A 124,330-nucleotide genomic window follows, 5' to 3' on the forward strand; every position below is an offset into this window, starting at 1 on the left:
GAGCAAGGCCTCCAACCCACCTTGCTCCAGGGGCACTCTATCATGGCTGACCCTGTGCTCTGACCCCAACCCTCCAAGGATGGGATATGAGCAGAACAAATTTCACTGTGCAGTAATGTATATGTGACAAATAAAGGCCAGGTCCCTGAGCAAGGCCCTTAACCCCTTAATTGTATAAAAATGAGATAAATTATAAGTCTCTCTGGATAAAATCTCTCCCTAATGCCAGCAATGTAAATCTGAGGTTTTTTTCCCCTCCCACAGCTCACTTCCTCCAGTGCATTAGGTGGCAGTAGCGAATCATTTTCCTGTTTATTAACCATAGAAAAAGTGATGTTAAAACAGCAGTAGTTTTTCAGTCATTTTTTTTATTCCTTAAAACACACGAATTATTTGCTCTTTCTGTGTCAAAAAAAGAAGAAAGAAATGTCGCCAGCCTTGAAGAAATGTCCGAGGAGGTTGTTAGTGTGTGAAAAATCCAACTTCTTGAAGGAAGCATCACGTCACGAAGCGCACGTGTCTAAACACAGCTTCAACTACAAGGTGGGTTTCAGCATCACGACTGCTTTTAGAGCTCTCTGGGTTTTCTTTAAGAAATAAATTAAACCGGATTGTATTGAGAATATTTTACTTCACCTTAAGAGGAAGGACTGAAAATATTTCCAGAAAACACACGAGCTCTAAAGACAGCTGGATCAGTAGTTTTGATACCACTGCACTGTTTACACTGAGATACTGGAGCTGAAAACAGTGTGTATGTTAATTTCCCATTAAATACACAAATGGCTTTACAATTTAGCTCAGAATATAATATATACTGTGTGTGTGTGTGTGCGAGAGAGAGAGAGAGACATTGATACACTATATTGCCAAAAGTTTTGGGACACCCCTCCAACTCATTGAATTCAGGGGTTGATCTCGGCCCCTTAGTTCTAGTGAAAGGAACTCTTAGTGCTTCAGCTTCATACCAAGACATTTTGGACAATGTCATGCTCCCAACCTTGTAGGAAACAGTTTGAGGATGACCGCTTCCTGTTCCAACATGACTGCACACCAGTGCGCAAAGCAAGGTCCATAAAGACATGGATGAGGGAGTTTGGTGTGGAGGAACTACAGAGTCCTGACCTTAACTGATGGGATGAATTAGAGTGGAGACTGTGAGCCAGACCTTCTCGTCCAACATCAGTGTCTGATCTCACAAAATCGCTTCTAGAGAAATGGTCAAAAACACACTCCTAAACCTTGTGGAAAGCCTTCCCAGAAGAAGCAGGGCAGGACAACTTCATATTACATTCATGTGTATGTAAAGGCAAACGTTCCAGTTTTAGAATGGTTCACAGTCTCCGCTCTAATTCATCCCAAAGGTGTTTTATCAGGTTGAGGTCAGGACTCTGAGAAGTTCCTCCACACCAAACTCACTCATCCATGTCTTTATTGATCTTACTTTGTGCACTGGTGTGCAGTCATGTTGGAACAGGAAGGGGTCATCCCCAAACTGTTTCCCCACAAATTCGACCAGGCCAAGATAATAAACAAAACTCCCTCTGACTATACACAATCCATCTCCATTAACCCATCACAAAAGAAAAATACACGTCCTTCCTTTTGCTCCGTAGCTAACCAGAAACAAGAGAAAACAGGGTAAATATAAATGGCACCAACTTCTTACAAGCCGTACACTCTTACAATAATCATATGTTATTAGTTACCTGTTTTTTTTGTACAGTTCTCAAATGTTGTACATTTATTTCGTTTTATTTCATTTTATTTTTTATTTCATTGCACATGTTTTCTTTTTTGGCGCTGTGTTCTGTTTTTGTATGTAGTTTTTTTGTACTTATTGTTTTTGCACTGTCTTGTCTTTGCTCTGTTTGCACCTAGTTGCACACTTTGCACTTTATGTGGCTAGGACAAACTTCTGTCATAGCTCTGTGTTGTTTTTTGTGTCCAAACTATATGTTGTATGTTTCTGTAGCACCAGGTCCTGGAGAAACGTTTTCATTTCACTATGTACTGCGTCAGCTATATGTGGTTGAAATGACAATAAAAGCTTCTTGAATCTTGAATATACAAACAGCAGTCACACACGAAGGGCTAGGCTAATACACAAGGTCTATAACAGGCAGAGGATCAGGCACAGAAAGCTACACACAAGCCACAGTCCACAGACGCAAAACACAGAATAGGCGGCGACTCCAAAGCGGTAGGCTGATGAGGTTTAAATACCTGTCGGAAAGATCTGTCCATCCAATAGTACGAGTAATATAATCCGGGAATGTATGCGTGAAAACCCACATAGAGACATGAACCTGATCTCAGGATTAGTCTGGATGCGTTAATGCTACCATGCCCCTAAATCATCCCAAGCAATTTTCTTCAAAAACGTTCAGGTTTAAATATGGCTATCACGACTTGTCTTTACTGGGGAATCGCTGCAGTACTCATTTACTTTAACACTTTTTAACAAACTGAATGTCTCTTCCCGGCCAAACTTTTACCTCAAGCTTTTTTCCAAGACTGTGACTCTTTCCCTTTTTGTACTTTTACATGCCAGCTTTGTTCTCCTGTACGATGTTTTGTACTTAAATATTTTCTTTCACAGGTTTCTTTACTGATACCTGAATGTGGAGTACTGCCTTCTGACATTGCAAAGGTCATCAGTAAGTTCAGTTCATATTACCTTGTGCGGGATCTACCAGTGTACAGATTCCTGGAAGAGGACATGCTCGAAATAATAAAGAAAGGTAAAGACCAAGATTGCATTCATTTACCACAGTGTCAGTCATTTCTTTCGTTCTGGTTCTGTCCTGAATGTCTTTTCATTCTGTATTCACAGGCAGTTTTTATGCACTCTCCTACAAAACCCGGCTTGATGAAGACAATATTGTTGCTTTAATGAGCAGTAAGTGTAAATTAAAACATGTCTAGTCGTTGTCTCAACAGAATCAGGATGGTATTTTATTTCTGATTTATTTTATATTTACTAGAAATCACTCACTTAATTGATTGTTTTTGTAATTGAAAGTTTATTGAGGATCACATATATATTATACACTTGTACATAGATCATCATCAATGCAGTGAAACCTCTTTTTCCTTTTTCTTTTTCTCTTTATATAAATATATAATAATTTATATATACTAGCAATATATACTATACTATATGGATGGATGGATAGGTATAGATGGATAGATAGATAGATAGATAGATAGATAGATAGATAGATAGATAGATAGATAGATAGATAGATGGATAGATGGATAGATAGGGATCGATTGATAGATAGGGATGGATGGATGGATGGATAGATAGGTATGGATGGATAGATAGATAGATAGATAGATAGATAGATAGATAGATAGATAGATAGATAGATAGATAGATAGATAGATAGATAGATAGGTATGGATGGCTGGATAGATAGGTATGGATGGCTGGATAGATAGGTATGGATGGCTGGATAGATAGGTATGGATGGCTGGATAGATAGGTATGGATGGCTGGATAGATAGGTATGGATGGCTGGATAGGTATGGATGGCTGGATAGGGATGTATAGATGGATGGATGGATGGATGGATGGATGGATGGATAGATAGATAGATAGATAGATAGATAGATAGATAGATAGATAGATAGATAGATAGATAGATAGATAGATAGATAGATAGATATGGATGGCTGGATAGATAGATAGATATGGATGGCTGGATAGATAGATAGATATGGATGGCTGGATAGATAGATAGATAGATATGGATGGCTGGATAGATAGATAGATAGATATGGATGGCTGGATAGATAGATAGATAGATATGGATGGCTGGATAGATAGATAGATATGGATGGCTGGATAGATAGATAGATATGGATGGCTGGATAGATAGGTATGGATGGATGGATAGGTATGGATGGCTGGATAGATAGGTATGGATGGATGGATAGGTATGGATTGATGGATAGGGATGTATAGATAGATAGATAGATAGACAGACAGACAGACAGATGGCTGGATAGACAGATGGCTGGATAGACAGATGGCTGGATAGACAGATGGCTGGATAGACAGATGGCTGGATAGACAGATGGCTGGATAGATAGATGGCTGGATAGATAGATGGCTGGATAGATAGATAGATAGATAGATAGATAGATAGATAGATGGCTGGATAGATAGATGGCTGGATAGACAGATGGCTGGATAGACAGATGGCTGGATAGATAGATGGCTAGATAGATAGATAGATATGGATGGCTGGATAGGTAGATAGGTAGATAGGTATGGATGGATGGATAGATAGGGATCGATTGATAGATGGGTATGGATGGATGGATAGATGGGTATGGATGGATGGATAGATGGGTATGGATGGATGGGGATGGATGGATGGATGGATAGATAGATAGATAGATAGATAGATAGATAGATAGATAGATAGATAGATAGATAGATAGATAGATAGGGATGGATGGATAGATAGGGATGGATGGATAGATGGGTATGGATGGATGGATAGATGGGTATGGATGGATGGATAGATGGGTATGGATGGATGGATAGATAGATAGATAGATAGATAGATAGATAGATAGATAGATAGATAGATAGATAGATAGATAGATAGACAGATGGCTGGATAGACAGATGGCTGGATAGACAGATGGCTGGATAGACAGATGGCTAGATAGATAGATGGCTAGATAGATAGATAGATAGATAGATAGATAGATAGATAGATAGATAGATAGATAGATAGATAGATAGATAGATAGATAGGTATGGATGGATAGATAGGGATCGATGGATAGATGGGTATGGATGGATGGATAGATGGGTATGGATGGATGGATGGATGGATGGATAGATAGATAGATAGATGGATAGATGGATAGATAGATAGATGGATAGACAGATAGATAGATGGATAGACAGATGGCTGGATAGACAGATGGCTGGATAGACAGATGGCTGGATAGACAGATAGATGGATAGATAGATAGATGGCTAGATAGATAGATAGATGGCTAGATAGATAGATAGATAGATAGATAGATAGATAGATAGATAGATAGATAGATAGATAGATAGATAGATAGATAGATGGCTGGATAGATAGATAGATAGATGGCTGGATCGATGGATAGATGGGTATGGATGGATGGATAGATGGGTATGGATGGATGGATGGATGGATGGATGGATAGATAGATGGATAGATGGATAGATAGATAGATGGATAGACAGATAGATAGATGGATAGACAGATGGCTGGATAGACAGATGGCTGGATAGACAGATGGCTGGATAGACAGATGGCTGGATAGACACATGGCTGGATAGACACATGGCTGGATAGATAGATGGCTGGATAGACACATGGCTGGATAGATAGATGGATAGATAGATAGATGGATGGCTAGATAGATAGATAGATGGATCGATGGATAGATGGGTATGGATGGATGGGGATATATGGATGGATGGATGGATGGATAGATAGATAGATAGATAGATAGATAGATAGATAGATAGATAGATAGATAGATAGATAGATAGATGGCTAGATAGATAGATGGCTAGATAGATATGGATTGATAGATAGATAGATAGATAGATAGATAGATAGATAGATAGATAGATAGATATGGATTGATAGATAGGGATTGATAGATAGGGATGGATGGCTGGATAGATAGATATGGATTGATAGATACACTATATTGCCAAAAGTATTCGCTCACCTGCCTTGACTCGCATATGAACTTAAGTGACATCCCATTCCTAATCCATAGGGTTCAAAATGACGTCGGTCCACCCTTTGCAGCTCTAACAGCTTCAACTCTTCTGGGAAGGCTGTCCACAAGGTTTAGGAGTGTGTTTATGGGAATTTTTGACCATTCTTCCAGAAGCGCATTTGTGAGGTCACACACTGATGTTGGACGAGAAGGCCTGGCTCTCAGTCTCCGCTCTAATTCATCCCAAAGGTGTTCTATCGGGTTGAGGTCAGGACTCTGTGCAGGCCAGTCAAGTTCATCCACACCAGGCTCTGTCATCCATGTCTTTATGGACCTTGCTTTGTGCGCTGGTGCACAGTCATGTTGGAAGAGGAAGGGGCCAGCTCCAAACTGTTCCCACAAAGTTGGGAGCATGGAATTGTCCAAAATGTCTTGGTTTGCTGAAGCATTCAGAGTTCCTTTCACTGGAACTAAGGGGCCAAGCCCAGCTCCTGAAAAACAACCCCACACCATAATCCCCCCTCCACCAAACTTTACACTTGGCACAATGCAGTCAGACAAGTACCGTTCTCCTGGCAACCGCCAAACCCAGACTCGTCCATCAGATTGCCAGATGGAGAAGGGAGATTCATCACTCCAGAGAACGCGTCTCCATTGCTCTAGAGTCCAGTGGCGGCGTGCTTTACACCACTGCATCCGACGCTTTGCATTGCACTTGGTGATGTATGGCTTGGATGCAGCTGCTCGGCCATGGAAACCCATTCCATGAAGCTCTCTGCGCACTGTTCTTGAGCTAATCTGAAGGCCACATGAAGTTTGGAGGTCTGTAGCGATTGACTCTGCAGAAAGTTGGCGACCTCTTCGCACTATGCGCCTCAGCATCCGCTGACCCCGCTCCGTCAGTTTACGTGGCCTACCACTTCGTGGCTGAGTTGCTGTCGTTCCCAAACACTTCCACGTTCTTATAATACAGCTGACAGTTGACTGTGGAATATTTAGGAGCGAGGAAATTTCACGACTGGATTTGTTGCACAGGTGGCATCCTATCACAGTTCCACGCTGGAATTCACTGAGCTCCTGAGAGCGACCCATTCTTTCACAAATGTTTGTAAAAACAGTCTGCATGCCTAGGTGCTTGATTTGAAGTCATGATTTGAGTCATGATTTGAAGTCATGATTTGAGTCATGATTTGAGTCATGATTTGAGTCATGATTTGAGTCATGATTTGAGTCATGATTTGAAGTCTTGATTTGAGTCTTGATTTGAAGTCTTGATTTGAGTCTTGATTTGAGTCTTGATTTGAGTCTTGATTTGAAGTCTTGATTTGAAGTCTTGATTTGAGTCATGATTTGAAGTCATGATTTGAAGTCATGATTTGAGTCTTGATTTGAAGTCTTGATTTGAGTCATGATTTGAAGTCATGATTTGAGTCATGATTTGAAGTCTTGATTTGAGTCATGATTTGAAGTCTTGATTTGAGTCATGATTTGAAGTCTTGATTTGAAGTCATGATTTGAGTCATGATTGGAAGTCTTGATTTGAGTCATGATTTGAAGTCTTGATTTGAGTCATGATTTGAAGTCTTGATTTGAGTCATGATTTGAAGTCTTGATTTGAGTCATGCATATTCACCTGTGGCCATGGAAGTGATTGGAACACCTGATTCTGATTATTTGGATGGGTGAGCGAATACTTTTGGCAATATAGTGTAGATGGCTGGATAGATGGATGGATAGATAGGTATGGATGGATGGATGGATGGATGGATGGATAGATAGATAGAAGTATGGATGGATAGGGATAGATAGATGGATGGATGGATAGATGTGCATGGATGGATGGATAGATGGATAGATATTTTTTAAGAACAAGTAACTGTGGAACAAAGAACAAATTGGGATGCATTTATTCATAAAGTAATTTGTTATAAAGTTAAACTATTTGGAAAAATAAACCCCTTACTATTATGTAAAATACAACACCGTTTCCATTGCTCCCAAATTCCCTCAGACTCCTCTTCCTGTAGCCCTTATGGAGAAAGTCATTTTTCCCAATAAAAAGATTTCATAAATATCATACCAATCCTCAATAGTGTCCAGGAGTGTCCAGATTACACCATTTCGTTGTTATAGCATTTTCTAGCAGCTACACTCAGTATTCCAAAGAGATCATTGATTTTAAATGTTGAAGGTGCATTCAGTACTATTAAGATTTAAAATGTTTTATTGCTGATTATGGCTGATTATGCAGGTGTTGAGCTAATCATATTCACAAATCTGCCTCTAGGACCTGTGGTGGCACATAAACTGTCTGTAAAATGACACATCAGTACATCCAAACAGAAACAAGCAATGATTTTCTCAGCTATTTAGTGCATTCATGCTCAGGTTGTGGCTTAAACCAGTATTATTTTCCCATCAAAATCTAAATATCCTCCAGGTACTTTGTTTAATTACGAGTTCAATTATTCATTTAAATACGTTAACCACTGAGAGGCATTTCTTTACTCATAACATAATGAAAGATAAACTGCTGAAGTATGCAATAATGTCTTTGTTTGTTTGTTTTTTATTGCAATTTGCAAATGAGGCAAATTTGTATTAATCTACTTTTGTCTAAGATTTTTTTTATGGAATTATTTCATAAACATTGTTCACATACACAGATCAGGCATAACATTATGACCACCCACCTAATATTGTGTCAGTCCCACTTTTTCTGCCAAAACAGCCCTGACCCGTCGAGGCATGGACTCCACTAGATCGCTGAAGGTGTGCTGTGGTATCTGGCACCAAGATCTTAGCAGCAGATCCTTTAAGTCCTGTAAGGTGCAAGTTGGGGCTTCGATGGATGGGACTTCACATCCCACAGACGCTCGATTGGATTGAAATCTGGGGAATTTGGAGGCCAAGGCAACACCTCAAACTCGTTGTTGTGCTCATCAAACCATTCTGAAACCATCCTGCTGAAAGAAGCCACAGCCATTTCCATGAAAGGGTGAACATGGCCTGCAACAATGCTTAGATAGGTGGTGCGTGTCAAAGTAACATCCACCTGGATGGAAGACCCAAGTCCAAATCATGACGCTGCCTCCGTCGGCTTGCCTTCTTCCCATAGTCCTGGTGCCATGTGTTCCCCACGTTGCCGGTTCACCACTGTTCCTTCCTTGGACCACTTTTGATAGATACTGACCACTACAGACCGGGAACACCCCACAAGAGCTGCAATTTGGCCCTTCGTCAAACTCGCTGAAATCCTTACACTTGTCCACTTTTTCCTGCTTCTAACACATCAACTTTGAGGAGAAAATGTTCACTTGCTGCCTAATATATCCCACCCACTAACAGGCCTCATGATGAGGAGATCATCAGTCTTATTCACAGTACCTCTCAGTGGTTATAATGTTATGCCTGATTGGTTTATGTATACGCATATGACAACATATTTTCCATATTAGCAACATGTTACAACAGTTAATGGAGCTGGGAAGGAAGCATCAAAATGTAGTATTTATTGATAATTAATGTTTATAAATTCATAAGTGTAAATGGGAAATATGGAAAAAATCTTACAATAAATGATGATCTAATACAAAAAAATACTAGTGTTTAAGGTTTGGTGTTGAATAGGTGCTCTATGTAGTAATTGTTTTATTTTTCCCCCCTTCAGGAAAGTTAATATTGTCTCTTGATAAGGACACATATGAGCAGCTTGGCTTGGAGGGAAAACCATCTCTATACAATCACAGGAAGCCCATGAGATATGGTGAACAGGTTTATCAGATTTGATCTAACATCTAATTCTATCCACACCTGATTGTTTAACGTAACTGTTTCTTCATTTCTACACTTGCAGTCGTAACTGTGGACCTCACTGATAAATCTTTGGTTCCTGGGACAAAGCGTTACCAGCAGGTTCTGAGAAGTCTGAAAGAAAGAGTGCCACTGAGATGCGACACTCTTTTAACAGATTGCCGTTCAGGTTTGTATTAGAGATCTTCATAAGTGATGTTCTTAATTGTGAAGAACATCTATATATTTTTACCCTTTTAGTGCTATTCCCAGCTTTGGGTCCCATTTTCTTTTAAATGAAGACAGAAGCACACAGTTGCTGTGTTGTCAAAAATGTCATCTTGTCACCAGGTCAACTTTGTTGTGACATGATGCCATATTTCTGAGATTTTTACCCAGAGGATAAACTGCCTGTAGTTCTTGACCAAAGGTGTTACCCCTACACAGTTCACTTAAAGGAGAAGTTCACTTCCAGAACAAAAATCTACAAATAATTTCCTCACCCCATTGTCATCCAAGATGTTCATGTCTTTGTTTCTTCACTCATAAAGAAATTTATGGACTTCAATGGTGCCCTCGAGTTTAAACTTCACAAATGCAGTTTAAATACAGCCTCAAAGATCTCTAAATCAGTGCTTTCCAAACTGTGGGCCGCGGCCCCCTGGTGGGCCGTAGCGGTATTGCGGGGGGGGGGCGTCGCTAGGCTAAATCAAAATATTAAAATAATTAAAATATTTTAGAATAGAATATAAAAAGCTTCTGTTACACACTTTGATTCAATATAATTGTAAATCGTATGCAGACAGTATGTAGTGTTAAGGATTTAATTATATTTGTAAAGAATGTTTACATCTTATTTTCACCAGCATATCAAAAATATTACATTTTATGGTAGTTCTCATAATTCACATGAAATTCTTATAAACTGGTTAATAAATGTTGATAATTTTGTGCAAAGAGACAATCTGCTTTATTAAATATATCTAATGTATAAATATATCTTTATACTATTAATCAATATACTGTATTTTTTAAACAGAGGTTGGGAGGGGGGGTCGTGGAGCTTTTGCTATGTATTTGGGGGGCCTTACCCCTCTGAAGTTTGGGAAGCTCTGCTCTAAATGATCCGTGCCGAGGAAGAAGACACTTAGCTAACGAAACGATCGGTCATTTTCTTAGAAAAATAAAAAACTGTATACTTTTTAACCACAAAAGCTGTGGGATGCGACACTACGTACTATGTAATCACGTGTGGTGTAGGCGGGACTACAGACCCTGTGTTTACAAAGGGAACATGCAAAGACCAAAGAAAGTGCAAATACGTCTCTTTACGCTCTTTACTAACAAAAAGGTAAATATAACTTTGTGTCATTCCACAATCAACAACTCCAGTCCTCCATAAAGCATCGTTTCTTTTTGACTGAAGAAAGAAAGACATGAACAATTTGGATGACAATTCCACGTCCACAGACTGTGTTCGGTCTGGCTTTAAGCTGTTGACCCTTTCTTATTACAGAAGACTTATGCTATTGTGAAATGCTGCCTGTTGTATGAAATACATGAGATTTATTTAAAAGACGACTAACTGCATCTGGTGCTAAATGGTAACAGCAGAAGTACCGTCGTTTCATGCCTATTCACCCAACATTTTGAGGAACTGAGGAACTAAGATAAACAAAATGGCTAAATTCAACTTTCTCTAATAATAATAAATTTCTGTCGTACTAGCTAGTTCTCCCCCTTTACACAAACAGGTGTTTCCTCTGAGACGCATGAAGCCATCCACTGCATCTTTTCGCACCTGCTGCTCATGCATTCTCATGAACAGCCTTGGAGGAAATCGTCTCCACTTTCGGTCAAGATGCTTTGTGTTTGTGTCGTCACAACCTGCATTCATTAGCCAACGCCCTCTTCGATTCATGTGCCTTAAACATGAGTACAGACACCATGCTTGTTATTGGTGCTTTGATTAACAGTGAAGAGACTAATTCCTTATCACCTGCCCCAGAGCTCACGGGAAGTTTTGCTCTCTCCGTGGTTGGCTCTGTGTCACCATGATTTAAGATCGTGATAATGTTTTAATATTTACATGTAGAGGGTAGTATTTCTACATCACTGGTCCAAGTTCTAAACCTGAGCTTGGTTTGTCCATTTTCCTCCCATTGCCCAAAGGGGGTGACCACTCATTCTAAGTTGCCCCTGGGTTTACATTAGTGTGCTGGTGTCATCATTTATATATTGTTTTATGAAGCATTAGTGATAATAATATTATCACTGATTGTCCTGTTATGTTATTGCTCACTCGTAGCTTCTTTCCATTGCTTTCTGGTTGTACGTACATTTAATTCAATGAAACTTTTGACTCTTTTACGAATTGTCACCTTAAGAATTGAAATTTTACAAGTCATTTACATATTGGTCATATTTTTGGGTGGCTAGAACGGATTATCTGCATTTACATTATTTCTTATAGAAAAATTCGTATCGCAATACAGATTCTCGCCTCCAGAACAAATCAAATTTGTATGCCGAGGTTCCGCTGTACATTGTTTTCTGGGTGTGTGCTAATCTCGGTCATTCTCATGCTCAGACCAAGATGGACATCTGAAGGCTCTCCTGTCTCAGTACACATATGAGAAGTGTAGACCTACTCTTAGTACCCACAGTCTGGGAGAACTGTTGTGCCCATCACTTCACTCCTCAGATCTTCAGGGAAAGAGTCTTTCCTGCACCCCAGAGCTCTTCCTGGAGTGGTTGGGGGCAGTTAACTTGAATATCAGTTGGTGAGTATTGTGTGGAGTTATTTGTTGTATATGCCATCCCATCCTTTGGGCCGATGGTGTTATTGATGATGTTGCAGCAAAAACTCCGCTACAAGTTTCCTGTCCACGTATACGTGTCCGGAGCCGTGCAGTTCTGTGAGCCAGGCGCTGATTTGCACCGTAACAGGACTCCTCCCTCCTGAAGACGTCTCTGCACTACTACAAGAGCTTAGGTAAGATCACCTGTTTAGCAGTTTGTTTCTCTGTTGTGTCTTTTCATATCCGAAAGAATCGTGCAACAGAATATCTGTAATCAATAAAACTATGAAACGATATCTCTCTCTCTCTCTCTCTCTCTCTCTCTCTCTCGCTGTCTCTCTCTCGGATCATCCAGAAAGTATTTTGATGCGCCAAAGTTTACATTTTGGGTCTCCCTCACTGTGCATGGCTTTGTGGATAGTCCCGTGTCCTGGGGAACAACAGAACATGGCTTCCTCAAGGGAGGAGAAAACTTCTACAATTTTGTTTGCTTCAAGAACCAGGATTACTGGTTGCACATGGCTGCTGGTGCACATGATGGCTGTCCTCCTTGATGATCTATAACCTGGATTAGAGAAAGACATTATGTTTTTATGAGGCTACTTCACGTTTCTGTCAATGATGTCCTGATCTTTTTATATGAATGAAAGTCTGACTTATGTTAAATATAATTATGCACTGTGTTTCATCTTATTATTTAACAATAATAAATAGCAAAATAAGAGTAAAAATCATTCTAAAAGAACACATTTTTGATAAAACGTGTTGGAAAAGTATGATATTCAGGGCTGCACTGTGAACGACGAGGTTTATTTGTCTCATGATTTAAATAATATTTTTTGCATTTCATTATGGTTGCACAAAGCATTCATATTGCAGAAAATAAAGCATTTATCACCCCATTCTCATTGAGATGATTGTAGTGCAAAGCAGGCGATGAGAGTAGGGAAGCGATGAATTTTATAACATTATTCAAAGAAGGAGCAAATAATTCCCTGTGGTATGCATGTCAAGTTCTCTCTCATGTTCAGGGCCAAGCCATATGATGAAATAAGAGTTCAGGTTTTCTGTCTACATCCTCTGTAAATGCTGCATGATTCTGAAATAATAACAAAGCAGAATGAAGAATGAAACACTAAGAAATATTTTAATGTAACAGTAGACTGCAATGAGCACAACCTAGCAAGGTGTCCTGCGACTGGTCTGTGTGCTGGTGCTAATATTTGCATTGCTGTCCATGGTGCTGTTCAGAGCTTGGATGAGGTGGTGCTTTTATTCGAGGTCCAGCATCACAGTCTCTCATTTCTCATTCCATTTCATAAACAATTGTATTTGTAATATTACAGAAAATCATTTCTATTCAGAAATTATTCTAAAGTGAACTGCCATAGATAGCTGGTTGATAACATTTGTTCCTGCAACAGGCAGACAATTATTTTTAAATAAACATGAGCAATTTTAAACAGGATCACACCTAAGAAAAAGTCGGTTCTCTGCAGTTAGCTAGCCAGGCTGGCCAGCCGATATTTATAAGTGATATTAGTGATCACTCATTTAAGCTTAAAGTTTACAATATGACCAAAAGTATGTGAATACTCCCAATTTCATTCTTTCCCAAACTGTTGACACAAAGCATGGAGTTGCAATGAATGTCTTCCTATGCTCTAGCATTAAAATTTCCCTTCACTGGAACCAAGAGGCTCAAACCTGTTCCAGCATGACAATGCCCCTGTGCACAAAGCTAGCTTCATGGAGACATGGTTTGCCAAGGTTGGCTTGAAAGAAACCAAGTTCCCACTTGCTCTTGTGCTTGAGTCTACGCCTTCTTCTCTTATCCTATTTCTGGTCCTTGTGCAAAACAGCAGAGTTATTAGCAGGAAAATTATCAGAGAAATAGTTAAGATCTAAGAACCTTCAGGCTACTATGCTTTTGAGTAATATCAGTGTTCCTTAGACCATTATGCAAAATAAGACTATTAGCCTGAAAAAGATCAGTATGTATGGCAGGATAGCTAGGATCTGTCTGACAAGACCATGTAGATAATCCAAAGACATGACGTACGAATGACGAAACTAAACGTGTTATAGTTGGTGAAACCTAATAACTGCATTCTAACATTAGACCCTCCTATCAACCATGAAGCATGGGGGTGGTGGTATCCTGGTTTGGAGCTGCTTTGCCTTGGGTCTGTGTGAATTCTGGATTGTACCATCAACACAAGAACATCAGGTATAAAGCAGAAGAAATTTTACATTTTGGAATGCCCAAGTCACAGACCAGATCTTAACCCAACAGAAATGTTATGGAAAGACCTAAAATGAGTCCTTTCTGCATTTATGTATAGTCAGTTGTGTGATGTAGAATGTTAGTGTGTGTATTAATTAGGAGTAGGTTGTTGTACTTAAAGTCCACATAGGGTTGGCAGCGTTGCTTTGAATACCCATAACACCACGAAGCAGAATCCAACTGTAGCTGGTTCATCTCTGGATGCCTCAGGATCCTCGCATTGTTGGCCTCTGTCTATTGGAGCTGGCACAATCTCTAGGTGCCTCAGCATGGGTAGAAAAAGGGAAACAAGTGGAAAGGAATTAGCGTAGCTGCCGTGCATGATATTAGCAGCACTAGATGATAATGTGCATTTTATCAGATGTACTGGAGCACAGGGTTATGGGATGTATTATGTGTATGCCTGGCTAAATAGATATGTCTTTAATCTACGTTTAAACTGGGAGACTGTGTCTGAGCCCCGGACATGGTCAAAAAGGCTATTCCAAAGTTTTGGAGCTAAATACGAAAATGCTCTACCCCCTTTTGTAGACTTTAATATTCTTGGAACTACCAGACGTCCAGAGTTTTGTGATTTTAAGGAGCGTGGTGGATTGTGATGTATTAGAAGACTGGTTAGATGCGTAGGAGCTAAACCGAAACCGTAAGCCTTGTACATAATGAACAAGCCTGAGGCAAAAATGATGGAAAAAAATGATAGAGATGATATGAGGAAGAAACCTTTTGTCATGTGATGATACCATCTGATACCACCTATTATGCACCTGTACCACTATGAGACCAAAAACAAATCTTTAACCTATCTTTAACCCAATCTTTTACCATTTTCACTTTTAGGGGTAACAAGACCTTAAAATTGCCACAGTGAGGTTAAATTATTGAATCAGAAGGCATTATAGCATTATTTTTGTATCACAGCATGGCTCAGTTAATAGTTCTGGCTGTAATGTTTTATATTAATGATTTTGGTCTAATCTTATTCTTTCTAGAGTAACAGCTCATGCACAGAGATTTCTATGATGAACATTCCACATAATCTAAGACATTAATGAAACGATTTGCTAAACATGGAAAACATATATATATATATATAGTCGACGTGGTGACGTTTTTCAAAGGAGATATATTAATGGATTCTCACCACCTCAGTGTGAAATATTTGTGTTTATTCCTTACATTCCTTCAATTGTGGTTGGGCTATGTGCAAAACAAAGATACTTCAGTTCAAGTCTTTAGAACATTATATGCAGTAGTAAAAAAAAATGGGAAAAATGTAAATACAGTGAATCTGTATGTACATCCTGAACCCCCTGAAAATGAAAAGGATTCTTGGTCAAATAATCTGCTAATCAATTGTTAATCTGATGTTACAAAAGTAGAGAACATGCAATGAATAAAGTACCATGGAGTTTCACCTTCTCATATGTTTAATAGAGCTGGAGAAGTACAGGGCCAGGAGAGGGCAGTGATTCTTGTGTCAGCTGGAGTTTCACACACACCCAGAAGCATGAAGGAAACTTTCAAATGAATTGATAAATGGCTGATTGATTATTGAGAATGTATAGGTCAGAAATTTAGCTCCCTGCATCTGCTGGAAGTGAGGAAGTGGAAGCGAGAATCTTGATGGACATACAAAATGAGGAAATCTGGGTCAGAAGGTTTTACTTTCACCTCTGGATTGCCGTAAAAACCTCCGAAGCTAGTTTATTAATGTGGATGTGTAGTGTGTAATGAATTACAGCTCTACTCAGAAACACAGTTTAAGCTACTGTATGTTAGATTTGATTGAGTTTTGGCTTTGGGTATAGACTTATTATATCTTTAATATGGTAAGATAGCCAGAAAAAGGAAGCAGAGGACATCTACACCAGTCGGAAAGCTCCCCTCTTTTAATACTCAAAGGAGTTTGCTTTTGTTGCCATGATAAGTTCTTTACGGGAACATTAAATGACAGCAAATTGACCGTGCCACACTGCAGATTTCTTGTTCATAGCAGGCATGATGTCAACATCTGCACCCAAGAATGATGGATCAGGATACACGATGTTAGAGAGTAGATGGCCTTGGACGGAGTGGATTTGGTATCCACATACTTACCCAGCCACATATTCTATTACCAGAGGATCGCTCTCCATAGCGAAACATAGTCCTTGACTTAACCAAAAGAACCAGCCTGGTTTAGTCTTGAAAACTCTTTTGATGAACACACTGCTGTTAAAGAAGTTTAGATCAGTGCTACAAAAAAATATCTGACCATTAGAGTTACAGTGGGGCAATTTTTTCTTTCTGCCATCCTGCCAAAATAATGACAGAGCACTTATATTACTGAACAATTAGATCTTTCATTCTTTACATGCTCCTCCTTTTCCTTGAAACAATAAATGCACCAATCTGTAATTGGCATTCTAGGAATACAGAGTTCTTCTAGATAGTGAAACACGAGCTCCATAAGTCATTGGACTGTTCAAAAAGAATAGTATTACATATACTCTGTGCACTGCCAGTAATGTTTGCAATTGGGCACCGTAAATACACCAATAGCCAGGTACCTTACCATAAAACTGCCCCCACACAGCTGAAAGAAACATGGCAAGCAACATGAAATCATATATTACTTGTGGCCTGAAGGGTATCTGCCTCTCTCACTGCTAGCACAGACACGATCGTTTTCAGAGCCGCTAAAAACGAATAAATCGTCTGGGCAGTTCTTCAAGCCTCAGCCCTATTCTCCTGCTCTCTGCCTCAATTCAGATAAAAAATGGAGTCAGGTTTTTTTTTTTTTTCATGTTTGTAGAGGTTGTGGTTATACATGGGATGACATGCATTATTAGACTCAAGGTACTAATACTGCCGCAGAGTCTTGCAAAAACACATTCCACTTCTGCCCTATAACCAGCACTAATTGCTAGTTCCTCTTCACTTACTTTGACCTCCCTTCGATCTATTCTCCCACTAATGGATTCATGTACAACCCATAGGGTTGCCACTTCCTTGTTAGAAAAATCCCTTTTGTTGTGACCCTCACGGCCCAGGTATCCACAATTAATGTATTTTATACCTTGTGTGAATGCTGTGATATTTAAAAAAATTTGCTGCATGCTCTATTTGTTCCCTTTTTTTGCTGATAAGCCTCTTGAGGGTGACTTCTGTAAAGTCAGCTCCAGAGCCCATTCATCCATGCTTCCAGGGAAATGACTCTTATCTGTTCCCAGCGCTTCATTAATTGCCTGTGGTCAAACAACAGGATGCATAGCACATCCCAAGTACTAGCATGCTCTGATAGTGATAAAGGAATGTCTGACTCTTACTCTGTCATCGGTATGTATCTTTTGGTGGCACCATACTACTGATTTCAGCTGATACTTTATGGGTTATAAAGTCTGTTTGATTTGTGGGAGGCAATAACCTGAGAAAGAATATCCACAGGCCATCTCTAATGTCCAGCAGTGGTCTAAAGTCCTAATTCTCCCTAACTGTGTGGTTTTTCGACTGCTGCTGCTAAACTTTTTCTACAGGTCTAAAGAAATGCCTTCTGATGAGGCCTAAATATAATACCTACTTCACTTTCAGACCACATTTTCAAAAACATTTTCGGCTGGAAATATTGATCCCTCAGGTTCCTGTAGCATTGCACAGGCATGGGAATCAGGATAAATGAATAGAGGAGAAACAGCATCGAAAAAGCAGTATTATGTTTATCCTCCTCTGCCACCACAACCTGGCTGTAACCACTATCTAAGTCCAAGATCCAATCCAATCTATTGGTTCTTCGGTTTTTTAGAAGAGAATAGGTATTCTTCCAGAAGTCTCTAATCAACACACTTTCTTAAAGAACTGTCCTTCTTCTCCACAATCACCAGACGCAATGAATAGGGACTGTTACTCTCACTAATGAATTCTTGTGTTGTTTTAAGTGGGTTTCTCATACTGGTTTTAGTGGCCACTACAACTGTTATTTCATTCTGCATCACATCAGTGTCATTTTTACTAATTCTCAAACATATCTACATAATCATTTAGTATCCTTGCAACTTGTATCAGATAAATGTGCGATTTAAGTGTCTGTGGCTGTGAAATACTACGTGCAAACACGTACAAATATGCACACCTTTAACTCACACATCTACCTGCTGAAATGTTATTGCATTGTCCCCCTTCAATTGACCTCAGCTTGATCTAAAATTGAATTAGTTGATTAGTTAATAAGGTTTTCAGAAATTCCTGGGCCTATTTGACCCAACTTGTTACTTATCCCTGGACTACAGAGGGCTCTTAACCCTGAACCCCTCACCTCCCTGGTTTTAAAGTAACCAGTATCAAGGTAGGACCAAACCTCAGCTGAACAATTCCTAATTCCGTGCCTTTTCTTCTGAAAGCATAATAATAAACACAGGTAATAATAAAGATACACAAGCAAAACTAAATCCCTCCACACAAATGCCCAGAGGTTGAAAATGATATCGATGATTCCCACTTCTGAGTCAAATACAGCTCAGGACAACACAAGAGTGACACCACAAGAGCGTAAACTTACGGTGCTTCCCAAATCACATACTTCTTGGTATTTTGTAATATAAACAGTGAGTAGTGTGTTCACACTGAAAATTCCCACAAGAAGAAGTGCACTTCAAGTACCGGGATGATGCACTGAAATGAAATGTATAAAGTTGGACAATTCGATCAACAATTACAACTTTGCTTATGTAGCAGAAGAGGGGCAGGAGCTGATGATGGAAGAGAAAAGATTTTCAAGATGGCCGACGACACGCCCCCGGACAAGACATCTTACAAATGTCTTAAATTATCCAACGTTATTTGACACGTTTCAACATTTTTAAAAAATCATATGTATATATAATTTTTTAAAAGTGGTAAGAATATTACTTGGCTTAGCTGATGTTGCCAAGGAGGGTGGACATGTATGTGTCTTGTCTTTACTATTTTTAACCAAGAGATCCTACACAGACTATTTTAACCCAGAACTTGTACCTCATTTCGGTCCTTATTTTATCTCATCTTTTTTTCTTTTCTTCCTTTCCTCAGTCTCTCTCAGTTTGGGGAAGAGCCAAATATGGCTCTGATTTTCAGATGCACACTAAAGTAAAAAAAAAAAAAGTCTCTAAAGAACCTATATTTCTGGTAATATTCTGGATGGGTAGTGTAGCCTATACCTTTGTCAAGTAAATATACAGATAATTCTATTTTAAAAAAAAAAATGAAAAAGTAGGGTGAGGGTGAGATTATAGTAAGCAAAAAAAAAAAAAAAAAAGACTACTTAACTAACAGGTTAAGCTCCATTATATAGGATTTAAACTTCATAAAGATCATCTCTTATCATAATAACATGCAAGTGTATTTTCTTACTATGTTACTATACAAAAATTGCAGGAATAAAAAAAGCCTTAATCGCTCATTATTAAATATTTGCTTGAGGACAGAAGCAAAAATGTTACAAAAAATAATTTCAGATTTTTAAAAAAAAAAACCTAGCTAAAGCCTAACACGTTTATAATAAGAGAAGTGACAAGTATATGCATGTTATAATATGTTTATTGCTTCGATGGAAAGTAATTGGTTATTAAGTAAGACGCTAGTTGACCGTACGTAGGAACGTCACGACCACGTGACCTCTCTCCACTCTGACTCCGAAGCGTTGTGTCGTTCCCCCACACTGCTTCCGAAGTTTAGAAACACTCATTTAATGTAGTTTTGTCCCCACTAACGCGAAGCAAACCTTTCCGTATGGTACACACCGAGAAGACGTCTTGCCGTGTGTGAAATCGGTAACACGGACAAAGTTGAAGAGCGAGGCCAGCTGAAGTGGAGAAAGGCTTCCAGTCGGATTACTCCAGCATCGAGTATTTAACCAGGCCATGATGGCCACAGAGGAGCTGTATGAGGTAGGTCCTGCTGAAATATATAACAGCGACCCGAGCGATTCGTGCACTGCCCAATATTATCGTGATCGTTATTAAAACACCGAGAGAGTCTTGTAGTGAACTGAGCGGCTAGCCTGCATAGCTGATATCCCCTGCGCTGTATGGGTGGATTGCTAGCCGTGCTAGTTGTTTTCTAGCTCCTACACGTTGCTTCCTGAGTACCTGCTGTATTTATTTTTGTTCTTGTCGTCGTGTTGTGATGGAGATGTGAGCGTGTATTTAATGCTTAACTTTTTGTTTTCACACGATAATAGCAATAAAGGCTGGATCTGGGATAACAAACATGGAAGGTTTCCCCGGTGACCGAAAATAATTCCCTCTACTTCCCTCTTTGTTTTCTTTTTTATTTGACCAGGATGGCTCTCCTACTGTTCTTTCCTCATGTATATATCAGTATCATATCCTCCTAAAAGTCTATTGACATGTATTTATCCTCCTAAACGTTCATTGAGATGTTTATCTTCCATATCCTCCTGAAAGTCTATTGAGGTGTATTTATGCTCCATATCCTCCTGAAAGTCTATTGAGGTGTATTTATGCTCCATGTCCTCCTAAACGTCTACTGAAATGTATTTATCCTCCTAAACGTTCATTGAGATGTGTTTATCCTCCATGTCCTCCTGAAAGTCTATTGAGGTGTATTTATGCTCCATGTCCTCCTAAACGTCTACTGAAATGTATTTATCCTCCATATCCTCCTAAACGTTCATTGAGATGTATTTATCCTCCATATCCTCCTAAACGTTCATTGAGATGTATTTATCCTCCATATCCTCCTAAACGTTCATTGAGATGTATTTATCCTCCATATCCTCCTAAACGTTCATTGAGATGTATTTATCCTCCATATCCTCCTAAATGTTCATTGAGATGTATTTATCCTCCATATCCTCCTAAACGTTCATTGAGATGTATTTATCCTCCATATCCTCCTAAACGTTCATTGAGATGTATTTATCCTCCATATCCTCCTAAACGTTCATTGAGATGTATTTATCCTCCATATCCTCCTAAACGTTCATTGAGATGTATTTATCCTCCTAAAAGTCTATTGAGGTGTATTCATCCTCCTAAAAGTCTATTGAGGTGTATTCATCCTCCATATCCTCCTGAAAGTCTACTGAGGTGTATTTATCCTCCATATCCTCCTGAAAGTCTATTGAGGTGTATTTATCCTCCATATCCTCCTGAAAGTCTATTGAGGTGTATTTATCCTCCATATCCTCCTGAAAGTCTATTGAGGTGTATTTATCCTCCTGAAAGTCTATTGAGGTGTATTTATCCTCCTGAAAGTCTATTGAGGTGTATTTATCCTCCATATCCTCCTAAACGTCTATTGAGATGTATTTATCCTCCTAAAAGTCTAGTGAGGTGTATTTATCCTCCATAACCTCCTGAAAGTTTACTGAGTTGTATTTATGCTCCATATCCTCCTAAAAGACTGTTGAAATGTATTTATCCTCCTAAACGTTCATTGAGATGTATTTTTCCTCCATATCCTCCTGAAAGTCTACTGAGATGTATTTATCCTCCATATCCTCCTGAAAGTCTACTGAAGTGTATTTATCCTCCATATCCTCCTGAAAGTCTACTGAGATGTATTTATCCTCCATATCCTCCTAAAAGACTGTTGAAATGTATTTATCCTCCTAAACGTTCATTGAGATGTATTTTTCCTCCATATCCTCCTGAAAGTCTACTGAGATGTATTTATCCTCCATATCCTCCTGAAAGTCTACTGAGATGTATTTATCCTCCTGAAAGTCTACTGAGGTGTATTTATCCTCCATATCCTCCTGAAAGTCTACTGAGGTGTATTTATCCTCCATATCCTCCTAAACGTTCATTGAGATGTATTTATCCTCCATATCCTCCTAAAAATCTATTGAGATGTATTTATCCTCCTAAACGTCTATTGAGATGTATTTATCCTCCTAAAAGTCTATTGAGGTGTATTCATCCTCCATGTCCTCCTGAAAGTCTATTGAGGTGTATTTATCCTCCATATCCTCCTGAAAGTCTACTGAGGTGTATTTATCCTCCATATCCTCCTGAAAGTCTACTGAGGTGTATTTATCCTCCATATCCTCCTGAAAGTCTACTGAGGTGTATTTATCCTCCATATCCTCCTAAACGTTCATTGAGATGTATTTATCCTCCATATCCTCCTAAAAATCTATTGAGGTGTATTTATCCTCCATATCCTCCTAAAAGTCTACTGAGGTGTATTTATCCTCCATATCCTCCTAAACGTTCATTGAGATGTATTTATCCTCCATATCCTCCTAAAAATCTATTGAGATGTATTTATCCTCCTAAAAGTCTATTGAGATGTATTTATCCTCCTAAAAGTCTATTGAGGTGTATTCATCCTCCTAAAAGTCTATTGAGGTGTATTCATCCTCCATGTCCTCCTGAAAGTCTATTGAGGTGTATTCATCCTCCATATCCTCCTGAAAGTCTATTGAGGTGTATTTATGCTCCATGTCCTCCTAAACGTCTACTGAAATGTATTTATCCTCCTAAACGTCTGTTGAGATGTATTTATCCTACTAAACGTTCATTGAGATGTGTTTATCCTCCATATCCTCCTGAAAGTCTATTGAGGTGTATTTATCCTCCTAAAAATCTACTGAGGTCTATTTATCCTCCATATCCTCCTAAAAGTCTATTGAGATGTATTTATCCTCCTAAAAGTCTATTGAGATGTATTTATCCTCCTGAAAGTCTACTGAGGTGTATTTATCCTCCATATCCTCCTGAAAGTCTATTGAGATGTATTTATCTTCCATATCCTCCTGAAAGTCTATTGAGGTGTATTTATGCTCCATGTCCTCCTAAACGTCTACTGAAATGTATTTATCCTCCTAAACGTTCATTGAGATGTGTTTATCCTCCTAAAAGTCTATTGAGGTGTATTTATGCTCCATGTCCTCCTAAACGTCTACTGAAATGTATTTATCCTCCTAAACGTTCATTGAGATGTGTTTATCCTCCATAACCTCCTGAAAGTCTATTGAGGTGTATTTATCCTCCATATCCTCCTAAACGTCTATTGAGGTGTATTTATCCTCCATATCCTCCTAAAAGTCTATTGAGATGTATTTATCCTCCTAAACGTCTATTGAGGTGTATTTATCCTCCTAAAAGTCTATTGAGGTGTATTTATCCTCCATATCCTCCTAAAAGTCTATTGAGGTGTATTTATCCTCCTAAACGTCTATTGAGGTGTATTTATCCTCCATATCCTCCTAAACGTCTATTGAGGTGTATTTATCCTCCATATCCTCCTAAAAGTCTATTGAGATGTATTTATCCTCCTAAACGTCTATTGAGGTGTATTTATCCTCCATATCCTCCTGAAAGTCTATTGAGATGTATTTATCTTCCATATCCTCCTAAATGTCTACTGAAATGTATTTATCCTCCTAAACGTTCATTGAGATGTGTTTATCCTCCATATCCTCCTAAACGTCTATTGAGGTGTATTTATCCTCCATATCCTCCTAAACGTCTATTGAGGTGTATTTATCCTCCTAAAAGTCTATTGAGATGTATTTATCCTCCATATCCTCCTAAAAGTCTATTGAGGTGTATTTATCCTCCTAAAAGTCTATTGAGGTGTATTTATCCTCCATATCCTCCTAAAAGTCTATTGAGCTGTATTTCAGATATTGTTTTTAAGGCTTGGATTGTTTCCCTCCCCAATTTCAGATCTGTTCTTTTCATATATAGTTTTTTGATTTCTTAAAGTTGTGTTCATTTTGGAAAAAAAATTAAGTTCAGTCCTCATTATTAAAATGAAAGTATTTGCGAGGAAGTAAACAAACAAACAAAAAGGTAGGATAAGATCCCAAGATATAATTCTGGTTCGTTGAATCGCCTCAAAAGCATTTAACTAAGTGACATTTCTGCTGCCTGACGTAAAAGAAAGGACTTGCATCTTATTCACACATTTTTATAATGATGGATGTAAAAACGAACTAAATATACGTCCTAAAAGTGATGTTTTTGCATTTTATAGTAACTGATCCTCTTATGTGATGCTGTTTCTGTTGGGCACATGCTGGACAACATAAGGTGTTAAAATGCCCTGAAAAAATACAAAGAAATCAATGTACCCATGTTCAGCCAAAGCAGAATGTGTTGGATTTTTAAAATGTTGAAAAATATCAGGCACGTTGGATAATTTAAGACATTTGTAAGATGTCTTGTCCGTGGGAGTGTCGTCGGCCATCTTGAATTTTTTTCTCATCCATCATCAGCTCATGCCCCTCTTCTCTTACATAAGCAAAGCTGTAATTGTTTATTGCACCAATTGTCACTTTATTTTATCATTTGAAGTGCAATTCTTCTTGTTGGAATTTTCAGTGTAAACATTTCATTGGAATCAATTATATCATTTTCAACCTCTGGGCATTTGTTCTAACGTGTGTGGAGGGATTTCCTATCTTATTTTAACACAGTTTTAAATGATGTATGTAAAAAATAGTCTTCCCAGGCACTGTAATGAGAAGAAATTCCCTTTAGTGACTACTGATTGTTAACAAGGTGGTATTGAGAATTCTTGCATGAATAAGTTTTGGGACATCTGCCTTTACATGCACATGAATGTAATATGGAGTTGGCTCGCCCTTTGCAGCTATAACAGCTTCAACTCTTCTGCGAAGGCTTTCCATAAGGTTTAGGAGTGTGTTTATGGGAAATTTTGACCATTCCTCTAGAAGGGCATTTGGGAGGTCAGGCACTGATGTTGAACAAGTAGGCCTGTCTCGCTCTAATTCATCCCAAAGATCTATCAAAGTTCTGTCGGGTTGAGGTCAGGACTCTGTGCAGGCCAGTTCCTCCACTCCAAATTCGCTCATCTACCTTCCTTTGTGCACTGGTGTGCAGTCATGTTGGAACAGGAAGCGGTCATCCCCAAACTGTTCCCACAAAGTTGGGAGCTTGAAATTGTCCAAAATGTCTTGGTATGAAGCTGAAGCATTAAGAGTTCCTTTCACAGGAACTAAGGGGCCGAGTCCAACCCCTGAAAAACAACAACTGAATTCAATGATTTGAAGAGGTGTCCCAAAACCTTTGGCAATATAGAGTATCAGGTACAGGGAGAGATAAAGAGAATAAATGCATCTGAAATGGATAATACTTAAAAGTAAAACATAAATATGGGATATTGCCTTGTGGACTTTTTGCTTTGCTCAACTGGTTGAATATTGGATATTTTTTTTAGTAATTCCATTTCATATATGACAACTATTGCTTTATTTTGCTATTGTAGGTATTTGATATCTTGATACATTTCTTCCAATAAAGAAAAGTCTATTAGAGATGCCACGATACCAAAACATTGGCTGCGTTACCAGTAGCAGGTTTATTATGGCGGGTCCTCTTTCCAGAATGATATACTGGCGAATAATAGCCATCAAATTCATCAAAGCACACATAGATTGGATCTATTGTCGAACCAAAAGGCAACTATAATTCAATTTCATTGAATATCCTTAAATATCTCTGCATGACCAGAGAACAACAGTATTGATTTTTGTAACATATGTGTCGTCCTTGTATTTTGTTATCTAATCAGTGGGGTTTGTTCTCTAGCTTGTCAGAAAAAGACAGAAAAGTGCACTAGCTACTCCTCCAGAGGTTCAGAAGACACAGATCAGGCTTTAAACTCTCACCTGAGATTGAAATAATAAATATATGGGAAAATACTCACAGGTACCATCTGTTGGTCACTTCCACTATCACCAGTTCTAGGGGTGAAGTGGTACAGGACCCTCACGGTATTGTGTTGTAGTCAGTGTTTGAGATTCGGTACACATGATATGATCGTATCAAAAGACAACTTTAAGCCCTTGTTTGTTGCAACGTTGAGGAAGTGTTTGTGGAGAAAAATGTTAAAATGTAAAACAAGAGTAACGCACAGAAATTTTAGCTAGATTAAATAAAATAAACGTTAACCTTAATAATAACATAATTGTAACAAGTACAGAAGTCGTCGGATTAACTTTTATGAAACATTGACATCAACAACATTTTTCTGCCGTGTGTGTCCTACTTGGAATTTCATACCTAGGTTCAAGGATATTGACGAGATGTTAGAAATCCTCCACGAAATAAGTCCCGCATGTCGTAAGCTACGAAACCCCTGAAGGCATGTGTAATCACCTTTGATCTGACAGAATCACGAGGCAATTTTTGTCCGGAAACAGCAGTTAACTTCCTCTGTCCCTTTGTTTCGGTCACATTTTTTCATTCTGGAAAATCTAGTTCTAGTTTATGTTTTCGATCAAGGTGGATTTGACGCATTTGCCTATAAAACTTGGCGATTTCTTTTTGGTGACCCATCCTTAAACCTGAAATGCTTCCAATCCTTGGAGCGATACGATTGAGAAGCATTTTGATTTCGTTCCTACTGAAACCTTCCTTCGTAGTGAAATTTGGGCCATTTGGGCCGGCAATTTGCAAACGATGAAAGATGCCACATTTCGTTGGCTACCAATGTGGCCAGTGGACCGATCAGGTACGTTCTTTCAAAGGCGGTCGCTGTTTCAGCTTTTGCCAGTTCGTACTCGGTTCTCTTCATGGTCCTGTCTGTGTAACAGTCAACAGAGATTGATGCTTTCATCCAAATTAGAGAACAATTCTACACTTTTACCTGTTCACCAAGAAAAAAAGTTCGTTTTCTTTGCATTACTCTCCTGATTGGCTGTAGCTTCTCCCAGTCACTATGTAGCCGGAGTCTTGTTCTGCAGCCAAACATCCTGCTACGACTTAATGCTGCGTTTGTGAAGGCAGAATGTGACGTAATTTCGATATTATGCCCATCATTGCTACCAGGTTCACAGTAAAGTATAAACACTATGCCGTGTGATAAATCCCACCCTTGACAGGTATCACTGTAACAAGATAACCTTATAACAAGATCTTATTCACTTCACCGGTCAGTTGATTTAATCTCACAGCTGATCAGTGTATATGCCATAAGTAGCCTTGCAACTGTTTCCTGCTCTATAATTTATCTGAAGTGTTTTGGGTAAGACCCGATGTCTATTGTGGTAAGCTTTGACCCAGCATCCTGTCACAACTCCACTGGTTGCCAACTATTATTACAGCCTTTATTCCTGATGTACAGAGAGAGTAGCACAGCCACGGCGATGAAAGAGTCGAGCATCAGAAGCATCCTGTCTCTTTGTGACAGTTGAATAACATTATTAGGGCAATTATTTAAGGGAGTTAAGGTGTGTCGTATTTTGCATAGTGATGCTCTCTGATGTTAGTTATTCTGGGATGTATGAATGGGAATGGTATGAATGGTACGGACAAGCTGGAATCTTAAAGACCCAGCAGATAAGTACTTAAATATAGCTTTGGGATACGCGAGTTTTTAAGCACTCATTAAGTAAATTGCACATTGTTCCTCTTCTGTTCTGCTTAAATGGCATTTTCAGTAATACACTACTATAAAATTACTATAGAAGACACATCTCTGGTTTGTGTGATGTTGCATCCAGTGCCTCCAGGATTCCCTGTGATTTTATGATCGCAAGAATCAAGCAGACTTTCTGATATTCGGAAAAGCTACCAATTTTTTTTAAAAATTGCTGCAGATTATCCGCAGATTTCACCCGAGACACATCGAGTGCTCTCTCAAGTCCTTTTTCACCTTTTTCACACACCTGAGTAAGGGCAAATTTTAGGGGGGAAAAAAATCAAACATTTCAAGCCATAACAACAATTTCACAAAATCCTGGAGGGACTGGATAGCTTCCTGTCTTGTCTTACATTCATTTCTGAGGAAATACACGACTTATAATTGCGTAAATATTTACAGATCATTTCTGTTCATATTACTCATTTGTTGTCTCCTAAGACTTGAATATTTTAATGCAGAAATTAAACTTTCGTGTTATCCCTTTTTCATGCTCTCTAGGTCGAGAGAATTGTTGGTAAACGTAAAAACAAGAAAGGGAAGATGGAGTATTTGGTTCGCTGGAGAGGTTATACTTTCGAAGGAGACACTTGGGAGCCGGAAGCCAATCTAACCAGCTGCATGGAGTTTATAAATGAGTTCAATCGGCAGCACAGCGAGAGGCCGGGAGACACGCCCTCCGTGCGCTCTACACGCAGGTCTCCTAGCGCGGCTGTGGGTCACGCCTCCGCCAACAATGCACGCAAGCAGATGAACAGGCCTCAGCCACACAACAACAACAACAGCAGCAGCACCACTGCTCCATCTGCTCTGAGCACGCCTTCCACCAGTGTTACAAAACAACTACAACCACCACAGAATGCACTGGATAACAGGGACACGGAAGCTAACGCAGACACGCAACGGCAGCCTTTTTTATCCACCCCCACTGCCAGCGCTTTACGCTGTAGTATGGACCTGGCCAAGTCTGGAATCAAAATCTTGGTGCCAAAAAGCCCGATGAACAGTCGAGCTGACTCGGAGCAGTCTCCCAGCGAGGCAGCACACAGTCTGGAACAGGGCGGAGAGGAGCCCGACTCCGTCCCCCCTGAAGTGGCCGTACAGGAGAAGTCTGCCGGACACGTCCTCGTGTCTGGACAGGGGCGGGCACGCATGGGCACGCGGCCCAGGACACAAGCAGCTCTGCCTCCGCCTCAAGTTCCCATCACACCTGCTGCTGTCCGCACACTGAACGGGAAAGGTATATCTGTTAAAGCTGTCTTTTGTCTAGCTCTATTTGTTGAGATGAACAACTTATTGTAACGCAGTGGTTCTTAACCTGTTGGTAAGTGCGACCCACTTTAAGAGGGACAGTCTATAGTGACGCCCCTATCTCTATGGATAAAGATTAATATCTTATAAAACAGCATCAGTGGGATAATTAGGCTTGGATAAAGGATGAGAGGTGGTTCAGATGAAGATGAATAAGGATCTGGAAACTCTCTTCAGTCATGAATCAGGCTCTGTACATGTACTTGCTCATGGCGAGTACATCGCTCCATGTCTCATCCGTCCAGCTATGATTACTATAAACCACAAATTGCTAAACCTAGGTGACTTCTTCCAATCGGCAGTTAATTAGCTATATTGTGTTGCAGTGCCATTAGGCAAGTATTTTATGCATTCATTCAAAAAAATTTTCCTTTGACTCCACTGCTACTACTTTACCACCACCACCACCACCACCACCCCCTTCCCAAGGGGTACTATGACTCTTTTTTACCAGACTCTCGATCTGTGAATTTTTTTTTCCACTCCACAATGGTGGTTAATGACTCATGTGAAAGTAGACACTCAGGGCTTTAACAATTTGTAGTAGTATTTATTTAAGTCTGTTTTTATTTCTAGCCTTCTAGTGGCAATATATTCATGGAAAAGTTATCTTTAAAGTAAATGATGTTATACTTTTTGAGATGCCGCAAGTTTTAACACATAAGCTTCCGAAATTTAAAGGTGTTATATTCAACCTGTGTAAAGTTATCCCAACTTTTTATTTGAGCAGCGGATCTAAAGTGAAAACTAGAACCATCTCACAGTTCAGCAAAAGACAGTGATTTAGAATGACTACATCAAAATGTACCATGATTTTTAATGAATACTGCATTTTTCCCCCCCCTCCACTTCCCTTCAGGTGAAACAATGCAATGTTGTTCTTCAGGGTTGGCAATGCAGAGAATATTTCCACTGGGGATTAATAACCTCCATTAATCGTCATTCATTCATTCTTATATAGGCTGTCAGTCATCTGTATATGTTCCTTTCCATCTAGCCATCCATCAATCACCATCCATCTCCATGCAGGGAATAAAAAGACTGTCGAATAACGTGTGTAAATCAAAACCCTGTGCACGTAACTCTACAAAACACTGCTGTACAAATTCTTACTGTATTTATGAATTATGTCCTGTTTTTATAAGGATTCAATTCTAAAATCTCAACAAAAAACACACAGATAAAGATATAACTCTAACAACTCGAAAATTTACCACTGGTTTAGTTTACACACACACACCTCGCTAAAAGCACGAACTAAAAGAAGCGACAATGGACTCTCATAATAACATCAGTATAGTCTCAGACATTAATAGTCGAGGGAAAGCTTAATCGGTCACACACAATGCACATGCAAGGTCCAGAAGATCACCTAGCGGGATGTGAGCAGGCTTTTCACACCACTCCAGTTCCCACACACCGTCTCACATAAGTTTTTTTTATTCTTCCCTATTTGTGAATTCTCAGTCATTGTTCATATTATTTTATGAGTCTTAATAAAACTCATAAAACTCAAACTCAAAAAGATTCTGGAGATTTTAGAATCAAACTTTCACAAAAACATGATTAAGCTCACATTTTTAGAGTTACGCACCTTTTGGTTTTGATGTACACACGTGTTTTATTCCATACCCCGTAAATGTCTAATGTAAATGTGTCTTGAGCCACAGACTGGCATTGATATCGTTTTATGTCAAAGGTACATCGACACTTATGGAGGCCTCATCAGCCAGCGGCTCAACCAGTGTACAGAACGGCACAGCAGGAGTGGCAGCTGGCTCAGGTGTGACGAGCGCATTAGGCAAACGCCCGAGGCCCGAAGAACGCTCTGCCATCGACAAGCGTCTGCGCTTCAGCGTTCGTCAGACGGAGAGCGCCTACCGCTATAGAGACATTGTTGTGAAGAAACAGGACGGCTTCACACACATTCTGTTTTCAACCAAGACGTCTGAGAACAATTCACTAAATCCTGATGTGAGTGTAAACACGTAAAATCGGGGAGTCCATGGATTTATGGTCCTTAATTATATATTTTTGCAATGCAATACAATCCTGTCTCTGTCTGAGAGTAATATCTCTCACACATTTAGTTGAAGATGTTTTAAAAGTGCTTTCTGCGTCCTGAATGCTGCAGGTGATGAAGGAGGTTCAGAGCGCCATGGCAACAGCGTCAGCGGACGACAGCAAGTTGGTCTTGCTGAGCGCGGTCGGAAGCGTGTTCTGTTTTGGCTTGGACTTCATCTACTTAATCAGACGACTCACAGATGACCGCAAAAGAGAAAGCATTAAAATGGCAGAAACCATTAGGTAAAAAAAAAAAAAAAAAAAGACTTAAATTCTAGGATTGAATGGTGAATAAAAAGCCCCCCGGTGGTCCAGCGGCAGGATCCCATGCTCTCATTGCCGCGGCCCGGGTTCGATTGCCGGGTAGGCAGCTAACCCACTGCAAAGTTAACTTAGTGCCAGCCCCAAGCGCAGGTTAAATGGGAGGGTTGCGTCAGGAAGGGCATCCGGCGTAAAACTTGTGCCAAATTCGAAACATGCGGACCAAATGATCCGCTGTGCCGACCCCAAAACTCGGAGCAGCCGAAAGAACAATGACATAAGCTGTTTAGCACATTCACTATTCAAGCCTATCAGTGAGAATAAATTCATTCTGGGCACAGTGTTTAATGGACAGTGCAGCAAAATGGGTGTTTAATTTGGAGGAAGAATAGAGGACATGAAAGTTGAGAGGGTTAACAAGAGTTCTGTCCAGGAATGCAACACTTCCAGTCTTTTTGAGTACGTTTGGCAACAGTGTTGTGTGTGTGTGCGTGTGTGTGCGTGCACGTGTGTGTACTCGCTATGTTTCCGGTCGTAAGACACAATATATACATGATGCAATTTGAAAAAAGGTTGTAATGTTTACTAAAGGGCCAAATGATAGTGGACACCTGACCATCACACCCATATGCTGTTGCCATAGCAGTACAGTTTCCCTCCACTGGAACTAAGACTCTAACTAACTAAGACTCTGGAACTAACCTGTTCCAGCATAGCAATGCCCCTGTGCACATAGCAAAGTCCATGAAGACCTGGTTCGCCAAGTTTGGTGTGAGAGAACTCAAATGGCCTGCACAGAGCCCTGACCTCAACCCTACTTGAACCCCTTTGACCTCTTGGACCAAAATCAAGTGCCAAAATCAAAGCCTTCATAGATGACGTTATTATAAAAGGGAAATAACTCAATATTAATGCCCATGATTTTAGAATAGAATGTTTTAGTGGTCATGTGTCTGCATGTTTATATTCAAGGAAACCAGTTGGCTTTATTTTTGGTTTTGCACTGTTGCTAGATAAACCACTTAGAGGTTTATTGCCTCCAAACCACAGGCCAGAATCATTATACACTTTCCTCACCCTCTGTCCAGCTGTACCATCAGATGTAATTGTCTGTATGGGTTTGAAACTGTATGATGTGTTGCCTATTAAAGAGAACAAGAGTTTGGAGACGTGATAAACAGTTAAATACAATAACAGCTATATTTTTAATGATCTGTTCTCAGGGCTTTTGTGAACACATTCATCCAGTTCAAGAAACCAATTATTGCTGCTGTAAACGGACCTGCTGTTGGGCTCGGAGCCTCCATCTTGCCCCTTTGTGACGTTATCTGGGCCAATGAGAAGGCGTGGTTTCAAACCCCGTACGCCATCTTTGGCCAGACGCCAGACGCGTGTTCCTCTGTAACGTTCCCTCACATCATGGGGGTTGCATCGGTGAGTGTGTGTTCTGAGATTTACGCTTCATTCGTGTTCCTTTCACTGTATTTGTTGTGTATATAAATGACATTGCCGTATAAAGAACAGCATTTTTTTTTTTTTTTGCTGTTTTGCACAATAATCCATCATTGTACATGTTTGATTTTGTTGTTGTCTTAAAATGATTGCTTTAAGATATCTCCAGAACTTGCCTCCAGCTCTGGCATGTTTAATAAGTTTGGACATGATTTCCAAAGGCACATACCTGTGTGTGGAAAGATCCACAATTCTTAGTGCACCCAAACCCATGTAGACTGGGCTTGGGCATGGAGGTGACCAAGAGTCCAGTGGTACCGCTAACAGAGCTTCAGACGTCCTTTAGCCTTTAGATATACAGAAGTCACTTTAGAGTAATAGGTATGCGATAAGCATTCTCTTGAGGAAAGAGAATCTCTGGGCAGGTGAGGCAAAGCCCCAGGTACTTGTAATACCATCACTACAGTGAAGCAAGGTGGTGGTAGCATCATGCTGCAGGAGTGGAGGGATGGATGGGCAGAATTGAGGAGAGGATGAATGCAGCCAAATACAGAGAGGTCCACTGAAAAACTGAATGGATCAGGGTCTGAAAATTTGTCTAAATTCAAGTTTTTGATTTTTAATGGACACACTTCTCTCTTTCAGGCTAATGAGATGTTACTGAGCGGGAGAAAGCTGACGGCTCAGGAGGCGTGCGCTAAAGGCTTGGTGTCTCAGGTGCTGTGGCCAGGGACCTTCGGTCAGGAGGTCATGGCTCGCATTAAAGAGCTAGTCTCTTGTAATTCAGTTGTAAGTCATCACCTTTATTTTATTTTACCTACGTTTTTTTTTTTTTTCTCCTTCAGTGACATTCTGCATGCTCATATCTTCTCATCTTCTGCTTTTCCGTTAATGCATTCCATTACGCATAACTGCCACGCGTTTAACGTTTAGTATTTTTCTAAAAATAACGTGTGTAATAACTCCTTTTTATTTCCCTCCCCTCAAAACCCGGGAAAAGAGAATTTAATACTGTCTATTTTTAAAATTTGCTAAATTTTAAAAATTTTAAATAATTTTTGTAAACCTTCACAAGTACATCTACATCCATAAGTCATATTTTATTTCTTTTTTTTTTTTTTTTTTGTATTTTTTATTTTACTTCATTTTCATGATGCTGCTCTTCACCACGCCATCCCTGGAGGTTCTGTGGGAGTCCAAAGCGCTGGTGAGGAACGTTAACCGAGCCGCCCTGGAGCAGGCCAACGAGAGGGAGTGTGAGGCACTAAAGAGGATGTGGGGCTCCCCGCAGGGCATGGACTCCATTCTGAAATACCTGCAGAAGATGAACGACTTCTGAGTTAATAAAAGAATTTAAAAAAGAAAGAACACAAGCGTATTCGCTCGCCGTTACACAGTGGACACCGTTCACAAGTGCCTGATGGGGAAAGACAGGAGTTTTGAATTTAGTATAATGGCGGATGTAAATCTCAGTATTGATCGTGTTTATGTTTTGCCTGCTGGAATAGGTTTCCTTTCCCAGGAGAACGAGATTCAGCTGTAAATATCGCAGAAGACGTTTTTTTTTGTTTTTCAACTTCCCTCGCAGACGTCGATACCTAACGTGTGGAAACGTCCCGACAGGGCTCACAGTTCAGGTTCCATGCAGCCGAAGGATGACTTTTGTTTTCTCCCCGATTTTATCACTCATCACTTCCTTTAAGAAGCTCTAGGGAAACAATAGTTGCTCTTTTATTTTTCCCCTGCTGGATATCTTTTATCCAGCAGGATTCTGTGCTCATATTCTTATATCTTCGTACGTCCACCGATTATCCCGAGCGTCAGTACCTGTTTCCGGCAAATGTGAGAATCTCAATCTGATAGGCGTCAGTGTTAAAACTTCCAACTATAAAATTAGTTTAAAAAAAGAAGTTATTTATGCTTTATGAACTTTATTAAGTATTTATTGAACAATTGGATAATGCTTTCCAGTGCGTTTTCCCTTTCACTCGGTCCATTTGTAAACTGAATCTCCATGTGGTGTATTATGTTTAGAAACACTTTCATTTCTCTCATGGTTGCTAATTATTTGTTTAGCATATTGTAGATTTTTCTACTATAAAACACTTCACTGATTTTACTCTGTCCAATCTCTTCCCTGAACAAGTCTGAACTTTGTGCTTTGAAACATCCGGTGGAAGCCGCATTAATATATTTCATATTAACACTATTCGCGTAGCTCGTAATTTCATCGATTCGACTAGGATTCTGCCCCACACTCAAAGCTTACAGGAAGGGATTCATCAAGGGCTCTGTGAATAATCCAAGGTTCGACTCAGATAAAAGAGCCACACTGTTGTTGGGTTCTACATACACTGTATTGCTAATAGTTTCGACACCCCTCCAAATCATTGAATTCTGGTGTTAGTTCCCATGAAAGGACCTCTCAGTGCTTCAGCATACCAAGACTTTTTGGACAATTTCATGGTTTGTGGGAAGAGTTTGAGGATGACCTCTTCCTGTTCCAACATGACTGCACACCAGTGCACAAAGCAAGGTCCATAAAGACATGGATGAGCGAGTTTGCTGCGAGTCCTTACCATAACCTGATAGAACACCTTTGGGATGAATTAGAGCAGAGACCTGACCTCACAAATGTGCTTCTAGAGGAATGGTCAAAAATTCCTCCTAAACCTTGTGGAAAGACTTCCCAGCAGAGTTGAAGCTGCAAAGGGCGGAGCCAACTCCGTATTACATCCATGTGCACGTAAAGGCAGATGTCCCAGTTTTGACCCGGTTCACAGTCTCAGCTCTAATTCATCCTAAAGGTGTTCTATCAGGTTGAGGTACGGACTCTGTGAAGTTCCTCCACACCAAACTCCCTCATCCATGTCTTTATGGAGCTTGCTTTGTGCACTGGTGTGCAGTCATGTTGGAACAGGAAGGGGTCATCCCCAAACTGTTCCCACAAAGTTGGGAGCATGAAATTGTCTTGGTATGAAGCTGAAGCATTAAGATCTGGAGGGGTGTCCCAAAACTTTTGACAATAGGACCAAATAAATGTATAAAACCAAAGAACTCAACGGCAATGATTGAGTGTACAACTGCATTTAAAAAGGAAGTCTCTGTGGGGGGTGTGGGAGTAAAATGCTGAAAAGGGATCAGATGAAGTTGCTCTTTGTCTGAGGGAAACTGTTCAGTTCGTCCTGTTCTGACGGCCTGATTAGTGCAAGACTTTCTGAACAAAATTAAATGCTCCTTAGCTTGCCAAAATGTCACAGGAAAGTATAGTTTACTCATAAAATCTCGATGTTGAAGTGCCTTGAAACATGCGTGATGATGTAATTTGCACTAAAACAGGGAGTCAGAGCCGGACAAATGAAGTGGTCCCACCCCCCTTTTTTTAAAATAGCAGCTTTTAGCTATTCTAGTTATATATATAGTTCACAGCCTGGACTACTGTGACTGAGTCTAGTTGGGGTGAAATGCTTCAGATTCTAGAGAGCATTTGATTGGACAGAAATGCAGTGTGACATCAGAATTGGTGATGCATACTGGAGTGTGAATATAAACAAAGGCTAACATTATCGATTGATTTCATGGCGATTTTAAGTACAATAAATTTAGAACCTTCTCAAATCTTTACACGTGTCCTCAGGTGTGAGCTACAGGATGTTAGTGTGTGTTATTTTACAAAATTTATTTTAAAGCAAGCGCAGTTCAATCTTTTTCAGCCGGGAAAACACTGAACTCTGCGTACTACTAAAAAGAAGAAATCTTTATTTAAATGATGCAGGAAATCAGACAGAAATACAAAGCAGCTTCCACATGAAATAGACCGAGTGTGTACGTTTGTTTTGAGTTGGGTAGAAAGGCGTGGACATTTACAGAAAGGAGATCTGGATGATCGGGACAAACTTCACTATGAGATTTCAGACGTGATGCAATCCAAAGGCTGCCAGTAGCAGTTCATGAGCGACTCATAGAGCTCCTCGCTGCGCTCCATGTACTGCTTGTTCAGTGTCTCCACGTCCATCGGGGGGTTCGGCTCTGGAGGAAAACACAGAAAGGTCAAAAAAAAAATAACCCAAACCTTTAACAAGCCACACTTGAGTCAAATCCTGTGTGTGCCAGTGCACTTAAAACATACTGCAAATAGCAAGGAGGCTACTGGAGAAAAATCTGATTGGATCAATTCCAAAATATAATCATCAGTTTATACAGTGGAACCTCAGCATACGAATTTAATCTGTTCTTTGTATTCGAAACTGATTTGCCCATCAGAAATAATGTAAATGCAGATAATCCGTTCCAGCCACCCAAAAATATGACCAATATGAAGCGTCTGGAAACTGTATGGCTGCTTACAAAGAACTGACCCAAGCCCAGCATTCCATGTCAAGGCTCCTCACAAGAAGTCATGCCACCAAGCTTGGGCTAAAAAACCAGAAAAGACCACCCACGCCACTGATGTCAACAACAAAAACGCCCGAAAAATCACCTAGCTTTTGAACGAATGCAAATTTCTTGCGAAAATTCGTAAAGGAGGGAATTCGTATGCCGAGGTTCCACTGTAAACCAATTCTTCTTGAGATATCGAGCCAACGATAATCTCAAACAGACGCAGATGGCAAAAAAAATCGTAAAAAGGAGTGCAAATAACACCTCTGCATGACAAGGAAGCGAATACAGAAAAACCGGTTCTGGACGTTTGACCCTGCTGTGACCGTGGACCTGTTTGGAAACTGCTGTCTGTTTTTATGAGGTACACGAAAGAAAAGATTTTGTTCCTGTCCGAGGAAAATTTGATCTATATCAAAAGAGAAAATCTGCATTTAATTAAGAGACTGGCCTCAGAAGCAACTGGACGTTTAGGGAGAGAGAGCAGAAATGTGATATTTGATCATGGTATTATTTTGTTGCTCAGTAATGAACCCAAAAGAAAATGGTCAGTGTGTAACTGCTTACAGCATTACAGATTCATGCTTGGATGAAACAGATGCTCAAACCTCTACTAAAGTGTATGTGCCACTTTCACAAATATCCATGCAATGGGGGTCAAGCAGGCAAAACAAAACGAATTAGTTACCTTCATTCTCCTCCTCAGCCTCTTCAGTGGCATCAGTGGATTGCTACAAAAAAAGAAAAAAGAGATATAAAGATCTAACTACATTCACATTTCTGGCATTTGGCAGACACCCTTATCCAGAGCGACTTGTATTTTCTCTCATCTGAGCAATTGAGGGTTAAGGGCCTTAGTCAGGGGCAGTTTGGTGGACCTGAGGGTTCACACTCACAAACTTCCCCTCAGTAGTCCAACACCTTAACCACTAAGCTACCACGTCCCACTAAAGCTGTGTTCTTTCAGGTTTCTGACCAGTATTGCACATCATGTGAAAAGCTTGCGGCTATCATGAAACTTGTGAATGCAGTGGGCTGGAGCTCTCCAGGGGGTGGAGTGGGATCTGATCCAATGTGTGTTCTACAATGAGGGATGCTTGCAGAGATGTGTGCCAAAACAGTAGCTAGGTGGTGATTATTACCTAGAGATCTTGGGGGCATTTAGTTTCCTCTTAGGCCTAAAGACATGTTTGGTGCAGTTCTTTAACTAAATCAGCACCCGCCTCTCTAGCCCAGGTGTCTAACTGCCAGACGACATCAACAATATGTCTTCATTCAGTGTTTAAGCAGCATATGTCCATAAAGCAGTAAAGACAATCTGCTTTTAGTGTACTGTGCTTTCTGAGGCACGGTATGGCAGACAGCCCAAAACCTCTACTCTACTTTAATACTCTCAGTACGGTCTTCACTCTGCAACACTGTGAAATCCTTTGCGACTGCTGTGTTAGTGCTGTGGGCTGCACGCCAGCATCCGGTCCGATCTGGGCCTGTAACAGACTGTAATGGAGCCTGAGAGCGGTCCAGTAGGCTGGTAGGGGCAAATTTGGCATGGTGCTGAAGCCGGAGTTGAGCATCGCAGTTCAGGACTCCTTGATGAGACGATTTAGGTCCAGTAGGACATGTTTTAGATTCCCTGCAACTCTGACTGGTAGTCACAAGCTGTACGATTGCACCAAGAGGCACTTGAGTTTTGACATGTATAAGGTAATAAGTAGAAAAGGGAGAGACGACCTTTTACAGGTATTTAAACTGAGCGAACAGTGATGGTGTCCAGGTCCAGGATGCTCAGCTGAGGTGAAACTGAACTGCAGTTACATGTCATCATCTATATTTACTGAAATGGCTTCACACATACATGCAAAAAATAGCTGCTTACCTCTGTGGTTGTCTGCATGTCAGGGGGCACAGGGGGCATTCCCATTGGCGGAGGGGGTCCCATCATCCCGTGAGGAACAGGAGGAGGCATTGCATACGGATTATAACCGTAGTTGTAGCTGTTGTATTGATCGTAACCCCAGTGTTGGTAGTAGTTGTTGTAGGGCTGCTGATAGTACTGCTGCTGGTAACTGCTGTTATAGTTCTGAGTCTGGTTGTGGTAGTTGTTTGATTTGTTGCTGAAACGGAAATAGAAGACGGGTTTTTACTAAAAGGCTTGGTAGCATTCACATTCCCAGGTACTGCCAGACAGACTTATAGAAATGCTCTACTCCTCATACTAGACCAAACAGACCAGTTTAGCTTTTACATGTGTATGTTCACCGATCAGGCGTAACATTATGACCACTGACGTGAAAAACACTGATTATCTCATCATGGCACCTGTTAGTTGGTGGGATATATTAGGCAGCAATATGGGCAAGTGTAATGATGAGCGAGTTTGACAAGGGCCAAATTGTGATGGCTAGACGACTGGATCAGAGCATCTCCTGTGGGGTGTTCCCGGTCTGCAGTGGTCAGTATCTGTCAAAAGTATCCTTTAAGTCACGTAAGGTGGGGCTCAGAGACCAAGGATCTGCTGCTAAGATCTTGGTGCCAGATACCACAGCACACCTTCAGGGATTTAGTGGAGGCCATGCCTCGACGGGTCAGGGCTGTCTTGGCAGCAAAACCGGGACCAACACAATATTAGGCAGGTGGTCAGTGTATACTCTTTATTGTAGGAACACTGAGCCACCACAGGTTCACATCTACCTGTCTGTTTCAACATGATGCATCAAGCTAGATTTTTAGAAAACGATCACTGCAGTCGTTCATACAAACTTCAGACCATCTTTACCTTTTGTTGACCGCGATACTGATTCTGATGGCTTTGCCTCCCAGACCGGTAGCATTCTGAAACTCCTCCAGGGCTTTCTTCTGCTCGCTTTCGTCACCGAACTTCACGAACCCGTAGCCCCTGTGTCATTGAGAACAAGACTGAAGTCTTAGTATTTCATGCGAGGGAAAAAGTTTCAACACTTTGCACCATGCAGCAATATTTACATATGTCAAAGTTTTCAAAGAATGGTAAATAAAAACAATTTGAAATTAATTTGACGGTAGAACTTTTCTTTTACTTTTAACATGAAGTAGCATCACTTCATTTGTGAGCTGCTCTTGCTTACCCTATATGGGAAAAACGATAGTTTTAGCAGATGTAACAAAGGCAAAGCACATCCATTTTATAGTGTGGCCCCTTTTTTTGGGAAAGCAGGATAGATATTATGCACAAAACAAAACAAAACAACTGGCTCATAAAAATCACAACAGTCCTGGCAACAAGATTCTCTTCAACTGCATATTGATTGGAAAAAAAATAAATAAAATAAAGTGTGAGGCAGTCAGGAATGGACGGGAAATGTATTCGTACTTTGAATTTCCGTAGGGATCAGTGACAACTTTGCCTCCTTTGCACGAAGGGTATTTTTTCAGAAAGAACTGATATAGTTGATAATCGTCGACTTCTGGAGTCAGATCTCCGACAAAGACTGAAAACTCCGGCCTGGGAAAGAAACCGGCGAGAACAGATTTAGGAAGGTGAGGGTTTTCATTAATAACCATTTAGACGGTAAAGGCAGCTGTGTAATGCAGAGAGGAGTAAGACTGAAACATCAGGCACATGACTCACCCAGGCTCAGGCCTTTTCCCATATGTTGCATAGTTCAGCTTGAACTTTCTGGGCTGTAAAATAATAAAGATGAAATAATAATAATAATACAATCTTTAAAATGTAGAAAATAAACTTTTCCTGAAGGAAGGACCTATTTCTCTGAATTAGTGGAGAAAGTTAACAGACATATGATTACATACCTCCATGACTCAGTACAGGCTGACCAGTTTATTCACCAGCGTCAAACAAAGTCATTATATAAACAGCCTCAACCACCTTGATTCGGAAAGAAATTGAGCTCTGAGACGTGAGCACTAATCATACATGGAATTGCATTTGGATACGCCGCCAGTTAAAAGTTTGGATACATCTGATTAAAAGCGACTTTCAGATCCTACAGTAGGAAGGGAGGGTGCTGGTTATATTGAAGTCTGACCCGGTGACGTCTTTTTCCACCGGAGCGCCGTTTCTTCACTTAATCCCATCACAATCCCATTTTACAGTAACAGCTATGAGCTGAATCTCCTTCCTCTGAGTCACTTCCCAAATAAAATGCTTTAAATTCCTTTGAAACTTGACCAGAAGCGTGGTTTTATTTTATTTTTTGGTTGGGGGTTAAAACTAATGCACAAGCAGTGCACCAATTCCTCATGAAGCTGCTCAGAATATCAAGAGTGCAGAAGGTGCACTCAAGTCATGTCGGGAAGATCGTATTTACGAGTTGAACGCACCTGAACCGCAAAGTCGGAATTACAGGTGGGATTTTTCTTTGAGCTTGTCAGTAAGTAAGCATGGTGGAATCAGTGGGTTATTTGCATTGATTGTGTTTGGTATATGAGGCAACTTATAGAAACTGGTTAACTTTCGAGCATCTATAGGAGAGGAATGGTTTGATTACACTATAATATGTTTCGAATAATAAGATTTACACTGGTTTTGTAAACTGATTAACGCGACACACATTCCTTTGTTCATTTTCTAAAAGTAGAGTAAAAAAAAAAAAAATTGACGTATAGCTCCATCTTCTCCAACCAAAGTGACTGATGACGTAATTACGACTTCCCAATTCGTAAATACAAACTTCCCAGGAGAACTTCACTGAGGCTAGCCTAAAAATATCTACACAAAGTTTTTACTTTTCTTACACCTTTTGGTCACTGTACTATTCTCATTTTTCTACTGATCTGTTTGCACTATAATTATAAAATGTGTAAGAGAGTCAAATAAATAAAAGTACGTTTTAAAAGGTAGGTGTGTCCAAACTTTTGACTGACCGTCTGTCGTTTAAGGTGGGGGCCATGATTTAATTAAAAGAACCTATACTCTACAATAAATTCATATTAAAACAGACAAAAGGTGAAACAATATTCAACAGTAATAATAATAATAATAATAAAAATAATAAATACAGTAAGATCATTAGTATAGCGTTAACGGTCACTTACAGGATTTGAACCTGGAACGAGCTTGCCATTGAGCCTCTGGACACACCGGTCAACACTGGCTTCATCTGCCAATTCCACAAAACAATATCCTGCAGAGCCGCTGAGGGGAAACATGAAAAAGATTTAAAAAACCAAAGTAAAAAGGCTGACACAGATTTGTTAACGGAGTTCAAACTCTCTTACCCTGTTACCCGATGGGTTATGATTTTAACCCCGTAGGCCGTCTCCCCCATGGTGCTGAAAGCTTGCTTGATGAAATTTTCGTCCATGTATGGGTCTAACTGTAAGACACAAAAGAAAGGCGTTTTATTTAAAATGACGTTAACTGTAATAATATAGCTTAAAAAATAAATTAATGTTTAGGGTCATTGTTTGCATTGGGACTCATTTTTCCTGAGATTACAACTTCCAGTACATAAATCTTGACATCCAGAAACTGCCTGCACACTCTGGCCACATGAGGAAGGGCAAAGTCATGCACCAGGGCCCACTGCACCAACCTAAGGTCTGACAACAGTTCTGAGGATTTCATCCCAGTACCCAGCAGCAGTAAGGGTACCACCGCCTAGCATGAGGAGGTCTTTGTGACCCTCCAAAGATATTCCTCCCCAGATCATCACTGACCCACCGCCATGGATGATGTTGCAGGCAGGAGAACATCCCCCATGGCATCTCCAGACTCATGTGCTCAGTTTAAACCTGCTCTCATCCATGTAAAGAACAAGGCAGCGAGATCTGATGTCTGGCAAAAGCCAATCGAGCTGTACGACGCTGGGCTGTGAGCACAGGTCCCACTAGAAGATTGTTGCCCTTCTACAGCCTTGACCAGCTCTCCTCATGTGCCTGAAACTGTTCTTGGGGAAACACCAAGCCTCTTTGCAACAGCTTGTATGGATGCACCATCTTGAAGGACCTGGACTTCCTGTGCAACTTGTGCTGTAGGTGCTACCAAATGCTACAAGTATTGACAGGGATGCTAACAAAATTAGGTGGGGGGGGGGCAGAGGTGAATATAATGCGGGAATTTTCTAGACTTTTTCGAAAAATACCAGTAATAAAACTGATGTCCATGAGCTATAAGCAGATGCAGTAGCTGGTGTCCAAGAAAGCATCAGCGCCATTAGAATCAACTAGAAATTCCCAGTAGGTTTTAAGCCTGCATGCATAGTCTTAAACTTCCTAAAAACATCTGAATGGAGCCCATATTTTACAGATTTAGACAGAGAGCTTCCACGAATTAGTACAACAAATCCAACATGACAATGACATGTAGTAAGTACAAGGCATTGATGCAGCCATCTTTCTTGGAAATTGGTTTTATTATATATATATATATATATATATATATATATATATATATATATATATATATATATATATATATATATATATATATATATATATATACACACACACAAACTGTATTGCCAAAAGTTTTGGGACACCCCTCCAAATCATTGAATTCAGGTGTTGTTTTCCAGGGGTTGGGCTCGGACCCTTAGCTCCAGTGAATAGAAGTCAATGCTTCAGCATACCAAGACATTTTGGACAATTTCATGCTCCCAACTTTTGGGGATGACCCCTTCCTGTTCCAGCATGACTGCACAAAGCAAGGTCCATAAAGACATGGATGAGGGAGTTTGGTGTGGAGAAACTTTACAGAGTCCTGATCTTAACCCAATAGAACACCTTTGGGATGAATTAGAGCGGAGACTGCGAGCCAGGACGTCTGCCTTTACATGCACATGAATGTAATATGGAGTTGCCCCGCCCTTTGCAGCTATAACAGCTTCAACTCTTCTGGGAAGGCTGTCCACAAGGTTTAGGAGTGTGTTTATGGGAATTTTTGACCATTCCTCTAGAAGCACATTTGTGAGGTCAGACACTGATGTTGGACGAGAAGGTCTGGCTCTCAGTCTCCGCTCTAATTCATCCCAAATGTGTTCTGTCAGGTTGAGGTCAGGACTCTGAAGTTCCTCCACGCCAAACTTGATCATCCATGTCTTTGTGGACCTTGCTTTGTGCACTGGTGTGGAACAGGAAGGGGTCATCTCAAAACTGTTCCCACAAAGCTGGGAGCATCAAGTTGTCCACAATGTCTTTATATGCTGAAGCTTTAAGAGTTCCTTTCACTGGAACTAATGGGCCGAGCCCAACTCCTGAAAAACAACACCTCAATGATTTGGAGGGGTGTCCCAAAACGTCTGGCGATATAGTGCATTTTATGTCAATTTAGCAACAAGATTTTGCTCACTGGTACAACCTACAAAATCAAAGGTCTTAGATTAAATTCTTCAAAAATCTTAGATTAAATAACTATGATTAGGATCACGGTGCGTGCAAATGTTGAAATGCTAAACAAATAGCACGCTCATATTGGGACAAACATGGCTGCTCCGAGTCACCTGGGCTAACGTTAGCTAAACAAGCCAACGGAAGCTAATTAACAGATCGATAATAATGCGAAACAGCACACTTTCGTATATATTTTCAACAGGAATCGTCAGTGAGATATCTAAACAACGGTTATGCAACACAGCAGCTCTAAATGATAGTTTTAAATGCTCTTAGGCTAGGTTTTAACACCTCAGTAGCTAGCCCCGTTGAGACAGCTGGTTAGCTTAAGTCGGCTAGTTTACCAGCACATGTTGCAGACGCGTAGAAGAAGCCGTGTTAATACTTACATCGCCCATCCACAGACTTGTCATTCTGTTGAACATCTTGGCTGCTTGAATGTTTCCACTATAAGAAGAAATGGAGATTAAAGAAGCTATAGGGAAGGGGAAAACAATCTAGCCGAAACCTGGCTGTCCCTATAGCGCTAGCTCTCCTTCTTCTCTCCTTATTTCCGGTTCCTGGTGGACCGCTGTTTCGGAGCCATGGCGCCGCCTGCAGCATGAATGTTATCAATCACATTCCCGAGGTATTTATACATAAATGCACATTTATATTTGTATTTATGTATAAACATAATATAATAGTAATAAAAACACAATTGAGAACATGTCGCAAACCATAGTGTATTCAAGCTGTCACTCAGGTTGTCACATTCGAGCATAACATTATGACTACCCGCCTAATATTGTGTTGGTCCTTTTGCTGCCAAAACACAATGCACTGTGTGTTCTAACACCTTTCTATCAGAACCAGCATTAACTTCTTCAGCAACAGTAGCTCGTCTGTTGGATCGGATCACAAGGGCCAGCCTTCGCTCCCCACGTGCATCAATGAGCCTTGGACCCTGTCGCCGGTTCACCACTGTTTAGATTAGATTAGATTAGATTAGATTCAACTTTATTGTCACTGCACATGTGGGTACAAGGCAACGAAATACAGTTAGCATCTAACCAGAAGTGCATTTCGCAGTGCAAATAATTAGCATATATAATAAGTATATACAATAAATAATTTGCACATATAAACAATATACAAAAATATATAAATAATTTGCATATATAACAGTATATAAACAGTATACAGTGGGAGGTACATGCAATGAGTGCAAATGAGCAAATGATTATAGGTGGTGCAATAAAGAAGGTATTGTATACCATGATAATAATTAAATATGTAAACAGTATACAGAGGAGTTATGTACAATGAGTGCAATGATTTAGATGTGTGCAATGAGGAAGATATCGTATACCATGATAAATAATTTGTACATGTAAACTGTACACAGAAAGGGTTATATACAGAAAAGGTTATATACACTGATAATAATGTGCGCTGAAAACTGTAGCGCTTCCCAGAAGGCAGGAGGGCAAAGAGTCTATTTCACTGTTTCGTCCACTTTTGATAGATACTGACCACTGCAGACCGGGAACACCCCACAAGAGCTGCAGTTTTGGAGATGCTCCGATCCAGTTGTCTAGCCATCACAATTGACAATGGCTCTTTGTCAAACTCGCACAAATCCTTACGCTTGTCCATTTTTCCTGCTTCTAACACATCAACTTTCAGGACAAAATGTTTACTTGCTGCTTAATATATCCCACCCACTAACAGGTGCCATGATGAGGAGATCATCAGTGTTATTCACTTCACCAGTCATAATGTTATGCCTGATCGGTGTACATACTTTACAGCATTGTGCCCTCCTAAGACAATTTTTAATATCTCATCGTCTGTAAATTTGGTGTTTTTTTTTTTTGACCTATACTTGTACGACAATGTGCTCCACTGAAAAGCAAAATCTTCTATACACTATATGGTCAAAAGCCTGTGGACTATTGAGTTTAGGTGTTTCAGACACACTCATTGCAAAGGAGGTGCATAAAATTCAGATGAAATTCTAGCAGTAAAATGCATAGTACTGTTTAGTAACTTTTAACAAGGCATTGTCACTGGGTGACCCCTTTACCCTTCATCATCATTTTATGAAATTTCTGCTCTGCTAGATCTGCCCTGCTCATCTGTAAGTGCAGTAATTGTGAAATGGAAGCATCCAGGAGCAATGCAGCTCAGCCATGAAGCAGAAGACCATGGAGACTCAGAGCACATAGTGTGTAAAAATCACTTATCCTCTGTTGCATGACTCACTCCAGTGACTCACTGCTCAATAGAGTTAAGTCACTGGATGCAAAACCAGCAGAAGACCTGAGCATTATGAAATGGTTTTTCAAGATCAAGCAGCACACACAAGCCAAAGAATCATCTGGAGAGATGTAAAGCAGACCATCAATGGACTCTCGCGCAGTGGAAATGCGCTCACAATGAATCACACTTCTCGGTCTGTCTGATTTCGCGAACGCTAGGTAATTGATACACATGTTGAACACTATTTCCCGGAATGCATAGCACCAACAGTCAACTTTAGTGGAGAAGGGATGGTGGGGTTAAGCTTAATAGCTCCAGTGATGCATGTTGTTGCATTTTATTTATTTATATATATATATATATATATGCTTCCAGTTTTGTGGCAGGAGCTTGAGGAAGGTTCCAGCATGACTGTATCCCTGTGCAAAATGCGTGGTCTATAAAGACATCGCTTGAACTCCAGTGACCTCCAAAGAGCCCTGACCTTAACCACACTGAACGCCTTTGCGATGAATATCTTTGGGAAGGTCACTTATGCACCAGGCCTTCTTGTCCATAGTTCCTTATCTACAGACTGCTCTTTACAGGATGATACCAGGAGAGCAGGAGCAGTATGTGTGGACTGGTACACTAGAATGGCGGGCCATTTTTTAACAAGGAGATCTAAAAAGTTTGGGCCAAACTTTTTAGATCTGGTGAGGAGACTGTGTCCGACTGTTAAACCTAGGACTTGGAGTGAACGCTCTGTGAAAGCCATGGGACAGTGGACAACTCTTTCCATCTAATTCAGCTTTACAAGGGATCATAGGAGTATGCCAATCCAAGACTAGGCTAGTGTATGATCACATGCAATTTGTCATGAGAGCCAGGATATGGACTGGTCTCTGAATGCAGTGAGAGTTGGATCTACTTTATTGGTTTCAAGTCAAAACTCATGGACACAACAAGATGCAGTCAAAGTTAAAGAGAGCTCCAGTATGGATGGCAGGGCTAGGGGTAAAATCCCAAATATTTGCCCTGAGGTCACGGTTCTCTCCCTGTAATGAATGGGATGCTCCCTTCAAAATGATAGAAGAGACCTATCCTCTATACGTGGATAGTAAAGTACCTTGGGATCATTAATCATGAATCGAGTGTGAGATTGACGAACGGATCGGGTCAGTGGCAGTAGGGCAGTTTCTGGATAAAGCTTTGTGTGCACAGGTCAATCTATATCCCTGTCCTCACCTATGGACACACGCTGTGTAAAGAAAGTATCACTTAGATATTAGAGCAGCAGAAATGGGGCTCCAAAAAAAACAATTTTAGCCAAGGAAAATATTTCCGGCAGGGAAGTCCCCCACGACCAAGGGAAGTTCCCCAGGCTAACCAGAGTTTACAAATGTAGGTGGTAGTATGTTATTCATCTGCCAGCAACATTCCATGGTTCGACAAGATAGTGTTCCTTATGAACTGGGCATAAAATCATAGTTTCATATGAATGGCACATATATTGTAATAATCCAAAAAAAAAAAAACCTCACTAAACTTCACAGATGTTAGTGTAGCGTAGTGTGGAGGTACAGGGCATCATCATAAACAGGGTAAGACATTAACACACTCATATCAGGTGGCATATCTCAGTATATAGATGCCATGACATCATCTGCACCTACTAGAACATAGATGAATCAGGGGGGCACAACAGGGACAGATCACTGTGATAGATTTCCACTGTTTTAGCCGTTTAGATCAGGGGTGGCGTATCTTATCAGTGTGGGTGCAAGTGTTCATTCCAGTCAATCAGAAGCCACACCTGTTTCCTCCTGTTTAATCAGTAGATCTTGGCTTTCCGTAGACGGTGTGGCTTCTGCTTGGTTAGACTGATAACAGACGCTGAGCTCTGGTTTAGGCTGATAAGTGTACAGCAAGATTGATGTGGTTTGTTCTTACAAAACATGTATTCATTTTTTTTTTTTTTTTAAATAAATACAATAACCTTAACATAGACTATGTTGCCAAAAGTTTTGGAACACCCCTCTAAATCATTGCATTCAGGGGTTCGGCTCAGCCCCTTAGTTCCAGTGAAAGGAACTCAATGCTTCAGCTTCATACCAAGACATTTTGGACAATTTCATGCTCCCAGGTTTGTGGGAACAGTTTTGGGGTGACCCCTTCCTGTTCCAGCATGACTGTGCAGCAATGCATGAAGCAAGGTCCATAAAGACATGGATGAGTGAGTTTGGTGTGGAGGAACTTTACTGGCCTCAACCAGATAGAACACCTTTGGGATCAATTAGAGCGGAGACTGCGAGCCAGGCCAAAACCGAGTCGTCTGCTTTTACATTGACATGAATGTAATATGGAGTTGCCCCGCCCTTTGCAGCTATAACAGCTTCAACTCTTCTAGGAAGGCTTTCCACAAGGTTTAGGAGTGTGTTCATGGGAATTTTTGACCATTCCTCTAGAAGCACATTTGTGAGGTCAGGCATTGATGTTGGATGAGAAGGTCTGGCTCTCAGTCTTGGTATGCTAAATCATTAAGAATTCCTTTCACTGGAACTAAAGGGCTAAGTCTAACCCCGGGAAAACAACGCCTGATTTCAATGATTTGGACGGGTGTCCCAAAACTTTTAGCAACAGAGTGTATGTTAAACAACTGAGACTTCAATAGTAAAAATGACAGAATCAGCACACTTGTTCTGAGGATGTTCACCCAGGACACTTACTTTGTTTTGGTCATATCTTTGAGTTGTCTATTTGCTAGACTTTATGAAACATATCTCAAACAAATTACAGCTGAAATAATGGCAGATTTGTTTGTCCAGATCAAATAGAGGAAGAAATGATGGCATCCCTCAATGTTGAGGCGGGAGAAAATCTGAAATTTACTGAATGTAAACAGTCCAGGTCTCGATCTGATAAAAAATAATGGTAAAATATGGTGGTATGGTGGTATATATATGGTGGTAAAAAATGGTCAAAAGGTTCCATCCTGTAAAGCTGATCTGCTATTCAAGAAAATTTACTAGAATCATTTTTTACACAGAATTCAGGCTTGAGGAACAAAAAAAGTACGAATTGTGAATTTAATATTTTTGATTATTCCATAATTCTTATCCTCTACTTGCCCAGGAAAACAAAACTATGCCATTATTTCAAATACTTTCATTTGTATGATGTATATTTTACGAAGTTAGAATGTTTAAACAAAATAAATTATCATATCTTTATCTTTTTATATTTTTTTGTCCTCAGAGATTTCATCACTTTTGCCAGGGGTTATATTAGGTTTCTGTTCGGAACGTGAATGGATTTGATTAGTTCTTTTAAAACAACTGCACTCACTACATAGGTTGAGTGATTTAAAGAAATATTCAATCAAGAATTTGTAATTCTAAACTAACAACTTCTTCCGGCTTTTCCCTTCAGGGGTCTCCACAGCGAATCATCTCTCTCCACCTATCCCCATCTTCTGCATCCTCAACACTTACACCCACTCGTTTCACATCCTCATTTATTACATCCATATACCTCCTCTTTGGCCTTCCTCTTTTCCTCCTGTCTGGTAGCTCCATGTCCAACATTCTCCTACCAATATACTCACTCTCCCTCCTCTGGACATGTCCAAACCATCTTAACCTGGCCTCTCTAACTTTGTCCCCCAAACGTCCAACATGAGCTGTCCCTCTGATGTACTCGTTCCTAATCCTGTCCAACCGTGTCACTAAAAGAGAACCTCAACATCTTTAGCTCTGCTACCTCCAGCTCTCACTCCTGTCTCTGTCTCAGTGATACTGTCTCTAAACCATACAGCATGGCCGGTCTCACCACGGTCCTGTACACCTTCCCCTTGATATTTTTCTATCACACAGAACTCCTGACACCTTTCTCCACCCATTCCAACCTGCCTGCACTCGCTTCTTTCCCACACTCTCCATTACTCTGGATTGTTGACCCCAAGTACTTAAACTCCTGTACCTTCTTCACCTCTTCACCCTGTAATCTTACTGTTCCACTTCCCTCCCTTTCCTTCACACATACACACATGTACTCAGTCTTACTACGACTGACTTTCATTCCTCTTCTCTCCAGCTCAAACCTCCACCTCTCCAGGTTTTCCTCCACCTGCTCCCTGCTCTCACTACAGATCCCAGTGTCATCTGCAAACATCATTGTCCAAGGAGACTCCTGTCTGACCTCCTCTGACAACTGGTCCATCACCATAGCAAACAGGAAGGGGCTCAGAATTTTTCCTCTACCTTCAACTATTTGGATCACCACAAACCTCTCTGTGAGTCATGGCGAGTAGACCGCTCTCTTCGGCTAGAAGCAATCTCGTCAGCACTGATACAAACCTGCTATTGATTATAAAGCATGTGACTCATCTAAAAAATAATGATTCAGAAAGATTACAACAGGTTGGGGATGTGATAAAACTGTGATTAACAACTTGGCCCAAGCATCAGAGAATTTCCAACAAGGTTTTGCACTGACCACAATTTACACCACATGTTGCCCAAAACATTACCCCCACACAAACTCATCAGCCTTCTGCCATCTGGAAAAAAGGCGAGACACACATCTGTAGTCCCACTGCAATTTGTGCACCTGACCTTTTAATGCCGATACAAATCAATCTGCTTCTAACAGTTTAACGTTTACAACCGCAGCATCTTTACTTCACTCTACTACAGAACTGTATACTGGTTACGGTTGAATTGACTATAAAAGCTTCTTGACTTGACCCACCAATCATTGTGAAAAATCCAACCGATTGGAAGGCACCACAAATTTGCATAAACACTGTACTTTGAATCTATAGAATCATATAAAACAGATCCTAAGAATCACACTATAGTATAAATGGTAACAAAAAGAGATGCATCAATACAGTTCTGGCGTGAAACAGCATCAAACAGATCCATTGCTGTACACCGATCAGCCATAACATTATGACCACCATTAGTCCCCCTGTGTTGCTGCTAAAACAGCCCTGACCTGTCGAGGCATGGATTTCAATAGATCCCTGAAGGTGTGCTGTGGTATGTTAGCAGCAGATGTCCACCTCGCAACTTACAGGATACTTTTGATTCATACTGACTCGCTGCAGACCAGGAACACCCCACAAGAGCTGGAGACGCTCCGATCCAGTCGTCTAGCCATCACAATTTGGCCCTCGCTCAAATCCTTACGCTTGCCCGTCGATTCCTGCTTCTAACACATCGACTTTGAGGACAGAACGTTCACTTGCTGCCTAATATATCTCACCCACTAACAGGTGCCACGATGAGGAGATAAATCAGCGTTATACACTGATCAGGCATAACATTATGACCACTGAATGTCCCGGTAAGGATCTGTTCCCATCCATAACAGGGAGATTTTTTTTCTTCTAAAACAGTAACACATTAAACAAACAAAAAAAAAAGGACCACTCCCAAGCCCCGCCCCTCCAACCAACCATACAGAAAAGATATTATTCTGCAACAGAACTGAAAGGCTTGACAGATTGACTAACAGAAACGGTACCAAAATGGAAAAGGTTCAATCAAATCATTTATTTTGAACAAACGAGTCATGTTGAACACTGAACAAAAAAAAAAAACAAAAAATAAAAGTATTGATCAACCAACTGATCAGAATAGTTTGCCATCTGGTTTTATTGCAGATTCATGATCCCCTTAAACAAGGGTTGAGCTCATTGCTTCAGAAAAAAAACAATGTGTATCCCTGCAATATCGGACATGGTATTAAGAAACATGTTGTACTTTTCAAGTGAAGCTAGCTGAAGCCATTCCAATTTCTTTTTTTTTCTTCTTTTTTTCTTTCCTTTTTTTTTTATACATTAAAGGCACATTGGTACGAAAGTAGCAGAGCACACAGTGTTTGCAAGTCAGCAGCAAAAATGACTCTCGCTGCCTTTTAACAAAACCTTTATGAAAATGAAACAAACCAGATTTAAATTTTAAAAAGGGAAGGAAGGTGGGAAAGAGAGAGAGAGAGAGAGAGAGAGAGACCATGGAAATGTTGAGTGTAGTAGAATTACATTATAAATTAACTGACCGGTCGATGAACGTGAAAGATCTTCAAAACAAAGGATCACCTCTCACTAAACAAACACTCTGCAACAGTTTACATGGACTGAAAGAACTATGTACAGACATGCAGATAATGCACATTTACTGTCAGTGTGAGAGAGTGAGAGAGTGAGAGAGAGAGAGAGAGAGAGAGAGAGACAGACAGACAGAGAGATGGGCTGGAAACCGTATACAAAAAAACAAAATGCTCTAAATTCCCGAAATTATTATTATTTTTTTCTCCTGTGTCCAGTTAAGGCAAACATCGTCTAAAGGAATGGTAACGAGTACATTTCCAGCATCTTTAAATAAATAAAAGAGAGGCGGCACTCTCCGCTGCCACTCCTCAAGTGCGGCATGAAGTGAAATAAACCTTTATTTCTTGGATATCTGTATACCGATCTAAGCAAATATATATCTATTATACCTTCCGTCAAACCCCATCGCAAATAGATTCTTCTGGAGGAAATCACATACACAGGATCACATGGAATGTTGGTGGCTGCAATGCAATGGCACGAGACAGACAAAATGTACACACCGCATGTCCATCACAAAGAAAATGGAGGGATGGGGGGGGGAGAAGAAGAGTGGTGGGGGGGTGGGAATAAAAATAAAAATAAGTGTGTATATTCACACATCTTGGCAGATAAACCTTCTGGTAGGAAAAAAAATATATGATCAAGTCAAATAAATAGATGCATACATGATAAAAAAAAGTATAATTTATTCTTTAAGTCACATAAAGCTTTTTTTTTTTTTTCTTCTTTTTGTTTTTGTAACTGCCAAAGTTTCTGACTTGCTTTCCAACCTGCACTGCTTAGTGCTCTGACTCCTATACACACTGTGCAATAACTGGCCCAGGTACTCGGACTGAGCCATCATTTACAAATCTAGTTTGCAAATTTTTTGTTGGTAGCAGCACATTACAAACAGGACATCTATTTTAATTAGCTTTTTTTTCTTTTAATTATTATTATTTAAGAAAACCGAAGAGCCCCCCCCTCCTTTCACTCCACGGATCAGAAAACTTCAGTACTGAATATAAAGAAGTTCTGACTCTGTTTTTAAACTCACAGTTGTGGGGGGGGCAATGAAAACCAAAAGCCATTCAGAGCCGCTTTCTCAGTCTAGGCAGACATATGGCAGAATATTTAATTTGGTCTCATCACCATGACAATCCAATGATATACAGTCTGTCCAATCATACCAGGTTCCATTGGTGTCATAACAGCCATTGACTCCCGGCCAGTGCTCTTTGTCTATTCTATGGAGGTCCTCGTGCGTCACCTCTCGACTCGCGCCGGGTAGTTCGTCGGTGGAGCCGTTCGGGACGAGAACGTGAGTCTTCCGCAATTCCCTAACGGCGTTTTCCTCTTGTTTCAAATACTCGGTCATGAAAAAGTGTGCGCCGTGGGTCTGAGCTCCGGAGGAGGTCAGAACGTTGCTCTGAAGACTAAGGTAGGACTGAATGATCTCGTTCCGGGACAGCTCTTTCCAGTTCGTTTGCTGGAAAGGATTTTGAGCAGTCGTAGGTGGCCTCTGTTGGGGGGTCTCGATCCTTACAGGCTCGAAAACTGGTGGTCCCTGGCATTCCTCCTCCTGGTGAGATTCCTTCGGAGTGAGGGGTTTGATTTGTCCCGTCACTGGGTCAAAAGTCAACCTGCGCTCTTTTAAGCGCACGGGCTTCGTCCTGTCCTCCGAGGACTGGCCTTGAAGATTTACCATGTAGTCTCTGGACCTGTACTTCTTTCTTTTTTTGTTCAAGGTCGCACTTTCTGTCCCACCTTTAGGAACCTCGGGTGAGAAATTGTGCCGGGACAGTTCTGAAGGCTCCTGTGCTGTACTGTTATGAAGGGATTCAGAGGTTCTCTCGATATTTCTGTTGAAGGGAACCTCCGTGTCGTCTAGGTCTAGAGTTAGACGGCCGTCAGCGTGAGACATTTGATTTGGGGAGGTTAAAGGCAAAAGAGAGGGCACTTGGGCAGAGTTATGAGATGGGCTCAACAGAGTCCCTTTTGATGCATAAGCTGAAGACCTCTTAGCCACTGTCTCACGAGCTACAGTATGTGGACTTAATGAGAATTGAGGACTACTGATTGAAAGTTTGTCACCTCCATCTCCTTCTGTTCTTGATTGCTGCTGTAACACTGACGTTTTGAGTAAGGATGAAGTGCTGGGGAGTCTGGTAAGCCCTGGAGAACTCGGATGAGGCTTAACAGCATTAACAGGGATTTTGTTTTGTTTGTCATTGTCTAGATGCTCTGGGCAGTTTCTATCAGAAGGTGCATCATCTTGTTTTTCTAGGAAAGGCTCCGGGCTGCCGCTAAATCCATTTGATGGAGGGGTGGTGGAAAACGTGTGCCCGTAGGATAATGTTTTGTGCATTTTAGTGGGCGGTTGCGGACTATCCCTTTGGTCCCCCCTGTGTTTTCGGTTTCTAGACTTTTCCGCTGTAGCTGAGTAAGTATTGTGAACATCATTTCTGTTCTTAAGTTCGGGAGACTTTTTGCTGGGTGGGGGAACGGATGGAGGCGTGTCTGTTCGGCACGGATGAGAACTGCCGTTGGCTGAGCCTGGGGTGCCCGGCACTCCTCGAGAAGGAGCATCATTTTGGCTGGGCTCAATCAGTTTCTGCCAGTTTCGAAGCAGTTTCTTGGCACGTTTAGCAAGGTCTTCATCTTTCGTCTTCTTCCTGACATCGTTAATAAGCTTTCCCAATCGAGTTTCCTGTATTTAAAAGAAAATGATTATATTAATACAACTGTCCAGTGGTATTTCAGGGCACTTGGCAAGAGTGTAAAGTGCAAGAGTATAAATCTGACGGCTGTTAGAATATTTGCAATGATTATAAATAAAACATAAGCAATGTCTCGGATTCTAATTAGATGCAATGATGTACAGTTTAAGTTAACTGCTTTCAGGATACAGTTATAGATAAAATGTGACTAAGACACATTCAACATGACCTTTGTGAGTAAAACTGATATATAAATCAATGGCAATATTTAAACAATAGCAGACACACAAGGAAATTTAGACCAATCCACTGTTTAATTGCTAAAAACATTCTTTTAAGAATAACAAAACACAGAAGAAAGCTATTGGGCACCAGTGACTGGTCAACGACTGTGAGTGTAAATACCGTTCATCTTCACCATCAGTCATCCCCGGTACCAGAATAGCTGACAATATCGCCATGAGTCCTTTTATCATCAAGGCTTTGAAAAACATCTGATCACATGGTTTGCTGTTCAGTCACATATTTAAAGGTTTCACAAATAATTCTCACAGTGAGGAATATACCAACCTCAAGTGCTTCTTTAGTGATTGGATATTTCTCCAAATTGGTGATAACATCAAGGACTGCAACCATGTTACATATCTGTTGGAGAGAAAACAGCAGCATGTTAAGAGATACACAGACGGGGTGATGTCTGAATTATCCAAATAAATCACTGAGATCCTACTACATGCTCTGTAGCATGTATACAGCATGTGATATTTATTTATTTATTTATTTATTTATTTATTTATATTTATATATTTATATATATATATATATATATATATATATAAATATATATATATATATATATATATATATATATATATATATATATATATATATATATATATATATAAATATAAGTTTACATGATCAAAACTATGAGGCATTTCCTGCAATATTTGGACAGAGAGTCACAATTTAACAAAAGACGCACTTTTCCCAAAGGCAAAACATGAATTTCATGAACGTGGCTTTTTACACAAACTATACTTATTCAGAGCTGATTCAAAAAGAAAATACTGTAATCATTTCTATGTAACAATCCTCCAAAACAAGAAGCTTATTTATTGCCATAGTTGAGTATGATCGCGATGAGCCCATGATCCATTGACCTGGTTAGACCCTGAATTAGCGAGCTGATGTTGGAAAAGCATCCTGCAGTTCATGCCTTTGAAGAAACCTGACATCCAGGGGCATTAAAATGTTGTCTGATACGGTTCCATGGATTCTCAATGGAATTCAGTTTGGTTGAAAAACGCCGGCCACTCCATCAGACGATTATTAAAGCCCGCTTTCATCAAGTCCCCCCCATCTTCTTAGAAGCATGTGATGGACAATCAATACACAAGCAGGAATCTTTCATCTTAATGTCAGCAGCTTACTTAATTTTTAATGTTCTATTTTTCATACACCAATTACCAGCCAAAAACTTCACACCACTACATCCTAGTGCCAAGTTAACATCCAATTATAGAAACGCTGTAGGTTTCTTTGCTGATCTAAACCCAAATGAACACCTTTGGTGCATTTGGACCGAGGTGTTCGCAGTTGCCATTGGTGTTTATTGCTCCAGTACCCAGAGACATGTAAAATCTAAGCCAAGGAACTTCGAAGCTGATAAAGCTGATACTTTAAAGCAAGCAGAGAAATGTGATGCAGCTAAATTATTTTTTTCAATCATGGATTACACACTAATCAGGCATAACATTATGACCACCTGCCTAATATTGCGGTGGTCCCCCTTTCCCTGCTAAATCAGCCCTGACCCGTCATGCACCGTATATTCTGACACCTTTCTATCAGAACCAGCATTAACTTCTTCAGTAATCTGAGCAACAGCAGCTTGTCTGTTGGATCGGATCACACGGGGCAGCCTTCACTCCCCATGTGCATCAGTGAGCCTTGGCGGTCCATGACCCTGTCGCCGGGTCTCCACTGTTCCATCACTCAAATCCTTACGCTTACCCATTTTTCCTGCTTCTAACACATCAACTTTGAGGACAAAATGTTCACTTGCTGCCTAATATATCCCACCCACTAAACACACAGGTGCCACGATGAGGAGATAATCATTGGTATTAACAGCACCTGTCAGTGGTCATAATGTTATGGCTGATCGGTTTACGTATACGCACATGGCAACAGATTTTCTTTGTATTTGCCAAGTAAAACCTGGATGTCTGATTGCAAATATCATAGCAGGTAAGGAGTCAGTGTAACAAACTCAGCAGCAGCTCCAGTCAATACAGACGTCTAAAACATGGAACATAATAAGAGGTGGCAGAGCCTGAATGTGGAGTTAAAATATTTGGAGGGGAGAAAAGTGTGTGTATATTTAATTAGGATATTTATCAGGCCAGTCCCAGCCTGCGGGCTGTATGTCTGACACACTGCTCTCGCTTTCAACCAAAGTAAAAGTGCTAGAAATCAAGCAGCTGTTACAAATGACAATGAAATATTATTTATAGCCTGATTTCTTTACTTGTAGCACCTGAACATAACATTTTCCCCCAGGCATCAGACATTGAAATCGACTTTAATTTTATTCCACATTAAAAAATGTGCTTGTCACACAATCAGTGTCATGATTTGATTGACGGGTTGAACAGCAATAACTATATTATATTAAACATAAACCTTATCAGCTTATCATGAGCGTTAAAACCCTCTGTTAAAAACAAATTTAATCAACACACACATTCTTTTGCTGCCAATGTAACAGAAACGTTATTAGCGGCGTTGTTGCTGATTTGTTTAGACCTCTTTTGCAACCTTTACGTAAAATAAATAGTGACCTAGCAACAAATCTAGTGACCGAGCACACATCTTACAGACGTCTTGCACTTTCTACGGCTCTCCAGCTCATGAGTGATTATACGAGTTGAGAAGCAGGTTCGCTCGACAAACTAATGAGTGAGTATGTAATCATGCATCATTAACCTTCCACAGACGTCCCACCTGCATACCTTTTTTTTGTTTTAAAAAAGGAGAGATTTACACGTTTTGTTTGAGACTACTCACCTTTCACAGCTACTGATTCGTCTGTCTGACTAGCTTTTGCAAGTCCTGTGTTACTCGCAGTAACAACTCCACCTCACTGTCCTTCCATTTAAACGAACTTGGTGCTTTTCCTCCACATACTGCCGCGGCATTTTAAAGCGCCGGAAAGTAAATAAACACCAGCCGGAAATGACGCAGCTCGAGGCGTCTTACGTTTTACTCGTGCGCAGTACAGGGATGTAAGCGTTTTCGGGACGCTTCAGTGTGGATGACCAACTTTTGGGAAACGAATGAGAACGATAAAACGCCCTTTTCAAATTTATCTGGATTAGTGTAGACATAGCCTAAAGTAATTCATTTCCTATTGAAAGAAATCTTTTTTTTTTTTTAAATATATATTCTGATAAAACATTATCCTATTCTACTATTTTCCAAGTGAAAGCCTTCCTTCTGTCTACTCTAATTTGACACCAATGTTCATGATAAACAATTCATAAGCAAATCAGTAAATGACCAGGGTCCCAGGTCCTTCAGGGCTGATTGATGTCCAGTTCCTGGTTTGCTCGTGCTGTCTCACGGCCCTGGGGACAGACATCGACCGGCGTGTGGTGGCATGGGTATTGATGTTCCCATAGCATCAGTTATGGTGCAGCGTCGAGCTCCCACAAAAGGGAACTACACCAGGTTACGCATGTAACCAGGTTCCCTGAGAAGGGAACGAGACACTGCGCTGCTGGCCACACCCCGAGTGTCCGCTTGTGCTTCCTTCAGACAAATAGAAGCTGGAGTGATGGGACGTAGATGCACTTATTTGGACATGCTGGCGCATATTCCTCAGTCATGTGTCCTATCCAAGCCAATAAATTGGCGTGTGCACACATGGAGCTTCAGACAACTTCCTCGACAAAGGGACAGTGTAGCGGCATTGAGCGTGCCTTCGCTAATTTCCACTGATGAAAAGCTGGCAACACTGATGTTTATTTAAGTGAAGAGATGAATACCTCAAGTGATTTTTCAGGTCAATCAAGTGGCGTTATTGTCATTTCAAACATGTACAGCTGTTACAGTGGCACAGAGTGAAACAAAACCGTGTTCCTTAGGGACTATGGTGTGAGACAAGACAACACAAAACTACATATGCTGCAAATCTAAACATAACCTACTGATTAGCAGCAACATGCAGGTTGTCCATATAGTATTTTGTTTACAGAAACTTATGTGGATGATGCCAGTAATCAAAGTACCATTGTGAATGTATAATTCTTTAACATTTAGCATTATTTGTTGTTTCTTCCTGACACAACCCTCCCATTTAACCCGGGCTTGGGACCGGGACTGAGAGTTAACTCTTCAGTTGCTGGGTTAGAGCCCTGCCCAGAAATTCGAGATCAGGATCCTGCCGCTGGACCACCAGGAGGCTTCTTTAACATTTGGCAGTAATATTTTGTTTAATTATATTATAAAATACTGAAGCAGACAAAGATATGGAAATGGAATGAAATCTTTTCATCCTCAAAGATAATGAATAACAGAGTCCTGATTATTGACACTTATGTACTAGTTTTATATTATACCTAAGTTACTTTACCTTAGTTATATTATACCTAAATAAAAGACTATCACCACTATGTCTTCAGATGTTAAACAGAACGGTGAGTGAGTATTAGTGAGCAAATTAGTAAGCAGAGTTTGTTTTAGTTTATTATTGAGCATTTTATTTTTAACATTTATTTTTTCAGCTCTATTTCTCTTGGCTTTCTGTGTGGATCTGGCAGAGATGGAAAAAGAACCCACATTTCAAGCATTCTGATGGTCCTTGGCTAGGTAGAATATCACATTAACGTTGGGTTAAATCCAGTAGTTGAGTAATTTTTCTCAGGTATCCATGCTGACAGTCTATTCTACCTAAATAAAAAAATGAGGAAGAAGTGCAAGCTAAGAAACCACCATCTCTTGGCTATTGTTTTTTTACCAGAAGTACACAAGCTGGACTTGTCTCATACAAACTGTTTAGAGTGATCTATCTGTAGAAACAGATTATGGAGACCAAGACAGACACATCGGCCTCCACTACTGCTTTCATTGTTAAATTCATCACCATTTATAAAACAGCATTTTTACAAGACCTTAATTGCCCAGAGCCTATATAAAGGCTAGCACTTCTACCATGTCTGGTTTAAGGAGCATCTTGGACAGTGCAATAATGAGAGCTGTGCAGTCAGGAAGTGCTGGATCAGCAAAACTAGACAGTTTTCAAGACTGCAGAGACCCATGGTCTTTTCCAATCGACAGCTACCCAGAGTTTGAGCGCGTCCGTGTACGCTGCAGACTCAGACTCTCGTTCTTGGCTGACAGGAGTGGAACCCGATGCGCTGATCTGTTGTAGCAGCTCATCTACCGCAGGAAGGTAACATCCCTCGACAACATTCAAACACAATTCAAGCCAACACGATATATTTCAATTTAAAATATATCTCGTCTTAGATTGATTAACCTAAATAATGGCATTGTTTGCGTGATCTGTTCCACTCTTAGCAGCAGATAATGAAACAAAAGCTGTGCAGTAGAATGGAAACATAAAATCACACCAGGCCAAACTTAACAGTAGTGTTAGTCACAAGGTGGCATGTCTGAAGCACAGAGCTGTTCACATTCAGCTGTTAGCTAGTTACGCTGACAGATGCTTTGCACTCTGCAGACTCTTTCTGAGTCCTGCTTTCTCTGTTAACAGTAACGTCAAAATTTCCATACTGAATCAGCAAAGACGTGCGTGAATGCACTGCGCAAACATGTACAGCTGTCTGTGTTAGCACTGGTGCTGGAGTATTGTACACACAGACTATATTGCCAAAAGTTTTGGGACATCCCTCCAAATCATTGAATTCAGGTGTTGTTGTTCTAGGGTTGGGCTTGGCCCCTTAGTTCCAGTGAAAAGAACTCCCAACTTCATTGGAACAGCTTAGGGATGACCCCTTACTGTTCCAATATGACTGTGCTCCAGTGTGCAAAGCAAGGATGAGCGAGTTTGGTGTGGGGGAACTTGACTGGCCTGCACAGAGTCCTGACCTCAACCCGATAGAACACCTTTGGGATGAAATAGAGCAGAGACAGCGAGCCAAATGTTCCAAATCTTTTGGCAATAGTGTGCAAGGCCAAAAGTGCTTTAAAGGTCTGAGGGAATCTTCCAGCACATGCTTGCTGCTAGACTGCGGAGCTAGTACGCCAATATACTACCTCAAACGCATGTTATTTTTAAATCCCTGTAACAAAATGCATCATACCTTATCACAAAGTAGTATCTGAAACCTCTTGGCTGATTTATCATTGTATGGCAGTACAAAATGGGCAAAGCAATCTTTTTGTGTATCTGCTATTGAATAAACAGCAAATCCTCCATTTTTTTTTAAACCAAAAAGAGCCCACAGTCCCAGTTTCTTGTTTGCTATTGGTTCACAAGAATGAGGCTTGTGAATTTTCAGGTCAAAGTCCACACAGACAATGCAAGCGAGAAGCAAAACTAACAGCTACTGAAGGCAAATGCGAGTCTTTCACTACACTTCAGTCATTTTTCCGTTGAGCTAATTGAAAACTAAAACCGTGGCAAACTGCCCCCTTTTTTCAGCAGAAAGCAAGTGATAGTCAGCCTCGCTGTTAAGCCCATGAATTTTTTTTTTTTAGTTTCTCATTTTCTGAAACACTGAAACCAAAATCCCCCTGTGCAAATGTGTGTGGGGGTGTACCCAGTGTTCCCAGGAGAAAAGCCAGGATAAAACCGTTACTGAAGAATCAACAAATTTCCTGAACTCTAGTGGAAACAAAGGTAGACTCCTATACGGTCACCTGAGCACCATGCCTACACGTGTTCACAGATACAGACACAGACACAGGAGTATAAACTGAGCCTGACCCGCACATCACCACAGAGCTGTTCTCTGTGTCAGAATATTGCTACTCATGTACAATGCCACTGACTTCATGAAAAGTAGGGCATAATCAAACAGAGTTCAGTATTTGAATACTGGTGCCTGAAGCGGTTATTTGACTACCCTGATCAGGAACAGTAAATTTGATAATGATGACAGGAAATGGAGATATGTTTTCTTGACTTAACTAGCAGAATAAACCTGTTCAGAGAGGTTGTGTTTTGCGTACTGTGAGCACCCACAGGACAAATGCGTAATTAATCTGCATTTGCTTTACAGGTTGTTAAATTAATTACACTCAGTTAGCTTACCTATTACTTTTATGCCATTTGGCAGACACCCTTATCTAGAGCAAATTCAAAATTTCCCTTCACTGACACTAAAAGACCCAAAAATGACAATCCACAATATAAGCTGCACAAAACTCTGACCTCAACCCCACTGTACACCTCTGAAACTCCCTAATAGCCACCAGACCTCAATCATGCAGTAGAAAGAGTAAAAGTCCCCCTTTTTTTCTTTAAAACATGTTGGAGACAAATTCATCATCTGATTATCTGTTAGAAGGGCTCTGTTATAAGCAGACAAATTTACATTCTTCAACACTAAGTAGAATCAACAGAAAAAAATCTCAGCCATGTGCTTGGTCACCGCCAAACAGTAAAAGCCACAGAAAACCCAACTTCCTATTAGTCAACAATGTGTAGACTTCTCAACTACAAGCTCCATTCTCATTTCCAGAGTGATGGCTGGGCATAGCATCAGACACACTATATTGCCAAAAGTTTTGGGACACCCCTCTAAATCATTGAATTCAGGGGTTGGGCTTAGTTCCACTGAAAGGAACTAAATGCTTCAGCATACCAAGACATTTTGGACAATTTCATGCTCCCAACTTTGTGGGAACAGTTTGGGGTGACCCCTTCCTGTTCCAACATGACTGCACACCAGTGCACAAAGCAAGGTCCATAAAGACATGGATGAGTGAGTGTGGCGTGGAGGAACTTAAGTCCTCACCTCAACCCGATAGAACACCTTTGGGCACAAAGGCACACAAATGCACATGAATGTATTATGGAGTTGGCCCTTCCTTTGCAGCTATAACAGTTTTAATTCTTCTGGGAAGGTTAAGGAGTGTGTTTATGGGAGTTTTTGACCATTCCACTAGAAGCCCATTCATGAGGTCGAGAAGGCCTGTCTCACAGTCTCTGCTTTAATTGTCCCAAAGGTGTTCTACTGCGTTAAGGTCAGACCTCCGTGAGGTTCCTCCACACCAAAGTCGCTGAATTCAAAAATTTGGAGAGGTGTCCCAAAACCTTTGGCAATATAGTATGTAAACCAAGCAGCACCTTAAATGAGTTACATTACGTTCACACATACAGCGATGTGCAGTGACAATGCAGGCTGGAGATTAAAGAGAAGAAAAGTTTAAATTCATAAAAATATGGAGCAACTCGGCACAGGGACTACCGATGGGAATGTACACAGTAAAGCGCACGTGATCTCACATATAGTATATGAGGCTGTTCTTCTATCTGTCACTTTTGCACTGTAACAAAATCAAGCACAGAAGAGCGTGACAATGTGAACCTCTTCACAACACCCTGACACAGACGAGGCATCAGTGCAACTAAGATAAGAAACTCGTACCTAAAAAGAGAGAGATACTTCAGTCCATCTGGACATGGCTTAGGCTGAACAAATCAGTCATTAGTAAAGCATACCTCAGATGAGACATCTTGTATAGTTAGTTTTTTCTCCTGTACAAAAATGATCAATAAAAATTACAATATGTTAAAGAGATATGAAATTGTGATACAGAATTATGTCCGTCTTAAGCCCTTCATTCATCTTCATTGAAACTTGTTTTATCCGTAGCGACCTGCCAGCTGTACAAACTCGTCCAGCTAAAAATGTGACAGGAGACAGTGGGGCAGTGTGACACTGGTATGTTTATTTTGTTTCCCATGTTGGTGCAGATACAGTAGATGATCATATCTTCAAAGATTTGGATTTTAAAGAAAGTGCACAGCATATAGAAAGTCCGAGTTTGCAGAATTTGTATAGAGTTGAATTTTTTTTTTCTCAACACCTCTAAACACTTACATAGCTGGTGAAGAGCGAAATAATTTTATAATGAAGCAGAATAAAGATTTGATGAGACACACTCGGTGTGAATAGGACTTCAGGCACTAGGTCAGGGACTCGGCGACTGAGTTGGGCCACTGCCCTGATGTGTGACGAGAAAGATATTTAGGTTTACACACATTCCTGCTTACAAGTATGAAAGAAGCCATGTTGATTGACATTGTGTAAGAACGTCATGCAGTGGAAACTTTACATATACCAGCTATTATTTCCAATTAGATGCTACATAGAAATAGTTTAGACAAAATAAAGTAAGTGTAATAACAATAACAATAAGTACTGGTAGTAGTAGAAGTAGTATATTAGGGAGGCAAAGCAGGTTGCATTGCCAGGTCAAGCTTCAGGGCTCCAGGACACTTGCTGAAGCTTCACCTCATGTTCTCCTCATGGCCATGTGGGTTTCCTCCATGTTCTCTGGTTTCCTTCCACTTCCCAAATAGACAATGATAATCCATAGGAGTGTGTGTGTGTGTGTGTGTGCGCACGAGTGTATAGTACTCTACACCATGTATGCTGTGTTCCCACTGCTCCCGAGACAAGCTCCAGGATAAAGTTGATTGGACTGAAGATAATGAACAAATAACGTAATTTATATTCTAATTAGTTTTTAGCTTTATAAGGGTTTTGTTAACCCTGTTAAGAGTAACTAGGCACATGGCACATGAAATACCAGTAAAGACATCGAGCCGGCAAAGTGAAACATATTTCAAGTGATGATAAATCCAGATGTACGCTCTTTTTGTGAAAGATATGCAGGTAGATTGATTATTCGGAATGATGTTTATAAATGTAAGCAATGATGTTTATAACTATAAGCTGAAAGCTTGCCCGAGCTAGGACTGGTCACTATTACTATCTATTTCATCTATTAGATTTCACTTAATTGATCAAATACAGTGTGCAAATATACAAAGTAAAGTTTTCAGTAATTAACTGAAATGATATCAGACTATTATTAAATCATCAGTAACCAAGGAGCTGGACGAGTAACAACATGTATTTACTTTAATCACCTCAGTACAGTGCTGCATGGCAGGACAGCTGTGTGTCAAAGCAGGACAACTACTTACTACATAATATTGCTATTAAATAGTTTTATATTCAGCACAAAACTTACAGGACTTCGAGCTCTTCGTCAATGAATGTCAGGATATTTAAAAAAAAAAAAAAAAAAAGTATTTGTTTAATGTTATAATGTTCAGAAATGTGCAGCCCAGACTCACTTAGCCACTTAGCTTCAACTTCTCGTTAGCTCCATGTGAAGGAAAGCAACACGACTTAGCTGACATTAATGGCCTTCTGAACACACAGTTATCCCGAGTAATAATTATTAACAAAACGCTTTCATTAGTCTATATTCTCGTAAACCGTGTTAATGAATGTCACGCTTTGTTTTGCTGTTCTAACCGGACTATTTTTGACTTTACTTTAGCAGCTAACTGATGACCTGCACCCTTTGCTGTAGCTCCGTTTGAGAGGAGGCAGTTAGCCGAGCATTAGCTAACGCTGATTATTGTCAAACTTATGTGCATGAAGAATATGAATGTTGCTGTACAAATAAAAGGACGTAAATCACTAAACAAATGCAGCACATGAAAGCTTGAGTTAATAAAAAAAAAAGCACTTGTTGTGGCAGGCTGGCTAACGATACGAACAACTTTAAACGCCTCGTCGCTAAACTTCGGCTAACAGTTAGCCGGCTACTTCAGCAGCTTTAACCGGCCATCTTATTTCACAACAAACCAAGACATTAACTGACACCGAGGTCTTGTTCGACGAGTTGGGGTAATATGCTTCATATGTACACGAGGGAATTAAAAGAATTCTGAAATTTCGCGTTATAAAACGGCATAACAACAGGGTGCTGCTAGTTAGCTAACGAGCTACTCACATTGCTCTGGCTGTCGATGGCCTGCAGCAGCCGCTCTCTCATCTGCTGCGGGGTTGCGGAGGCCGTTGTCATTGCCTGGTCGGTGCGAAGCGGCCGACGGGGGAAAATCCTCCGAGTTTAAGGGTGCGCACACTGCAGAAACTACAGCTCTTTCTGGATTTTCGAGTCGTATCCTATCCGCATGTTTCTTATATGCCTGTTAGCTCGAGAACCCGAATCATTTCAGCCGAATAATGACGATTCGCCAGTTGTCGTTTCTTTTCGCTTCATAGCGGTGAGAGTGCCTCCCCGATCTCTTCGAGTGAATTGGATCAAAACGTTTCCTCAATGCATTATGGGAAATCGGAGCACTGCGAAACGTCATTGCGTAGGCGCGCGCACATAGCGCCCAGATCAACGTAACGCTACGTTCAGTGGCTGTGTTCCAAACGGCGTAGCGTGTGTAGTGTACATTACCGCGTGCGCCTGTCCGTACATGCTACATACACTATATTGCCAAAGGTGTTGGGACACCCCTCCAAAACCGTGAATTCGGGGGCTGTTTTTTAGGGGTTGGGCTTGGTGAGAGGAACTCTGAATGCTTCAGCATACCAAGACATTTTGGACAATTTCATGCTCCCAACTTTGTGGGAACAGTTTGGGGATGACCCCTTCGTGTTCCAACATGACTGTGTACCAGTGCAAAAAGCAAGGTCCATAAAGTAATGGATGAGGGAGTTTGGTGCGGAGGAACTTGATTGGCCTGCACCTCAACCTGATAGAACACTAGACTGCGAGCCAGGTCAAAACCGAGACATCTGCCTTTACATGCACATGAATCTAATATGGAGTTGCCCTGCCCTTCGCAGCTATAACAGCTTCAACTCTTCTGGGACGTATTTCCACAAGGTTTAGAAGTGTATTTGTGTGAATTTTTGACCATTCCTCTAGAGCATTTGTGAGGTCAGGCGCTGATGTTGGACGAGAAGGCCTGACTCGCAGTCTCCGCTCTAATTCGTCCCAAAGGTGTTCTATCAGGTTGAGGTCAGGACTCAAGTTCCTCCACACCAAACTCGCTCATCCATGTCTTTATGTTGGAACAGGAAGAGGCTATCCCCAAACTGTTCCCACAAAGTTGGGAGCATGAAATTGTCCAAAATGTCTTGGTATGCTGAAGCATTAAGAGTTCCTTTCACTGGAACTAAGGGGCCAAGTCCAACCCCTGAAAAACAACACCTGAATTAAATATTTTGGAAGGGTGTCCCAAAACTTTTGCCAATATAGTATATAAATACCAGTTCTTGGTTTGCAACAGAATATAATACTCACTAGTGAAGGTACACACATTCAGTATACAAGTATACGCTACATAGAATATGTTCAAACACTTAGCTGTCCGTTTTTTGTGTACTTTTTATAACATTCATGCCAATAAGGCACATCTAAAGTTAAGTTTTAATTGAAATGGTATACTTGGTCTGTAAAAAATAAATTAGAATTAATTGCAAATATCACAGATAATATTACAACAAATAAGGTTACATTGCAGCATACATATTAACTTATCTGTACGAATCTTTCATACTCATAAATGTTGATCAAATATAGCCAGGGATGTTCGATAATCTTGTTTTCATCAGCAGAAGAATGTATTCTTTGTAGCTCTCTACCTGTAGCACAATCTTGTTATTCTCTAGACAGGTCCATGCAAGCTGATGCACCTATGCATGTTCAACATTAATTAAGTATTGAATTTGGTTCTTGATGAATACAGTGGTTTTCATGTTGTGATTTGTTTGTGTATAAGAGTAAGGATTCACAGTAAGCTTAAAAGAGTTTAGTGCTTTTATGAAGTTAGTACTCTGGGAGGACACTTTGCTGCAGGGGTGCTACCTGGGGTAAATTTGTGAAAAAAGGCCTCAGTATATACCCAGTTAGGGGTTCAAAGATCAGCTACAAGGTTAAACAGGTTGGTATTCAGGTACAGCCCCCATCACTCCACCCCTTACTGCATAAGCTGTGGGTTTTAATGATCAACTCTCTGAACAATTTGTACAAAAGGGAACGGAATATTGTTTCTCCAGGACTATGGTGCAACCCATAACAGTACACAATACTACGTAAAGTGCAGTGTGAGAGGAATGCAGTACAATAAATACACAGAATAACATACACCGATCAGCCACATGTGAATAACACTGATGGTCTCCTCATCATGGCACCTGTTAGTGGGTGGGATATATTAGGCAGCAAGTGAACATTTTGTCCTCAGAGTTGATGTGTTAGAAGCAGGAAAAATTGACAAGCGTAAGGATTTGAGCGAGTTTGACAAGGGCCAAATTGTGATGGTTAGACCACTGGATCAGAGCATCTCCAAAACTGCAGCTCTTGTGGGATGTTCCCGGTCTGCAGTGGTCAGTATCTATCAAAATGGCCCAAGGAAGGAACTGTGGTGAACCGGCGACAAGGTCATGGACGGTCAAGGCTCACTGATGCACATGGGGAGTGAAGGCTGGACCGTGTGATCCGATCCAGCAGACGAGCTACTGTTGCTCAAATTACTGAATAAGTTAATGCTGGTTCTGATAGAAAGGTGTCAGAATACACAGTGCATGACGGGTCAGGGCTGACTTGGCTCAACACAATATTAGGCAGGTGGTCATAATGTTATGCCTAGTCAGTCTGTACTCACCATCTACTTTATTAGGAACTGCACTGTGCCCATGGCAGCCTCAGATTCTTGTTATTATTTTTTTTGTTTGTCACACTAATCAGTTTAATCTCTAAACACTGTCATGTATGAAATCCCTGGAGATCAGCAGTTTATGAAATACTGAAACCTGCCCATCTGGTCCCAACAACCATACCATGAACAAAGTCACACGTCTGATTTTTGATATAAAGCTTTTGATTTGTATCTGCATGCTGTTTTACATTGCTCTGCTGCCATCTGATTGGCTGCTTAGATAAGTAAATGCACAAATATGTAGATGTACGAGTGTTCCTAATAAAGTGGACAGTGAGTGTATGCAGAGCTGGAAATACACAGAGCATGGACTGTAAACTAATGTGTTTTGTGGCAGCAAAAAGTGTAGGCAGGAAAGTGTCGCATAAATAAAAAATATCTGATGCAGCTTATTATCCACTTGGGGCTCCTTCCCTCCATTTGGAATGAAAGCTCTTTATTGTTACAAGTGAGACAGTGAGATACCAGAAGACCAGAACAATGTTTAGAAAACTGCCAACTGTTACAGATTTTGCATAACATTGGAGTATGCTGGTTTGTCCTCAAAAAAATTACACTGAAAAATCTGTCTTTTATGTAATAGCACCATTTTGAAATCTCTTGTATTAACCCACAGCCCTTAGAAGCTCCACCCTCTTTCCTCCAACTCCTTTAAGTAATCTTTTGGGAGTTCCTCTCAGCATTTGAAAGATGCTCTGATGGAGCACCACATTGTCTGTCAACATACACTATATTGCCAAAAGTTTTGGGACACCCCTAGAAATCATTAAATTCTTGTGTTGGTTTCCAGGGGTTGGGCTCGGCCCCTTAGCTCCAGTGAAAGGAACTCTTAATGCTTCAGCATACCGAGACCCAACATTGTGGGAACATTTTAGGGATGGCCAAACTTCCAAGTCCAACATGACTGCACACCAGTGCACAAAGCACAAAGAGTTTGGTGTAGAGGAACTTGACTAGCCTGCACAGAGTCCTGACCTCAAACCGATAGAACACCTTTGGAATGAATAAGAGCAGAGACCGTGAGTCAGGCCTTCTCATCCAACATCAGTGCCTGATTTCACAAATAAGCTTCTCGTGGAATGGTCAAAAATTCCCATAAACACACCTTGTGGAAAGCCTTCCCAGAAGAGTTGAAGCAAAGGGCGGGCCAACTCCATATTATATTCATGTGCATGTAAAGGCAGACGTCCCAAAACTTTTGGCAATATAGTGTAAATGGACCATGTTTAGCCTTTAATAATGAAACAGAAACTATTAATATGCTTGCATTTAGCAAAAACAGCACTTTTGGTGTTTGTAAAAGGATTATCATGAAAATGTATAAATGTAATCTGGGGTTCTCAAAAAAAACCCTGTGAATTCTTTTAATACATCTGACTGAAGTGTCTTTCAATCTTTTGATTCAGATATTCTACTTGACCACTGGACGAAGACAGATTTTTAGTTGATGACTGAATGCATTCAATATATGAGATGTGAACTGACCTCTCCTATTAGATACAATGTCCTCTGGATGCCCAGAATAGCAGGGTCTGTAATTTAACATGATCTTGAAAATTTTTAAAGAACAGAGCCCAATGTGCATGGAGTAGATTTATCCATTTTAATGATTTGACATAATCAGTGTTCCATATGGATCAGGAAGGGATGTTCTGTACCCTCTAACCAGTGCTAATGATCCCCTAAGGCTGCCTTTATTGCTAATAGGTTTCCACAATATAAGTTGTGTTCAGCTGGATTCTAGAAAGTAAAAGCAGCATGGTGAAACTTTGGGACATTCCAACGGTGCTGAGACAGGATGACCCCATGGCACTTCAACTACAAATAGCAATGTAGGATCATGGTGATGGAGCACTGGTGGTTCTTTCCCTCAGATTCTATGCTTTGTTTCCTCTTATTAGTGAGGTGAAAGAGGCGCCCTCTGAACTGGAACCGTGACTGAATACTTGATTGAAGAATTCTTAACTGAATGGTCCGGTCTATGACTGACGAAGAGCTGTTTCTTTAGTAGCTTCTGAAGAACCTTTCACATATATTTTGCCCTGTAGTAGTGTATGTAATGATGGGATTAACATATACAACAACATAGTTATTCAAAATAAATAAATGTGTGCATTTTGTATGCATCATGTGTGCATTTTAATATTATGTATACAGTATGAGTCTAGTGCCCACTGTTTGTTCACTGATACTGTAGCACAGTTCCAGTTCATCCTGTATGGCTGTGTTTTATCACACTGGTAGGAGAACCGATGAGATCCTACACAGTCTCTACAACCCTAACAACGCTTCAAATAAATGGTGCATCCTTGTTTCAATGTGGAAAATCAACTACTGAGGAAAAACCCCAAGCAGCTCCACATGTAGTTTACCTGCTTCACCATCAGATGGTGGTGTTTCACCACGATCTATGAACGTGGCCATTTTTGTGATAACTACCAACCTCTCATCAGCCTCTAGATTTGGAGGAAGTTTGGAATCAGCAACAATAAACAGCTGTTAATACAATAACCCGTGGTTATAAAATTCACAGACGGCAGAGGGGTCCAGTCCAGGACCATTTTACTGTGCACACTATACGCTGTCACAAACATCAGTTTCAATCCATTCTGGGACACTGTGCATGCCTGCCTCATAGTCTCAGGTTCTTTCTGTCACTATCTACCTCATGCAATTCATAAAGGGGGTGTAAAGAGTGGAACGTTGCACATACCTGAGACTACAGGGCCTGATGACATCAGCCATATAGTTATTGCCATTAAGGCTATTCAGACTTATTGATTTTATCTCTCCACCTCAACCCCATTTATATTCTCCAGCAATATGTTCATGCCCTTTACTTATTCGCAATGGTAAATCTTTCACCAACATTTAGGTCTACCAGACTATTTTAGCATTTGCTTTAACACTGAAGCAGTTGGTCATAAGCAGATATATGAAGGACTTTGGTCATTTTTTTACAGGCACTATGCAGCTTACTGGTACTGGGGATCTGTCCTTGGTGCTGGAAACATTATATCTATGGCACTATTAGTTTAAGGCTGCTTTCTCAAACAGTCCGGCTCTTGGCATTGGCCTTGGCGGTGAGCTACTTTACTTCTTTTTTTTCCCTCAAGCATAATCCAGCCATTATTCCAAAATGCTTCTCTGATTACTTGTGTGGAATAGGAGCTCTCTGCTTTTCATCCGACACCAATTTCCTCAAAGGCTCACTGCACTTTGACCTGGGTGTGGTCCATGGATGTACTTGGACATTGACAAATGAAATAAGTTGGAAAGGCGGTGACACTGGATGGACACTGGATGCATCTGTGAAGCTAGACATGGTGCTGTTGGATGCTTAAGCATAGTCTCTTCTGTAGGTAGATAAGTTATAGTTTGGCACAGTTCAACTATATTTAAATCGTCATTAAAGTAATGTGGTTAATGCCGGACTGCACATTTTCTTCACTTTGTTACATTATAGCCTCACTTCATAATCGATTCATTTCTTGATGTGAAATTGTTCTCAAATGAAAAGACAAAAAAGTTTGAAAAACGTTTGTTTTATTGAAAATAATTCTTAAAAATGTATATTTTGAATAATTAAAAATATCACATTGATAGAAGACCCTCTGCTATTACAGTCAAATAAAGGGCAGTTAACAGTGCAGGCCATAGTGAAAAACAAGTTCAAAGGACCTAGAACTCTAAGACAGGATTGTGTCATGGCACAGATCTGGGAAAAGGGTACTAAAAAAAAAAAAAAAAAAAGGTCTATCATTCTTAAGTAAGAGTCAGAGTCCAGATGCAAATCACTCTTCAGAAAAAAGCACATGACTCCTCAACCCTACAGTGAAACATGGTGGTGGCAGCATAATGCTGTGAGGACATCAGGGACTGTAAAACCAGATGAACAAACCTTGCACTGCTTAAAAGCATGCTGGCCCGCAGACTAGAATAAAGATGCATCTTCTAACACGGTAATGACTGAAAACAAAGACAATGCAGGGTTTGGGATAAGCTGATGAATGGCTTTCTGTCCATTTCAGCTGATTATGGCAATGTTTGTTGAGAAAGCACTTTCTAAGAATTGTCATTGGAACACATGCTGGGAGAAATGCATTTTACCCTGTTTTTTTTTCTTTTTTTACAAGAAAAATGTGTATTTACATTGGTACAGTGTAAAACATGAACAACAATGCAAGTAAAATTGACATTAAAATTTATAGCTGTTTCACATTTATCCTTCAGATGTCCTGGTTAGTAGAACACAGTGGGATAACAGATATTGGAGAAGTGTAAAGCTTTTGCTTTTAGTGGTAAATAGTACTGTCTATCATATCTACCTGCTGGAAAAATGAGACTAAGCTTCGTGTTCTTAGAGACACTTGTGTTCAAATACCAGAGTATTTCAGCTCATGTGACGTCAGGGGATTTCTAAGCACCCCGAAGGAATGTGTTACATGAGCTGATAGGTTTGTGTGCATGACCTAACCAGATGCCCATGACTGGAAATGACTGCAGAATGATCCTTATCACCCACTGAGAGGATGGACTGTCAAAGTTTATGAGCTGAGTTGAAAATCAGTGGTGCTCACTAATGGTTTTTGTTATTGTTTTATCATTGGGTATGTATATTGCGACACAAGCAATATTCGATGTTGTGAGGTCACGCAGTGATAAAATAAGGCCATAGCTGCCTCAATTATGACTCAACTCCAAATTGTATCCTTATTGCTTTCTTAGTTCTTTGAAAAACATGAGAGCTTTACAATTACTTTGGTCAGTAAAATGTATAGCTCAAGTGACTTTGGCTACAGAAACTATGCTTCATTCTCAGGCTCACTTGTTAGTCAAGGCCATGTGGGGTAGAAAACTATATGTCCAAGGTTATTGTACTGTAAAAGAGTTCGTCATATCTTTGATTACTGGCACTCCCTGACCTTGAAAAATTATCATAACAGATTGTTTACTTTAAAATCAGCTGAATACACTTACGCAAGACTGCCATTATACACAATGGTATTAGAATGATTCGACAACAACAATAGTATGGACAGGGAAGGATGATATTTGACATAGTAAATACATAGCAAGCAGAAATAAATTAATTACATTGAACACAATTATTCAAGATACTGTTTTTTAAATACTAAACGCGTCACTTATACAAATGGCTTACTCGTCTACAACGTAGGAAAAGACAAGAATACAAAATATCATTAATAAGTTATAATAAATAATAACTTTACATGTGAAACGAAGGCTTTTTCTTTACGTTTAATACTGAGGATCCAGGTGTATTTTCTCCAGCGAGTCCCATCAGAGAAATGTTAGAAATGTAACCGTGTCCGTGTACAGCGTTGTTGAACGCCATTTTCTTGAAATTTAAAAGAAGTTTCCCCACACAGCTGTAAGCAAGTGCCAGCCTAAAAAATTTCAGGCACAGTGGCATTTGGTAACGATCAAATCATTGAAGGATGTTAGTTTTAGCTTTCCCCGGCTATCGTAGTGCATGAGAATCATGGGCTCGTAGTCAGCTGGCACGCAACATGGGCGAGGCGTCGCTCCTTTGGTCAAGCGATGTAGACGTGACTTTATCTGAGTGTGCATACTGGCTGGTTTGTAATTGTGTGGGCAAGAGCCGTCACAGAAATACATTGTGTAGCCAGCAGGAGCCACAATCCAGTCTGACCAGCCTATCTCCTCGAAGGAAACGCTCAGTGATTTCCGACTACAGTAGCTGTCGTCCTCCAAGTTTTCCCCAAACGTGGAACGAGCTTTCCTCACCTTGCCATCCATTCGCTTAAGTTCCAAACAGATCTGCGGAGTGGATTCGGTTTCGCCTTCTTTGTTTCTAACAAAGCCGATGTCAACGATTAGCGAAGCGTCGCTAGTCTTCCCAAGCCATCTGTTCACTGCAAAAGTCACGTCCATCGTAACATTGTGGCCTCTTGATTGCCATTTCTTGGAACTGAAGACCTTTTCCATGTGAGAATGGGTGGTTATGTGTATTCTAACCAGAGTTTTCTGATTGCGTAGTGGTTGGTCAAAATTGTTATCCAGAGGTCTTTGAAGTCGCAGCTGTGCTTGTGCCAAGAGAAACTCGTCTGTTATATGAGACTCCCTGTGAAAAACAGCCCTGAACCATTGAGTCACTGATTCAGGACTATTCTGCTGAGAATTCAATGGCTGCACTGTAAAGAAAGATAATCGACTGTTGTCATTATTTCATTTCACTGCATGCGTTTCAAGACACAAAATATTTAAAGGTTAAAGTCATTTTGTCAAATGTTCATAATAAATATCTGAGACTCTCAATGCCCACAGCTGTTTTGTCACTAAGCAAACACATTTCATGCCATTCATGCACTTTTTAACGTAACATGGCAACCAAATAAACGAAATATTTATTAATAAACACTAAGACGCTTTCTCAAACTATACAGAGTGTCTCTGAAACAGATTTAAGACGCAAACGTTTTGCTCAGGAGTCAAAATCTTGTTGTATGCTAAATCACCTAACGCTAAGACAAAAGACTAATCCTAGCCTACAGCAATGTTAAGTCAAGAATCCGGGCTTAATCTGAGAAATGGCCTAAATTTAGTTACCTGTGGTGTGAAGGAAGAAACTGGCGCCGCTCTGAAAAGGCTGCATGTTCTTCCTCATGCTCTGGTATTGACGATATATTCTGATTAGTTCCTGATAAGACGACCTTCCTCTAGACGACGGCGGCGGCGGTGGTCTGTCCATCCCCAAGTACTCCAGCATACTAGTTTTAATAGCCTCAAGCTGTAGAGTTTGATTCGTTCCTGTATAATCCTGAACAGCCCTGGAGCCTCGTAGACTGGAGCTAAATAAGACGAGCCAGGCGAAGAGAACATAGCATTGAGTGGCTGAGTTCTGCATGACAAACTCTTTTTCTGATGCTCTCATTGTAATGGTTGATGAAACTCCAGACATACTTTCCTTTATAGCGTAGCTAACCACGCCCATTGCGGGGGATTGTATACTTTTCCAAATTACCACCTATTACACCACCATAAACCACTTCAGGGTAACAGATGTTTATTTCACGAACAATATGGGTTTATATGCATCATTTCAATATTTATATGTACTTATGTCTAAAATAATAAGTGATGGTGTGTAATAATGAAGTAAAAATATTTTTGGATGTAAAATCAGTTCACACGAATGTCCGTGCACGTGTATTGTATTTTCAGGTAATAATAAGACTTTTCTAAGAATCTGTAGAAATATATATATATATATATATAAATATATATACTCTGGAGTATATGAAGAGGCGTAGATGAGTCATACACCTTACTTTGTCAACAGCGTTCCAATAATGACACCACCCAGCCGTGTCATTCTGACATGTTTGTGTGTTGCTGACCTTGATGTGTGTGTGTGTGTGTGTGTGTTTTTTATTGTAATTCACTGATCTTTATCACACACTTATGCAGGTATGTTAAAATACACTAAGGTGTAACGCTGATATCAATCTTTGCACTCCTGCTTGTATTGTTCATTTGCACCATTTAGTATCGACGGGACATCGACTAGCCAGAACTGCAAAACACAGGTTAAGACACTAAAACGGATCTCCGAAAGTCTCGACAAAATGGTGATCATTTCAACAAACCTGGTAAAAAATGTTGGAAAACAGGAGCTATCGAAAGAATCCTTTTGAGAAATGATGTGAAAGGTGCTCAGGTAGGTTTCAAACACGCATTGTAACATTGGTCATGCCGGATTTCAAAGAGAACATTGTTGAGTAATCAGGCCTTTTTGAGGAGAACAAAAGGAAGGTTCTATTTTAAAATATGAATGTGACGTTTACAGCAACGCAATGTACACCAAAGATAGTACGCTCCACCACACCCAGAGCAAACTCTCTTTTGGGGGTGGGTGGGATATGGGGAATCGAACAATACATTTTACTGGAATACGTTTATGGACAAATAAGCCATGCCTGTTATGTTCCCTTTAAAGTTTCCCAGCAATCTTCCTGTTTTTCTTAATTAATTGTAAGTTTTATTTAAGATAGACGATCATGTACCATATATATATATATATATATATATATATATATATATATATATATATATATATACTACCAGTCAAAAGTTTGGACACACCTTTTAATTCAATGTTTTTTGTTTAGGGATTTATTTTCTACATTCTAGGACAATACTGGAGATTTCAAAACTATGAAATAACACACATGGACTTCAGTAATCCATATGTAATGACAACAAAAAACAGTCAGTTGTTATTTTAAGACACGAAGGTCAGGTGTTCTGGAATAGTTCTTTGCAAGAACAGTATTGTCAAGTGCATTTGCAAAACCCATCAAGCACCATGATGAAACTGGCTCACATGAAGACCATCCCAGTAAAACAAGACCAAAACTGACCTCTGCTGCAGAGGAGAAGTTCATTTAGAGTTACCAGCCTCAGAAATCACCAATTAACAGCACCTCAGATTAGAGGCGTTATGAAGGCTTTACAGAGCATCAGTAGCAGACATATCTCAATATCAACTGTTCAAAGGACATTATTGTGTATTTCGGTCACCTTCAGCATTGTTTTACACTGTAGAAAGAAATAAACATCAGGAAAGACCATGGAATTATAAGGTGTGTCCAAACTTTTGACTTTTAGTGTATATATATATGTATATATCTCATACCCTGTAGTGAATCGATGATTACTATGATGACTATGTTGTAAAAGAAATCATAACGGTTTCTGGGAAACAGTGTTATTATATCAAATTATGGGAACATGAAGGTAGCTTCTACCTGGGATGAAAGCTTGGTATCGTTTCAGAAGGACTATTTTACACAGGGAGCAACAATCTCATGTCAAAGACAGAATGTCAAAGGATTTTCATACAATCCAAAAACTTTGGAACATTTTAGGTAGGCAACTGCCAAGCCTCTGCCACCTTTTATTATTGGTGCATATTGCTCTTTTTCCATGCCTTCACTCACGATATATGGATACCCAATTCTTCTAACTAAAATATCTTCATTCATTATTAAGCATATTTCTGGCTATTTTCTAAGCTTGAAATCGCCTTATTCTATTAGCAGATCAGTTTTGCTTATGTCAAGCAGTTATTTTTGGGGATAACATAATGATCTGGCAACTGTATAAGATGATTCTGAATTAGTAAATATGTCTAGAAATAGTGTCTAGAGTAGAATAGAGTCTTATAATTCGTATATCTTGTTGTCCTTTGGCTGCTCGTTGTCCCGGGTCACCACCGCAGATCTTCTGATCCAAATACTATCCCATCCTTGGGGGTTGGGGTCAGAGCACAGGGTCAGCCATGATACAGCATCCCTGGAGCATGGTGGGTCAGGGGCCTTACTGAAGGGCCCAATGGTGGCAGTTTGGCAGTGCTTGGGCTTGACCCCTATCTTCCGGTCAATGAGGCAGAGCCTTAACCGCTTGAGATACCACCGCCCCTAGACCTGAAGACTTGTAAACTGTCATCTTTTCCCCACAGCTTTGATGTGTCAGTGCACACTGTAGCCTCAGGCTATTGTAAAACTATTGTTGTAGTTCATCCACTTAAACATGTTGTGCATTATGAGATGCTTTTCTGTTTGTCACGGATGTAAAGAGTGCTTATTTGAGTTACTTTAGCCTTCGTTTTATATTTGTGTTTCCCTCATTCCTCCCAATTCCCAAAAAACACGCCTGTTGGTGAACGGGTTACTTGCATTTTTGATCACATTTACATTTCTGGTATTTGGCAGACGCCCTTATCCAAAAAGATTTACAATTTATCTCATTCTATACAGCTGAGCAATTGAGGGTTAAGGGCCTTGCTCAGGGGCCCAGCAGAGGCAACTAGGTGGACCTGGGATTTTAACTCACAACCTTTTGATTAACCACTAAGCTACCACATCCCACATTGCTTGCTTTTCTACTAGCACTGTTTATTCTCGTCATTACTATTTGTCCTTCGCAATGCAATCCAAATGAGTGTCCAACCCAAAATATTTAAGACTGGTTATCTTCAAAGACAAATAAAGAACTATGATGAGCGCTGTACTGCAGTGTACGTCTCTGTGCAACGTCTTCTGAATTTAACAACTTGAGGCTTTCACAACATTCCAACTCATACCGATCTGATGGTTAGCAAATATACACTAAGACCATTTCAGCCGTAACACCTGAAGATCTGTAGTACACACTGCACACACTCTCTGGACCCAAAACCTCCAAGCGGCAGAGAGAAGAGTGGCAAAAAGCTCAGTGCCTTTGAATATAAGGGCTACAACATTCAAACCCCAAGGCCGAGTGTGTGAGAGAAAAAGGCTTTGGATAATAACAAACAGCTAACAAGAAACATTGTTCCCAATTCTTCTTCTTCTTCTTCTTATTATTATTATTATTATTATTATGAGTAGTAGTAGTAGTAGCACTAGTAGTGGTATTAAGTTACTAAATATGTTCTCACATGTTGGTAATTTAAGTGACTAGAAACTATTACAGATGTTATCCAGTTTCAGCTGAAGGCATTCCGTTAGCATCAACACACAACTCGTGACAACCTCGTGTGTCTGTGTCACATTCTGGCTCTCCCTTTTAGTTATGATGTCATAGTAAGTCTTGCCCCAGTCCCTGCTTACACTCTGCACACAGTGTACATTGTGCTTAACCATAACGTGATTATGATCATACCTAATAATTTGTGTTTCTCTCTCTCTCTCTCTCTCTCTCTCTGCCTGATCCATTCTACTGCCCCACTTCTGGTTGTTGTCTCATCACTTGAAGGCTGCTCACTACGTGGACTTAGACATAGACACAGATATGGCTTTGGACTGCAATTGTCTCACAAGTTTTGCACTCCATCAGTGAACAGCTGATAACTTCAACAAAATAGACTTCATATTCCAATTAGAATGAATTTCCTGGGCACTTTTTAACCAGAGAACCTTTATAGAAGGGAAATTAAGAGGTTTCCTGAGACTGGTTTCTCTCAAGGTTTCTTCCTTATGTCATCTCAGAAAATATTTCTTCTCTCTCTCTCTCTCTCTCTCTCTCTCTCTCTCACACACACACACACACATTTCTGTAAAGCTGCTTTGTGGCATGTTCTATTGTTAAAACTACACTACAAATAAAACTGAATTGAAGTGATGCTCTACTTTCCAGTGAACTGTGTAGATTAACTTGGGTATTAACTCGGGTATTTGTTTCTATTTATAGGCATGCTCTTACTTATATAATTGTGTATGTACAACAAAGCATGCAGTTTAAAGCCTTTCTTTGGTTTTCTGGAAGACAGCTGAACACTCACTTTAATCTTTGTGGAAATACCATCATGAAGTAAATGAACTAGAAAGAAGTACTTGTGCAAGAAGCCCATCGACTACACCAAACTGCCCCTAGGCGTGAATGTGTATGTGTGAATGGTGCTGAGCTGAACTTTAACTTATATTAAAGTAAAAAATGAACAATATTCCACACAGTATTGCTGTAGCAACGTAGTCAGACCCTCTTGCTGTCTTAGCTACACATAGAAGTGAGTCTTATTCTCACTAGAACTGGCTCCACAACCTTATGTAGTTTTTTGTCAGTTTCTGTTATTTTTGTCATTATTGCTGATGCTTCACATGACTTTACGTGTATGTGATTTATAGCTGGCAGAGAATTATGACTACTGGTGAATGTTCAGCAAGAGCATCATTGAATCTGTTTGTCTCGCAATTAATTAAATGAAAACAGCTCTTCAGGTACGCAAATGGACTCGAAGATTCAATTACACAGCAATAGTGTGTATGAGACAGCATGGCAGGAGGGACGAGGGAAGAAGGGTCTTGAAGACATGCTGCACTGGCATAGTCAGTTAGATCCAATACCTTTTTTGAGTTTGTAACCTAAAGTGGAGAAAAATGTTCCGCAGAAAATGATACGTGGCTACCGCTATGCATGTATCGCCTCAGTATAAGCTTCACTGGTCATAACTAATGTCTAACTAAATTCTTTGTCAACTAGCAAGCTAAAATAGTCACTATGTTCGGCTATATTTAATAAATAAAATATAAATATGATGAAATATACAAATATGCTGAATAAAACCGCTGTGTGATCTGTACAGTGTGTATGGTTGGGCATTTTGGGTCCAATAGGCATAAAGAAATATATCCTAATGAGAGGTCAAGTGAAAATGATTAAACATGCCAGAAATGACGTCTTCTAACACCAGATCTACTGCAAACACTTTAGTCCAATTGGTTTAACCAAAGCGGCAATTAGGCAACAAAATAAATATGATTTGAAAAAAGTAGAGGAAGCATTTGTTTGACATTTTTAATGAACATCATTATGAGATGGAGAGGCTTTTCAATGTTTACTGAGTTTGTTATTTTTGTAATGCCTTCTTGATTTGACAATTATTTAAATAAATTATACAATAGACCATGCAAAGTTATGTTATTACAAGGTGGATTCAGTTAAAACTCAGACCCAGATGGGCGTAAGCACTAAAATAAACACTGTTTAATAGACATCAATCTGAAATTTCCATCAAAACACATCCGCCATTTTTCTTGTCCACCAAACCAACATCATGTCACATCAAATTCACCGGAACCGGAAGCGAATCTAGCCCGACTAAACATTTGTTTTCGCACAGATAATATCTTAAATCCACAAAACAAAATTAAAAAGCGATAAATAAAAATAAATAAATATTCATTAAACACCAAAACGTACACAAAATAAATTGCGAAAACGCAACTTTTATGTTGGGTATATATAGGCCCCGCGCACCACGTGACTTCCTTTCCCAGCGAAGCTGAAATCATGGACGCCAGCCGCGTGCAGCCCATCAAGCTCGCCAGAGTAAGAAATATTACAAATCCCCTTTAGTTCCGGCCGAATTTTGCATTTAATCGCGTTTGTATAGGAGTTAAAACTTCATTTGTTGTTTTGAAGCCGTTAGAAATGAGCTAGCCGTACTTTATTCGATATATACAGTGGTTATAGTGTTCGGGTGTGTGTGTGTGATGGTGTTCGGTTCATAAGCTAACTAGCTAGCTTCCAGCGCGAGCCACGTTATTGTTAATCGAGTTAAGTTGGGTATTTGTCTTGCGTTACGAGACACAGATTTTAGTGTAAGGTGTACTTTCAGCCTCTATACAGCGTTCTTATTAGCTTATGTACTGAAAACATTCCCCGTCTAGCTTCTCTGATGATCCAGTGTGTGTGTTATCTGTTACAGGTCACTAAAGTGCTCGGCAGGACCGGCTCTCAGGGCCAGTGCACCCAGGTGAGTGGACACAACTAACACATCCATGTTAATTATTATATACACAATAATTAATAAACTAGGAAAAACCTTTATTGGCTTGCAAAATGACCACAGATTGAAAATTGTCCCTCAATAACCAGGAATGAATCTGCTTTAATCTAACAATCCATGTACCTTTTATAATCTTTTTCTCCCCGTTTATAACATACAATTTCTCATTTTTATACAACTGAGCAATTCTAGAAGTTAAGGGCCTCGCTCAGGGGCCCAGCAGTGGCAGCTTGGTGAAGCTGGGATTCAAGCCTTCTGACCAGCAGTCCAGCACCTTAACCACATCCCCCAGCTTTATGCTATATGATCTTGGGCCAAATGTATGCACACACAAAAGGTTGCATATTCCCAAAAAAGCGCCTCAGTTTTATTATAAGTAATGTTTCATGCTGAGTGGTGGCCAGTTTAATAGAATAGAATAACTACTCAGATCCAGAGGGAAATTTAGTTGTAACAGCTCGGTACTTTTTAAAGTACAGGAGGGAAATGAAGAAAATGAATAAAAATAGAAAAAAAAAACATGGGCGACAAGTGGGCCCTTACTAATAAACAAAACGTGCAGAGTGTAGTGAGGATTCAGTACATGGTAGAGTAAAATACCTTAGTACAAAAATGCTGAGGTGGTCATGTATGCGAGAATGGACAGATATGCTAGATAGACTGAGGAATTCGCAATAAATGCGCTTAAATTATGCAAAATATGTAATAAACTACTGCCATAATAGATAAGAATACTCAAGGATAAAGTTCTTAGGGTGTGTGTCCCATAAACCCAGTGGTGGCTCAAATGGTTAAGGCTATGTCTACACTAATCCGGGTCAATTTAAAAAGGATGTTTGTGTCTAAAAGCGCTCCGTGTCCACATTATCTTTTTTTCAATCGTTTCCCAAATGTTGGTCATCCGTCTGAAAATGCTTACATCACTGTACTGTGCACGAATAAAACATAAGACGCATTGACCTGGGTCATGTCACATGACTAAAAGGCGTTTTGAAATTTATCCACTTTGGATAAAAGGTACGTTTACGTCTGTGTGGACGGAAGGCCGAAACGGATAGAAAAATATGCGGTTTTAAACGAAAACATGTTAGTGTGGATATGACCTAAGGCTCTGTGTTGTTGACCCGAAGGTCGGGGTTCAAGCCCCACAGCACCAAAGCTATCACTTTTGGGCATTTGAGCAAGGCTCTGTTCCAGGGGTGCTGTATCATGGCTACTTCCATAGCTGGTATGTGTGAGGAAAAGAATTCCACTATGCTCTAATGTATGTGTGATGAAGACTTCTAAAGGTAGCATTATTGCAACTGTACTGTTTTTTTTTTTTTAAATTTCATATCATCTTCTGAACAGTGAGACAGTGTATGATGCTGCACAACAAAAAGTTACACATTCTTACTGCTTTAAAATGCAATTGATGAACTAGAAACAGCCTTTATTTATCACACGTACATTACAGCACAGTGAAATTCTTTCTTCGCCTATCCCATCCTTGGAGGTTGGGGTCAGAGCGGTGTCATAAATTATTAAATTCTATAATTAGACTATTATCCCTAATGAGCAAGCCTAATGAGGCTTCGTGATCTAATGTGTCTTAATTCAAGTATGTGGCATCACTTTACACCTCTCACCTGTTCCCTCAGGTGCGCGTCGAGTTCATGGACGACAGCAACCGATCCATCATCAGAAACGTGAAGGGCCCAGTGAGGGAGGGAGATGTTCTGACGCTTCTGGAGTCTGAAAGAGAAGCAAGAAGGCTTCGATAGGTTAGTCATAAGATGCATGTTTTGCTTGTAACATGGTGTTTTGAGTTGGTGTTGAATTCATTTTAGAAAGTGTGTGTATATGTATGTGTATGCACTTTAGGTTTGACTCCCTCATGTAATTAGTAGTAACTGGTTCAAAGTAAATGAATGTTGTGGATGTCATGGTATTAACTCCTTTCCTCTGCTCTCCCCCACAGTGTGCTGGTTAAAAGCTTTGAAGACCCAGATCCCCATGAAGCAAGTCCCCACCAGCTCCTAGTCCAGATGTGTGCAAATTCAAATAAAATGAACAATTGGTTGTATTACCCGCTTTTGTGGTTATTTATTTTTTTATTTGGACAGAATCTATATGTCAACATGTTCAGAAGTTCTTGACCTTCCTCCTGCATTAATGACACAAGGCATCAGATTTTTTCATTTTATTACAGGCTTATTTTTTTTTTTTAGTAGCTTGTTATACAGAGATATGAGATGACACCCACAGTATCAGCAATGAACAAAATTCAAGATGTTCAAGGAAACCTTTCGTAAGAGCAAGCAGAAATACTGAGAAATAAATCTTCATAATGAAGCAAGCAAACACTGCAGTGCAAATATTGATAGCTTGCCTGCTGATGCCCTTTTGAGTTAACATTAAAAAAGGGAGGAAAATGTGGGGTTGTTGAACTGAAAATTAGTTTGTGTATATTCTTTTGGCTTTTCCCTTCAGGGGTCACCACAGTGAATCATCTCTCCACCTATCCCCATCTTCTGCATCATCACTTGCACCCACTAGCTTCATATCCTCATTTATTCCATCCATATACCTCCTCTTTTCCTCCTGTCTGGCAGCTCCATGTCCAACATTCTCCTCCCAATATACTCACTCTCCCTCCTCTGGACATGTCCAAACCATCTTAATCTGGCCTTTCTAACTCTGTCCCCCAAACGTCCAACATGAGCTGTCCCTCTGATGTACTCGTTCCTAATCCTGTCCAACCATGTCACTCCCAAAGAGAACCTCAACATCTTCAGCTCTGACTCCTGTCTCTTCCTCAGTGACAGTCTCTAAAACATACAGCATGGCCGGCCTCACCACTGTCTTGTACACCTTCCCTCGCTGATATCTTCCTATCACAGAACTCCTGACGCCTTTCTCCACCCATTCCAACCTGCCTGCAGTCGCTTCTTTACCTCTTTCCCACACTCTCCATTACTGAAAAGTAATTTGTGTATAATACAAACAAAACCAGCAGTTATTAAATTGTGGCTCCTACAATCATGCCATGGTCAAAATCTCTAAAGTCACTCCCCCCCTTTTTTGATGGTGTTACTGTTGGCCGTTTGGATGATTAGATAAATGTATTATTGTGTAGGTGTACAGGAGTTGCAAATAAAGTATTGCTCATCCCCACCATCTCTACCAACACAGTGACCAAATGTAGCTCGATGCCGCCATCTGCTGACTAAAATAGTTCATTTCAGTTGCTCGAAAATTCTGACGCTTACTGAAGGGAGATTAAACGACTTATTGCATATTTATTGATCCTCTTCTGTATCATAAAATTTTTCTTCACAGATACTAACATTGGATTTGATAGTTGGAACAGACCCATGAGAAAAAGGGATATAGATTAACATGAAAATCAATTCAATGACCAAACATATCAATATGCATGGGAATAGTGGACAGAGATTAAGATCTGCTTTTAAAATATGCAGAAAAGCTAGTCAAGACAAGAAACCTAGCAATGAAAATTGTGTAATGTCATCATCCTTCCTTCCCTTATTCACAGAATATTTTTTATTATTATTATTATATTATATTTTATTATTTATTATTTTAGTATATAATAATAATAATATTAGTACTTTAGTATTTACGCATTGCTTAATAAAATATATCTAGTGGGATCTAAAAATCTGGTCCTTTTTTATTTAATATTAGAAAAAGAAGGTTTTAAAAAAAAATTTTTGAATGAAAAAATTAAATGTACAATATCTTAAATATTTAATATTCAAAAAATTCTACCCTAGGCCACTGTTTAAATGTAAGCAAAAGTGTGATGTTGACTGCTTTGTACAAAAGGTCAGATTTTCCTCATGTCTAATCTCTTCGACTGATGCATGTGTCCAGACCACACAGACGGATCTGGACTGATCTGGACTGGATCATACAGTTTTGCACCTTATCAAGTCCATGTCAGCTCGAGTGCACACTGTTATTAAAGCAACGAAAAGGGGGGTTGAGGCTCTGAAATTCATGTAAATGTTTTGTTTCAAATATTCTACTTTTTTATTTCATTTCTTTTATAATGATAATGAATCTTTTATTTTGTAATGAAAATTGTTGCCTTGAATTAGAACATAATACAAATTTTCAAGCATTTTCTCTGTATACTTACTTTTTTGTATATTTAATTCTTACCAGCTCAGGCAAATCGACTGTCAGACCAAAGTATTATGCTCTTTTATTTATTGTTAGTGTTTGTCTATAGATGTAATGCATTCCAAGGAACCTGACCAACGAGGCAGAACAATTAATTCCAGCTACAAACTTCTTGTTTTTTGTATTTTTTTTTACTTTCAATTACAAGTGACCGCACATAAACACTTATCCTTTAAAGTCCCATTTTTTAAAGGATTATTTCATGACTAATAACGCTGCCATTTTCGATGAATTTTGCATGTTGTGTCTGTGTGGGTTTCCACTGGGTTCTCTGGGGTCTTCCTTCCACTCCAAAACATGCCAGTAGGTGGACTGGTGTCTTTTAATAGCCCCAAGATGTGTGTGTGTGTGTGTGTGTGGGTGTGGGTGTGGTGTCCTGTGATGCACTTGGGTCCCATGTGTGCTGTTTTCTCTCCTCATGCTCAGTGTTCTGCAGGGTAAACCTCATATGAATAAAAATAAATGAATAAAATATATATGAACTGGTTAGAGTGACATCACAAATGAATTTCTGCAGGCAGTCTATAGAGAGCCCACTGTTCTATTACAGACTAGTGGTGTGAGTACAGAGACTGGGATGTCTGTGTTGGCCTGCATGGGTTTTCCTGAGTGTTTGCCCAAGCCTGTACTGCCCACAGTGAGCCACATTCCAGAGTGTTTGTGCAGGTTCGTGGGTTTGTATGGGTTTTCCCAATCCTGCACTACTCACTGTAAGCCTGCAGTGAGTCAAGGTTGAGCAGTGAACAACACTTGTCAGCTCTTTTGACACTAATCACCATAACATACTTTTAGAGAGAATGTATATTCTGCATTTATGACTTCCAACAAATGTCACTGATATCCTGGATTCCTGAACTGAAGTTTTGGTGACTATATTGTTCACCCTCTATATGCCCTTTTAGGCACATCTTTAGATAATAATATTACCTATAATAAGTATTCAGAAAACAGTTTACTATATTTAGTGCTAACACCTATGACATCATAGACTGATTATCTCAATGTATAGAACGTTGCAATAATCAGATCATTATATCAGGCATAAAAAGTTAGTGCTCACTTTGAGCCCAGGCCCTAAAACTAAATCTCAGAAATCTTAGCGTACTTCTTGACTAAGATCCCACCTTCAACTAAAACTAGCACTTAGTTCTTTCTGCTTTGAGTCTTTAGACTCTAACCAGTATTGATGTATTCATTGGATGAGACTACACAGCACTTACACTGAACAGGCAAAACATTATAACCACTGAAAGGTGAAGTGAATAACACTGATGATCTCCTCATCATGGCACCTGTTAGTGGGTGGGATATATTAGGCAGCCAGTGAACATTTTTGTCCTCAAAGTTAAGGGCTGGCTAGACAACTGGATCAGAGCCTCTCCAAAATGGGGTGTTCCCGGTCTGCAGTGGTCAGTATCTATCAAAAGTGGTCCAAGGAAGGAACAGTGGTGAACCGGCGACAGGGTCATGGGCAGTGAAGGCTCATTGATGCACGTGGGGAGCGAAGGCTGGCTTCTGATAGAAAGGTTGACAGAATACACAGTGCATGACAGGTCAGGGCTGTTTTGGCATGAAAAAGGGGGATAATGTTATGCCGGATCGGTGTATGTACATTGCTCTGGATAATAGTGTCTGCCAAATGCGGTGAATATAAAATATAAATGTACATTTAGCAGCAAAATCACAACAAAAAATCATCCTCCATTATTTAAAAAACATACATAAGTTCAGAAACAGGAAAACCATTCAATGGCCTCAGATACAAACATATATTTCACCTATCTAAAGACAAAACAAACAAACAAGTAATCTAATAAGATCGATGAAATGGTGCAGCAGCATTTAGTTATTATGGCACTAACTTCTCGTAAGTATCTGCTTATGTGATTTTAATTAAGACTCACAAGCCTGCATTTTATTATTACAAATGTATTTTATAATTTTATTGTTTTATGTGTTACAAATAAACACTTATATTACTTCAGGGTCTTCTTTTGTGCTGTATAAGTAAATTAGCTTGGCATTAATTTCTACTAGCCTGCTGGATAATGTGACTGGATTTCTGAGACACCAGGGGACTGAGACTGTGGAAGGAAACCAGAGTACCCGGAGTAAACCCAAGCAGGCACAGGGAGAACATGCAAACTCCACACAGAAAGGCCCCTGCCTGTTCGAACCCAGGATTATTTTTAGAGCCATGCAAATCCAAAAGATTAGACACTTTTCCTTTCTGAAGCATCTTTCAGAATATACTAGCATGAGTTTTATTAGGCAACTCACTCGGGAATTCATTCTGAAGATCAAACCAGCAACCCGGCAGTGGGTGCCAAAACGTTCTGTCCATATGGCATGGTAGATGTACTTGGGAAGGAAGCCACTGAACTGTTCCTACTATGAAAAGTAGCAGTGAAAACTTTGGCAGTGTAGATAAATCATAGTTGCCCCATATCTTGGCTTCGGTGTCTCAGCAGTAGAAGCAAGATGACAATCATCTCTTCTATAAAGGAATAATTTTCTACAAACTAAATAATGTTTTAATACCAACGGTAAAATGTATTGCCTGGAATCCGTAATTTGGCAGGATGAATCCGGAGGTTTTGTCTGGTGAGATACCACACAAGCTTCAGGCGCAGGCATTAGGCCCGACCTGACCTGCTCACAATCTGTCAAATTAGATAGAAAATATTTTCTCTTTCATCTTATGCTGAAAACAGCTCAAATGTCAGTGTGGACGGATATCAGTGTCAGATAGATCACAACTATTGTAATCTATAATTTCCAAATGATAACAATATTAACCACAGTCTGAGAGGCACAATATAAGATATATAGGAATAGAAGAATAGAAGACACAATATAAACCGGGGAGAAGAGATGAGTTACAGGATCAAAATATCAAATCAAAAATCAATCAAGTGCTTCATAAAACTTGTAACTGAAGATATTGCTAACATCCACCACAAAGAAATCACTGTCCTCGATCCCACTGACCCTCAGCACAGTGGTATCATATAGCAGCAGTGTGTGGGACAGTGTGTAGGCTACACAAATGATTCCAGATCAGGAAAATAAGCTAACCAGTGTTAATGTATTCATTGATAGAGACTTATACATCGCTCTGGATTAGATCGTCTGCCAAATACCAGAAACGTAAATGTTCATAAACAAGTTTTAAAGTATGCCGAAATGCCACTGTGTGTAAAGAAAAAACAAAACCAAAAGAGAGATGTAGAGATGGTTAGGTGCGCTATTTCTTTCTTTCTTTCTTTCTTTCTTTCTTTCTTTCTTTCTTTCTTTCTTTCCTTCCTTCCTTCCTTCCTTCCCTCTTTCATTTTACATAATCAGTTGCTTGCCTACACAACAGCTATATTTAGAAACCCAAAAGAATATTATCTTATAAGAAACTATTTAAGTAACTGGAAGAATGAGTAACTGTTGGTATTTTGCAGCACTGAGGCGCTGCTGTTTTGGTGAATTCCTAACACGTCCTACCCACACACCCCACCCCCTGACCGGGACGTCCATGCGGGTGCATTGTGAGTCACTTTCTGTTCAGGTGCTGCTCCTTGTCACCTGCAGAGAGACAAGCAGCAGGGGAACAGAGCGAGAAAGCACGCTAGACAATAATAATAACTTCATTATGAATCGTTCTTCAGTAAAATAATAATTAAATGATAATTACACCTTGGCAGCACACAACCACGGGTAATGCATGCAATAATACACATTTAAAAAAAAAAATAGATTAACCTGATTTATGTCACTACAGTTAATCAGTGTTAATTAAGGTAAGTATAGTATTATTTTACTGAGTAAAAGAGTTCAAATTTCAAATAATAAGAATAACAACTTCAATAATAATATTAAAATAAAAAATTCACTTTTTAAAAATTATTATTATTATTATTATTATTATTAATAATAAGACACTATTAGTTTTAATTAATAGTTTTAAGACAAGCCTAAAAAAGATGGAGTGATCTTTGTTAAACTCTTTTTCCTATATCCTTTATTTATTTATTTATTTATTTATTTATTTATTTATTGAATCTACCGAGCTTCCTCCTCTTCCTCCTCCTTATCCTGGCAGTTTAAAAATACTTATAGTTAGGTGTTAAAGCGATAAGTACTCAAGTATCAAAACAAAAACTTCTGACACATGAAGGTGTCACAATAGCCTGAGAAATACAGAAAACCGAGAAAAAAGCACACTTCTAATCTAGAGTTTAACATTCATTCCAAGGATTGAATCATCTTGATCATCCTGATCATCTTTATCTGTCATTGGTAATTAGATATATTGATATACAACATTTTAAAAACATTTGAATCCTAATTTTTTTTTATAAATTAATAACTAAAATTAATCTTTTTTTTTGGTGAAGTGGGTGGGGATGTGGTAGCTTAGTGGTTAAGGTGTTGTACCACTAATCGGAAGGTTGTGAACCCCAGGTCCACCAATCTGCCACAGCTGGGGCCCCTGAAGCAGGCCCTTAACTCTCAATTGTTCAGATGTTTAAAATAAGCCGCTCTGGATAAGGGTGTCTGCAAAATACCTGTAATGTTCTGATTATAGCTGTGTGTTTATATACCTGCTACATCCGCGTAGCATAGTTAATATTTCTACACCATTTTCTTTTTGTATAAAACAGGCACTTATCCAGTAGTAAATTTTTTTTTAGCGTATCAAGGCAAAACAATTATATATATATTTAAATAAAAAAAACAAACAAGCAAATAAACAAAGGTAAACGAATAAAACAATTTTATATTTTTTAAAAATAAACAAACAAACAAACAAAAAATCAAATAAACAAAGGTAAATGAATAAAACAATTTTATATTTTTTAAAAATAAACAAACAAACAAACAAAAAATCAAATAAACAAAGGTAAATGAAGATAAACAAATAAAACAAAACAATTTTATAATTTTTAATAAAAAAAACAAATAAACAAAGGTAAACTAAGATAAACAAATAAAACAAAACAATTTATATATTTTTTTTTAATTAAAAAAAAACAAATAAACAAAGGTTAAAAGTATAAACAAATAAAAGAAAGCAAAAAAAAAACAAAAAAATACAACACGTTTATATTGGGACTATGCAGACTCTGTTCACGAAAAATATCTGTAAACCTGAGAAATAAATGTCTTTGTAATTTCTAATTTATAGCAATGTAGCTTGTGTTGTTAGACACGCACACTGTGGAATAAAACGTGGAATAAAATAAAATAAAAAAATAAAAATAAAACAGTTTATTTTCTCCACACAGCCGCGCTGATCCTCCCGGCGGCACCGTAGTGTCCTGCTCGTGCGACATTGATTCATTAACCTTCAGGTTTCAGGTTTCTGGATTATATCAGATAACAGTACTGAATAAATAACTCTAATAAGCTATATGTTATTTCACCGGCTTGTGTAGCTGGATAAAGCAGTGATATGTTGCTCTTCCTCACTTGTTCGTTTTTATAGTATTTTTCTTGTAAACATATTTGCAGCAAAACACGACCGGTGTGATATAATAATAATATATATATTTTTTTAAAAAAATGTCCTTATATAAACTAATAACAAATCACGCCCTCATAAAAGAAAGGGAACCAGATCGATAATAGATAACCTTCCTGATTTATTATCTGTAAATGTGTTTTCATATTTTTTTTAATGAAAATGCACGATTTCTTTTTTAATTCGAATGCACGCGCTTATTATTTATATAAAAGATTCAGTAACTTTCAGTAGCTGACGAGTGGCTTTTTTTGCTAAAACATGGAAAAAAAAAGCTTTACATTTATTATTAAATCAATGTGAATAATCTAACACTTAAAAAAAATTAAGTTGATGAATATACAGCATTGATGATTTAAAGATCTGGATAAAGCGACTGATTTAAGTAAGCGAATAGTTATAGCGTAATAATAATAATAATAATAATAATAATAATAATAATAATAATAACACTACTACTACTACTACTACTACTACTACTACTAATAATAATAATAATAATAATAATAATAATCACGCTGTCACCACAATAACTTCAAGATCACTGTGTCATTTTAAGAGAAATTAGTTTATTATGAAAACTAGGGGGAAAACGATTTTAAAAAAGTGCTGCGTAAACATGGTCCTCAGGTTGTTGCAGACATTAACATTATTCATCAATAATAATAATAATAATAATAATAATAATAATAATAATAATAATAATAATAATAAAAATAAAATTCAGTTAGCCCACAATAATTCACCTACAAATTTTCGGTGTCTTTCAATACAAGTCTGAGTTTGCCTTCGCGTCACAATTTAACAACAACAACAACAACAACAACAAGCACTTGGTGAATAACATCGAAAACCACTCGGAGCCTTCACTGCATCATCCAGTCCAGAGTCAGATTGGATTTCAGCTAAACATTATCCTGCTTGATTTATACTGGACTTCTTCTTGGGCTTCTTAAGTCTTATTGGGCTGATTATTTATTTCTTTTCTTTTATTATTATTATTTTTTTGCATATGAATTATTAAAACACAGATGTGATTGCAGAAGATCTATCGAAGGACAACTGCAAAAACAGCTGCTTTGACCCAGATTTCCTTCCTTCTCTTTTACTGAATTTGAAATTTAAGACTTAATGGAAAACAGAAAACCATTAATGACGTGAAAATACATTGTTTTAAAAGTGATAGGCCACTGCGATCTGGACAGGGTCAAAATACTGAAAATAGATCACATCTAAATAATAATAATAATAATAATAAAAAAAAAAAGTTTCCATTAGAACGAAGAGAAATGTGCACTATTTTCACAGAATTAATTTATATACAGGGGAGAGAGACCATTTTGATCCACATCTCCTCATTTTTGCAGCAGAGATAAGAAGCACAAACCAAACCTCATCACATCGGAGAGATTCCCAATGTCTGATTATTCCACGTCAGTTTTGTTTGCACGTGCGCCCACATCCAGACAACCTTGACAATCTTTATTACCACAAGTCTCAGGTAGTGGGTGCAGATGGAGCTATATATCGATCCGAGTGTGCAGCGCGGAGTGTTTGCCCTCGTGCTCCCAGTAAGGGCAGTGCATCATGGGCAGATCTGTGGGCTGCCGCGAGCACGCGAACTGAAGCCCGGTGCCGTTTCCAGTCGAAACCGGAGGAGACGCAGCCGGACTGAGCTGCTGATGGTGCTGGTGTGTATGATGGTGACTCATGCCATTATACGAGTTGACTATAGCCGGCAGTGTCATTGTTTGCATGCGAGAATAAGGGTTGTACGTCGAGTGCGCGGTCAAGCCTTTGACGTTCACCGGACTCACGTTCCCGCTCGCCATTTGGCACGAGGTGTACGGCATTGGCGCTGGAGCTTGCGCCAGAGACCACGAGTTGTTCATGAACCCAGGCTGTAAATATTTCGGCGGGGAAAGGTAACCGTAACTGTCCCCACCGAAAAGAGATTTACCGGGCTGGAAGTGTGCAGGCGGAGGTCTGAACGGTCTCTTCATGCGCCGCCGCCGTCGGTAGTTTCCCTTCTCAAACATGTCCTCACACGCAGGGTCCAGGGTCCAGTAATTCCCTTTCCTCTCTCCACCGCCCTCCCGGGGAACCTTGATGAAGCACTCGTTCAGAGACAGGTTGTGTCGGATGCTGTTCTGCCAGCCTTTCTTATTCTTCTCGTAGAAAGGAAACTTAGTGATGATGTACTGGTAAATGCCTGAGAGTGTCAGCCGCTTCTCGGTGCTGTCGCGTATGGCCATGGCGATCAGCGCCACGTAGGAATACGGCGGCTTCTGAGTCGCGTCCGGATTCTCTGCGCTTTTCACTGCCGCACTTTCGCACTTACTTTGCTCTTTTTCGGTCTTGCTAGCCGTGTCCATCAGGTCCGTGTTGTTCTCCTCCAGGCCCAGGTAGGCGGCCATCATCTCACACAACCCAAAAGAAACTCCAGCAAAAGTTAGAATTAATCCTGTGACCAAATATGAATGAATCCACACACTGAGATGACCGGAAATCACCAGAATCGGCTTTGCGTCTTTGCGTCTTTGTGTCAGAGTTAAAATGTTTTTCAGCTTCTTCTCTAACTGATAATCCAGGAGAAGGAGGGCAAAGCGCGCGTTGGTTAGCGTGTAAACCCGCCCCCCCCACACACACACGCACACGCACAAACAAAACAGTCGTGTCACGTTCTAACGGTTAATTAACAATTACTGCTTGGGAATAATAGGAAACGTTGGTCATTTTTTTTAATTTGTCTTTAAAACATTTAGTTATATACAGATATACAGTTTTTAGTTAATTTGAGACGTTTACAAAAAAGAGTTGTATCGAAAAGTCTTATTATTATTATTATTATTATTATTATTATTATTATTATTATTATTATTATTATTATTATTATCATCATCATCATCAATAACAACAATAATAGCTTTATTATTATTATTATTATTATTATTATTATTATTATTATTATTATTATTATTATTATCAATAACAACAATAATAGCTTCATTATTATTATTATTATTATTACTATTATTATTATTAGCCGTCTTAGAGAGTTAGCTGTCTTAAAAAAAATGCTCCATAAAAAGCAAACAAAATTCTTCTCGTTGATTTTTAGTCCAGTCTCAGCTATAGCAGAAGCTGTAGTATATTTGTATGTCATGGAGCTGGTACAGTTCAATGCAACTCAATAAAAAATGCACTCTGTAACAAAATGCTTATGAAGTTTATCTGTTAAAAGACGAGAGGTGAATAAAATGCAGAGAAGAGGAGAAAGCGCATCAGTTTATGGAAGTCGCAAAACTAATCATTTTATTTTTTAAGGCCTCTGGAAGGACAGGGCTTCGGATTGGTCGCTCGGTCACTGTTTATTAGAACAGAAATAAATTTGTGTTTGAGCGCGAGATTTTTTTAAAACCTATTTTCGGTGTTGTTTTTTTTCCCTTTTTTTTCTTCTACTTCTTCTTCATCTTTTTCAACATAACTGTGACGTTATAAAAGCTATGCGCTCAACCTCCTTATTTTCAGAGACTCGCCACGAGGACCGCAGAGATTTTCGGTGACACAATGTCCAAGGACTGATATAAAGAAGAGCAAAAGATATGAGAGAGAGAGAGAGAGAGAGAGAGTAGAGAGAGAGAGAGAGTAGAGAGAGAGAGAGAGAGCGAAGTCTTAAAAACTCTTCCACTATGTTCTATGCAGAATGGTCGACTCAGCATGGTGTTGCTCAAATTTATCTGTTTATTCATCTGATTATTGATTACTGTGTATTTATATGTGGTTTATAATAATAATAATAATAATAATAATAATAATAATAATAATAATAATACAAAATAAATAACTAAAATAAATACTAAACAATAAATAACAATTATTATTATTATTATTATTATTATTATTATTATTATTATTATTATTTTATCCTTACAATAATCATTTCAGATGTCATTTGATCTCAGACAATGCAATTTATAAACGCAATAAACACCAACAAAGTAACCCTTTGTTAGAAAATAAAATTAAACAATAATACAAATTTATGTAATATAATAATATAATGTAAATATTATGTAATATTTATATACAAATAACATAAAATTAGAACTTTTTTTTTTTTTTTTTTTTTAAATGACATGCAATGCTGAGGGGCATTGAATAATAATTCAATTTAATAAAATTTAATAAAAAGATGAATAATACTATTTCTACGTAAATCATGAGCTTCTACCTGAGAAATTTAAAATGGACTCCAGACAAATAAAAATAAATAGAAACAAAACATATTTGTTTATAATGTTATACAGTCTATTAATAAGAGATAAGATTATAAGTGTTTATGAATATATATCGGTCAGAATGGGAAGTTACAATCTGAGCTAATCCTGTCTGGTTAGCACATGCTAGTGAGCTTGCAAAGCATAGGGAAGATAATGAAAAATAATGAATGAATGAATTAATAATTCCTGGTTTTTAATGCTTTTCAGAAATCCTGTCAGGTTAGATCATGTAAGCATTAAAGACTGTGACTTGGTCTATGACTGGGGAAAAAAAGGATTTCGATTTTGATGTCTTCAGACACAAAAAAATATATATCAAAATTTATTTATTTATTTATTTATTTATTTATTTATTTATTTATTTATTTATTTATTTATTTATTTTTGGCATTATCTTCCATTCCTCATTTCATATACTCTCCAACTCCACCCAAATTAGACAGAAACCTTGGCAATTTTCCGGTCATGTCACAGATTTTCAAGTGCCTCTAAGTCTGGGTTTTAATTTTTCCAGTATGTTCCTTTGTAGCTTTTTGCGCATAGTGTTTGTGCACATATTTTCACCCTAAATTCACGTCTGCCTGAACAGGTTCTCCTCAACAATTCGTGTATATTTCACCTACATTGATTTTTTTTTATTGTTATCTTCATGTTGTTTCTAAATCCTTCTGCTGAAAAGCAACCATGATTTATGATGCTACCACCACCATGCTTCATCAAAAGAATGGTGTTACCTGGGTGATGGCCTGTAGATTAGTCTCATCAGATCACTGAATCTTTTCCAAAATCTCTAACATGGCCTTTCTCAGAAGTGTCTTCCTTCTTATCTAATGCTGCAACCATCAGTGCTCTGTAACCAGGTTGTGTGCATAGATAGAGTTTTATATCAATCCTGGAGTGTAGTGGAAAATGTTTGCCTTTGTGCTCGCACTAAGGGCAGTGCATCATGGGTAGTTTTGTGTGTTGCATTTCTTGCCTGAGCACTCACTTTGGCCTGATCTTGGTAGTATCCGAGCTGTGCCATATTTGTTCCACTTCGTTATAACGGATTTCACAGTGCTCCTTAGAACCTCTTGGTCTTGGACTGATCTGATCTGCCAGTTTAGAGCTCCAGTGAGGTCTAAAATCTGCCAGTGAGACCTCCCAAGATCAGAGATATTTATTGCACAAGCATACAATCGGACACAGATGGATGTAAAATTAATACAGGTGTACCTTTTTTACAGTATTTAGTGTGAGCTCTTGAAATCCCGAATACTAGTCCTAGTTTAGATCACTGAAAGAAAAACGAGCGAATACTTCTCAGTCGTTGCTCGTAAAATGAGCAGAAACAAAAATCACATTCTAGTATACTTAAATCTGATGTTTCACTAGAGCCAAAAGAGAGACAATCATAGGTGATGGGATAGTTTCTGGAGTCTCGGTATGTCTATAATTTAACTAAGAAGCCTGTATGTAAGATATGCAAGCTTGCTAACAATAAAGAAGGACTACTGCAGGGCTGCAATCCTACACAAACTCAGCAAACAATTCATAACGTTACTGCTAATTTTATGGAATGGTATTTTTTCTTGCTGTCCAGCTATATAGATATTACTTTTTTTAAGCAAAAAATGGAGTTTTATATTAAATTCTGTTATATTTCTATTACACTGGGTGAATTTTTATAGTTTTAGTAGTAATCCACTCTAAAAAAGCTGTATTATTTACACAGCCTATCTGTAATTGTCCCTGGATACAGCACAAATTGAGACCCTGAGAATTCTCATTAGGCATGAAGTGAAGTATGTGGCTGAGAGAAAATCCTCGAGTATCTTATTTCTCCTTGTTTCTCCTTTACGCTTTTCCCCTAAAAGTCTAGCTATGAAGAGTACTCACTTTCTGATTCTTCACAGCTATGTGCAACGATTTCACATCCACGTTATGTTAGCTTGCTATCATCAGACCTCAGATGATCTTGTCTTTTACCATTAAAGCTATCTGGAGCCAGTACAATATGCACCACAGCGTTTGTTCAAATTAATTGAACATGGTAGTAATGGGCTTTGATGAAAAAGTGGCAGCGCTGCCCCCTTGAGCAAGGCCCTTAGACTTCCCTTAACCGCTCCGTTGTATAAAAATAAGAGAAATGTAAGTTGTTGTGAACAAGACGTCTGTCATATGGGTTTTGTTAAATACTGAACCGCTAATCCTTGCTAATGCTCTGGATGAAGTCTTCTCTATGGACCACTGGGGTCAGTAGATCAATATGTGAATAATTTGAGTATGTGTAGATGTATTTGCACACACTCACATTTGAATTGGGCTCAAGATCCATTATTTACTGTCCAGGGTCACCCAACTGAGGATGAGGTTCACTTTCTGAGTCTGATTTCTTCCTCAAATCATTTCAGGAAGTTTTTTCTCGCCACCGTCGCCTCAGACGTGCTCATGAGTGATAAATGTTAGAGATAAACAGTAACTAAACTTACATTTTTATTATATGTTGCTATACTTTTATAAAGCTGCTTTGAGACCACTGTTAAAAGCGCTATACAAATAAATTGAATTGAATTGAATTGCACTGCATGTGTTGTAGCTCTGTGTATAAGGTGCTGATCAGAAGGTTGTTAGTTTGAGTCCCAGGACCATTGAACCGCCATTGCTGAGCCCCTGAGCAAGGCAAGGCCCTTAACCCTCAATAGCTCAGTTGTATGAGATAAAAGGAAGATGCTCTGGATAAGGGTGTCTGCCAAAATGCGATATAAGGGTGTCTGCCAAAATAAATGTAAAATTAGAAATCATGGCAGTCACATGGGCATTTTCCCAAACACCAGTTCATTAGACTTAAGGCTGCATGATTGATATAGCTCTAAATGTCAGTAGAGTATAATAACACTATATCTAAAGCATGTCTTAAGATGAATATTCAGTGTATTTTATGTGCTGTGGATGTCGAAAGCACAGCGAAGAAAAAATTCAACATGGTGCAACATGGTTTATATAAATGACCCTCATGAAGTATTTTTTTTCCCCTCTGATCAAAACCAAGACAATATAAAATAAAAACATAAAGGAAATGGTATAGCCTCAAGGTGTATCTCATTGCAGCTATGACATTACTCGACTATTTATTAGATGTTTAACATGAAAACATCTGAGTGTCAAACAGGCGGGCAGGTTAACAAAACAACGTAGGCTGTGTTACCGGTTTGCAGCTGTAATGAATTCTGAAAGGCAGAAATTCTGATCCTCTCGCACTTCCTGCCCACGAACTGAGGCACGAGGATGTTTATGATTGCTCACGCAGGAGGAATGTGAGGACCAGTTCACTGGGTCAGGAAGGGACCTGAGCAACACACGCTTACACACACACACACACACACACACACAAACCTTCTATGTAGCTCAATTCTGTTTGCTTTAGATTTAGTGTTTTAAATCTTAGAACATATTCATATCGATGTTTATGAAAAGACGAGCAGAAAGAAACTTGGTTATAATGATCAGATGATCTGAGAGAGGTGTAGAGAAAAAGGCTGAGGCTTTTCATTTGTAGTACATCATTCTAACCCTGAAGCATGGGGATGGTGGCATGATGGTGTTGTTCTGGAAAAGGGACCGGGGCACTTGAGAAAGGATGAGGAAGGAGAATTCTTTTTAGAAATGCGGACTGAATACCGCAAGACATCAGCTAGAAGGTTAAAGCTTATTTGCTGCATGTCCAATGTCTCTGGTGCAAACACTGCAGTCTTAAAAAAAAGGGTCCATCTAGCATCTGAGTGGTTCTTTAGGGGAACATAAAACAGAGAGCTTATCTATGAAAGGTTTTAAAGTAGAACATCATGGCAAAGCGTTAAAAAAACCATCGAAATCTATTTTCTAAAAAAAAGTCTATTGTCAGTTTAAGATGTTTACATCATTATTAATTTAATAAAATGTGTGTTTTTGTTAAACTGGTCTAAATTCCATTCAGATCATCGCACATAAATATCACTTTCAATTTTGTCATCCACGACTCGCATTGCAGTGGATCCAAGCGTTTGATCTGGGGAGAAGAAGGAGAAGAGAGAGACGTGAAGATGTAAAAGAAGCCGCAGGACCGGAAGAAGGGATTAAGAAAGAGGGATATCCCATAATCCCTGTTGTGACCGGTTGGACACAGGGCTAGTTCCATACACAAATAAACACACACGCAGACGCAGACACGCACACACACACACACACACACACATGTTTATAATTCTATCTTTCTTTGGCATTTTTATATGCTTAGACCTTCATAATTTACAAAAGTCTTTTTAGGGTTGAATTTTTTTGTGCTCTTTAGGAACACAGAGAGACTTTCAGTAGCCAGGGACATGCAAAGTAATATTTTTATATATATTTTTTATCTGTCAATTTGTTTATAATTAGCATGACCGGACATATCTATGTGTAAGTGTAAGTCATGTACAGTATGTTTATATGTTAATTGTGTGTGTGTGTGTGTGTGTGTGTGTAGGGGGGGGACAGGCTGAGAATGATGCTCACCTGACCCCCTCATGCCCTGTGGTTGCTAAGCGATAAGAGATCATTCTTAGCACACTATTTGTTCCATGTTACAAAGGCCTAAACCACATGTGGGTGGCAGTGAATTGTGGGAGATCATATCACATCGCGTTGCCATGACAAGTAGAAAGTCAATAATGGCGCGTTGTACCACACAGCTGTTCCTCTTTCCATTTTTCCTCTTTCTCGTTCTGTTAATCTCTCTCATCATCTTTCAGTGAACCTGCACTTGTTTTTCATTGACTTCATAATTCATGCTTGCTTTCTGTGTGCATGCTCCACTAATCTAAAAACATTCAAGCCTTTAAATATATTAAATGCATACTCTCAATAGGTTTAAGTGGGACTTCACACAAAGCAAGTGTTTAGATGGAAACTGTAATAATTTGCATGGTAGGTTTGGACAGAGAAACTCTTGCTTAGGAAGTATTAGTGTTTATCTCACATGCATCAATCTATACTGTATAGAATTGCAAACTAATGACCAACACACAGCATGGACAGCCTTATATTCTACAGCCTTACTCATTTCAGTCCTTTCTGGAGAACTCCTTTCGAATGAGAATATCTCACTGGATTACTATGTTTTAAATAATATTTTATCCTCGATACATTTTAGGGTGGCGAGAACATATTGGATAAATTTAGACCTATAAATTGGTCTATATCACCTCTTAGAATTCATCATATTTGAACATAAAGTTATACTGTATTTACACATTACTGTATTAAGACACTATATAAATAAAACATATGAAATAAGATTATATAAATAGGCATAAATGATAATGAAAATTAGGGATATATTAAGAATGGGGCATAGGACCTTCATATGTAACGGTGCTCTGGTGACTGAGTGGACCTCAGGCTTCCTGTTCGCTTGTTTTCTTAATGAATAGCAAAAGCAAAAGCGTCACAACCCAAAGGTGAACCTCATGTCCTTCCAGACCGATAGGACAATTTCTTCAGAACCAGTTGAGGCCATGTATCAAAGGGCTCGTAACACATCCTGATGATGCACCTTAAGAGATAACAAAGGCAATGCATAAATAGTGCAGAGTTCAGTAGAAATTAACAGAAGTCTCTGAGGGAAGTGAAAGGGATGAGAATGCGTTGTATGAATCTTTTGTGAGGCAGGAAGGTGGCATCCAGTAAGTTCCTCAGTCAGTGGTAATACAGAAGGAATACAGGTTGCTGATCCTGGGCTTTTCTTTAATTGACAACTTTTTAAATGCTCGTCCTCCTGCAGCTCCTTAGCGGTGCTGAGTTTGGCTATAAAGACTGAACAGGACCCGGTGTGGCTGGCCAGTTGCTTGGTGTCAGGATTGGGGTTGGCATCATGTGGTCTGGACCAGCTTGAGGAATATAAGAAACTGCAGTGAAAAGACTTGCAGAGAGGTAACAATGAGCTTATTGTCTGTGCTAGGATGGTGGGGACCTACTGAGTATCTAGGGTTGCATGACTTGTGTCCAAGATTTGCTTCTTTCTCTGAGATGGGCATTGGCTAAAAATGGTCATGGACTTGTTTGAGAGTTTGTAAAAATAATGTCAGCGCTGTGTTTTTCTTTTTGCGTGTACAAAGTCTGACAAGAAGTTATTTCTTTTTCTAGAGAACAAAGCCTAATCACTGGTGTAAGACAAGGCTAGGTTTCAAGATTTGATGGTTTTTGGTCTTGATCTTGACTAAGTCTCTCTTTTATTTAGACTTGATCTTGACTTGGCTTTCTTCCCCTTAAGACTCTGTCTTGACTTTTTCTTGGCTAGTCCTGGTCTTGGAAAAGTCTTGGACTTGAACAATGGCGGTTTTGACTTCAGCTCTAGTATTACCCTGCACATAAGTTGTACTGTGGTCGTTGTACTGAATAGACTGGTTTGAGGGCTGTTTCCATAAGTGATGTTTTCATTGTAGTCATTTAGAAACGTCTTGGTGATAGCACACCAGCTGTGGGTAGCTTTAACACCACTGCTACTCATGAACTTTGGTAGACAGATTTAGTTAAAAGATATTTTGTGCCATTTTTAACCTGAGCCAGTTATAATATTTGGCACTGAAGCATGCCTTTTTGGGGAACTAGCACTGAAATACTTTCTTGCACTTTGTTTCTTACAAAACTGTGTACTGGTCAGTGCTGCACTGTCTCTTTTGTGTCCCTTTTAAATTGTTGTACTGTGTCTTGCACAAATGCACTTTACATAGTACTGCATAGGTCTATGTAGTGTATTTATTTCATTGTTGTCTCCTGTAGTTCTGTGTTTTATGTAGCACCATGGTCCTGGAGGTATGTTGTTTTATTTTACCAGCTATATATTGAAATGACAATAAAAGTTCCTTGACTTGACTTGGCATGGCTCACCAAGTCCAAGCAACCCAGGATTATCCCTGTCCTTGTGTATGACCATTGCTTTATTCTACCAGTGGGGTTTTTCCCTAAGAATTTTTTTATATAGCAAAAAAGAGGTGGAGGTGAAAATATTGCAAAAGCAAGAGGCCTAAAACTGAATCTAATGGACATTTAACATCGAGAAAACCCGAACGAATGGGGAATTGAAATAGCTGAACATAATGGGAACAATTTTGAGCAAAGAATTTAGAAAAATATGGGAGGAGCATCATGAAATAGTATATACTGAGGGGATTTTGGGGGAATAATTCAGATCGTTCTGGGACGTCTTGATGAATTGATCTCGGGTTGATTGCTGACTCTTGCACTTACTTAAAGTGTTAGTGAGGTGAATAGTTTGATAGAAGTGACCGTATATATACCCGTGTCAGGGAAAAAACGTGACAACATACAGTAGGAGAATGAGTTAAGAAATCCATCCATCCATCCATCCAACCTCTATACCCGCTTTAATCCTAATTAGGGTCACAGGGATCTGCTGGAGCCTATCCCAGCACACATTGGGCAAGAGGCAGGGGTACACCCTGGACAGGTCACCAGTCCATCACAGGGCCACATTTATACAGACAACCACACTCCTATGGGCAATTTAGAATTACCAATCAACCTAATGTACATGTTTTTGGACTGTGGAAGGAAACCAGAGTAAACCCACGCAGACACTGGGAGAACACGCAAACTCCACACAGAAAGGCCCCTGCCTGTTCGAACCCAGGATTCAAACCCAGGACCTTCTTGCTGTGAGGCAAGAGAGTTATCTTGATCTTGATAGTAAAATAATACTGGAATATTATAGAAACTCTTTCAAAAAGCAACCAGCCATATCTCATTTGTTGTTAATGTCTTTTTGAGAGCACAGCAGGTTTATATGAATGGGTTTAGCTTAAACACAAACAAGTGTACCAATACTTTACTCCTTACAGGTGTTTGACTGCAAGCTTCTACCGGACAGTGTTAAGAAACACACTTTCTGCAAGATTCATTAGAAAGTTAAAGTAAGGAAAACATCAGAATTAGGGATCTACAAGCTCGGCATTCCAGAGCATGCGACGACAAACAGACTGCTGCAAAATGATCTAAGATCTTTCCTCCTCAAACGAGCGCATGAACAGCCATGCCCCAGTGGAGCTCAGATGTATGTGTTCACAGCACCGGCTGATTATTTTTATCTGTCACAGGAAGCACCCTTCTAATAATAAACCCACAAGATCAGAGTGATGACAGACCCCAATTAGGCTGGAAAAATTGGTGGGGAAGGATGACTGGGGCTGAGCTCCAGAGATTATCTGCATTGTGTAATGAGGATAATAAAGGATTTCAAAAGGAACTGAACAAAATTGAAACCTCTCTCTCACACACACACACACACACACACACACACACACACACACACACTGTTCACACCCAAGCCCTGACATAACTGACACATGTCCACTTCAAAAGCTAACACCTGGATCTCAAACAGGCCCCTCCCCACCCTTATACACACACACATACGCACACACACACACACACACATACACCACATCAGCGTATCTCAGGGATTTGCAGAGACATCAGAGAAACTGGAGAGCAGACTCCAGCTGGAAGAAACAATTCAACACTGTAGAGGGAGAAGAAGAGAGCGATTTTCTTTGTTTAAGTCATGGCTGCTAGTCACTTGTCTCAGTCGTAAAGGACAGGATTAATCCACCGGGTTGCATTCAAAACAGAAGGCGAAAAAAACAGTTATGTCCAGTCAAATTATGAGACAGAGCAGAAAAATCGAGACCAGAAGTATATATTTAAAACTCCTCTCTTTCTTCACTGCTTATTCAGATGTGGGCATTGCTGCAGATTTCCCTTAGGCTGTGTGTGTGTGTGTGTGTGTGTGTGTCGGGGTGTGTGTGTGTGTGTGTTGGAGCATGTGTGTGTGTGTGTGTGTGTGTGTGTGTTTGGGGGGGGGTGTTAGATACAACAGCTGGTAGAGGTCTGAAACAAGTTTTCAGTGATCCATAAGCTGTGGAAGAAAATTCAAGAAATTAAAAGTTTAAGTAAAATTAAAAGTTTTAAACACAATTTCTAAACAAATGCTATGAAAATAAATATGTCACAACAAACATTTATTAATGAAACACAAACACCGGTGTCTGGGTGTGATCAAATGTTGCAGACGTACAGTATATATTTACACAGATGACAAATACACCCACACACGTTATATATTCCACTGTGTGTGTGTGTGTGTGTGTAAATATATACCATACACTCAAGAGAGTGTATAATGAGTCAAGACAGATTTTACTGAACACAAATTGAGGAGGAGCTTCAGAAAAGCTATTATTAACCGCTAAAATAGCAAAGTATGCAATGCAAATGTGGCTACAAATAAGGAAGGATCCACGAAATGCATGACATTTGACTCCACTGTTTGTTATGCTAGATAAAAGTTCTGTATTTAATGTGCTCCTAACTGACAGTCAGTTACATGTCAGACTTGCAGGAGTGCAAGATGGATATCTTTTCTTCTAATGTGAGAGCTCAACCATTTCGGGTGTGCATTACATGACAATGTGTGTGTGAAAGCATGCATGTCATACAATTGCTTGTGTGGGTGTGGGTGTGGGTGTGGGGGAGAAGGAGTGGCAGAGAGAGAGAGAGAGAGAGAGAGAGAGAGAGAGAGAGAGAGAGAGAGAGAGAGAGAGAGAGAGAGAGGCACTTAAGGTGCTGGTTCAGTAAGAGGTTAGAAGCTGACATGCTGGTATTTGTGAAAGAATCAGATTCCACAGAGAGAGGTGTGTTTGATTCAGAGTGAAGGCACTAAGTAATTCCTGATCATGTGTGGATCATGTTCTTTCCAGCTCTGTACGTTTAATGTGTGTGTTTTGGTGTGTAAATCTGTGTCCTTATGACATGAAAGCAATGAAAGGATTGTTTTGGGAGTTGAGGGAACGATGAAGCGAATATACTCAGATATTAGCTTGTAGTAGTGAAGCTTTGCCATTAAAAGCTAATAATTTCTAGGAAAAACTAGGAGGAAGTCTGTAAAGGGATGCAGAGAGAATGCTTCTCCTTTTGTTTTGAACAATACCCTTAACAATACATTGAACAACAGATCCAGTTATGCTGGACCACTCTGGCAGTAAAAGGAATAGCGAGACGGATGAAGGAAGCCTTCAGAGGAGCTGAAATCTCTCTCAATTGCTGTTTCAATGCTATATACCATATATAGAGGTCACCAACTGGTAGACCGTGGTCTGGATACAGACCCAGAAAAGTCTTGTAACAGAACTGTAGCTGTCCAAAACTCAACCAGCTCAGCTTCTGTAGCAGGTTTATCCAATTCCCTGCAAACTGACTTAGACAGCACACCGCGGCACACGTACATGGCCGCCACAGACTCCATCTCCCAGCAAACACCTTCACTCCCATACTCACAGCCACCATCGTTCCGACTGTTTCTACCTGCATTTAATCCTGAATGTTTGGTTTAACTCCCTTTATATGCATTCTTTTGGTTTCAAAGTCCGCGTTCTGTTCTTGTCCGTTCGTGACGTTACCAAACCTGATGATTGCTACTTAGATTACCCGCTTTTTGACTTTGTTTTCTTTGTTCTTGATTTGCATACATGTATTGTTCTACCTGTTTGACCTGTGCCTGTTTGACCCTGCTCTATCTGACGTTTTTTGGATCTCGTTTTGCATCTGTTCCTAATTTTTTGATCAGTTCCTAATCATTTGACTATATATATTTTTTTAGTAAACAACCTGCACTCGCATCCAAACAACAACAGTCTGCTTCTTGATAACAGATTTTTGTAAATTTTTTTGATTATATTTAGCCTCTCTGGTCTGTGAACTGGTGATTTCAGTGATATCTCCATTCAGTCGTTATCTCTGTTCTCCATTAAATACTTTTCCAGATCTTTCCACACAATTTCTTTACAAACTTTTACAAATCCTTTAGAAATACCATAACAGACCTGGCTGTATACACAAACCTGATGTAAAACCTGATGCATGGAAACACTACAGATCCCTCGCTATTCACAATGGTGTTGGGTTTTCAAAATGTCCATGACAAAGGAATGGTTGAAAATGTTTCTGATCTTCTCAACAGAAAAGAGTCAGAGAAGTGCTTGGATATCAGATATCAAAAAGAATGCTATCAAACTTCTTTTCAGATTTTATATTGATAGTAATGGAATGATTATTATATTAAACAATATGTAGCTGAACACCGGAACTCTGATATAATCATATAACCCACCTAAACTTTACAGTCTCCAGACCTTAACCCAGTGGCAAACTGTATGGGATTACATACCAGTGTGTTAGAGTTCTCCACTGCCATCATCTAAGCACCAACTGAGGGAAATATATTGAATTCCATTCCAATTATAAAGAGGGTGACATGATAGGTAGCGTTGCCATCTCGAACCTCTAGGTTCGATGGTGGGATGCTGAAAGTTCTTCATGTGTCTGCATGGGTTTCTTTAGGATATCTGCCTTCTTCCTATTTCCTGCCACTGGGTGAACTGGTTATTCTAAATTGGCACTAGAAGAGAGTGTGTGTACAGTTTTCCTGCAATTTATCATATACCTGATGAATGAATGAATGAATGAATGAATGAATGAATAATACAGATAAGTAGTGAAGTGGATTAACCAAAAAATGCAAGTGTATTTCGAAACTAATAGAGAAACGTTCCCAGAAGTGCCTTCGTTGGGTCAGTGGCATTTCCTGGGAACATTTGAAACACATCCAGGAATACAGTCTGGAAAGATCACCAGTCCACACAGATATATTAACAGACTATTGTGAACACTGTTTCTTCCCAACTTAATAACAATCCCATTAAATCACAACCTAACCATGAAGTAAATCGAAACGACACCAAAACACCAAACCAGCAGCGTCGAGTGTATGAGCGTGTATGTGTGCTAGTCTAAGAAAAATGTTTTCATCTGCGTGTGTGATCACATGACAGGACAGTACGCTGATTCAGCTGCAGGTTATTGTCGCACCGAGATTCTTCCTTACTGAGAAAATATTGTGGTACATCTGTTCACACTTAGACCCACACAGATAAGAGAATCGGGGCAGGAATGGCTTTGGGAGCGCGTATTTCTGTTGGATTAAGCTAAAATGATGATGTTCTTAAATATCACACAGAAACTATTTTATTTCATTTACTCTGTCCTTTCCTAACCTCGCACAATTAAATCCATCCATCTAGATCCAAAACATGGATGATCATGATCCTTTTCATGGCCCACGGTGTCATATGATGCTTTTAGAAAATGTATTTTGGGTATGTTTTGTCGTGTGTAGAAGAGTGAAATGTAAATAATTAATAATTCTTAACTGAACAGTAGTGTTAACTGACATTACACATAGGGGTCATATGGCAGGTAAAATGCTTCAGTGTTTATTTTGATATCTATTTGTGGTGCTAACTAACTAACTAACTAACTAACTAACTAACTAACTAACTAAACAAATAATATAGGGCTGTTACAGCTTACAAAAGCCTGTATAGCTTTTAAACTTCACAGCTCCTGAGCTCACGGGTCTATATGGGGTTTCTCATGTGTGCTCAGGGTTGTCTTTGACCATTATAGTACAGTTATACAAGGGAAATTATTTTATAATCATATTATCTGAGGATGGCTTCCTGTTTCCTCTAAAGGTTTTCTCCAGCATCGTCTCAGGGAGATTTTCCTCACTTTCCTTACTGGCTTTCTCATTATGCATGAAATGATCTATTTCCTGAATTGATCCGGTATTTATCAATTGATCATATAAAGCTGCTTGGTGACAATGTCCAAACAAAGTGCAATACAAATAAAAAGTGAATTGAATTGCATGGCAGTAGATGGATTAGGTGTTTAAAATTGCCTTTAGGTGTGAGTGTTTGGCTTTTCTTCCAGCATGTATTCCCACCTTGCTAGTATAGATATACATTTACATTTATGGCATACACCTAGACACCCTTCTCCAGAGCAACTTCCATTCATCTCATTTATACATCTGAGCACTTGAGGGATTAGGGTCTTGCTCAAGGGCCCAGCAGTGGTGCTGGGATTTTACCTTACATCTTTCTGATCAGTAGTCCAACATTACATTTACATTACCATCAGTGTAAGCTCTGCACCCAGCTTTATGATTATGAAAATAAATTCAATCATATTCTTTACTCCAATCTTTGATGCTTCCCCTACTGTGTGGAAAAGCCTGTGACTGCTGTGGTTAGAACCACTTGGAGACTATCACACCCTCCCTGAACTGCAGCTTGCGACAGCATGGAATTAGTGTTAATGAACTCTAATAGAATCCTCAAGAGCTCTTGGTTGCTGTTGTCAAAAGGACATTATCAACAGTTACATTATTTACTGTCCAGTGTCACCCAAACGAGGATGAGGTTCCCATTCTGAGCCTGGTTCCTCTCAAGGTTTCTTCTCAGGGAGATTTTTCCTTGCCACAGTTTCCTCAGGTTTGCTCATTAGCACGGACTTAAATGCAAAAATGACCTGTTTTAGGATTCTATAACTGAATCCTTCTCAAGATTATTTGTCCAAATCTTTCTTGATTAAAAGAAGCCGTGCCCTGTTAAAAATGCCCCTCAAGTAAAAAAGTAAAATCAGTGCTAATTTTTCAAATTTAGTATTAAGTAAAAAGTCAATATTTTTAACAGATGAAACTGAGGTAACGTCATGTTTGTCAGGTTGAGTAACTGTCAGAAGATGAACTTTGTTTTACTCCCATGTTTTGCCTGAAGACATCATTCAGTCTCTTCACGCTTCACTATTTGCCGTTAGCTCGAATTCGACTCGTCGCTAGTCTAACCAGGCATTAGCAAAGAAAACTGTAAACACTGTAAAACACTGCAATTTGGAGGGTTTTCAATCTTCGAAAGCACACAGATTACTGTGTGTCAGATATATCGGGTTGCATGAAAAGGCTGATGACAGATTTTTTTTTTCTGTGTTGATGAACCTGATTGGATGGTAAACTGAAACGACAGGATGCTTGTCTGAGCCTATTTGACGGATGTGTAGCATGCAGTCACTGGCTGGATGAGAGAAGATGCTTTTGAGATTTGTATTGAATTGAATTAAAATTTAAAGCAGTAAGAATATTCCATTTCAATAACACTCAATACTCAGGTAGAAACATTTCTATTTAAGTAGACTTCTGTATAAGTAAGCCCCTGTCCCTGCTCTTTACCTACCACTTATTTCAATCTAAAAAAAAATAAAAATAAATAAATAAAAAAAATGAAAAAAAAAAACCAGACAATAGAAAAACATATATTTTTATTAAATATTTGTATATAATATTATTTGTGTTATATATTTAGATGTAATATTCTCTCTCTCTCTCTCTCTCTCTCTCTCTCTCTCTCTCTCTCTCTCTCTCTCTCTCTGAGTAAGACATTATCACAGCAGAATGACCTTCCTTATTGCAGATGTGGTAACTGTATCTGCTGTGACCCTGTCAACCTTCTCAGACTTCACCCTCCCCCCCCCCCGCTATCTTTCTTTTTCTTTTTCTCTCTTTAGCTCGACCTCACACACACACACACACACACACACATGGCACAACCAAGCCCTGTATAGAACCAGACTTATCCCATTATTTGTTCAGTATGTTGAACTAATTTTCTGCATGTCATGAACGGGCCTTCTGGACTGAGTTACTGTTCCTCAGAGTTCAACGCTGACACTCCTAATCACTGAGAGCGAAAGAGAGAGAAAGAGATCACTGGCAGAGTCTTGGTGTGTTTCTAGCCAACGTCTCACCCTGTGTTTAAAGCACCGATCCTTATCACGAATTTAATCTAATAAAGCTCGTAATGTGCCGCCAAGCTCTGATCCTCTCAGCAAGCTCTGGATTCACGTAAGTTTTCACCACGTTGGTGCACAAGGCCATGTGTGACAGTTTATTTGTGTCACCTGTGTGTGTTGTGTGTCTCGTTTTGCAGCTGTACAAAATCCATACATCTGTATATATTTGTATATTTGCGATATTAAGATGTAAAATTGTGCGTCAGGGGGTGTGAAAGTGTGTGTGATTGCTAGCTAATCCGAAACAGACTCTAGTGGGTCTGTAATGCGGTGAGCATGAAGGCTTAATCACATTTATTTTAGACTTTAAAATGATACATGTGTGTGGGTTTTTTAAAAACCCAATAACAAAATGAAGAGAGCTAAACCAAGGTCAAAGCTTTAGCAGGCATCAGAACATTTAGCAGAAAGTTCAGTAATGTTTTCGACAGGTTCCGTGGCAAAGTTCAGATATTGTTGTGGTGTCACCGTGTTTAAGAGAGGATTCCACTTGAGCGATTCAGTCTTGCGGTATTCACAACTTCAGAAGGTGAAATGCGCTGACGGGGTTAAGTGCATGAGTTGTCATGTAACGTTAACGCGAGACTCTCTGAATTTTTGAGTAGTGGTTAGGTTGAACTACATAACTACAGTTGAACGAGGTCTGTTCCTAGTAATTCAACACCAAACGGGACTATGTTGATTTGTCAGATTGTTTGGTCTCCACTGTTACCACTGTCCTTATGAAAAACTCAGAGACGTATGGCTGCAGTCTCGTCATGACGTTCAGCAACATGAACACCAAGTCTCTCGTGTTGAACCTCGCAAATTTCATTTCAACACACCGCAAGAAAATTAGGCATGGGACGTTGAAAAAACAGCGTTTCTGCTAGTGGATTTCACTACACGATGTTCGCAGTTTGACAAAAAAACCGGCCTTATGAAAACGTTTGTGGTAATTCTCCAACATCCTAAAAAATTTCTGAGATATAATCGGATTAGAGAAGTGTTTGCCCTGTAAACCTTCTATTTAAGCGCTCACAGGAAACAATGCATACGTGACAGGTTTAATATTATTATGAAAACCTTAACGTTGTGGAAATGTCAAGCTGATATTTATGAAAAAAATGTTAATACGTGAGGATGATGAGGCTGAATTCCATTCGTAGTTGGATAAATATGCTAATGCTAATCCCTAAGCTCAACCTTAACCATTCTTCTTCTTCCTCGTCTTCTTCTTATTATTATTATTATTAGAGAATCTATCCAGGATGTGATACACCCTCTTCATTGCAGAGCACCAAGCACATATACATTCATACACTTATTCACACCTAGGGACAATTTATCGTAGCCTAACCCCCTTCAGGCATGTTTTTGGGATATGGAGGGAACCCACAAAAACAAAAAGAGGCTCCTGTTGCCTCCAGGATCCTACTTGGGACCTAGAGGCAACAGTTTTACCCACAGCACTATCCTTCTGCTTATTATTCTTATTATTATTACTATAGATAATTACGTAATCGCTTCTTTTTGTTTTCATGTGAGATTAAATCTGCATTAAAGCCCATAATAAAATTTCTTGGAGAATTTGTGACTGGTTTCTCAGCTTAAAAAAAACAACAGACCACTGCAGAGTGAAAAGCATGGCCAGTTTAATAGGAACATCTGTACCTCTGCTAATTCATGTTAAGTAAGTAATCAGCCAGCAGTAGTGCAATATAAATATCATGCCAGTGCTGGTCAGGTAATGTTCACAATAATCAGGTGGGAAATGTGACTTTCTCAGTGACTTTGAATGTGGCATGTTTAGATATTTGCATGAATAAGCAGGTATATGGGTATTCTGGTAAGCGTAGCTCACAATGCAGGAAAGTTTTGCATCAAGACATGCAATTCTCAAATTCCAGGAAACAAATTCATCAAATATTAACCAAACGCAAAAAAACAAATCAGAAACAAATGGTTTTGATTATAATATTAATACATAAGCAAAGTATAGCTGATTAAAAAGGCGTATATATAAATGTATATTTAATTATTTTTGGTACACAATCAAACAATGCAGTCAGATCATCTGATATGAAATCTCTTTATCTGTGTTCATTCTCATAAACAGCAATGAGATAAAGTGAAAATGAAAGGGAGATTTCATCTCAAATCTCCCGCCTGTCAGGTTTTTCTCCTGAGTCACCTCACATCTCAACAACGTTCCACATTGTGCTCCAATCTGCCAAGATACTGGCGTGTGTGAAGTTCATTCCAGTACAGTACAGGTTTAAGCAAGCTTACTACAGATTACTTTCGAGACACTATTGTCCCTAAGCATACTGGTAAGTTTGATGGTAATACTTAAAGAGAAGTACACTAGGTGCTAAATAAACTGTTAGTTTGAAGTGCAATGCAGGTATGAATAGATTATATGGTCTACTTAAATGGTCCCTGAGTGGTGTACAGATAAAGGATTCATCCTATGATCAAAAGATTCAATCCTAACAATGACAAACATGACCTTTCAATCTCTGACCCCTTCAGTCAGAAACATCTCCAGTCTTTTTTGCCCCATTCCGTTTCTAAAAAGGCATGAACTTGACCTCGGTCAAATAATGTAAAAGTGTGGTGACAAACTTCATGCAAGTAGCATTCAAGCAGCGTAAAATTGTTCCTGCTACACATCAACCACAATTCAATTTTGACCCATCAGAATTTTTCTTAGTGACCTTGTAATCGACACTCCTCACCTCACCAGGGGATAAGAATGACGGGTGTGTTGGAGAAGGGTTGTGTGTGTGTGTGTGGGGGGGGGGATCAGGGTCTGCATGGGGCGGGGGGGTGTCTCTCTATTCAGAGAGCTGTTCACTCAGGATATTTGACCAGTATTTGCCCTTTATCCCCCCAGTCCTCCCCTTCTAAACCCCCCACCAGATCAGTCAAATTGGATCAAGATGATAGCAATAATTGGCTCAAGCTGTGGCCAGGACTCGGACGGATCCAGTGATCCATATCTGTGTTTGTCACTGGTGTCTGCATGCTTCCACGCTTTCAGCCAGATCCTCTCATGAGTGTCGGCACATGACATCACGAGAGCGTTGGAGAGGTTACATCTTCAAAGACGTCTTGGAATTCATTCTCTTCCAGCACTTTTATCCCATTGCGGTTCCTCGGACCCTGATCAACAGTCCCTGGATGTTGTGTGACACGTTAGTGTTGATTTGAAACAGGATTAAAGCACTTTGAAAACGGTGCATGGAGGAAATCCGGTATGGCTGTGTAGCATGTGCTTTTAAGGTATATATTTAACCCCCCCCATCTGTATCCACAGAAAGACAAGGATGTCTGATATTGCATCTCAATCTCCTGAGAGTCTGGAAGGGAAAAATGCAGAGTTCACATGAGCTTTCTAAATGGAGCTGACAGTATGTGTTCATGGTTTTAAATCTTCTTTTTTCCCAGCTGTAATTAGGCATTTAAGAAGCACTTAAGGCCAAGATAAATGTTTAGAAATGTAAAAGATGTTCAGATTTAAATTCAGATTTAAATAAACACACACAAGTCTTAAACATGACAGATACAGTGACACTGGACCTTATAATCAGTATAACTTCTATAGAGAAGCAAGAGAAATGTGGTATGTATTATACATATTTTATATACACAGTGTACCAAAAGTATTCAGGAAAATGATTTACAAAACGAAAACAGTTTTTTGTTGTAATGCACAGCCAAGCCACAAGTGAGATCCCACTACAGCTGGGGTGCAGGGTAGACTCACTTTATCCTCATCTCCTTATCTACTCAGAGTTCTGCCCCCAGCTCATACTATCTTAATGTAAAATCATTCCTTCATCTTCAGTAATTACTTTATCTAGTTCAGGAATGAGGTAGATCTGGAGCCTATCCCAGGATCACGAGGTGAGAATACATCCTGGATGGGACACACTCTTTCACACTTAAGGACAATTTAGCATTACCAAACAACCTGCCAGGTTTTTGGGAGAAGCTGAGAACCTGGAGGAAACTGAAAGAAAAAATGCACAAAAGCTCCACAGAGGCACTAAATATGCCTCCCAGGTAATGTAAATGAACAGGAAAAATGAACACCATCAGGCATAGCATTATGACCACCTGCCTAATATTGTGTTGGTCCCTGTTCTGCTGCAAAAACAGCCCAAGGCATGGCACTGCCTCCTCCGGCTTGCCTTCTTCCCATAGTGCATCCTGGTGCCATGTGTTCCCCAAGTAAGTGACGCACACATACCCGGCCATTCACGTGATGTAAAAGTAAACATAATTCCTCAGACTAGGCCACCTTCTTCCATTGCTCTGTTTTCCGGTTCTGATGCTCATGTGCCCATTGTTGGTGCTTTCGGCGGTGCACAGGGGTCAGCATGGGCACTCTGACTGGTCTGCGGCTACGCAGCCCCATAAATTGTGATGCACTGTGTATTCTGACACCATTCTATCAGAACCAGCATTTATTTCTTCAGCACTGATGATCTCCTCATCATGGCACCTGTTAGTGGGTGGGATATATTAGGCAGCAAGTGAACATTTTGTCCTCAAAGTTGATGTGTTAGAAGCAGGAAAAATGGACAAGCGTAAGGATTTAATTGAGCTTGAAAAGGGCCAAATTGTGATGGCTAGACGACTGGATCAGAGCATCTCCAAAACTTCAGCTCTTGTGGAGGTGTTTCCGATCTGCAGTGGTCAGTATCTATCAAAAGTGGTCCAAGGAAGGAACAGTGGTGAACCGGAGACAGGGTCATGGGTAGCCAGGGTCGTGGGGAGTGAAGGCTGGCCCGTGTGATCCGATCCAACAGACGAGTTACTGTTGCTCAAATTGCTGAAGAAGTTAATGCTGGTTCTGATAGAAAGATGTCAGAATGCACAGTGCATGACGGATCAGGGCTGTTTTGGCAGCAAAAGGGGAACCAACATAATATTAGGCAGGTGGTCATAATGTTATGCCTAATCGGTGTATATTAAATGGTACTGTAGATACGTTTTCTGAAATCTTCTAATGCTTCAGTGAGAATTTTAAATATAGTGGGCTGAGAAAGTGGGACATATCTTTCCTAACAGTCTTCACACACTATTGCTTACACACACACACACACACACACTAATTGAGATGAGAGGAAGAAGGACAGTGTTATCAGTTAAGCAGATCAGGGAGAGTGCTCTTCTGTCCTGCACAACTGATGCATTTAATTACAGCACTCATTATCTAATACAACACACCTGTGAATGTGTGTGTGTGTGTGTGCTCGGAAAACCTACTTCTGCTCAGAGTTGCTATGGTTAATGATCAGATTCACCAAACTGTATCATGCATTTAAGATCAGTTAGTTAATGCACTTCTTATCTGTGCGTATATATTTCACTAATCCCACACCATTTCGCTTTTGTCATATAGGGTTTTTGATCGGTAGGAGGTCGAAACATGAAAAGAACTCAACATACTTTCTAATACATTAAAAAATACAGTTGATCTGATGTTTGATGTAAACAATAACCGATGCTCTTGACCTGTATCTGCATTATGTGATACATTGTGCTGTTGCAAGATTACTGGCTGATTGAATAATCTCATGAACGTTCAGGTGGTCTAATAAAGTGGCCAGTGAGCGTATGTATATCAGCATGGTTCTGTGACTAACACCGAGCTGCAGACTGATGAAATGGTTTCCTTTAGAACTAATGGAGTATTCCCATTTGCCCATTTCCCTTGTGATCGAGTGTGTAGCCAATAAAAAGTCCTGGCAAAAACAATACTCACCCTCTGGCCGTTCCTTATCTCAAGTGACCCATCTGACATGGAAATGGAAAAGTTACCAGATACAAAGGGCCTTCAATGGAATAGTTACTGCTAGCCACCTTAAAATATTAATTCCATTCAGTGCCTTTGGGGCAGATTTGGTGAAGTTCACACTTATAGGTCACATCACATACCCATCAGAAAGGACATTAGCACATTAATAACCGGAACATGGAGGACATCCCAAAAATTAACCACGGCTGAGCAGGGATGCCAGTATAAAGAGGAAAGGGTTTGCCTTTTGAATTTTACAATCACATAATCCTTAACATGGCCTGGTAGGCCACACTGTATTCTGTGCATGGATCGGAAACATCTTTAGACTAGCTCACATCCACATGTCAACAGGTCTGCTGCTATACCTCATCAGTCTAATGCAGCAGACCATTCAAGCGCTAAAATAACACTCACATCCTTACATTGTGTGGTTTACCCACACTCATACACCCCCCTCACACAGAACATACACAGAGGCACGTGTGCATATATCCCTGAACACACACACACACACACACACACACAAACAATATACAATATCATTTCTTTAGTATGTGATACATTATGCTCTTAATGCCTATCTTCTAGGCCCTGAAATTCCCTTTATCTGATACTGTATGGAAATTCGATCTATGTTAAATACATTCTATTATCTACATTAGTTTCTGTTATGCATTACTTGAATGGACAACCATTCCCACAACATCTTCAAATAAAATCAATAATAACTTGAGATAAATTCATGGTGTCAGTTTCAATACCTCATAATCATAATATCCAAAACTTTGGGATTTTTATTGTCACGTCATATGTTTCTGTTTCTAAAAAATTAGTGGAGTCCTATGATATGAAACCTATTTAATCCTAAATATTCCCAGCTGTGTGGATAAATTAATTTTACCGCCTGGACTATGCCATAGCACAAACTGTATGACTTTTTTCAAAAATTGTTTTGGAAATGTTTGGGCGAACTGCTGGAGACGGACTAAAATGTTTAGAAGTATAAAGCAGCAAACAAATAATATAATAGATCATTCTTTTAATAATAATAATTTTTCACATGTATGAGAGATGGCTGGTAAAACCATTTTGACATCAGTTTAAAACCTTTTCCTATATCCTTTTCACACAATGTCTGGGTAGGGGTATAGGACAACCATTTCGTGTGTAAAGATCCTTAAAGCACTCTTTATGCAGTAAAAAGATATATAAATAATAATAATGGAAAGAAAATGGCCCTCTTTATATCAGACTTTATTCATAGCTTGTAGACTGACTGGCTGTTCAGAAGTCCAAACCATCCAGTAGTTCCTCCCTACTCAATAACATCTGGAGCTCTGCAGACATGGGTAGGATGTTCTTGACACAGTGGTGTCTGGTCTGCGAGGTATAAGTCCATCATATTCCCAGTTCATGGTTGTTTAGCAGGTTCGGGACCAACAGCTGTTGGGCTTATAGATGAGTTACCCCAGTAGCAGATATATTTTCCTCTGTGTTTCTGGTCAATCCCATGCTGCTGTAACCCCCGTGGGTCCTACTTGCGCACTACTAACAAGGAGGCTAAAGACTGCAGCCACTAGCGTCAGTTGTTAGTGAGCCTCTTGAGATCAGGGGAGTGAGGTTTACCTGCACAGGCTCTACCGCTGGCCTCCGTTAAACTCACCCCTCTAAACCTTACTTCCATCCGGGTCACGGCACCAATGTAGTTGGATGGCAGTTTAAGGTCTTGATGAGGTCAGTTAGGTCCTCAATTCATGATGTAAAAGGTCTCTGAAGAGTGCAGTTTTTCTTTCCCAAAATATATGGATGCCATCAAGCTCAATCCTCATTTTACTGGACCTTCCCAAGAAGTGCAGAGGATCAACATGATGTCATACCTCCTTTGCCTCCCAAGATCCCTCTGGGTGAGGCCTGTATTCTGTGTTGTACACTTCAGAACAATTGTTACATCCCTGCTGTTACCTCCACAGCAGGTGGTCTCACACAGATTGTCTGAAGGTGGGTGGACTCTTGCCTTGTGGACTGAGGAATCCAATACCTTATGGACAACATGAGTAATTCTGCTCCCTTGGTTCCTGGCCAAAGATGGCTGGGACATCATCAGGAGTCCAAAGCACAATATCCTCATGACAGGGTGGAGTTGGGTATGGGGACATTTAATAATTTAGAATTTACAACTGTTTTAGGCCATCTCAGGCAAAACATTCTCATTTCATTTTTATCTGAAATGAGTAACAGGGTTATGGGTTTATTGGCAAATACACAAAATGTGATTTGGGATATTAACTTAAAATTTTAAATGAACTATTTACTTTCAGTCTATAATTTGAGTAACAAGGTTGTGGTTTCACATGTGGTTGTGACCTCATCAGTCAATATCACAACTGACTTCTTGAAAATGTTTAAAAAGAGAGGGAACTAAATTTTCTTCTTCCCATGAACATGTGACTTATATTCCAATATACACCGGTCAGGCATAACATTATGAGCAGGTGAAGTGAATAACACTGATGATCTCCTCATCATGGCACCTGTTAGTGGGTGGGATATTTTAGGCAGCAGGTGAACATTTTGTCCTCAAATTTGATGTGTTAGAAGCAGGAAAAATGGACAAGCGTAAGGATTTGAGCTTGAGTTTGACAAAGGGCCAAATTGTGATGGCTAGACCACTGGATCAGAGCATCTCCAAAACTGCAGCTCTTGTGGGGTGTTCCCGGTCTGCAGTGGTCAGTATCTGTCAAAAGTGGTCTAAGAAAGGAACCGTGGTGAACCGAACTGGAGGAGTATAGACTAGGGGAATGATCATGCCGCAGGCACCACCATAAACCAGGAAGCAAAGCTGCAACTAGGAAGTTTGAAAGACATAATGCTTCTTCCAGTCACTAGGTTCTGATTACTGGCACATGTGCCTTGTTTAGGGAAGTTTTTTTAAAGACAGTGTTTAAAGTCATCAGTGTGAGTATTCGACTCTTCCTTAGTTGAATTGTCTGCAATGATCTAATGTATGCAATCTTTTCATCTGTATGTTAACTGTCTTGGGACTCTCTCTTTTATTCCTTGCCAGCCAGCTTTTAGACAAAAATGTATGAAGCTGATTACCAGGAAGTTTTTAAATTTCTTTCCGCAAGGTGGTTACTGCCTCCCAGTATCGAACCCGTCACCATTTTTCTCAATAAATATATTTCTAAAGGTGCAATTGACATGAAAATTTCCACCGGATGCTGGTAACAACCCATGCAATCCAATCAAACAATCAAACCGTAGATAATAACATGAAATGACATGAAGAAAGGGAGGTGCAAAAAAGGCATGGAAAGCCAAGACACCAGCTGAAAACAACCAGTAATTAGAAAGCAGTCCTGTCCCTGGTCAGTGCAAATTAATATCAGCTAGTTCAGTCCCAACTGATGGCCTTTAAAAAGGTGTCTCATTACCAAGGTGTTACACAAGAAACATCTCATGATGGGTAAAAGCAAAGCGCTCTCTTAAGACCTTATTGTTGCAAAACATACCGATGGCATTGGTTACAGAAGGATTTCTGAATGTTCCAGTGAGCACTGTTGTGGCCACAATTCAGAAGTGGAAAGGACATCATTTACACACCATAAACAGGCCACGACCAGGTGAACCTGCCAGAAAAACTGGTGAAGAAAAACTCCCTGGGCAAACAGCATAGTTTACCAGAACACTATGCTAATGAACACTCAGGATATGCACCTTTACCTAAGAGATATGCTAAAAACAAAGGCTTGACTAAATAAACATCTTTTCTGCCAAGACTACAACAGTATCTAAGTCCTGGACATAAATCGGAAGGCTATACGAAAACTTTGGGCTATGCAAAGCATGTTTTGCCTCCTGCTGTAGCTGCCATTATTCAAGGTACAAACAAAGAACCTGCACCTTTAGTTAAATGCAGACATGACGGATCATAAAAGACCAAAAATCTGCCTGAGAACTGTGGTGCGGGACCATTCAGTGCTTTATGAATCATTATTAATATGTGATAGTCAGTTTCAAATTGCCATGCAGTGTGAAAAAGATAGAGATGATCTTGTTCTTCTGGAGGTTGCTGCATTTTGGACTAACTGGTACTAACATAGTAACTGGAGTTACCATGTAATCAGAAAGCTTGCTTCTATCAGCCTGTGGTCTTAGTACAAATACTTCTGTCTTGTCAGAATTAAGTAGGAGGAAGTTACTATATAATATAAAAGTCGAAGTTAATACCATGTTTATGAACAATAGTAGGTAATTTACCACATTGACCAGGTTCTATTTAAGCCAACCAGAATTTAAGCTTGGTTTTAGACAGGTATGGAGTTAGAGATTCACCCTCCCCAACTAAAAACTACTTCCTTACAACAAACCTGCGTATGGTTCATTTTAACAAAACAGGAAACACTGGGTGCAGAAAGTGAAGCAAGACCAGGCAACTCTTGATATTGGCATGATATACGAAGATTCTCAAAATAGCAGAGTGGAAGATTCAGTAGGGATTTTCTCTTTTTTTTTTTTAGCAGAATATAATGCATTGCATAACCAGTGTCATTAACGTAAACAAAATATGGAGCGGTCTATATCGTGTCTGTACTCTTTATGTAAAACGTGGCTGCATCATTACTTGACAGTGATGTTTTACACATTTCAGATGTGTGTATTAGAACAAAGTGTCAGACTTTTGCTCATCACAGCTCCCATTTTGGCGATGCCATGTTCTTTTGTTTATTTTAATTCTCACTTCCTGTTCTAGACTCTGCCCTTGTCCTGTTATTTGGTTCATTTCCTGTGTGCTTCTTTGTGGAGGTTCTCTTAATTACATTGTTTATTTAGACCGTTTTATGTGCCTCGTTCATTCATTGTCTCATTCACTGTCGTTGTGCTTGTATTTATTCTCAGTTTTGCATTTGGATCTCCAGAGTAGCCTTTTGACCCTTTTTCAGCACTCATTTCCAAGCCTCATCATTTGTGGCACATTTTTCAAATACGTTTAGGGTAAAACGATCTATCTGACTGTTTAATTAAAGCGTCTTGAAGTGAAATTGCCTTTCAGTTCTTGATTTGTGGAGATATTTTGGAGTGCAGCCAGATTCTTTTACTCTAATTCAAAAGGCTAAATGGCAAGAAACATAGTAAGACTAGAGTAAATTTTGGGAGCTCTTTGGGGATATTTGTTATTGATGACGGGGGTGAAGATGGACACGGAATTATCAATGTTCCACACTGAACTGTTTAAGCAGCTCACTTTACATAATAAATCAAGTAGATTTTTATGTAAGTCAGGTAAGGAAACACTTCAGTTGAGCCAATTTCATTGAAATTCCTGCAATGCTAGCTTCTAACCTCAAACACCCATGCAACTAGCGATGCTAACTAGCTAAGACTGGTAGTAACAATCAGCTGGAAATCTAATGAGAGTTCATTACAATGAAAACCAGGACAGTAAAGGCTGTTATTGCAGCAGTGAATCAGTTTGATCTGAACTTCACATTTATTGTGAAGTAGATGTTGAGGCTTGAGCTTTTTGTGCAGAGTTTCACCAATTTCATTAATGTTAATCACAAGTTTGGTTCTTCCTATTCTGAATGTTTTATTTAATGCTTATGTCTGAGATTTTCCTTCTTATTTTTGCATTTAATTCAATTTAACAGTGTTTAATACTCTGACTGGACTATTGGCTCGAGCTATGGTTCTCGAAATGGGGTCTGGGGACCCTCAGGAGTTTGTAGTGCATAAGTGTGGTTCAGTGAATTGTAATTGATTGATTGATTGATTGAGTGATTTGGAAATCACAACTCAATATTTTTTGTGTGTGTGTGTTTGTTCACAAAATTATTAGCCTAAATGTGATTGGCCATTTTGGTCATTTTAATAATATTTTTGTTAGTCATTTAAATATGGGTTTAATCCAAAACAATAACTCAAACCATGTTATCTATAAATAATGTTAAATGGACTCAACATGTCCCATCTAGGGAAAGTCCAAGAATAAAAAAGATTTTGGCTCCAGTATGTTGCCAGGATATTATTGTACATAGCTTTGCGCATTGCAATTGTATTATGCTCATAAAGCAGTCTTGGAGAGTCAGTGGAAATGATTTCATTATTTCAACGCTTTGTCTAGAGCATTATTCATTAGAGAAACGGGAATATCTATAATTTTCCTTATCATAATTTTTTATTCCTTATTCTGTTTCAGCCTTTGTTATTGCAGAAGCTTGCTCTGAAGTTTTTAGTGCTGTGGGTCAGATGTTTTCTCAGTTGCTGGATATGCTCAACATTTTGCTCACAAGTTCAATCTGAGACATTATATGGACACATTCAGCAGAAACAATTAAAAAGAGAGACTCTACCAAAACTGTACAGTTATTGGTATATGGTGCAACCATAGAGGTGTGAGAAGACATGCTCCATATCTTCAATGCCAATAATACAAAAAAAAGGCATCAAAACATCGAAAAGTTTGCAATCAGAGACGAAAAAAACAACCACCCCACTGTCGTCATAATGTTTTAGTCATATCCTTCGTCCTCATCATCATCATCATCATCCGTAAACTGGGCTGTTGCGTGTCAGGCTACTTCCAGAACTCTTTTTCAGATGACAGTGACAAATGACCATCTTTTCCTCAGTCTTTGATTGGTGTATGGGAGTGGAACAGCATTAATGAGTTTGGAGCCATAATTAGCATCCCACTCACTCATCGCCAGAATTTATTCTCTTACTGCGTGTGTGTTCTTTCCTGTGTGGTGTGCCTGCTAATTGCTGGCCCCATTCCGTGTGCCAGTGTGCTGGGATAAAGTGAGTGAGGAAAGCGGTCAGCCTGTGTCCTCAAAGATTTTGAAGTTGAAAAGCTTTAAATTAGGATTTCTCCTCTATTGATCTATATTTAGCACCATGT

At 39.6% G+C, this 124,330-nt stretch overlaps 7 protein-coding genes across 7 annotated transcripts; 3 read left to right on the plus strand and 4 right to left on the minus strand.

Moving 5' to 3' along the window:
• Window positions 1–318: 318 nt before the first annotated feature.
• On the plus strand, window positions 319–13,247 carry rpp40 (ribonuclease P/MRP 40 subunit). Its single transcript, XM_058417950.1, has 8 exons — window positions 319–543; window positions 2,603–2,744; window positions 2,837–2,902; window positions 9,407–9,502; window positions 9,593–9,718; window positions 12,119–12,311; window positions 12,389–12,523; window positions 12,685–13,247. Exons 1-8 carry the CDS (start codon window positions 427–429, stop codon window positions 12,881–12,883), a joined length of 1,074 nt encoding a protein of 357 aa, XP_058273933.1. The 5' UTR covers window positions 319–426; the 3' UTR covers window positions 12,884–13,247.
• A 6,982-nt stretch (window positions 13,248–20,229) lies between these two features.
• cdyl (chromodomain protein, Y-like) lies at window positions 20,230–35,197 on the plus strand. The gene is made up of 7 exons (XM_058418213.1): window positions 20,230–20,516; window positions 28,492–29,230; window positions 31,001–31,275; window positions 31,436–31,608; window positions 32,850–33,060; window positions 33,724–33,867; window positions 34,262–35,197. Exons 1-7 carry the CDS (start codon window positions 20,490–20,492, stop codon window positions 34,415–34,417), a joined length of 1,725 nt encoding a protein of 574 aa, XP_058274196.1. The 5' UTR covers window positions 20,230–20,489; the 3' UTR covers window positions 34,418–35,197.
• A 1,620-nt stretch (window positions 35,198–36,817) lies between these two features.
• Window positions 36,818–45,357, minus strand: trnau1apb (tRNA selenocysteine 1 associated protein 1b). Its single transcript, XM_058418214.1, has 9 exons — window positions 45,177–45,357; window positions 42,676–42,773; window positions 42,493–42,592; window positions 41,066–41,118; window positions 40,808–40,939; window positions 40,235–40,354; window positions 39,335–39,572; window positions 38,147–38,189; window positions 36,818–37,107 (listed from the first exon to the last, which is right to left on the minus strand). Exons 1-9 carry the CDS (start codon window positions 45,210–45,212, stop codon window positions 36,980–36,982), a joined length of 948 nt encoding a protein of 315 aa, XP_058274197.1. The 5' UTR covers window positions 45,213–45,357; the 3' UTR covers window positions 36,818–36,979.
• Window positions 45,358–52,599: 7,242 nt separating this feature from the next.
• On the minus strand, window positions 52,600–67,164 carry crsp7 (cofactor required for Sp1 transcriptional activation, subunit 7). The gene is made up of 3 exons (XM_058419041.1): window positions 66,844–67,164; window positions 56,401–56,475; window positions 52,600–55,820 (listed from the first exon to the last, which is right to left on the minus strand). The coding sequence occupies exons 1-3, from the start codon at window positions 66,913–66,915 to the stop codon at window positions 54,216–54,218; spliced, it is 1,752 nt and encodes a 583-aa protein (XP_058275024.1). The 5' UTR covers window positions 66,916–67,164; the 3' UTR covers window positions 52,600–54,215.
• A 5,994-nt stretch (window positions 67,165–73,158) lies between these two features.
• LOC131370617 (derriere protein) lies at window positions 73,159–76,562 on the minus strand. The gene is made up of 2 exons (XM_058417992.1): window positions 76,163–76,562; window positions 73,159–75,747 (listed from the first exon to the last, which is right to left on the minus strand). The coding sequence occupies exons 1-2, from the start codon at window positions 76,545–76,547 to the stop codon at window positions 74,990–74,992; spliced, it is 1,143 nt and encodes a 380-aa protein (XP_058273975.1). The 5' UTR covers window positions 76,548–76,562; the 3' UTR covers window positions 73,159–74,989.
• A 5,787-nt stretch (window positions 76,563–82,349) lies between these two features.
• rps28 (ribosomal protein S28) lies at window positions 82,350–84,954 on the plus strand. The gene is made up of 4 exons (XM_058417866.1): window positions 82,350–82,426; window positions 82,806–82,853; window positions 84,527–84,649; window positions 84,847–84,954. Exons 1-3 carry the CDS (start codon window positions 82,388–82,390, stop codon window positions 84,647–84,649), a joined length of 210 nt encoding a protein of 69 aa, XP_058273849.1. The 5' UTR covers window positions 82,350–82,387; the 3' UTR covers window positions 84,847–84,954.
• An 8,171-nt stretch (window positions 84,955–93,125) lies between these two features.
• On the minus strand, window positions 93,126–95,190 carry foxl2a (forkhead box L2a). Its single transcript, XM_058417951.1, has one exon. It carries the CDS (start codon window positions 95,007–95,009, stop codon window positions 94,110–94,112), a length of 900 nt encoding a protein of 299 aa, XP_058273934.1. The 5' UTR covers window positions 95,010–95,190; the 3' UTR covers window positions 93,126–94,109.
• Between the last annotated feature and the right edge of the window lie 29,140 nt (window positions 95,191–124,330).

This window comes from Hemibagrus wyckioides, linkage group LG20, assembly GCF_019097595.1.
Source record: "Hemibagrus wyckioides isolate EC202008001 linkage group LG20, SWU_Hwy_1.0, whole genome shotgun sequence".
Taxonomy (NCBI): domain Eukaryota; kingdom Metazoa; phylum Chordata; class Actinopteri; order Siluriformes; family Bagridae; genus Hemibagrus; species Hemibagrus wyckioides.

Coding starts and splice junctions, on each gene's coding strand:
- crsp7 (XM_058419041.1), bottom strand. CDS start 66,915: ATGACAACGGCCTCCGCAACCCCGCAGCAGATGAGAGAGCGGCTGCTG. Junction 56,476..66,843: donor CCATCGACAGCCAGAGCAAT/GTGAGTAGCTCG, acceptor TCTCTCCAACAG/ATATGTAACATGGTTGCAGT. Junction 55,821..56,400: donor TCACTAAAGAAGCACTTGAG/GTTGGTATATTC, acceptor TTTTAAATACAG/GAAACTCGATTGGGAAAGCT.
- rps28 (XM_058417866.1), top strand. CDS start 82,388: ATGGACGCCAGCCGCGTGCAGCCCATCAAGCTCGCCAGA. Junction 82,427..82,805: donor AGCCCATCAAGCTCGCCAGA/GTAAGAAATATT, acceptor TATCTGTTACAG/GTCACTAAAGTGCTCGGCAG. Junction 82,854..84,526: donor CTCAGGGCCAGTGCACCCAG/GTGAGTGGACAC, acceptor CTGTTCCCTCAG/GTGCGCGTCGAGTTCATGGA.
- trnau1apb (XM_058418214.1), bottom strand. CDS start 45,212: ATGTTCAACAGAATGACAAGTCTGTGGATGGGCGAT. Junction 42,774..45,176: donor CAAGTCTGTGGATGGGCGAT/GTAAGTATTAAC, acceptor TGTGTCTTACAG/TTAGACCCATACATGGACGA. Junction 38,190..39,334: donor ACATGCAGACAACCACAGAG/GTAAGCAGCTAT, acceptor CTTTTTTTGTAG/CAATCCACTGATGCCACTGA.
- LOC131370617 (XM_058417992.1), bottom strand. CDS start 76,547: ATGGGCGTGGTTAGCTACGCTATAAAGGAAAGTATGTCTGGAGTTTCA. Junction 75,748..76,162: donor TTTCTTCCTTCACACCACAG/GTAACTAAATTT, acceptor CTTTCTTTACAG/TGCAGCCATTGAATTCTCAG.
- foxl2a (XM_058417951.1), bottom strand. CDS start 95,009: ATGATGGCCGCCTACCTGGGCCTGGAGGAGAACAACACGGACCTGATG.
- cdyl (XM_058418213.1), top strand. CDS start 20,490: ATGATGGCCACAGAGGAGCTGTATGAG. Junction 20,517..28,491: donor CCACAGAGGAGCTGTATGAG/GTAGGTCCTGCT, acceptor CATGCTCTCTAG/GTCGAGAGAATTGTTGGTAA. Junction 33,061..33,723: donor ACATCATGGGGGTTGCATCG/GTGAGTGTGTGT, acceptor TCTCTCTTTCAG/GCTAATGAGATGTTACTGAG.
- rpp40 (XM_058417950.1), top strand. CDS start 427: ATGTCGCCAGCCTTGAAGAAATGTCCGAGGAGGTTGTTAGTGTGTGAA. Junction 9,503..9,592: donor CAGGAAGCCCATGAGATATG/GTGAACAGGTTT, acceptor CTACACTTGCAG/TCGTAACTGTGGACCTCACT. Junction 12,312..12,388: donor GTTAACTTGAATATCAGTTG/GTGAGTATTGTG, acceptor ATGATGTTGCAG/CAAAAACTCCGCTACAAGTT.